At 54.0% G+C, this 127,561-nt stretch overlaps 2 protein-coding genes, 1 long non-coding RNA gene and 1 other non-coding gene across 6 annotated transcripts; 1 reads left to right on the forward strand and 3 right to left on the reverse strand.

Annotated features, from left to right (window-relative positions):
• Nucleotides 1-626: 626 nt before the first annotated feature.
• Ncs1 (neuronal calcium sensor 1) lies at nucleotides 627-37,418 on the reverse strand. Its single transcript, XM_047524427.1, has 8 exons — nucleotides 37,248-37,418; nucleotides 19,254-19,278; nucleotides 9,932-10,070; nucleotides 9,321-9,399; nucleotides 8,392-8,480; nucleotides 8,208-8,285; nucleotides 6,695-6,812; nucleotides 627-1,414 (listed from the first exon to the last, which is right to left on the reverse strand). The coding sequence occupies exons 1-7, from the start codon at nucleotides 37,309-37,311 to the stop codon at nucleotides 6,714-6,716; spliced, it is 573 nt and encodes a 190-aa protein (XP_047380383.1). The 5' UTR covers nucleotides 37,312-37,418; the 3' UTR covers nucleotides 627-1,414; nucleotides 6,695-6,713.
• On the forward strand, nucleotides 1,740-3,182 carry LOC124964327 (uncharacterized). The gene is made up of 2 exons (XR_007104924.1): nucleotides 1,740-2,033; nucleotides 2,862-3,182. It is a non-coding gene; the product is annotated as an uncharacterized LOC124964327 (long non-coding RNA).
• Nucleotides 37,419-50,482: 13,064 nt separating the features above from the next.
• Gpr107 (G protein-coupled receptor 107) lies at nucleotides 50,483-118,172 on the reverse strand. 3 transcript variants are annotated; one of them, XR_007104919.1, is made up of 19 exons: nucleotides 117,977-118,172; nucleotides 105,114-105,236; nucleotides 104,443-104,493; nucleotides 104,153-104,232; nucleotides 101,972-102,111; nucleotides 99,643-99,680; nucleotides 97,662-97,718; nucleotides 92,961-93,071; nucleotides 92,211-92,344; nucleotides 86,981-87,056; nucleotides 85,614-85,687; nucleotides 85,032-85,149; nucleotides 82,628-82,758; nucleotides 80,594-80,637; nucleotides 67,312-67,361; nucleotides 65,651-65,734; nucleotides 63,951-64,072; nucleotides 58,803-58,958; nucleotides 50,483-53,947 (listed from the first exon to the last, which is right to left on the reverse strand). XR_007104919.1 is itself a non-coding variant. In XM_047524343.1 (18 exons), the coding sequence occupies exons 1-18, from the start codon at nucleotides 118,115-118,117 to the stop codon at nucleotides 58,862-58,864; spliced, it is 1,671 nt and encodes a 556-aa protein (XP_047380299.1). In that variant the 5' UTR covers nucleotides 118,118-118,171; the 3' UTR covers nucleotides 55,453-58,861. The 3 variants fall into 3 exon arrangements, 1 of the variants encoding a protein (XP_047380299.1); XR_007104918.1 differs by lacking the exon at nucleotides 50,483-53,947 and adding an exon at nucleotides 55,453-56,639; XM_047524343.1 differs by lacking the exon at nucleotides 50,483-53,947 and having other exon boundaries at nucleotides 55,453-58,958; nucleotides 117,977-118,171.
• On the reverse strand, nucleotides 115,926-116,088 carry LOC124965098 (U1 spliceosomal RNA). Its single transcript, XR_007105102.1, has one exon. It is a non-coding gene; the product is annotated as a U1 spliceosomal RNA (small nuclear RNA).
• Nucleotides 118,173-127,561: the final 9,389 nt, after the last annotated feature.

The following is a 127,561-nucleotide window of genomic DNA, read 5'->3' on the forward strand; positions in this document are numbered from 1 at the left end:
CCAGCCCCCTGGGAGTGAGGGGGAAGCCAAGGGTGATTCAGAGCAGAACCACGGCCGGTTCCGCCCGCTCCAGGAGAGCGGACGGTGCACACCTTGCAAAGCAGCAGGAGCTCTCCCGGGGGCCTGGCCCTCCGCGGCCTGGAGGCTGCTCTTTCCAGAGCCTCCCCGTGAGGAGGGCACGTTCTGGGGAACAGGGCTGCGTCCTAGATGGCCTGGGCCCGCGCCCAGTGTCTGAGCAGAGTGGCAGGGAAGAGTGCCATGTGGTCCCCTGGGGCAGGAAGCGAGGAAGGTGGGCGGAGACGGGGAGGCCCCGCCCGGCGCGGAGGTGGCCCCTCCCACCCTCGGCCTGTGCTGGCCCCTCTCCTGGTGGGTCCCACTCTCCACAAGGCTCTCCATTTCCAGCTGCTGCCAACACACGCGCGCACACACACGCAAAAAGGATTGAAAAGCCAAAAAATGTCCCCCATCAGTCCTCAAAAAATCGCTATGGACCCAGAGGGCAAAAGAGGGGTGGAGAGGCGGCAGGGCACAAGGAGGAGCCGTCGGGCTGAAAGGACAACAGTCCACGGGCCGTTAGGAATTTCCACCCTTCCTGCTCCAAACGGCAAGCACGGTATCTTAAAAAAAAAAAAAAAAAAAAAAAAAAAAAAAAAAAAAGATTTTTTTTGGCTTCTGGGCCGCTGCAGGCCACATCCTCCCAAGCGAGCGGGCGGGCGGGTGAGGGCGGGCACGTGTAAACAGGTCCCGCGACCCGGGAGCCCGGGACGCGGGAGGCAGCAGCAACGTTACGACCAATAAATAAAAGGTATCGACTATCTAGGAATATAAAAACCTCACTCTCCCCACGAGAAGCACAATACTGTTATCACAAAAAACAACCGTCGTCCTCAGGAACCATCCAGCCACACGGCCACACGGAGCGCCTGCCGCCCAAGGACAGGGCAGGACCAGGATCTGGAGCAGGCGCCCGCCAGCCCCCGCCTGCCGCCCAGGGACCAGGCAGAGCAGAGTCCCCTGCGCCCCGGGCCTGCTCCCCAGCGGTCAGTATCTTCTGGAACCGAAGGTAGTGGTTTTTTCTTTTAAAATGTCCGTTTGAAAGAAACAAACAAAGCACAGACGCAGGAGAAGAGGCGCAGCCGCGAGGCCGCCCGCAGCGCAGTCCGTGGTTTTGCAGAGGGCTAGAGACGTTTCCCTTCCTTCCTCATTTTGTTTTGTTTTGTTTTAGGACAAGCAGAGGTTGTTGGCGATTGGAGCCGGTGGCTTCAGGCGGCAGGTGGGTGCGGGGCGGGCGAGGAGGGCCTTGGCCTCAAGTTCAAGGGCAGCCGGCTGCGTGGGTGGAGAGGAAGGCGGTGGGCACAGGGGAGGAGTCGGGCCGGGCAGGCCTCGCGCCCGAAGGAGAGTGGATCCCAGGCATCTGGAAGACACAGGGAAGCAGGTCACGGGCTGGCTGGCCCGCGGGAGGGCCAGGTGGCATTCTGGCCGTGCCCTCTGGCGCGCCCACCGGATCCCTGTAAATAAGTAGGGAGCTCGCCAGGTACCGTCTGTGACAGCAAAAAGAAAAGGGGGCAAGAAGAGGGGCAGCTTAAGTGCCCAGTAACAGGAGGCTGAACAGATCGGAAGGCGCCCAAGCAAGAGCGGATGGCCAAGGGCGCTAGGGCGCAGGGAAAGACGCTCCGCCCCGTCATTAGGAAGAGGAGGGCAGGGAGGGAGGGAGGAAAGGACCCGCAGGGTGAGCAGCAGTGGGGGCGGGAGGCGGTGGGAAAGGGCGCGGGGAGAGCCCCACCAGACCCAGGACTCCGCCCCCAGGCGGCCACCCAGAGGAACCAGGGCGTTCACAGCAGCTGCGCACGGGCGGGCGGACATCCATCAACACGTGGGGCGGAGCCACCCAAGGGGCCCGGCCAGCCACAAGGAGGACTGAAGCACTGGCCCGGCAGCCACGTGGACGAACCCTGAAAACACGCTAAGCAAGAGAGGCCAGGCCACAAGGCCACCTGTCACGTGATTCTTTTTCTATGAAACACGCAGAAACGGTAAATCCAGAGACACAAAGCAGCCTGGTGTGCCTGGGGGGTGGGGCAGGGGAGGGAAGTGGGGACAAAGTGCTTACTGGGAAGGCAGTTTTATCTTCAGCAATGCCAACCTTCCCCGCCCGGCTAGCGGAGGTAACTGGAACGTGGTGAAGGTCCCCAACATCACCCACTTTAAAACGGTGACTTTGATCTCAGGGGCTCGGGAGGCTGAGGCAGGAGGATCACAAGTTCAAAGCCAGCCTCAGCAACTTAGCGAGGCTCTAAGCAAGACCATGTCTCTAAACAAAATATAAAATAGGCTGGGGATGTGGCTCAGGGGATAAGCACCTGGGGTTCAATTCCTGGTACCAAAAAAAAGGTGAGTTTCACAGCACTGAGTGTCACTCACTGAATGACTTTCTTAGAGCACATGGCCTGTGGTCAGGTCTGTGTGCCCGAGTGTGTCCACAGACCTTTCCTGTGGCTGGATCTGCAGTCAGGCTGAATCTGCTGTCCCTGCTCCCACCTGATGGACAGCTGCAGGCGGCTGACCCCAGGGGAGCCGATTTCCTGATTCGTGTGGGAGTCTTGGAAGACATTACCAGGCCCCTCAAGCTCTGGAATGAAGCAGGGAGACCCAGGGGGCTGACAGCAGGGAGGCCACCACGGGCCAAATAGAAAGGAAGGGAGGACACGGAAGCTCATGGGAGGGGAGGGGACAGAGCGGGAGTCCAGGGGGAGAGCCTGTGTCCACTCGCCTTCTGCTCCCTGCAGGCTGGGGCTTCCTCTGCCTCCATGATCTGCGCTACTCTTCCTGCGACAGCTTACGGCAGTCTCTGTCCCTTGCAGCTTAAGAAGCTTTGACTGAGATATGACTCATGTCAAAGGAGATTCAGCAGTGGATTTACTGTGTCAGCTGCTTAAAACCACAAACAGGAAGCTCAGCCAATGCATTTAAATCCACGCATTCATGATGGTAGTTTTTTTTTTTTTTTAATGAAACTTCACTGGTCACCTCTAGAAAGAACTCATTCTGAAAAAGGAATAAATAAAGAAAAAGAAGCAAGCAGCTGGAACCCCTGGGCTCAATCTCTGGTACCAAAAAAAAAAAGAAAATCATGAATTTCCTTATGAAGTCTTGAATTTGCTTCAGCATAATCCAGTGTTTGGCAGAAGGACAATGAGAGCAAGAAGAGATGGTACAAGATTGACCATGAACTGGTGATTCCAAACTTGAGTGATGAGGAACACAGAATTACATTATTCTCTCTACTAGTTCATATGAATATTTCCATAATCAAAAAAATTTAATCCCTCCCCAGAGTTTCCAACAACCCATGGACCTAATTAAAGTATGGCCCGGTCATCAAATGGAATACTATGCAGCTATTAACAATGATGGTTTCTCCTTAAAAAAAAAAACTAGAACTGCCATATGATCCTATAATTCCACTACTGGGTGTACAGCCAAAGGAAACAAAATTGGCATTTTGAAGAGACTCCTGCACTTCTCTGTTGACTATGGCACTATTCAAGACCACCAAGACTTGGAATCTGCCAAGGTGTGGTATGTAGACACAATGGAATAGTATTCAGCCACAAACTAAACACTTCTGTCATTTGCAGCAACATGGATGAATGGGAGGATACTATGCTATAGTGAAGTAAGTCAGGAAGAGAAAGACAAACAACACGTGTTCTTTTTTTTTTCTCTCTCTCTCTTTTTTGCGGTGCTAGGGACTGAACCCAGGGCCTTGTGTTGACAGGCAAGCACCCTAACGACTGAGCCCCAGCCCGCATGTCCTTGATTCTGTGTGGAAGCTGAAAGGTTGACCTTCTAAGCTGGGGGTGCTCAGTGGTGAGCACGCTCCTGGCATGTGCGAGGCCCTGGGCCCCATCCCCAGCACCACAGAGGACTTAAAAATGCTGATCTCACAGCAGCAGAGAGCACGGTGGCTGGGAGGGTGCCGGGAGGAGGGGTGGCGGAAGAGGGCAGGGGAGCCTCGGGTGCTCTAGAGCACGGCCGCGCGACTCTGGCTAAGGACGCTTTGTGATGTATTTAAAAGCAGCCAGTAAGGGAGAGTTCAGTGTTCCTGACACGAAGAGAGTCCGGGGACGGGCGAGCCGACCGAGCCCTGAGCCGGTGACCGCACCCTGTGTGCCGTGTGCAAAGGTCACACTGGACCCATAGATACCTGCATGCTTAAAAAAAGACGGTCTTAGGCTGGAGAAGCGGCTCAGCGGCAGAGCACTTGCCTAGCAGGCGAGGCCCTGGGTTCCATCCCTGGCACCACAAGAAATAAAAGAAAAAAAGATGATCTCCAACAATATTTAATGATGCAGAAAACAGGCCTGCTTTCAGTCCCCGAGCAAGTCGGGGGGCTCTGGGTGGATCTAAGAACACCACACACCGGGAGCTGAGGAGGGAATCCGTCCCGGAGAGCACAGAACGCACCCTGGGAGGAGGGCGGTGTCTGGGCAGAGCTGGAGAGGCCGGATGAGTCATGCGAGGACCCTCGCCACTCCGAAAGGCTCTGTCCTGAGGACAGCGCGACTTGGCGATTTGCAGAAGCAGCTGTGGAAACCTAGGCCGTGGGTCAGGCTCGGGCAGGGCCTGTGGCAGCACTGGGAACATTGCTTTTCTCTCTCTTTTTAACGGCACTAGGAATTGAACTCAGGGTGTGTGTTCATTTTTTATTTTAAGAGAGAGTCTCGCTAAATTGCTGAGGCTGGCCTCGAACTTGCAATCCTCCTGCCTCAGCCTCCGCCGTAGCTGGGATTACAGGCGTGCGCCACCACGCTCAGCATTTCTAAGATAGAAATCACGGTACGAATTGATGTTAATTATATATTCCTATGTGACTTAGTTAGGAATATTAAGTTTTGTATCCGATTCTTTTTAAATGACCCTGGACACTGAAACGTTCCCCATGATTATGTCTAGGTCACGTAGGAGACCATTTTTTAAAATTAATTTTTAATTGAGGTTTTCTTTGTAAGTACATTTTCTAGTGTCTCTTCAATAAAAAATAATTTCTTGTGTACAGCAATAACAAACAATAGAAGCTTCAAAAAGGAGTAGGCCTCCTGAGCCGAGGACCAACATATCAAATCTGTTAATACACAAAAGGGCAGCCCCCGTGCACGGGGGCTCGGGGAAGTTGTTCCGAGGGCCAAGGGGCTTGGCATCCAGAGGCCGAGCTCTGGGATTTCTTCACATTAACAATAAAAAAGGGCAAAAACTGGGGCTGGGGATCTAGCTCAGAGGGTAGAGCACTTCCCTCTCATGCACAAGGCCCTGGGTTCAACCCCCAGCAACGCAAAAAAAAAAAAAAAAAAAAAGCGGGGGGAACATTATGTGCGCCTGCCAGCGGAAGCAGGGAAAAACCTATGCCATTCAGTGGCCCCAGGATTATTTTCAGTAAATACCTCCTTGCGAACTCAAGGAAGGCAACTTCCTGCACCGACCTCCCACCAGAGTCCGTCAGTGCCCACGGCAGAGCCCGGAAAGGCTCCCCAGCGTGAGCCGCAGGAAGCCCACGGCCGCATCGCCTCCACCCCACCCCGAGGGAACCAGCAGCCCCGCACCGGAGCCACCAGGGCTGCCAAGCCACTGAGCACTCGTGAAGAGCACCACGCTGCCAGGACCCCCAGGAAACCGCCCTGGCCAGCCACCCGTCATCAACCCAGGTTGCCTGGGGTAGAGGGCTCCATAGGACAGTCCTGGGTAACAGGGTTGGTTGGTCATTCCACTGACAGCTTGACTGCATCCTCAGGAGGACCTGGAGCTGGGACTATGCTGAGGCTCGTTCTTTTAAACTGCCACCTTGTGGTAACCAAGTACAGGCAATAGGAAACCTACACAGCCCTGAACAGGAACGTGTAGCCATGGATGCTGCCCCTGGCAGGGTTCAAGCTCCCAGCTGGTCAGAGAGGCAAATTAAAATTACAACCATCACCACACGTCCACCAAAATGACAAAATTAAAGAGAGAAAATGCCCAGGGTGGGCAAGGGCATGGGCAACCAGACCTCCAGACATACCCATGATAGTGACCATGGCATGGTCACTTTGGAGGACACAGAGGAAATGTGCCAGGAACCCCAACAGGACGCACAGCTGCTCACCAAAGGCAGGTACAGAAGGACAGGCCCTGGGGTCCTTCACCCCCACCCCAACATGGAGGCCAGAACAGGGGCAGAGGCAGGAAGAGGAGAGTGGGATTGAGGACAAGAAAAGGAAGCTGTCCTGTGCCAGCGTGGACACCCTGCAGCGGGCACCACACCACTCTCAGCACGAGCTGAGGCCTGCCGCTGCCCCTCCCCAGCCACCGGGCCCTGGCCTGGGGGGCGAGGTGTCTGCAACGCAGGCAAAGACTTTCAGGCAGACCTGCGGGCTGAGTGTGGGGATATAGAAATGACTCAGGAGGCTGAGGGAGGAGGATCGCAAGGTCAAGGCTGGAGGGAAGCTTGGGGAGGCCCCGTCTCAAAGTGAAACCTAATCGGCGTGGGGGTGTGGCCCGTGGCCGGGCACCCTGGCTTCAACCCAGAGCACAGGACAAGAGGCCCTGGAGTAAGAGCAGAGGGGTCGCGTGGTCCAGAGCCTGCCCAGCTCTCTCCTCCGGAAGTCCCCGCCGGGCGGACCCAGCACCCAGGCGCACCGAGCCCGCCAGCCCCACTCACCGGCGCTGGGCCCGCAGCGCTATACCAGCCCGTCGTAGAGCGACAGGGCCTGCACGATGGACGGGTCAGCCTTGGAGCCCTCCTGGAACTCCTGCAGCGTCAGCTTCCCGTCCGCGTTCTGCAGGCAGAGACAGGTGGCCAGGGGGGCCCGCCCGGCAGCCGGCAGCCCGCCTCCCACGACCCCGCTCGCACTGCCAGGGACCTGGGCTGCCACCCACCTCTCGGGGCCCTGGCTCCTCTCTGGGGGCTGGGGAGGGCGTGCGGGGCAGGTGGGGGGTGCGCCGTGCCCGGGGAGCTGTGCCCAGCTCTGCGCTTTGGAAACTGCGTGACTCTCCTAAATGCCAGGTGGCCAGTCCCAGGGGGCCGAGCGCCCACGGCTTCCCTGGGGCCACTTCTGGAAGTGCATTTAAACCACGGGGGTGGGGGCAGTGCTTGCTGGACCACGGGGGTCGGGGGGCCAGTGAGCTCAGGGAGACACAGAGGAACCTGGGGCTCTCCTGGGGAGGGGCCGGCCGGGCCGCTCCGCTCAAGGACCCCAGCGCCCGCAGCACTTCCCGCGCCCAGAGGTTGCTCACGCTGCCTGGTCCACCTAAGGACGGGGCGCCGCGCTACCCCTCCGACTGTGAGGAAACTGGCCCTGGGCCTGGGGGCGTCAGGTCTGCACCCCAGAAGGCTGGCTCCAGGGCTGCGCCGTTTCCCCGGGACGTGGAGGTACGGCAGGAGGCCTCGTGGGGCCGCAGCGGCCGAGGCATCCTCTACTGAGGGCCCCGAAGCAGCTTCCTCAGCACCATGATTTCAAATTTCCATTTAAATCAAAGTTATTTTAGTTTAAAAAAAAAGAGAGGCGAGGCGGCTGAGGTGCAGCCGGGTGGCACAGAGCCCGCTCTGCCGCGCGAGGCCTCGGGTTCCATTCGCAAAACAGAAAGGACGGCTCCTTCACCTGGGCCGTGGCGGGCTGGTCTGTGGACGCGGAGGGAAGGCCCGGCGAGTTGCACGGACCTCTGGAGGACAGCGGCTGTCCCCCGGCGGTGACGCAGGTGGCACCCGGCCCGGCCCGCCCCGCCGCTGCCGTTCCCCACTCCACATGTTAATGAGGAAGCTCGCGTGACACCACGTCACCGGTTCCTTCTAAAAAATACTTGGACAGCTGCGTTCCAAAATGGTGAGCTTCCTTTCTGATGCTGTGGATGTTATTTTGTGCACTTGGAGCTGTTGTTCTGAGAAGTCCAGAGATTTCTCCAGAATGCCAACGGGGCCCAGGGCAAAAAAATAAGTAAAAGTCTCTGACCTGGGCTGTTAAACGGGACATGTTGTGCTAACTGGCCTAACACTCTGGACATTTGATGGAGGTGGCTGCTGACCAGTGGGCAGGGCGCCAGGCAGACCACCTGTCTGGAGCCCGGCCCCAGGGGCTCAGTGGCAGAGCCAGCCCGGGCCGGAGGTGCCCACTGCCTGCCCACAGGGGCAGGGCCCACTCGGCTCCCGCCCTGGCGAGGACCAGCCCCAGCCTCACCTTGTCCATCATGGCGAAGATGCGGTCCACCCTCTTCTCCGGCGTGTTCTCCTCCTCGGGCAGCTCCACCGTGTTCCCCTGCCCCAGGACACGCAGGGTGGGCCTGGTGCTCTGGGCCTGGGTCCAGCTGAGGACCACCTCGGCCTCCCACCCCTCACCGCCGCCCTGCCCCGCCGGCCCTCACCACCATCTGGTAAATGGCGTCCACGATGTCCAGCATCTCGTTCCTGGTGATGTAGCCGTCGTTGTCCAAGTCGTACAGCTTGAAGGCCCCTGCAACCAACAGGCCAGCGTGTGGTCCCCGCCCCACAGTGGTCCACGGTAGCGGGGAATCGGGCAGGGGAGCTTTGACAGCAGTGAGACCCTTCTGTGTCCACACGAAGGAGCCGCGGCGTCTTCCCGGTGCTGAGGGGGCCTGAGGGGGCCGGTGCCCCTCGTGATTTGCGGTGTGCGGGAGCTCCGAGTCCCCTGGACACACTCGCCGTGGTCCAGCTCAGGGCCGGGGGCCTGCCGCCCTCCTGGACCTCAGGCCACAGGGCCTGGCAGGTGCTGATCTGCTGCCAGCCGCCCGCTCCGGCTGGGCTGGGCTCCCCAAGGCGGCTTCCTCCCCTGCGGGCTCCCACCTCCCTCCCGGCCTCAGCGTGGGGATTTCTGGAATCTGGACAGTCCTGGGAGCAGGGACCGTGTCCAGCAGGTGGTCTGACTGGGTGGCATGCAGTCTGTGTGTGTTGCGTGACTGAGGAGCAGGGAAGGAATGAAACCCGTAGGTAGAACCATGGCCCAGGGACAGTCACGGCCGCCCCGCGCTGCCTGCCTGGAGGTCACCTGAGCTCCGGCCAGCTCCATCCCACCAGCCCCGGCCACCTGGACTCATTCCTCTGCACGGTCACCTCCAGGAACCCCCTCTGACCTGGAAGGGCAGGTGTAAGGCCGCTTCCTCCGCCCCGCGCAGAAGCCTGGCCCAGCTCCGCGGCCATGTGAGGCCCACCTGCGCGGGCACCTGCCCTGACCTCCCAGGCGGGCAGCCATCTGGGTCCCTCCCATGGTGTCTGGCGCCCCCGTCTGGCGAGAGCCTGGGGCTGCTCCTCCTGGAGCAGGAGGGGCGGGACTTACACCTCAGCTTCTCGTCCAGCGTCCCCCTCGAGGTCACCGACAGCGCCTGGATGAACTCAGAGAACTCGATGCGCCCATCCTGGGGGGAGAGCGGGTGACCTCAGTCAGCGCCCAGGCTGGGAGGGTGGCGGTGGAAGTGGCAGGCTCGGGACATGTGTGGCCAACGGGCATCCAAAGGCAGAGGGCGAGCGAAGCCACAGGATGAGGGGACGAGGGAAGCAGGGCAGGCGGGTCAGCACAGGGGCGCGGCGGACGGGGCGAGGCCAAGGGAGCCGAGGGGCCTCTGCTGCGGCCTCCGCAGAGCCGGGGGCCGTGGGGAGCGAAGGCCTCGCAGGTTCTGCTGCCTGTTTGCTTCGCAGACGGGACTGAGGCCCAGAGGAGGCAGAGCCTGGCCGGGCTGCCACTCCCAGCCCGTGGACGGCCGGAGTGCGAAGCCACCCGGGTGCCCTGGAGCAGGGCGTGGGGACCCGCGAGCACCCGACGCCAGCCGTGCATGAGACCAGGCAGTCATCTGCATCTGTGTGCACACACTGTGCACGTGTGTGTGACCCTTCTCGGAAAGGGACCTGGACAGCGGGAGGCAGGGGACAGTGGAGGGGCTGCCCCCTCACCTTGTTCTCGTCGAAGACGTTGAAAACGAACGTGGCAAACTTGGTGGGGTCTCCGAACGGGAAGAACTGCTTGTAGATCTTCTGGAAGCCGGCTGCGTCCAGCTGCCCACTGGGGCAGTCCTTGATGAAGCCCTTGTACCTGGACAGCAGAGAGGTGGGAGGGCAGGGGGACATCGGCTCCACCTACCCACCACCAGCTCCTGCCCGACAGGAAGGTTGGGTCCCTGAGCCGGTGCCACACGGTCGGGCAAGCACAGACCTGACCTCTGGCTCACTTCCACCTCGCCTCCCCCAGCTGTGTGGCCTCAGTCAGGAGACCTCACCTCTCTGAGCTGTATCCACACAAGGGGGGAAAGTCAACGCAGGACTGAAGGGAGGATGGCTCGCAGCCCTGGCCCCTCGCCCCACACGGGGCTGTGAGGAGTCTCCCCACAAACCCCCAGGAGCCGCGTTCCTGCACAAAGGGCACCCCGCCATCCTCGTCCCTCTCTCCCCCTGGCAGCATAGGGCCACCATGTGGAGTGAGCAGCTGGCTCCCCTGGGCACAGCCCCACCCGGGACCCTGGCTTGCTCCAAGTGCACTTGTCCACCCTGTCCCAGGGCCCAGCATGGGGCCCTCCAGATGCCCAGGCCACGTCCCGTGTAGGTCTCTGCTGGCTCCAGGGGCACACGCCTCCCCCTCTCAGGCTCACGCCCACCTGGCTGGAATCAGGTGAAGAGGTACCCAGAAGCCCAGAGCCCGCCTACAAAAACAGTCACCACCTGACCCCCAGCACCGCAGGGCAGAAAGAAAGTCACCAGAGAGACCTCGAGGTTGGGAACCCACTGTGTGTTGTTTTAGACCAATTTGTGAACTGGCTCCTGGTCGCTCAGCACCTCCCTCCAGGGGGGACGTGTGCTCCTCCGAGGACAGTTCCTACCACGGCAGGAAGTCAGGGGGACGAGCTGTCAGCACCGGCTATGACCTCCACCCGGTCGGGTCCAGTCAACAACCCACGAACCCCGTAAGCCCCCGCGTGGGGTACCGCGAGGAAGCTCGTTCACAGCTCAGAGAGGGCATCTGCCATCCGAGCCCACACAGCCCAGACTGAGCTGAGGGGCTGGATGGGGGCTCTGGAAAGGCCGGGCTCACAGGAGCCAGGCTGCTGACCCTCAGCCCCACCGTGCCCGCCGCCCCGGAAGGAGGATCCTGGGAGCAGCATGAGCCTCCTGGGGCGCTGGGATGGGCACCCAGGGGTGGAGAAGCCATGGTCCCCTCCCTGCTGGAGCGCATCTAAGGGACCAGGAGGGACACTGAACCCAGGGCCTGAGGGGATGACCGCAGGGCACCTGGAGGTGGGAGCCTGGGAGTTCCAAGGCCTGAACGATGGTGGCCGGAGTCCGAGACGGGGCTCTTGGACTCCTGCTTCGGCCATGCCTGCTGGGCGGGGCCCAGGACGGAGGCAGCCAGAGCCAGGGAGGGGGCGCGGGCGGCACCTCCTTCCTGGAGCTGAACTGGAATGTGCTCGTGGCCGTCGCAGCAGGGCCCACAGCCATTGTGAGGTTCCAAGGGGGAGCCTCGGGTCCCTCAGGAAGGCAGGTCTGGGGGCCGCCCTCGGCCTTCCGCGAGCAGCCCAGCGCAGTCCGTGCTGAGCCCCGAGTCGGGCCCTGGTGCCCCCGCTCTGCTCACAGTAGAAGGCCCAGTGACCCCACTGCACACGAAGGCGTCGAGCTCGGAGCGCTCGGGGAAGCAGCACCCGGACTCAGCCTGCGTCTGCCCCCCAGCTGGGCCTGCTGCTCCTGTCCCCTGCCCCGCCGGGCAGCTGGTGACCAGGCCCAGCGGGCACCCCTGCACCCCATCCTGTGGGGCCCTGGAGTCTGCTGGCCTCTGCCAGCCCCTGGGGCTGCTCTGCACCCCTGTGCCCTGCTGTCACAGCGAACCCACGAGAAAGCAGGCAGGGCAGTCGGTGACGCTGACGGCGGGCAGTGCAGCTCGAGCCTTCCCGTCACGGAGGGACAGGCGGGCCCAGCTCGCTCCCTTGCTCTCTCCCAGCTTCCTTCCCAGGCCAGAGGCAGACAGTTTAAAGAGCTGGTCCTCCACCCCAGGTCCCCAAGTCAGGATGGGCCCCTGGGTGGGGGTGGGACATGCCTGGTGCAGGACCTAATGACCCACCGAGGCGGAGGCGGCCTCTCCATGCGGAGGGCTGGTCCCCTCCAGTTCCTCCAAACAATGGAGAAGAGACAAAAGGCGCCCAGAGGCGGCTCCCTGCAGATGGCTCATGGGGGCTGGGCGGGCCCCCCAGAGCGGCAGCCTCAGCGGGAGCAGCTGCCAGGCTGGCGGTGGGCACCAGCCTGGGAGGGAGCCCTCGGGCCCGTCTGCTGCACTGCAGAGGCTGCACTGGGCCCGCCCCGCGAGCAGGGGTCTCCGAGAGCCGGCCCACAGAGCAGTGCCCACGGAGGGTGGCTGCCCACCGCTCGTCCTGACCTTGCCACCCAACACCACGCCACGCTTTGTCCGGCCTCGCAGCCCCTCTTCAGCAGGCCCTGCAGTGCGGAGATCCCAGTGGGGTCCGCTGATGTCCCAGGGAGGACCCGAGGCTGTGTCCTGCTGGGCAGGAAGCCCCCGCCCGCTCTCCTCTGGTGAGCTCTCACCCTGAACCTCCCGCCCACCCGCTGCCTCCGCATCCCGTCTCCCCGATGGGACGGTCCTCGCCAGCACCGCGAGAACCCCCGCTGGCCATTCCCCAGGCGCCAGGGCCCCGCTCAGGAAATGCTCCCTGCAGGAAGTGGCGGACCTGAGGCCAAGGGTCTCCTCTGCCCCCAGGTCCCGGGCCCATCCTCAGCAGGGCTGGACGACTCCGGATCATTTTTGCCTCCAGGCGATAACCTCCACTTCAGTGCCGGCTCCCTGGCATGGTGCACCCCAGCTGCCGCACCCACAGCCCGGCGCATAGCGCGGGCCCAGTAAATGTCTGTCAGCGAAGTTGAATAAACGCATACACGAACTGCCAGGCAGGGGCAGAGGGGGCAGGAGTCGGGTGTCCTGCTGCTTTTTCCTGAGCCCAGTGGAACTGGATCCTCAAGAAACCCTAGCCAGAATTTAAGAGCTCTGTGAGGATGGTTAGACCATTTCTGGGTATTGATAGGGCTCTGAGGGCCCAGAGAGGGAGAGAGACTGGTCCAAGGTCACACAGCAAGTTAGCAAAAACAGGGCTCAGACCCAGGGCTCCTGCCTCCCAGTCTCCCCACCTCATGGTGCCCCCCTGTATGCCAGGCTGAACCGCCCCCAGGGAAATGCAGGGGGAAAGCGGCAGCTACCAAATATTATGTAACCTGTTCGTCCTCTGAAGGTGGGGGTGGCACGGAGCTTCCCAGCCAGCCTGGTTGCCCCAGCCTCTGATTCACCCTGCAAATGGTCTCAGCTCTGAGCCAGGACTTCACGCCAGCCTCTGAACTGGAGGTACAGCCCACGTGTCACTGGGCGACTGAGCGGGGCCCCCAAGCCCACGCCTGCCCCTCCCACCGCGGGCACCCAGGGAGCAGCCGCCCCCTGCGGAGGACCAGGCCCAGGAACTTGTCCAGCACGGCCGGGACGTGCCTGCGCCAGCCCCACCCAGCCTGCGCCAGGTCCTGGCAGGTCCCGGCCTCCCCTCTCCTGCCGCCAGCAGCTGCCGGGTGCCCAGACACGTGGCTCGCCTGGCCCTAACCTGCGTGCTGCGCGTGGCCCTGCGCAGAGCCCTCCCCACGGCGCCCGCTTCCTGGTGTCCGCCCGGCGCGGGTTCCTCATCTCTCCCGCGGGAGCCCCCTGGGTGCTGGAGACGGCAGACGCCACGCGCCCCCCGGGGGCGGCGCCACTCGGTTTAGAGCCCCTGGACTAGGTGGCCTCCGGGAACCCCCCTTGCAGGGACCTGCCACAGTGGCCTGCCTGGGAGTCACAGCCCCTGCTGGACCCGGTGCTCTGCTCTGTGCTGTCCAGGCGGGATCTGGACAGATGGTCCCAACCAACCCGGGGAGAGGACAATGGTGCCCCTGTGTGATGTGGAAACCGAGGCTGAAGGAGGTCAGGTGCCCGGGGCTCGGGGCCTCGCAGCGATCTGCTCGGCCCCTCCTCCTCGCCGCCTGACTCCTGCCCCTCCCTCGGCCACGGGGCCTCCCTGGCCACTGCAGACTGGGTCCCACTGAGGACGCACGGGCTCCGCGCGCCTCCCCAGGGCAGCTCCGGCCCTTACACAGAGGGCTGCCCGAGGGAGCTGCGGTGCGGCCGAGCGCCCTCCCCTCCGTGGAGGCAGGCGCCATCGGGAGCACCCCCAAAGCTGCGGGACCTCCTCCAGGACCCTTGGTTAATGCTGAACAGAGTCCCGAGGCCAGCAAGTGGGGTGGCTGGGATGGAGCCCAGACTCAGAGACGGAGCTGGAGGGAGAGGACGGGCCGCCCACCCTGCTGGCTCCCCGCAGTCAGCCCCGGGGCCACGCCCCCTCAGCACCCGGGGACGGGCGTCCTCACATCACTCTGCCTCAGATCAGCCTGGCAGAGGGGCAGAGATGACCGACATGCCACCAGCAGGGTCGGGGGTCAGGCCGCGGCCTCCAGACTCAGCCCCGGAATCTCCAGGCGCCAGAGGGCGGGCGGCCCTGGGGTCCCACCACGCCGTGGTCGGGTGTGCTGAGGTGTCTCTTGGTCATCGTCACCGACACCATCAAGGCCGCTCAGCCCATGCTGCCCGGTTCACAGGCTGCACGGAGCGGAGCGTGGAGGCATCCATGACATCAAAGAGGAGTTTCACTTTTAAAAAAACTAAGAAAGAAGGGCTCGACTTCCCAGCAAACCTGGCTGGATCCTGACTCACGCTTGACCTTGTGCAACCCTGGCAGGTGACCCTCTCCCCGAGCCTCAGTGTCCTCGTCTGTGAAGTGCAGACCAAGTCAGCACCCGCCTTGAGGGCCCGAGTGAGCCTGGACAATGGGGAGCCAAACCGGTACCACAACCAGGACGGAGCTGCCCCCCTGGGCCCAGGACCTCCCCACACCACTGCCGAGGGGCCAGGGGCAGCAGGAGGCCCTCGCGCACCCCAGAGGCCCCGCCCCTGGTCCCAGGGGCTCTTCCTAATACCCACCCTCCTAGTCCAGGGAAGTGCCAATGGTGCCGGGTGCTGCCCTTGGCCCCCATAATGGCCGCAGGGTGTGTGGAGAGGCCACATCCCACCCGCCTTGTTCACGGACAGGGGCTGAGCTCTTTGGGTCAGAGACCCTCTGGGGAACTGGAGGAAAAGCTAGGGGACCAAGCCTCAGAGGTGGGCCGTGCACCCGAGTGCCGGCCTCCCAGATGCCCGTGTGGCCCCTGGGTGTGGGCACCAGCTCTGGGGGACCAGCTGAGGGTGTGGGAAGCAGATCACTCCAGCCCACCTCCGCCTCCCTCCAAAAGGGAAGGGCCCCAAAGAAACCTGCCCCTTCCCTCAGCACCCGCATGGCCTGCAGCCACGCGCCACGCGGGCAGGCCAGTGCCGGCCAGTGCCCACGCCCCGGGAGCCTCCAAGCCCTGGATGCCAGGCAACTGGAACTGGCCAGGCACATGGGTGGGACAGAATGCGTGCTCGCCACCCGCGGGCCGGCTCCCGAGCGGCCGGCGGTGCCCCGGGCCCGAGGACAGCTGGACGCTGCCTGGGTCTCAGCCTCGCCCACCGGCCTGCTAGGACTTGGGAATTCCCCTTCCGTTGCCACAGAACCTGCTCCCCTGGCAAGGAGGCAGCAGCCGCTCTCTGTGCAGAACTGGGAACAAGGAAGCACACCCCAGGCTGGGAGGTCGCAGCCGCAGCCTCCCAAAGCTCCCGGGAGGAGGCCCAAAACGCACGGGGAAGGAAGACCCTCCTTCCTGGCCCTCCCTCCAGGGCCTCAGAGCAAGAAGTCAGCAGGTCCGAGCCCCGTAGCCTGGGCCGTTAGGAGGAATGAGCCAGACCCATACTACACACACCCAGAGCTGTGTGACCTGGGCAGGTGTCTCTACTTCTCTGAGCCTCCATTTCTTCATCTGTAAAACAGGGTCACCCCTGCGACTCACACTAAACATGGGCAGAGTGCTGTCCACAGGACAGCAGGGGGTGACCAGGGAGGCTGCCCGCCACCCAGTCTGCGTGGGACAGTCCAGCTGGCTCTGTGCAGGCGGCAGAATCCCTCCTGCTCCTACCCACTGTTTTTGTTACAATACTGCCGGGATATTTGGTTTTTATAAAAATAATAAAACAAGAGAATTTGGAAAATAGAGGAGGGAAAAACATACCCGTGATCGGCCACCGACACGTGGCCCCGGCCCCGGCCTTCCTCTGCCTCATCTTTGCCTCCTGCATTTTTCCATCATGGAACTAGGTGTGCCCTCTGTCACGATGACACCCTCCTGGCTTCCCAGGTGACAGTGATGTCCATGTCACCTTCAGGGACCTGGGGCCTGCTGCTGCCTCTTTCCCCGCCTGCTGTGCTTCCTGATCCCTGGTTATGAGGAGCGGGGCTCGGGCAGCAGGAACAAGGCCGGGGTTCAGCGCGCCCGTGGCTGCGCCCCACAGTGGCACCACCTCCTGAGGCCTCCAGGCGCCTGCCAGCCGCAGACAGCAGTTCCAGCGGCCCAGGACCGTAAGCGCCAGGGCGCTGGGCGCCTGGCCTGCCATCGCTCTTCTCTGACCTGGGACCTGACTAGCCCTGGGGCCCGAGTTCAAGTCTAGACTCTGCTCGCACACGCTGCAGGCAGGGACAGATCGCAAGATCACGCCTTAGCCCTGAGTAGCAGGGGTCTAAAGTCAGCAGGGAACAAGAGGGGCCAACGTCTGCCCAGGTGTGACGAATGAGCCACGCTGAGGGAACAGCAGCGGGAACAGCAAGGAAGAAGGCTCTGAGGGGGGGGAGCCTGGCCTGGGTGGCAGCCAGCAGGAGCGGCGGTGCCTGGTGGGCCCGGAGCCCTGAGGCCCATGCCAGGCGCAGAGGGCAGTCACGAAGGGGCTGCGAGCAGGAGAGCCCGCGCCCCCACTCCCCAGAGCTCTCCCTGCCTGCTGGGAGAAGGGCTGCGGAGCCAGTGAGGTGAGGCGGGGACACAGACCTACTGCAGACCGAGGCCCCGCCCAGGCCCCGCCCAGGCCCCGCCCAGGGCGCGCACGGAAGAGCGGGGCAGTCAGGATCTGTTCTCCAGGGAGCCAGCCGCAGGGTGAGGGGGCAGGCAGGAGAGAGGGAAGCAGGGCCACCGCGCCCACCTGCAGCTCTGCCCTCCGTCCTCCGCCCCTCCTGCCGTGCCCTGGCCCCACGCTATTGGCGGCCTGGCTGGCTGGGCTCAGGGACATTAGTTTTTCCAGAGGGTGCTGGCACGAGTGGATTCACCAGCAGTGAAAGGATCCTCCCACACGGCCGGGGCATTTGGAACACAGACGCTCTTCCCATCTGCCTTCTGCCTAAATAACAGGGACAACCATGGGCCCTTGCACAAGCCTTGAAGCCAGCAGGCCTGGGTAACAACATCTCAGGCTAACAAGTAAGGCCTAGGCCAGTCAAGGGATAACGAACTGGTTCATTTTGTGAACTAACAATCCATCAGCTGTGCAGAGAACTGAAGGAGACTGATCCAGAACACTGTAATCTGTGATCCATTATCAATGCCTGCCATGGGCACTGGAGGGGAGGGTTCAGGCATGAGTGCCACTGTTTAACCATCCTGGGCTCACGTTGCCCAACGTGGCCTTTCTAGAATACAGCAGTGGCGGGTGGGGATGACCCAGGAGAACCAGAGAAAGGCGTTGGTTCCTCTATCTCTACCTGGGAAAGCACCACCAAAATGAGCTGAAGGCTATTCACCTGAGGTTCATGGGACTCTTTCTTTATGAGCTGGCTAGGGAAGGTGCTGCTACAGTGAGGCACAGGCACAGGCCAGCCCTCGGCCACCTTGCTGTCCCCTCCCAGCCTCGTCCCTGCCTCACAGCCGCACGCTGTCCAGGTGGTAGCCAGGAGCTGGCAGCACCTGCCTGGACCCTGCACCTCAAGCTGCACCCTGTTCTGCTCACGCTGCCCCTGCTCAGCCGGAAGCTGCTGCTTTGTGCCGATGTGTGCGTCCCGGCTGAGGCTGGGTCACCGGGTGCCTGCGTCTGGGACAGCCCCTGGGGCAACTCTGTTGCACCGATGCTTGGCTTGGAAAGTCACCAGCCCCGCCTGGGCCTTGGTCTCCCCACTGAGGCTGAGAGCGAGGAGGGCCACGTGGGGGCAGCCTGGGCCCAGGGAGTAAGAGGTCAAGGAACGGTCAGCAGATCGGGCTGGTCAGAGGGCACAGGGTGGCATGAGACTGGGCAGTCAGCAGGCTGGACCCAGCAGGGCCACTCAGGTCACAGCCAGCTCAGTGTCAGGGCCTCCCTGAGGCCCAGCGAGGGAGCGAGCAGAAGCAGGTGCCCCAGGGTTTTGCTGCACTCAGCCCCCTCACGGCCAGGTGGGGAGGGAAGAGCAAGTCCAGAGGGGAGTCCAGTGACCCTCCCTGCCTTGGAGGAGCGCTCAGGGGGCCTGGGGAGGGGACCTGCAGGGAGAGACCGCAGGAATGTTCTGGAACGCCCACCTGGGGAGGTCAAGAAGGAGGAAGCAATGTCGGAGGCAGAGGCCCCAGGCTCAGTCCTGGGATACGGAGTCGGGTGGCTGCTCCCCACCTGCCCTGCGGCTCAGCCAGCTCATCCTCCCGCCTCTGCCCACCTGGCCAGGGTGGCCAGCGAAGGTCAGCAGAGCCCTTGTGCCGTGTGGCCTCAGACACAGAGGTGTTGGGGTGGCCCCTGGAGGAGCCAGTGAGGCCTCCGGGCCTGCTCCACGCCCCATCAGGGCTCCTCTCACAGAGGGGCCCCCGTCCACTCCAAGTCGCACAGTGACTGACAACACCACCCAGCCCAGGCACCGCGGGTCCTTCACGGACCTCGCTGGTCCCCCGCTGCAATGTGGCTGCACCACGTGCGACCTCAGAATCCTTCCTAACACGGTGCGTGGATCAGAGCTGGCATCCGGGAGGAAATCGACTTGCCATTCCTGGCCCAGTGCACGCAGTCATTTTCTAGAGGCTCGACTGAGCCCCTGAGAGGGCAGGAGACTGGCCGAGGCCACAGAGTATTTAACGAGGCAGCCGGGCCCGGCCCAGTCACCCCAACGCCTCCCTCGGCTGTGCGGGGCTGGACCAGCCCTTCGACCTGGCGGGCCGAGGTGCCCCAGAGGCCGGGCAAGAACCACCAGCACCGCCCACCCAAACCCAGCCGGCTGAAACGCCTCCGGGGGACAGGGCAGCGTGGGGAGCAGCATGCTCGGGGCGCCCTGCTGTCCCGCCCGGGCGTGCGGGAGCCGCTACTCACCACTGCTGCACCTCCTTCTCGGTGACTGCAAGAGAAAACAGAAAAGCGTCTTCAGTCCGGGTGACCCCGCACACAGGCCGCCCTGCCGCCCGCCCACCCCACAGCCTCCCTGCCCGCTCGGGGCGCCCGGCTGCCCTGAGCGAGAGCGGGCAGCCTTGGTGAGCGGTCCCGGGCAGGGGACGGCCTGGCCCTCTCCTCCGAAGCCCGCTGTGCTGCTGCTGCTGCCCCGAGCGCCCCGGGAACACCCTGGGACGCGTGGCCGCTTCTGCAGGAAGCCAGTGCTCAGTCACCAGGGCCAGGGCGGGCAGGGAGGGTGCTGGCTGCCCACACTTGGCCACCCCGCCCTGAGGGCCTGGCCGGGCAGGGGCGGCTCCGCAGGAAGGCCAAGCCCTCCCAGCCCCTCCTCGCCGCCCCTCCGCCCCTCTGAGTGGGCAGTCGGGTCCTTTCACCAGCAAGATGCGGTCAGAGCCTGAACCCAAAGCCAGAGCAGCCACAGCCAGGAGCTGAGGGCCACTAGCTCTGAACCAGGCCAGAGAACCAGAGTCCACACCAAGCCCCGGAACTCACTAGCTGTGCCACCTTGGGGAAACTGCTTCCCCTCTCTGAATCTCAGTTTCCTCATCTATACAAAGGGCTTATTGGTGAGATTAGATCAGCAAGCACTAGAAGCTCACAGTGAGGTGGGATCCTACTCCCCAGTGAGGGGCCTGAAGTTCTGACGGGTCTGCCTGCCCGAGATTACCTGAGTCACCTGCCAAGAGCAGCAGGACCAGGGGTGCTTCCAGGGCCTGGAACGAATGGCCAGCACAGCCCCACCCCAGCCCCACCCGAGTCAGCCAAGGAGCTGCCTGACCCTGTGGGACCCAGAAAAGGGCCTGAATGGCAGGGTCACTGCTGACCCCAGGTGGGCCTCACAGGGTCAGAGAGCTATTCCCTGGGATCCCCCAGCTCAGATGTCCCAACTCACCCCTGCAAGTCTCTGGCAGCCTTTCCTCCAGGGCCTCTGCCTCGAGTCCCATCCCGAGGACACAGACAAAGCCAGAACGTGGGACATTCAGCGAGACAACTGGCCAGACGCTTCAATCAGCCTTGAAAGGCCATACGGGCCAGAGGAATGTTCCAGAAAAGACCAAGCCAAGGAGGCAGTCAAAGGGCACTGCCGATGCTCCCGGGGCCTGGCACCCGGAGGCGTTGAAGGGCTGACGGGGTGGGGAGGCTGCCGGCTGCAGGAGGCGCAGCCGAGCCTCTGCTGACCACGCAGGGTGGACAGGGCGCGAGGCTACTGGGAGAATGTCCTCTCTTCTTGTGGTACCCCATGCTGTACCCCAAGTATTTAGGGATGTCTGCAGCTATGGCTGACGTATCGAGGAGAGGAGGCAAAAGCCACGAAGCCGGGATCTCGAAGGACACACAGGTATTTGCCGCATGATTTTTCAAAAGAAAAGGTTTGGGGGATGTTCTTCAATGTGCCCCCCAAACGGTGCCCAGAGGGCTGGGCAAGCCGCCAGGTCCTGCCCCAGCAGCTCCGGCCACCACAGCACAGCGGGAGGGAGACCACCACGGGGTCCAGCTCCCTTGTGCCTGGGCCTCTGCCAGGTTCCAGAGTGACCTTCCCAGGCAGCAGCTCCCAGCCGGCCCCTCCCCACCCCAGCCTCCCGCCAGGTGTGACTGCCCAGGGCCTCAGCCTCAGCCCCCTTCCCTCCACAGGCCCAAGCCCCAGGCTCAGGGCTCAGGGTTGACAAGAGGCCAGACCTTATGCAGCCTCCTAGGCCCCCTGCCCACACCCTGAGCCAGTGACCTCGCCCGCCCGTTCCCTCCTCCCCTCTGTTGCCAGGGATCCCCTCTCCATCTTTCCCGGGCCAGCAGAGACATGCTCCTCGAAAGCCTCTTGACCTGCCAGTCCCCCTGAGTGCCCGCCACAGGGTGTCTGTCTTCCCCTAAGTGCCACCACAGGGGGCAGAGGTGGAGGGGGCAAATGGCCCGTGGCAAAGTAGAATGGCCCGGCCTGGGATCCCTGCCCTTTCTGGTCCTATGCCTAGGACAAAGGACCTTTCGTCCCTGAGCCTCAGTCTGCTCATCTGTAAAGGGGACACGGCCTCCATCTGCCGTCTCCACAGGGAGAGCATGTACTCAGCCCAGCGGGGACTCTGAAGAGGCACTTGGTTTCTCCCCAGGTGCGCCCGAAGCCCCCAGAGGTCAAGGTGTTCCGGCTCCGCCCAGCACCAGCCTCAGAGTTGGCCAGCATGCTGCTGCCGCCGGCTGTGCCAGAGCCAGAGCGCCCCAAACTCGCCCCTCAGCCTGTGCTGCACAGGGGCCTCTGGCTTTGGCCACCCCCGGAGGAGCTGCGTTCCTCAGCACACTCCTGCCTCCAGCCAGGATGGAGGCTGGAGGCTGGAGGCCTCACCTCCAGGATGGGGTATGAACTCCCGCGGGCTCAGCCATGGGGACAGGGAGCCATGAGGGGCGAGGTGTCCACTCCGCCCGCTTCCACCCACCCTGCTGAGCAGGCTGCAGGGGGCGGCCAGCCCTGCTCTCGGCCAGCCTGGCTGGCAGGCTCTCAGATGCCCGGCGGCAGCCTCGCTGCAGCGCCAGGGCCTGCTCCCACCCCGGCGGCGTCTCCCCTCCACCCAGGTCCTGTCTGCCAGTCCCAGGAGCCCAGGTAAAGGTGGAGTCTGGTTTCCATTTCCCCACAGCGAAACCCTCCCTGCTGAGGGGCTCAGCTCAGACGGTGGGGCTGAAGCCAGGGCTGGCGGCCCCACAGAGGTGGCTGCAGCAGGAGGGGCAGAGGGCAGACCGCCAGCCACACCCGCCTCTCCGGCCACCACCTCAGGGCCAAGCCAGGCCCGGCTGCAGTCTCAGACACAAGAGCTGCCCTGAATGTCCCCTCTACTGTCCCCATCCCACAGCTCCCCACAGGAGCTGAAGGAAACCCTGTTAGCAAGGGCTCCTCAGGGTCAGTGACACAGGAGACAGCAGGGACACCTGGGGCTGCCCCAGTGACCCCTCCCACTAAGCTCAGCAGTGCCTTCCACCCTGACACCTCTGCCCGACTGTGCTTCCTCCGGGCGCCCGGGCGTCCCCAGGGTCTCGCGTGGTGCCCTCCACATGCTCCTGGGGGCAGACCTGCACCCTGCCTGTGGCTCCAGGCTCAGCCCCTGTGCTCCTCAGACACGGCCAGGGGCTCTGCTGCCCTGAGGTCTCCCACACCTCCTCCTCCAGGTCCCATCCCAAGAAGGCCCCTTCTCCTGCCGACCAGCCGTCCTCCCACCCTGGCTTCCAGGGGGCACAGAAGGCCCGCCTGCTCCACGCTGGCCGTGGCCTCCCGCTCCCTGCCCATCCCACCCAGCCGGCCCCCACCTCCACGCCACCCATCCCCACTGACCCCACGCACCGCCTGGCCACACGCTGCCCCTCCCTGTCCTAGGAAGGCACTGCAGCAATCTGGTCCCCCCCACAGAGCCGCCTGCGCAGGATGGAAGCAGGACAAAGACACCTTCCCACCCTGGGGACAAAGTCCCAGCAGACCCATGTCCAGGGAGCAGCAGAGGGATGGTGGGAGAGAGGAGGTGGGCCCAGCTCTGGACTCTCTGCCCACCCGGTGCCCTGCAGGGTGTCAGCCTCGGCTCTACCCGAGGGCACAGGCAGGGGTGCCGGTGGAGCAGGCAGCCGCAGCCAGTGGCCAGGCATTACTGGATGCCTCTGCCAGGGGGAGGCGGCACCTCTGCCCGGCCCTACCCATTCCCATAAATGCCCAGTGGAGGCCCCCTGGGCGGCCTGGCCCTGACCCAGGAGTGCTCCCCACGGTGCCCACGGCCCCAGTGCCAGCCAGCCCCCTTCTCCCTGAGGGGCGGCAGTGGCCCAGCCTCCGGGCCTGAGCTGTTTCCACCCATGGTTGCCGTGCCAGCCAGGCCCAGTGCCGGGCACACCACAGTCAACAGGAAGACGGGCGGGCCCGCGGCTCCTCACGCTGCGCCTCTGTGCCGCCCGCCCACCTCCTGGGGACCTGAGGCCGTCACCCTGCCACCCGCAGCCAGGAGCCGCTGCGGCTGCGTGGCCTGCCCCGCCTTGGCCTTCACTTGCAGGATTCCGTCAGAGCCTCACAAGTTCAGGGGACATGGGCTGCTGCTGGGCGCATGTGGTGACCAGGCCCACGCTCACCGCTGTGGCTAGCTCTGACCAGCGCTGGCCCTGCTCCTGCCGCCCCTCCCAGCTCCTGGCCTCCGCACTGGGAGCGCAGGGGACTGCAGGACACACTGGGCCCTCCTGGGGCTCTGCAGCTGCGTATCTGGGTGGTGGCTGGGGGTCTCCCGGACCATAAGTCCTGACCAGGAGTGGCGAGCGGGTGGTGGTCCCTGACCATGGGCTGGGCCAGCTTTGCCCCCGGCTCCTGGGACCTGCTCTTCACCCAAGCTGGCTGCCTGTGGTCCGCAGAGGCTGCCCCTCCCTCACCGAGGGCCTCGTCCACCTGGGGCGGCAGGACTGTGCTCTGGCCCTCTGAGCTGTGAGGGCCGACAGGATGTAGGTGGCAAGAGCTCCCAGCATGTGGCCAGCACTGGACGTGGGGAAGCTGCTGCTGCCGGCAGGTGCTAGGATAAGACGCCAGGGGTCTCCTGCCTTCCGGGTGGCAGACAGCTGGCAGGGCCCGGCTCGGGTGGCACACAGCGCCGGCTCCTCCAGGAGCGCAGGTGGGAGGCTACCCAGAGACACTGGGATCCACTGGAGCAGCCCTGGTGGCCAGGTCTGGCAGACCCCCAGAGCCTGGAGCTGACTATACCAAGGAGGGGCACGCCGAGCCCCCCGGACCATGGCGAGCACTGGCTGAGCACTCCATGCGCACAGTCCAGCAGGAGCACCCAGCACCCACGCACCCCAGTGCCCCTCCCCAGGACAGCCACCCCCAGCTCTGCCTTGCTCCTTGCTTTTAGAGGCCTCGAAAATAAAGCTTGAGGGGATGCGGCTCAATGGCAGAGCAGCCGCCTGCTGTGTGAGGCCCTGGGTTCAAACCCCAGCACCCAGCGAGAGCACGAGCCAGAGGGCGTGGATGCGGGCGACCGAACCTCAGTGTTCTCGCCTGACAACTGGGACACAAGTGTCCCTTCCAGCTCGCTCACACATCGGCGACATGCTTTGTCCCTGGGGGAGGGCTTTGTGGTACAGGGAGTCCCTGGGCTCCCCAAAGATGTCCCACAGAGCCCCCAAGGGGAGAGGGCTGGTGGCACCCCCGGAGTTCAGGCAACCGCCGAAAGCAAGGCTCAGTTCAAATCTTATGCTCTGGCTCAACTACTTCTGCAAACTTCGCACCCTGTCCCACCATTTGTGGGTGTTTTACTCTAAGAATAAAGTCATAATACATATTGATTTTAATTTCTATATAAGTTAAAGAGATCCCCCCAAAATATTTTTCATCTAAAGTTGCGGGAAGAGGTGCTTTGCCTCGGGGTTTCCAGGAGTAGCGAGACGTCACCTGCGGCGCTCCCTGCACACCCAGCCCGGTCCTGAAGCTCATCCGATGTCCACATGACGTGTGCGGCCTGGGCCCTGAGCACCTCCATCACCCAGAGAAGACCGGGGTCCCACAGGGGAAGCCGCCCACCCACGGGCCAAACAGCATCTGCGCTGGTCCTGGGACCAGAGCCGGCTCTGTGCGCCCACGGAAGCTGCTGAAGCCGTGGGGGGTTTAAGACACCCCCAAACACATCCTGGGAGCTGGCTCCTTCACCTGCCTACGCTCTGCACAGGTCAAGTTTATCTGTCCTGATCTGAAACGCATCAGGCCAGAAGTGTTTGGGCTTCTGATTTTTGGGGGGTGGGGGGTACCTGGGATTGAACCCAGGGACACACAACTCCTGAGCCACATCCCCAGCCCTATTTTGTACTTTATTTAGAGACAGGGTCTCACTGAGTTGCTTAAGGCCTCACTTTTGCTGGGGCCGGCTTTGAACTCGCGCTCCTCCTGCCTCGGCCTCCCGAGCTGATGGCATGACAGGAGTGTGCCACCGTGCTCTGGCCTGATTTTTTTTTAATGTTAGAATATTTGCATATAAATGATGAGCTATCCTGGGGAGGGGACCCAAGTCTAAACACAGAGTTCATTTACAGTCCATGCACACCTTCTCCACATAGCCTGAAGGTTATTTTATGCGATGTTTCAGATTTCAGGTTTTCAGATTAGGGATGCTCCACCTACCCCCTCAAAGACTACTGAATCTCTGGCCTCTGACTCTCCAACTAAGCCTCCCTGGTACTGCTGGGCAAGGCCCTCAGTCCCACTGTCTGGCCCAGGTTCAAGCCCTGGCTCTGCCATGTCCAGATGTTCACCACTGGCCAGGCCAACTAACCGCTCTGAGCCTCGGTTTCCTCATCAGGAAACAGAGGACCATAAAACCCACCCTAGCTACGCTTGCAGGAAACCCACTGGAAGGGACTGGGGCCAGGACAGGGTCCTCGGGGAAGCAGCACCAGGAATGGCTCTGTTCTGGTCCCTGATGCTGTCCTCCCCAGCAGCGGAGCTTTCGGGCCGATCTGTGTGGCCCGAGTGGCAGCTGAAGGGCAGTGGCCGGCACACAGTAGCTGCTCAGTGTGTGCTCCTGTAGCACGCTCAGGCCAGGTGTGCAGAGTACACTGGACAGCAGAGGTGGCAACTTTTATCTTCTAAAACCCCAAGTTGTTCCTGCCAATAAATGGGCCTGCTCCAATGCCCGCCCTGCCTCCCTCTTCCTCTCCTCTCCTGAAACAAGACAAAGCCCCAAGCGCTGCCCTGGGTTAAAGCCTTCTGATCACCAGACTCTGAGTCTTCCAAGAACGTCCTGTGCATGGTCCTGGAGGGGGGACCCCAGCTTCTGCCTCCTTAGGGCCTGCTGGACCTGGGGACATGTTGGTGTGTGGGATTTGCTCTAGACTCCTAGAGAAGCCCCCAGACGCTTCAGAGCCCAGCAGGGTGCTCAGGGATTGGACTCAGCCCAGTTGCACAAATATTCTCCAAATACTGCCAAGGTCTCCATGGGAAGAGTCCCTGAGGCAACCCCCCTGCTCATTCTTTGGTCCCTGTGTGATCAAGGACAACTGAACATGCCTTCCTGAGACTCAGTTTTCCCTTCTGTAAAATGGGGGTGGGGTACCTTCCTGATGGGGAGTTTAGAAGGAACAACAGGAATTTTCAGCCTTCGTTCACCCAAAAATTAATTCCCGAGCACTGTCAATGGGCCAGCCTCTGAGCTGGGCTCTGGAGGCACAGCAAGTCCCAGGTGGGTCCTGGCCAGGAGACGGCCTCAAGCACATACTCATGCAGTGCTCGAGGCCTGTGTGGCCATCTGAAGGGAACGTTCAGGATGAACGAAAACACAGAGGAACCCAACCTGACCTGGGGGTCAGGGTGGTTTCCCTGGGAGCAGGTGTGAAAGCCAACCCAGAGAGGAAGGGAGAGGCCTTTGGGAGGGACTGCAGGGTCCCCGACTCGGACCATATGGAGCAGAGTGGGATGCAGGCCATGGGGGGCACCTGTGGTCCAGAGACATGGTACAGTCCAGGCAGAACACAGAGAGCCTCCAAAGTCAACAGCTGCTACAATTATTAACAAAGGTGCCAGGCAGCCAACAGCAAGGGAGGAGGACTCAGGTCAACACATGGGCACCGGAGGAAGCTGTGGCCAAGCTGCCTCCCTCCTGTCCACTCCACCTGGCAGCACGTGGCATTGGCCTCCACCCTCCCTCCAGCCTCCACCCCCCAGCCTCCACTCTCCCACGTCAGTCCAGCCCTGGGAGCAGGCCAGAGAGGCTGGGTTGGTCGCCATTACAGCTAGAGCAGAAGCAGATCAGTCCCAGTTCCTAATGTCACACCAATAGAGCGAGGAAACCTCCAAGCAGGAGCGGGGAGAGGGAAAAAGACTCCCCAGACTGAGCAGAGGCGAGGAGAGCGAGCCCCAGGGGAGGGTGCAGAGCTCCCAGCCAGGGGGAGAGCCAGAGACGGACAGGGACCACAGACTGCGTGGGGCAGGGCAGGTGGGGGACGTCTGGAGCAGGAACCCCCCCTCCCCCTCTACCCAGGACGCTGGGAACCTGCTCCTGAGGCTGCGGGCACCGCAGTTCTGTCCCTGAGCCGCGCTAGGCACCCAGCTCCTGCAGGGACCCTGGAAGGTTCTAGGGCATGAATTCCAGGGCGGCTGGCCAAGAGGCTCGGAATCCAGGCAGCTGACCGGCAGCGGGCGGGTCGGAGGGTGGCAGCGCCGCCTGAGCTGCCCTCCCAGAGGAGAGACACCAGAGAGACTCACCTCGGAGCTTGGCAGGCACAGGAGGACCCCAGCTGGCTCCTGGGCGGGTGGGCACCAAGAGGACAGGCAACACCCATCAGCCCGGCTGGAGTCACCAAAGCAGGGCTGTGACCTTGACCCCCGTGACCGTGACACCTGCTGGTGCTTCCACTACCAGGTGCGTCTCTTCAAGGTGCCTGTGGCCCCAGTCAGTCAACTGTTTGCTCAGCTGCCCCTCCAGGGTGGCCTGCCCCCTGCCCCTGCTCAGCAGGCCCTCCTGCAGCAGGCGCTCCGCCCCCTGCAGGGCAGACTGGGAAACTGCAGCTGGCAGGAAAGTCCGGGCCCCAGGGCCCCTTGGGGGAGACGCAAGTCATTGTTTCTGGTCACAGCAGCAGTCCTCAGAGTGGCCATACTTGATGCCTCAGAACCTGGGGATGCGGAGACTTCTGTGTGCGCACACACACACCCCCTCCTGAACCTGTGAGTGACTCCCTAAGGTCTCCTCCTCTCCAGGTAGGGCTGCCAAGGTGAGCACACACAACTCAGGACACCCGTTAAACTCCAGACCAACAAGGAATGTGTTCAGTCGCTTTGGCACCCAGCCCTTGGTCTCAACCAAGACATTGCCACCGCCTCCAGGAAGCCCTCCAGATGCACCCCAGACCAGTCGGATTCTCGTGTCATCGTGAGAAGCCTCATCTTGCTTATTCTGCCTCACATCTGCTCCCCTGTCAACTGTGGGTGCCAGGAGGGCCGGAAATCCAGCAGTGCAACCTGCCCTGAGCCCCCGCATCACAGGGCAGGGCCAGAGGCAGTGGCCACAGCCAGCTTCTGAGTCAGGGAGAAAGGGGTGCCGAGGAGCCTGTGGACTCCCTCAGCCAGACTCACCTCCCTCGGGACCAGTGCCCCGGCCCTTCCCCAGGATGGGTCAAGTACGCTTCCCACGGCCACCCCAGCTCAGCACACCAGGGACCGAGGCCTAGGCACCGAGTGAAGCAGGCTCCTCACTTATCCCGACAGCTGCCATTAGTTTTAATGCAGGCCACGCTCCCCGCAGGTCCAGCCCGCCACCTCACAGGAGGCAACAGGCGCCGGGAGGGGCTGCGTGGGCTGCAGAGCCACGGCGGGAGGCAGGGCCACGTCCGAGGGACAGGGCTTCCGTGCTCTGCTCCGGAGCGCCTTGTTCGCCAGAACACACCATGTATTTCTGAACAGAAGGAAAGCATTTGCTTTCCCCCACAGTGCCAAAAATAGCCCCGTCTCCTGCCTTTGAACGGGAATCTTTGGTTCCTACCAAGAGGCAGGTGCGGGACAGGCCGGAAGGAGGGGCCTGCTGGCTGGCTGGCGGTGGGGACCCTAGAGAATGGAAGGGGCCTGGGGTCCGCCCAGGCCTGGCCTGTCAAAGCCCAGGATCCTCTGGACCCAGGGAAGATCCCCACCAGCCCAGGAGGGAGGAGGGACTGGACAGGGACTGAAAGTGGAGGCCCAAGATGGGGACAGAGGCTGCGTCTGCCACTGAGATGGGGACAGAGCTGCGTGTGCCACTGAGATGGGGACAGAGACTGCGTCTGCCACTGAGATGGGGACAGAGGCTGCATGTGCCACGGCTCGTTCATTTACATTTGATTTTTGGTCATTCTGACAAACACTCCAGGTTCTAAGCTAGGAGCCAGGACCCCAGCAGGAATCATGCAAGACTCGGGGCCTGTCCTCACATGCTCTGGTAAATGAAAAGCTAAACAGGTTGTCACCACCAGGTCCCAGGAGGACAGTTGGGCCCAGGGACCTTCCATAGAAGTAGCCCTCGGGCTCTGGTGCCAGCTGTGTGTGGGTGAGCGTGGGTCCCAGGTCAGCCGGAGGAGGCAGGCAGATGGGCCAGATGTTCAGCTGCCTCCGAGTCGCCCTGAGGCACGGTCCGGGGCTCACCCGCCAGTGTGGATGCCAGGCTGCAAGAGGCGCTGTCTCTCATTTGGACTGAGAAGCCACGAGATGCAGGAGGGTGCTCCTGTCCCCTTCACCAATGTCCTGGTGTGGTTTCCAACCCCAGGGCCTGCGAGGAACACCAGGATCCCAGGAAAGGGCCTGGGGAAGGCCCAGCGTTCATAAGCAGAAGAGCTGAATTTGAACTCAGCCCCAGCAGGTCCCTGAGCTTCTGACCCAGCCAGACAGACAAGCCATGTCAGCTCAACGTCCCTCTGCCCAGGTCCATAAAGAAAGGGCAGAGTTCAGACAGGGAAGTGGTCACAGGAGCAGGAAGGGAGAGGGAGGGACTTGAACCCCGATGTCTGGTTCCACACCCAGAGATCTTTCTGGTTCCCACAGCAGTGTCTTAGTTTAAAAAGAAAAAAAAAAAAAAAAAAAAAAAAAAAAGAAGAAAAGCCACTTTCTGTCCCCACAGCTATAGAGGAGCCGGGTGGACACGGCCCCCGGGCTGCAGGGAGAGAATGGCAGCCCGTGCCCGCTGCTTCCCAGCTGAAAACCCAAGCCTGGAAAAAAAAAGCAGTGTGCTATTTCTGTTTGGGGCCGAGCATTCCTCAGAGCCACATTCCTGCCGCCCTCCCCCAGAAAGCCAGAGCAGGGGGCCTGGGCACCCCACAGCATCCTGCAGCTCCTGCCCCGCACCCCCGGGACGGCCCTGCCTGGGCTCCTCCGTAGTAAGCACTGGGCTGAGAAATGTGCCTCTCGTCCCACACAGAGAGGGACAGCTGGGCAGCCCGAGATCCTGAGCCGGGGAGCCAAAGGCACAGCGAGCACCTGTGGGCCCAGGGTGCCCGTCCTGGGAGGTGGCGTCCACTGTGCCTGGGCTCACGGGCCGGGAGGCTCTGTGAGAGTCCGGGGGCGAGATGGGCCGAGGAGAAGGGCAAGGAGAGCAGCAGACAGAGAAGTGTCCCCAGCAGGCTTCCACCAACATTCCCCGGAGCCCCCCCAAGACCCCCTCGGCGGCCTTCCACAAGGCCTCAGCTCTGCCCCTATCCTGGGGGCCCAAGAAGAAGCTGCCCCCAATCCCCAAGGAGACAGGACATCTGGAACCAGCCCTCAGCCGCTGGCTTCCGAGTCGCTTAGCTGGATGTGGTGGCACACACCTGTGACCCCCGCAGTAAGGAGGCTGAGGCAGGAGGCTCACAAGGCCAGCCTGGGCAACTTAGCAAAATAACAGATGAAAGGGCTGGGGACGCGGCTCTGGGTCGAGCGCCTGCCCAGCTGGGGTTCCATCCCAGCACCACATAAAAATAAACAAACAAACAAAGGTCCTGTGTCCCTCTACAACGAGAAAGGTTCTTAAAAGCCGGGGAGGCCGGGGCTGTGGCTGTGCAGCAGAGCACCCTGGGTTCAATCCCTGCACCACAAGAAGCCGATGCTATTCCCTGTCCGACCTCATCCCTGGGAATCCGAGAACCCTAGCCAGCATCTGACTCTCCAGAACCACTCAGATGCCCCAGTGACGGGCACTTACTGCCCAGAGACCCTGGGAGGTGGGCACCTGGCATTGCAAAGACCTGAGCCCGAGCCCCAGGCTGGCTCCTGAAGCTGGCAGGCCTTGCCGGCCCTGAGCCTGCCTGTCCTTCCTCCCGACACCTGTACAGTGGGCACAGAGCCACTGGGCAGCCCCAGGACACACCTGGGGCGCGCTGGGTGAAGTACCGCCAGTCCTCCCATGATGCTCCACGCCCACGGGCAGCTGGGCCGCAGGCGCCACCCTGGCCAGGGCAGGAGCGGCTGTGCCACCCCGCATGGCGCTGCCTGGCACACTGGCACGCACCTGTGTGCACAGAGGTGCCACTCACCCACTCCTGACACACGCCACGACCCCGTCACTCATGCTTAGTGCGCACACGTGAGTCAGAGCTTGCACACGCGACCCGCAGCGCCCACCCTGCCTGCGACGCCCACGCGGGCACCGCCCTCTCACCCTCACCCACACCCTCCACAGAGGTGCCGCCTAGTGCACAAGGCCTGCTCCAGGGCCCAGGGCTCCAGGGCCAGACAGGGCAGGGCTCAAGTCAGCCACCGCTCGCCAGTGCGGCCACCGGCCACCCCTGTCCTCTCGGGGCCTCCCCATGCTTGTCTGTATGGGGGGCTGCCCTGGGCTTTGAGGGGCGTCAAGGACAAAGGCACGTGAACAGAGCTTGGGGGCCTGGGTCACTCAGACCAGGCTCAACACCAACCGCGGTGCAGCCATGGTCTCTGACCTCACGTCGCTGACGGAACCTCCATCTCTGCGCATGAGCAAAGGGAGAGAGCCACAGGGCGCCCAGTCCAGCGTCTACGCTGCCAGCCCCTCCTCGACCCCACACTACAAGGACACCTGAGCTGCCACTTACAGGTGAGATCCCTGAGGCCCCTGAAGCCAAGAATCTGCCCCAGGCCAAGACAGCCCAGGTCATCAGGCACCTGGCCCTGAGGTGGCTTCCTCCTGGAGTGTCACCATCTGGCAATCAGAAAGATGTACAGAAAAAACACTGAGTCCCAGAGCGGGTGAGTGGCTCCAGAGTCACCTTCCAGGCCCAGGGTGTCTGGAACCAAGGCTCAGGCAGGCTGCCCCCACCGCGAGCCCAAGTGCTCAAGGGTCCTGAACCCAGCATCCTGGAGCTGGCTCTCCGTCCTCGCTCATCAAGCCAGGAGCCCGCAGCACCAGGATCAAGCTGACAACCCAGCTGGTCCAAATGCAGAGGCCATTCATGTTTACACTCACCCCCAGTGGAGCAGAGGGCCTGGGACAGCTGGCCCTGTGGCTGCCCAGCAGGTGGCCGAGTGCTCCTGTCCCCTGGTGCAGCCGGCACAGCATTGAGTGAGCTCTTGCTACATGCCAGGCCCTGCCCCTGCCCATGGGAAGGCACTGCTGTCCATCCTGTCTCACACCTGAGTACCCGGAGCTCAGAGAGGTAGGTGACCCCCAGATCACACAGCCAGAAAGTGGCACAGTTGACCTTGAAGCCCTCTGTCCTCTGCTGTCCTGCCCTCGGCCGAGAGCTGACCCCAATTCCAAGCTACCTGTGAACTGCATGTTCATCTACAATGTCCTCTGCCCCAGTAAGCAGACCTCACACGGAGGCGCAAACCGCTTCGACTTCCAGAGGCCGCGACGCGCATGCTCCTAATGGATACTGAGGTTTTCTTTACCAGAGCTCTAGAGATAGCTAGGACAAGATGGGTCGGTCTGGCCCCAACCACGGCACGGTGGGAGGGGGCCTGACGGTCAAAACCTTAGGTTCCTGCCGTGTGCTTGTTTGTGACCACAGTGGAGATTACCTCTTGGTACTCTATTTGCCCACTTGTAAAACAAGGGCATTGGACCACAATGACCCCAAGTATCCTCCAGCTCAAAGATTCCAGGATACTATGTACGAGTAGTCCAAGAAATCAACTGGAACAGTGAGCTTCCTCTTTTCTTCCCCATAAAATTGGCAATGAATAAGGAAAATAATAATACCCAGTGCTGGCAAGAATGTAGGAAAGTGGGCATTCTCCCATCCACTTCTGCTGAAACTGTAAATTAGAACATCCTTCTGGAGAGCAACTTAGCAATTTTTAATCAAAAGTCTTTAAAAATGTTCCCAGTCTTTAACTCCATAGCCCCATTCTTGGTTATTTATCTGTAAGGAGAGATATATGCAAAGATTTAGTACAGAATATTCATCGCAACACTATGGATATTGAGGGTGGGATGGAAGCAACCTAGATGTCCAGTGTCAGGGGATTAAAGAAAATCTGTTGGATTCACGTGATGCAACATTTTAAAAATCATGCTTTAGAAGAACTGTTAATGATGTGGACCAACATTCCCATCAGATTTTTACAACTTAGAAAATAAGCAGATAATATTTAGAAGGTAATGAAAACCATGTACCATGTCCTTCTGAGTCTTCCTCCAACATGTATCTTGACTCTGTCCTTCACATCATCTCCTGTGGGACCCAGTCCATCGCCCTAATCCCCCTTGGTCTCAGTTACCATCTCCCCATCCATTCTTTGAACTGTAGCCAAGAGTGGTCTTTGCAAACCCAAATCACTCCCTTCCAGAGCTCCCCACCATCTTGGAAAAAGTCCAAAGGCCCTCTCTTGGCCCTCTGGGGACAGGCGGCTCTGCCCACTCACTAGCAGTGTTCCCATGGCCACACCTCGCTCCAGGAGGGCTCAGTCCCAGCCTTGGGAGCAGAGGAAGCTGGACACAGCAGATGACCCTCCAGTGGTGCGTGGACAGGCGGGGCCGGAGGGGCAGGAAGAGCAGGACCAGGCTACGGAGGGAGACCCGGCTTGGTGGCCCCGCCAGCCCCCGCCCTGGCCATCCTCACCTCTCTTGGTACAGAAGGGTTAGCTTCTGACCCACCGCGCCCCTCCTGCTGGAGACGTGTCCCCTGGGGGTTGAAGGGTCCCCTCAGAGCCAGGTACCATGCAAAATCCTTCCAGGGCCCAGACGGCTCCCAGCAATAAGGCCTCCCAAGAAGCCCGTTTTCCAGAGGAGAGACTCCATGCCCAAGGAAAGGGCCAGACTCCTGGACACCTGGCCCCTGATCTCTCATCCCCCCTGAGACTCTGCCACCTTCCTACGCCTTCTATGCCAGGCACTAAGGCCAGGGTCATACGAAGTTTCTTCTGTGCAGAAATGAAATTTATGTAAGACCCGTTCAAGATGAAGCTGAACTGTATATGAAAACGACAAAATCAATAACGACTGCTCACTGTTACTGAGCATCTACCACGTGCCTTGGAGCAGGCCAACACTGTAGGTATAGCATCTCCTCGACTCCTTAAACCCCTCGAGTCAGTACACAAGCACGCCCATTTTGCACATGAACCAAGGCTCATCGAGGCAAGAGGGCTGGGCTGTCCCACAGCCTGGGCACCCAGGGATACAACAAGCTGGAAGCGGGGGGGCGGGGGGGGGTGTCAGACCTCAAAGAAGCCTGGCAATGCTGACCACTGTTCCTAAGTCCTGGAGGAGCAGGGGGCGGCTGAGGGGGCTCCCCCACCTCTTGCTAACCTGCCACTCCTGGGAAGGTTGGGGAGCGTTTTACCAGGCACTGATTTAAATAATCTTATCTGCAAAGGAAGGGGAAAATCTGCTCTGAGATGTTAACCCTGAAAGAGGCATCTGCCAGGCTGAACCCAGACCTACCTGAGAGGCCACCAACCGGAGCCTTCGCAGCTGCCCGGCTTGCTCTCCCAGACCACAGGCAGGAGAATCGCCACCAGGGACGGCACCCAGCACCGACACAGATGTGAACATCTGCAGCTCCCCGGGGCCTCACTTGGCCTTGTACCCATCTGCCCACGAGGTGGCCAAGAAGCCCCAGCACACGTCAGAACTGTGGTTCTTCCGCTGGGATCCCCACAACCAAGATCTGCATGCTACTCCTCAGGATGCAAATTCCTGGACCCCAGCCCAGAACTAAGGACTTAGAAGCCTAGCTGGTGGCCCAGGAACCTTGAGGTCTAACAAACTCTCCAGGAGGTGGTGACACTTGAAAGTTCTTCCTGTTAGTTCTTCTCTTGACCCCACACTCAGAGTCCCCCAGAACAAAGAGCAGACGGCTCCGCTCCCCATCAGTAGGAAGCCCATCTGGGGACCCTGACAGGCTGCAGGCTCTCTCTGCTTGTCCCCACCAAAGACTTTTCATTCAGCCACTATCTGTGTACCTACTAAGTGGCAACACACAGGGGGAGACAGCTGTCAGTCACATGACTAAGGGCCTGCACTGAGGGACCTGGGATTAATGAGGGGGACAGGGAGGAGGCAAATGAGCCCCCAGCATTTTCCTGCCCCTACTAAGGGCTCCCACAGAGGAGAAGTACCTGGGCTAACTCTCCCTGACCAAAACTGTCCCAGGTCTCCAAAGACCTTTAAAAATAGTCCATCCCAGCACCCGCAGCCAGCTCCTAACAAAGCTTTGTTGACCCAACTTCTCCCAAAGCTGACAAGTCAGCCCCAGAGAGAGAGGGCTGGACAAAAGGACACCCCCCACACACACCCAGGGACCTGCCCACCCTGAATCTACCCTCACGGGCCTAAGGCAGGAACCAGAGAGGGAGCACAGGGGAGCTCTTGGCGTGGGCTCCAAGGTCTCCCTGGGCAAAGCCCTGGAGCAGCAGACCCGAATGAAAGTCCCAGTGCCTGGAAACCAGCTGTGGCACTTGGGCATGCCACTTCACCTCTCTGAGCCTCAGTTTCCTCGTCCGTAGGTGGCAACAGCAACAGGACCCCACATAGGCCACTGTCAAGGCGACAATGGGCACGCAGAGTGTGCTCAATCAGCAGGACCCCGGCTTCACTCAACCTCTGCCCCACCCTGGCGGAGACAGCCTGGTGCAGCACATGCCACCATTGCTGGAGAAGTCCATGGTGCCCTCTGCCTCCCCAGGGACAGAGGCCCAGGAGGTCCTACCTGCAGCCTGCCTGCTGACTGCTGTGGACTGAGGTTGGAGGAGGGTCCAGCAAACCTCACAAACATCTGCCTTGGAAAGAGAGAGAGAGGCCCCTGGGCCAGGAGCGTCAGCCTTCTGAGGAGCGGGTACTGGATATGACCTCCCCACTGCACAATTCCACTGGAGAAGGGCCAGTGCCAGCACTTTCGGGAAAGTCCCCTTTGTTCCAAGCACATGGGGGCGAGGGGCACAGGGCTGAGGCATGGGCTTGGCCAGACCTGCAAACGTGCCCAGAAGACTGATGGAGTGGGGGGTGGGGGGGAGGCTGTGCAATGCACCAGAGCTCACTGCGAAGCCTCCATCTACACACTGCTTGGCAGTCCATCTGCTGCCTCCAGGGGTGGTGCAGCCCATGCAGCTGCCCAGGTACATCTGCTGAGTTCCAGTCCAAGCACTGGGCCGCGGCTCCCTGCCAAGTAAAACAGGCATAGGCCCTTCCAGGGAAGCATCCCCCTCCTCATTCCCAGAAAAAGACAGGTGATAAGGACCCAGTGCAATTAACCCCTGGCAAGCCGGGCTACCCCAGGAGAGACTGCAGGGAAGTGGGTAGCCTGGTATGGAGAAGCTGGAGCACCCGAGAGAGGTGTGAAGTTGGGCAGGTGGAAAGGCACATGGCCACTGAACACTGAAGTCCAAAGCGGACAGACCTTCCTTTCGGTATGCCCAAACGGTTAAATGATAAACCCCCAGATCAGCGACAGTGTTTAAACCCATTTCCGGTGTGAAAGAGACGAGGAGGGAGGTTAGACGGGACGGGAGAATTCAGACTCTATGCGGCAACCAACAGGGCGCCCGGGACCCTTCCCCCATCACTACCACGAGCTCTTTGCCAAGTCTCGCCACCCCCCACACACGATCGGGCCAGGGAGGGGGCGACAGGCCAACCTCGCAGCAGCGGCAGCAGCAGCAGCATCGTGATGCATGAATCACCCACCCGCCGCGCTCCGCCAGTCGGCTCCGCGCAGCCCGAGCCACGCTGCACCCGGGCGCCCCCTCCCGGGACCACCGCCCCCCGCCCTGGCCCAGCCCCTGCCTCTTCGGACAGCCCTACGGGGAGGGGGCCGCGGGAGGGTGGGGGTTCCCCTGGCGGCCTGCGGGTGGCCCGGCGCACGCTGACAGGCGGCGCACCGCCAGGGCTGGGGGCGGGGGCCGGAACAATAGGGCCAGGTGTGGGGCCGGGGCGCGGCCGGAGCTTCCGCGGGACCCGGGTCGCGGCCGGGCGGGGAGCGGCGGGCGGGGGGCGCGGCGCGGGGCGGGGGGCGCGAAGGCTGGGGCGCCGGCGGTGGGGGAGGGGCGCGGGGCGCGGGCCGGGCGCGCGCACTCACAGTAGGTTTTCCTGGTCAGCTCCTCCACAACTTCGGGCTTCAACTTGCTGTTGGATTTCCCCATCCTCGGCGGCCGCGGCCCCCGCCCCCCGGGCCGGACCCGGTCGGGGCGCCCAGCGGGAGCGGCCGGGCCGGCGCGGGCCGGGGCGGGGCGCGCGGGGGGCCGGCGGGCCGGGCCGGGCCGGGCCGGGGCCGCGCCTTTGTCTGCGCCGTGCCCGCGCGGCCCGGGCGCGGGGCTGGGGCGCGCTGCGCGGCGCGGCGCGGGGCCCGGGGCGCGGGGCGGCCGCTGGGCAGGCCCGGGCGGTGCGGGCGCCGCGGCGCGGGGTGCGCTGGGCTGGGCGCCGCTGCGGGCGCTCGGGAGCCGCGGTCGTCCCTGGTTACTGGGCTCCGCGGCACATGCTCGCTGCTGCGCCGCCGCTCGCCGCCGCCCTGCGCTCCCCGCCTCCCGCCTCCCGCCCGCACCGGCGCGCCAGGGGTGGACCCGGAGCCGCCACTCAGCGCCCGGCGCCACCTCCCCCCGCAGCCGCCCGGCCCCGGCGCGGCCCCCTCTGCTCCCCGCGGCCGGGCGAGCGCCCGCCACCCGCGCCGCCAAGGCGGCCCCCGCCGGGGAGGGCCCGGAAGGTCTAACGCGAGGGAGGCCAGGTCCCAGCCCCGCGAGATTCATTCATTCGACACGGATTTGTCGGGCGCTGGGGACGCGGCGGCCAACAGGACAGGCGTGGTCCCAACCCGCGCAGGGCCGGGCCTGCGATGCAGGCAGTACGTGAGGGGTGGGGGACACCTACCCGCGCCCGGGCCAAGGTGACCTCCAAGCCCCTGGGGGAGGGGTGCTGGGGAAGTCGGGGTTCAGTCAGCCTAAGTGGGTAGGGAGGCGGAACCCAGACCTAGAGCCGGGTCCCTGTGCTGGAGTGACGGAGGCGCAGAGAAGGGCAAGGGCCCACCATGGGACTCCGCCTGGCAAGGAGCTGGCCTCAGTCCCCAGCGCCCCTGAAGGGATCTCAGCAGGGCTGACAGGTGAGACCTGCCTCCCCTGGTTCTCGGGTCCCAGTGGAAAGACACCGCCTGGGCAGGGCAAGTGAGGCTGAGGTCAGTGGCCCCAGTCCAACGTGGATGCACAGGGGCCAGTGGATTGGGGAGGGGGTCCGGGAGAGCGATGGCCGCTTTCCCTGTCAGCCACCGTCAGACCTTTTCCGTCCTCCTTCCCAGCTTTACTTTGTCCCCTTAGCATCAGCCACAAACTTGTCTTGGGTCTGTTGGTTTGTGGCACCTCCACTCCAGCTCAGGTCCTGGCAGGAGCAGGTGTCCCCAGCACCCCGGAGGCCTGGCTCAACCCCCCGGGAATGACCGGGGACTGAGGGGTACCTGGGGCCTGGGTTGGGGCAGAGAGCAGGGAGGATGGGGCGGCCCTCCACCTGGGCCAGTATGGTCTCTTTTATCCCCACCTTTTCAGCGTGGCGACCTCAGGAGGTCCGGGCAGCCCAGGGGAACGGGAGTGGGGCTTTCAGTCCCAGGTGCCTTTCCTGCCTTCAGACCACTTCAGCCTCCCGGGGGAGCCTGGGGGAAGCACCTGCCGACTTGAGGCACCCATTCTGGGGAGGAAGTGAGGGAACATGGACCCCAATAAGCTGGGTTTGGGCTCACAGCTGGAGGAGCCCACTGTAGACTTGGGAGCAGGATGTCCCAACTGTGAGGACCAATTCAGAGTGGACGCCAGAGAGAGACCAGGGTGAGGCGCTCAGCTTGCCAGCCTGGTCTGAGCATTTGCCTGGGAGGAGGCAGGCGGACCAGCACCTGGCAGGTGTGACAGCCACAGAGGAGCAACTGAAGTCCCAGAGAGACCCTGGTCTCATCCTGTGAGTATGTTTTTGGTCACTGTCCATGTGCCAGACACTGGTGGGCACTGGCCTGTCCCACGACAATCACAACTCACAACTCCTTGCAAGGAATGGAGAGGGATCTGGGGGGTGGTGAATATGCAAACAGCTGCTGGTGGAGTTGGGGGGCCTGGGGCTTTGCAGATTCACTGGGTGATTTACTGAGTGTCTGCTGTGTCCTGGGCTGCTAGGGACACCCCCAAAACCCCTGCCATCACGGAGCTTGCACTCTGGTGAGGGGAGGATGAGAAGAGCAGTAAACCGTGCGAAGGTGAAATATAACATGTCACACAAGCAAGAAGAGAAATGGCATGAGGGGACTATATGGTCTCACAGAGGTGGCAGAACAAAAATAAGGAAAATCAGAGTTTTCTGGTTTTTGGTTTTTCCAGTACCTGGGATTGAACCCAGGGGTGCTCTACCACTGAGCCACCTCCGCAGCCCTTTTTATTTTCTATTTTGAGACAGGCCTCACTAAGTTGCCCGGGCTGGCCTGGAACTTGTGATCCTCTAGCTTCCGCCTCCAGAGTTGCTGTGGTTACAGGCATGCGCCACAGGCCCAGCTTAGCTGAGTTTTTAATGGGGAGGGAGCCTGGCTGGGAAGGGCTATTTGAATGGTGACCTGAGAAGGGGAGGAGCCAGCCAGGGGAGAAGTGGTCCTGCGGTCTTGGGGGACCCCGTGGAAGCCCAGCTGGGCCACCTGCCGACTTGGCGCAGGCAGTAAGGTGGGGTTTAGAGGGTGTGTTCATTTTCTGTTACTAATAACTACATACCACAGACTGGATGAGTTATTAAAAAAAAAAAAAAAAAAAGGATTTATTTTGGCTCAGGGTTCTGGAGGTGCAGTCCAGGGGCTGTATCTGGCAATGGCTTTACTGCCACCCTCCAGGCAGTGCAGGGCGTCAGAGGTAAAGAGGTGTGTGTGTGTTCTGGTCGCTCCACCTTCTTAGGAAGCCACGGATCAATCACTGGGACTCCACCTGGTGACCTCACCTAATCATAATCACCTCCCCAAAGCCCCACCTCTAAGCCCGTCAGCTGGGCGAAGCTTCCACTTTCTTAATACCTCTCAACACGTGACGCCTTGCAGGGACACTCAAACCTCAGCAGAGAGCAAGGCAGAAACCGGGCAGTGAGGGCAGACGGGGTCTAGCCAGGTCCCTCAACTGCTGCTGGGAGACTGGCTCTGGGCAGAGGGGGCAGAAATGGGGACCCCGCCAGAGGGGACAGGAGCAGCCGGCTGGAGGTGGAGGGGCGGGGCTGGTTAGGCAGGGGAGGCCAGGAAGGGTGCCTGTCAGGCTGGGATGTCTCCTAAGGTAGTGACGCCCCCTAAGGGCCAGCGGAGGGCTGAGGCAGGGGGAGTCACGGTCAGGGTTTGGCAGGGGTGGGCAGTTAGGGGCAAGAGGAACGTTCCTGGACAGGTGAGGGATGAAATGTGGAGTGGACAGACACGCAGAGGAGGCCAGGCAGTCTGGAGGGGATCACAGAGGGAGCCAGCAAGCCCAAGAAGGTGGGGTCAGGTGATGCAGGGGTGTCTGCAGCCAAGTGGGAGGACCACCAGGAGGGAGGTAGAAGTCCAGGGCTGGCCAGCGTGGGGATAGCACATCTGAAGGTGCCGGGCCTGCCCCCCAGACACACCTCTGTGCTGACCTGGTCTTCAGCCCAGAGTTCCTGCCCAGTCGCTGAAATGCCTCAGCTGGAGCCACCCAGGACTGAGGGCTTAGGTCCCTGATGTCCTGGCTGCTCTCTGGGAACCGAGGCTGCAGTTCCTTCTGCCCTGCAGCTTGGTGGGCGGAGGCCCCGGAGGAACCTGGGAATTTGAGCAGCGACTGGTCATATTGGCTGGGGGCAGAGGTTGAGGGCAGCTCCCTGGAGCGGGTGGGGGTTGAAGGCTGGTGATGGCCAGCACCACCCAAGGGAGGGCTGCGCTTCTGAAAGGGCCCCCAAGGAGGACCCAGGTTCAGGAGGAGAATTGTGAATTCAGATGTCGGATCCAAGATGTCTCCAAGACACCCCACGGAGGATGTCGAGTTTCATGTTTAAAAAGAAAAAATACAGAAGAAGAAATGATAAACCCGAGTGCCTAGACCCATCGAACATATCCAGCCCTGTAGGCGCGGCCGGGAGGCTGTGCCCCAGAGGGTCCTCGCTCTCATAAGTAAGGGTGACATTCCGTGGTTTGATTTCATCCTCTCTTCTGCATTTTTCTCCAGATGCGATTCTCATCATAGAACGCGTCCCTCTAGAGCAGACAGTCCAGCAGTGTCCGTGCGTGTGCGGGGCACCCACCAACCCGATGCCGGAGCCTCGCCGTGTTCTCCACAGTCTGCTCCCCAGCTCCATGCTGTTAAGGACGAGGTTTTGTCAAGTCCTTCTCTCACCTGCAGGTGCAGGAGAGACCCTCCTGCCGCCCGAGCGCCGGCTCCGGCCAGATCCCCGGCCTGTCAGGTGGGAGCTAGCGATGGGCGGTGAAGTGCTCAGCGGTCTTTAGAGTACCTCAAGGTCTTCTTTAAAGGATGGCGGTCAATTTGTCGAAAATAAATACAAGTAAAAAGAGCTCATGGAAGACCACGTGGAGTCAGAGAAAAGGAGTCCTGGGACTGGCTCTTGACAGGCGCCCTGGGGCCAGCGGGAAGCCAGGAATCACCCCACAGGTGGCTCCGCTCGCTCCTTTCTAGGCAGGAGCATAAGATAACCTCTGAGCAGCTGCTGACCCCGGCGCCCACCCTAACACGGATCGACTTGTAGATGAAGCCCCCCAGGATGGCCACCAGGACAGCTCTGGAGAGGTCCCACGGGGGTCAAACACTCCTCCACCCACTCGAAGGAGGAGCTGAACTCCTGCTTGCAGTGCAGAAGTGGCTGCGGCCTGCTGAGTGTCAGTGACCCCTCTGGAGAGATCCTGGCCGCCCTGGGGTCCTCCGGGCCCGGGCCTGCCTTGGCTTCGCTCTCTCCTCACTTCCACTCTACCTCACTATGAGAAAGCTCTCCCGCATGGCTTTTGGTGTATGACTAAATTTTCTTCTTGGGGACACCAGAACGGAGGTTTGGAGTTTCGGTTCCCGCCTCCCCTGTCAGAATGCGGGGCTGCAGCTACAGTTCCCCTTGAACCCAGCCCCCAGTCTCCCCCTCACCTGCGGCCAGGAGAGGTCCCTTCTCTTATTTTACAAGGCCACCGGGGAGTGGCCCACAGAGCTTGCAAACAGACGTGCGGTGGGGTGGAATGCACAGCGCCTCTGAAGATCCACTTGCAAGAAAAAGAATGAAAAACATGCGTGACTGCCGCAGCTCCATGACACCCCGCTGATGAGGCTTGGGAGACGTGGCTAAATAAGAGCCATGGTTCAAATGGGTTCCTCCTGCTGCTTTTTCGTTTTTGCTAACACGCCGACTAGAAAATTTCCTATGACCTCCGCGGCCCTCGTTGCATTTGTGACCAACAAGCTGCGCTGACCAGCCCTTCAACCTCCATGCACACCGCGTCTCCTCCGCAGGGCCGTCCAGGACCCCCAAACTTGCCCATGCAGCACCTTTCCCTCAGTTTCACAGCCTCTCATGTGACTATGGAATAGGAGGCTCGTTAGCAGCTGGGATAGGGGTGGCTGAGCTTCGGCCCAGTGGAGGGGGCTGGGAGGAAGGGGGCTCCCACTGAACCCCCAGTGTAGAGCATGATGCTCTGAGGGCCAGGGTTAGTCCTAGTCTGTCTGTCCCTCAGGCACTGTGAGGCTTTTGACAAACACTTCCCAGATCATATGGGAATAATAATAACATAATCTTATGAGGGAAGAGTTTATGAAAATCAACCCTTTATCCTGTGTTTATTGCAGCACTGTTCACAGTACCCAAGATACGGGATTAACCCAGGTGTCCATCAGTCCACTGATGAAGGGCCAAAGAAAATGTGGTACATCCACACTGTGGAATAGTATTCAGCCATGAAAAGAATGAAATTCTTGCTGGGTACAGGATTCACTCCTGTAATCTCATCTACTTGGGAAGCTGAGGCAGGAGGATTGAAAGTTCCAGCCAGCCTCAGCAACTTATCAAGACCCTGTCTCAAAATAAAATAAAAAAGGCTGTGATGTGGCTCAGTGGTAGAGCACTAGCCTACCATGCACGAGGTCCATCTCCAGTACCACCAAAAAAAAAAAAAAAAAGAGCTGGGAAGAATTACATCTGCAGCCCAGCAGGTGTCTACAGTTTACAACAATTGTTATATAACTTACAAAGAACTAGAAGCAAGACAGTCCTAGGCTCTCCTGCAAAGACATGGTAAGTGTAAGGAGATAGAGATGCTAACGGCCCATATTTGATCACTGCACATTTTAGGCGTGGATAAAATTGACACACTGCACCTCATAAGTATGGACACTCAGTCTGTGTCAGCGGAGTCTTCAATGCTCTGCACCATGCTTTAGGGCGGTTTGGGGGGCTCAGGCAGAGCTCTAGACCAAGGGTGTGTGAGGTCCTGGGTTCCGTCCCCAGCGCTACCGGGGAACAGTATCTTCAACCCCTTAAGCGTTCTCTTAGCAAATAAGAAAAAGATGAGCCCCTCCATGGGAATTTGGGGCAAGGATCTCACGGACAATGCAAAGGGGGCGTGGCAGCCGCCAGGCCGGGATGAGAGCTGCCCCCCACAGGCCGTCCAACTGGCAATCAGAGAAAGACACGTTCATAGCAGATGCTGGCAAAGGAGCCAGAGACGGAGCCGTGGACACCGCCAAGCAGGCCCAGTGGGCACGGCTTCCCAACGGCTTGGCAGCCCCGTCCACACCCTGACTCAGTGATTCTACTTCTAGGAATCCATCCTGAGGCGACAGTGGAGAGGGACCCGAATGTTTAGGGTCAAAGGCAGCCTCGGGACAGCAGGGAAGCCACCATACAACCAGCGTCAGGGCCTGGGCCACCCACCCAGCAGCCCTGGGCTCAGCCAGAGAGCGCTGGGACCAGGACACGGCCGCTCATGGTCACCAGGCAGGAGGACTCGGCTTGTCCCCCAGCCCAGGAACACTGCAGCTTCCTTCACCCACCAGGGGGTAGCAGGCTGCACAGCCACCTGGGGAAAGCACTTCCCATTCGAGGGCAAACGGCCCTGGGCAAGGCTGGATTTGGAGAGGCCCAGGAGATGGCCGGCCCTCACGTCCTGCTGATCACACCCTTGCTGTGCCCTCTGGCCAAACCTGGTGTTTTAGGGGCCTAGGCAAGTTGCCAGTGGCTTCCTCCCTGTGGACAGAAGCAAGGTAGAACAGGGTGAGCACAGGCCCTGGGGCCAGACTCCACTTCCTGTCTGTGTGACCTTGGGTAAGTGACCTCAACACCACGAGCCTCAGTTTCCTCATCTGGGAAGCGGGGATAACAAGCATGCTGCCTCTCACTGGGGGGGCGTCATGAGAGGGAAGTGATCCAATGGGCTGCGTGATCCCAGGAACTCAGGAGGCCCAGGCAGGAGTCTGGTAAGCTGGAGGCTAGCCTTAGCAACTCAGGGAGGCCCTGTCTCCAGAAAAAATGAAAAGGGCTGGGGGTGTAGCTCAGTGTTAGAGCACCCGGTGTCCATCCCCATGGCCACACGCACACAAGCAATGTCTTTAGAATACCTAGCACCCTTCAGTGAAGACTGGCCACTATCATCACCGACAAATAACAGTGTATTTGTTCTCACATTACTAGTGCATGTGCTCCTGCTGGGAACTGGGCCCAGGACCACAAATGCCAAGCACGTGCTTCACCACTGAGCCGCGTCCCCTGCTCTTTTTAGTTTCTATTTTGAGATAGGCCCTCACTAAGTTGCCCAGGCTGGCCTGGAACTTGTGATCCTCCTGCCTCAGCCTCCTGAGTAGCTGAGATTATAGGCACATGGTACCCCTGGCAATAATTATTCTTTTATTTAATTTTTAAATTTGTTCTAATTAGTTGTACATGACAGAATGATTTTGACACATTGACACAGATGGAGCACAACCTCTCATTAATATTCCTTTTTTTTTTGGTACTGGGGGTTGAACCCAGGGGTGCTCAACCACTGAGCCACATCACATCACCGGCCCTTTTTTAATATTTTTATTAGAGACAGGGTCTCACTGAGTTGCTAAGTGCCTCGCTAAATTGCTGAGGCTGGCTTTGAGCTCGTGATCCTCCTGCCTCAGCCTCCCAGACCACTGGGATTACAGGCGTGCGCCACCAGGCCCGGCAAAAGTTCTTTTTTTAAAATTTTTTAACATTTTTTAAATTGTAAATGGACACAATACCTTTTTTACAAATTTTATTGGCTGGGGAGATAGCTCAGCTGGTAGAGTGCTTGCCTTGCAAGCACAAGGCCCTGAGTTCGATCCCCAGTACCGCAAAATTAAAAAAAAAAAAATTATTTATTTATATGTGGTGCCAACAATTGAACCCAGTGCTTCACACATGCTAGGTGAGCACTCTACCATTGAGCCACAACCTCTGCCCTAATTATTCTTGATAAAGGAGAAAAGAAATCATCTAGGTGAACTTCATGTGGGAAGGCCCCTACCCCAAGGATCTGAGTGTAAGTCTTGGGGCCTCTCTGACCCTCAGTTTCCTTATCTGTAAGTGGGCATGGCAGTGCCCTGAGACACCTACTACTTACAGGGGTTTCGTGGGCCTCAACAGAGGCTTCTTCTGCCACAGGCAGTGTGACCCTCTCAGGGGGCAGCTGAGCCGAGTGGATTTATGGAAGAACAGCAGCTGTTTGAGAAACAGGTGCCCAGCCCATCTGGCCTCCCTCCTCTGCTCTCTTAGGCTCCCTGCATGTGAGAAGGGACCTGTCACTCTTTCCTGGAACACAGGACTCTCAGGCCTTGGGACAGCCATCAATAGGTGGGGGAGCCTAGCCCTCACAGGCACTTGCTGGCTGCGGGTCTGGGAAGAGGTGCCACCTCTGAAGTTTACTGCCCCAGTAGGCACCCAGGCTCCAGCGACAGCCTCCGACGAAGCTGTTCGGAAAACAGGCAGCTGGACGTGAGTCTCCTGGCGTCCCAGCCAGGGCATCAGGGAGCTGAGCTGAAGCCTGCCCAAGGCAGGGAGGAAACGGCACGGCTGCTCTCAGCGAGCCCGTCCTTCCCAGCCTCGCTGCAGCCCTGGGCCAGGGAGGCCGGGAGGGGCTCTACAAGAAGGGCAGGAGAGCCTGTGGGATGCTGCCAGTGAGGCCAGCTGCTGGGTTCCCTTCTCCAGGCACGTGGGCTCCTGGGTCACAGCAACAGGGACCAAAGGCAGCTGGTGGCAGAACTGCTAACAGACTGTGAAGAACCCAGCAGCTGGACCACAGACGGAGGAGGCAGGGCCCGGGAGTCCCCCGGAACCAGGGGCAGCGTCCGCAGGCTGCCCTGGTGAGCACAGCCCCTCTGCAACCCTTCGTGCCAAATTTATTCCTGGTTGGGCAGGTTGGGTGGGCAGCAGGCTAGCGGGTGCCACCATGGGCAGGGAACAGGGATTGTCCCTTGAAGTGAGTTGGGTGCTTCTCTGAAGGATGGGGAATGAACGTGGGTCGGGTGGGCATGGGGCAGCAGAGGGCAAACGCCAGGACTGTTCCCACTGGTTTCTTATGTGCCCCGGCTCCCTCGCCCTCCAGACTGGCTAGGGAGTCACAAGGCCCAAACCTGGAGAAAGGGCCTGACCGGCCCACGTGTGCCAGGTGTTTGCCCCAGCAAAGGCCAGCCGGGTGGGGCCCCATGGCTGACTTCAGGTTGGTGCTCAGGGAAGCGGGGCTGGGGGTAAATGCCACCTCACAGGACCTGGGGCAGGGGTGTGTTTGCGTCTGGTCCCTGTTGGCTGCTCAGTGCCCAACCTAGAGCAGAAGCTGGGTGGACACGGTCCAATGCTGGATGCTGACTACCCTGCCCCCACCCTAGTAAGTCCATCAGTCTCCTCGGGGCAGCCACACATGAAATCCAATGCAGGCCACTGTCCAAGCCCACCCACTTCCGGTGCAGACTTGGCTATGGCTCCTCTGGGCCTCGGTTTCCCCGTCTGTACAGGGCTTCCAGCGTTCCTTCCAGCCAGACACTGCGTGCACGCACGGGTGCAGAGGCGTCAGAGGGGGGACGCTGCCTTCTCAGAAGCCCCTCAGCTGCTCTTACATCCAGACTTGGACTCGTGTCCCCCTGGTAAACGGTAAGCCCAGCAGCGATAATGCAGCCCCCACCCCTGCCGACTTGCTGTGCCCGGGCTGTGGGTCAAGTGCTTCCTGTGTGTCAGCTTCCTGAACCTAAGGACCCTGTGCATTAGGCAGAAAGGCCCAGAGGCCAAGCACTTGAACCCAGGTCACACAGCTGGTGACTGTCCATAGGGGATTCAAGCCAGGCTTCTGTCCCCCTATCCCCACCACAGTGTGTGCATGCCTGACACTTGCTGGGCTCACATGGAGTTGTAAACATTCCCAGCATCCGGGGACAGAGGAGGGTTGTGCTGAGGACCACGTTCATGTCGCTCAGCCAAAAGTGGGCAGAGCCCCGCCCTGGGCCACCAAGTGCGGGCGGTGCATGCAGCCGGTGCTGGGCACGCCCGGCCCTCCGGCGGGGCCTGGGGCCTCCCCGGCCACGGTTCTGAGGTTCGCTGCTGGGCCTACACCTGCCTCCAGGGTCCAGTGGCCAGTGCATCGTGGCCAGCACAGCTCATCTTCAAGGACCTCCTTCCAGGGGAGTTCCAGCCCTCAGCAGCTGCCATTGTCCCCTGGGGTTACGGGTTCCCACCTGTGCCGACAGGGGAGTCCACACTGACCATGGTGCCCTGGCCAGGAACAGGCAGAATGTTTTAAGCTAGGACAGAGGACAGGGTCCCCAGCCGGTGGGCGGCCCTGGCTGGGTGCCGGGAGTTCTGGAACCCTCTCCAGGCTCTGGCCTGCAGGGCGCCCACAGCAGCCCCACCACCCTGCTGCGCCCAGTGAGCAGCCTCTGTGGTGCACCCCAGAAGCACCTTCCCGGGCCCCCCACGGCCTAGACACGAGTGGAGCGCTCCCCAGCCCAGCCGGCTCCTGCCCAGCAGCACCCCGTGGTCACCAGTCTTGCCCACAACTGGCTGCCAGGTCGGGTGGGAACCAGGTGAGGGGCAGCCCTGGGTTGCACAGGTCGGTCTCTCCCAGCTGCCGTCCACCCAGCGGCTCTGGCTCTTTGTGGTCCTCACCCTGTTGTGCTTGACGGAAACTCACTGCCATGGACTGAATGTCTGTGACCCCGATTCCATGCTGACACCCTAACTCAGAAGAAAGGGGAGAAGGGACAGGCACGGTGGGATCCATGTCCCATGGAGGGCCAGCAAGCCCTGCCGTGTGGCCTTCCAGTGAGAGGTGGCTGGGAGCAAGAGGCCCTGCGCCCACCAGACACAGACTGGTGGTGCCTCAATCCTGCGTCCCTTCCCTCGGTCCTGTGGGAGGCCACTTCTGTGTCCAAGCCACCCCGTCCTGGTGTTTTGTTACAGCGGCCCCTGGAAGGACCAGGACACCTGCAGACACCGTGCTGACCCGGCCTGGCCACTGGCGCCTTTCAGAGGGCAGGAAAAGAAACTGACCAACTGGAGCGCCGGGCATGTGAGGTCCTCGCTCCACATACAGGCGGTGGCCCGAGGGGGACTAACAGCCAACCTGCCCCGACAGCCCTCGGAGGGCTGAGGACAGTCCTGTTAATGATTGTGCCTGGAAGGCCCCGGGGCAGGCGGCTCTGGCCGTGGGTGCTGAGAGCATTCCACAGGCCCAGAGAGACTCATTACCAGGAGAAAATATGACTAAAGACCAACGCGGCACCGGCGATGGGCCGTATGAGGCCGGGACAGTGACGAAGGCAGGAGACGGGCAGACTCGACACGGCGGGCAGAGCCGACTGGCAGCTCTGCGAGGGCGAGCGAGCTTTTTCTCAAACGCGACACAATCCACTCCATCCCGGACTCGGCCCTGAAGATCTGCTGCTTCCAGTCAGAGCCCCGAGTGGTGGGTGGAAAGGACACGGCCAGGGGGCAGCACAGCTGGGCCCAGGAATCAGGATGGCCACGGGCAAGGCAGCTGCCCCTCCGGCCTCCCCTGGGGAACAGGGTGGCAGGAAGAGCTTGCTAGGGGCAGGGCCAGTGGGCCCTCTGCAGGACCGGCTGCTGAGTCCAGCTGACTGCCCAGCAGGTACACTTCACATTGGTTGGGCCCTGGCCGTGCCAGCCGCCCCTTCCTTGGCTGCCTGCTCACTCCTCTGTCAGAAGCGGTCGTAGTTCACCATGACCTGGGCTCCAGCTCCCTGGTGCTGCCTGCCTTCCTACAGCTGTAGCAGTCACGGAAGGTGCACTTGAAGGAAAAGCAACGGTACTTGACAGGAACAGAAAACCTGGCCCAAACCGGCTCATGCAGTAGGGAACTTGAGTCCAGCAGCACCTGCCTCGGGCGAGGCTTGATTCAGGGCTCCCAGGCCCAGGGAACACAGCGTCCTGTCCCTTCCTGACCGCCTCCTCAGTGTCGAGGCCGTTCTTAGGAAGGCCCTGTGACACTGGGATTCACAACTTGCTCAGTGACTCACCTCCTCCCCGTCCTCCACCCTGCCAACCAAGACCCAGGGCTTGGGTTTCACTGGCTCAGAAATGCCTGGAGGGGGTCACTCATCTGTTCTTCCACCCATCAGCTGGGAGGGTGGGGAGACCAGGGGTGTGCAATCAGCTTAAACCATTTGAGGTCAAATCCCAGAGCAAGGAGGGGGTCAGTCCCACCCAAAGAACAAGCCGAAGCAGCCCTAGGTCCAGTCTGGAATAGAGAGGGACTGAGGTCAGAGCAGCAGCCAAGGACTGTCCCCCAGCACTCCCCAGGGCCTTGGCACATGCTGTTCCCTGCCAGAACACCTCCCCCACCTACCTCCTCAAGTCACTTCACCCCCTACCATGCAATAGAAGGGGCCTCCTCCATGGGACCCTCCGTGAGCTCCCCTGCCAGGGATGGGTGTGGCTGCGTTCCCACGGACACCTGAGCTCCAGCCACTGTGTGTCTTATTTGGACAGTTTGAGCAAGATACAATTCATGTACCCCTTTAAAATTCACACTTCAAGCTGGGTGCAGTGGTGCACGCCCACAATGCCAGCAGCTCAGGAGGCTGAGGCAGGAGGATCACAAGTTCAAGGCCAGCCTCAGCAACTTAGCAAGGCCCTAAGCAACTTGGAGAGACTCGGTCTGAAAATAAAAAAAAAAGAAGAAGAAAGGAGGGTTGGGGATGTGGCTCAGTGGTTAAGCACCCCCTAAGTTCAATCCCTGGTATGAAAACAAATAAAAAACTTAAAAACAAAAACGAGTAGTCTTCCTGCTTCCAAATACATAAATACATGGCAAAGTTTTGTCTTTGATCAGTAATATAGTCAAGCAAGAGTTTGTTTCCAAGCGAAAGCTGTGTTAAGCACTTTTGTTTATTCAAATAAAATCTCTTTGTATTACCTGTCATTCATACTATCCATCCACATCACACTATCTCCTGTGTCAGGTGGTCCAACAGAAATATACACATTTTGTTCCAAGAAAATAAAAACCCACAAATCACAAAGAGGTATCTGGAAGGCTATCACTAAAAACAAATAAAAACCAATTCCAAGAAAACAGCAAGTGTTGGCAAAGCAAAGCTGGGAGTCTGTGCCTGGTTCGTGGGAACGTAAGCGGGGACGCAGAAAATGTGATGGCAATTCCTCGAAAAAAACTAAAAGTGAAATTGCCCTGAGCCAGCAGCCCCACCTCTGGTGTGTGCTCAGGAAGCGACAGCAGGGCTCTGAGCAGCATCAGAATGACCACTGACGAATGAATAAGGAGACAGCAGGTGGTCCCTATTACAGAAGCGTATGAGCCAACCTTCACAAGGAAGGAGATTCTGACTCGTTACAACCTGGAGCTCAGTGTGCCGGGTGAAATGCCTGTTCAGATCTTTTGCTCATTTTTAATTTGGGTTTCTTTTTATTACTTAATCCTAAGAGTTTTCATATGTTCTGGAAATGAAACCCTTACCACATAAACTACTTGCAAATATTTGAGCTGCCTTTTCCCATTTTCTTTTAATTATTAGAAACTGGGGTCTATGTTGTCCAAGTTGGTCTCAAACTCCCAGCTCAGCCTGTCTCTGAAGTGGCTAGGACAATAGGCACAGCCCACTGTACCTGGCCCTCTGCACTTTCCTGATGATGTCCTTTGAAGCACATTTTACTTTCTATCAAGTCCAGTTTTGTGTGTGTGTGTGTGTGTGTGTGTGTGGCTTGTCCTTTGGACCCTTGTCTGACAGAGGATGTGAAGACTTACCCGTTTTTTTTCAAGAGGTCATCTTAGCACTTGAGTTGACCTGTGTCTAAAGTCATGGCAGTGTGTGTCCTCCTGGGGCTGACCCACTGCGCCCCACCGCTGAGTCCGGCCCTTATTTTTTGAGGCAGCGTCTCTCTAAGTTGCTGAGGCTGGCCTCCTGCCTTTGCCTCCAGAGCAGCTGGGAAGACAGGTGTGTGCCACAGCGCTCGCTCGGCTCTTTCTTAATTCCTTATCTTTGTGGCAAGTTTTAAAACTGAGGAGTCGGTCACCTCGATTCCTTGACTTACAGAAAAATTTTAGGATCAGCTTGGAATCTGTGCAAAGTCGTTGGGAGTTTGACAGAGATTACACTGACTTTGAAGGTCAAGTCGAGGAATACCTTAACCATATTATCTTTGGATCCACAAATGTGGAATGTCTTTTCATTTATGTAGGCCTTCTTTTATATTTTATTTACTTTTTTAAATATTTATTTTAGTTTTGGATGGACACAATGCCTTTATTTTTTTTTTTATGTGGTGCTGAGGATCAAACCCGGTGCTTCACACGTGCTAGGCAAGCGCTCTGCAGCCCAGTCCTAGGCCTTTTTTCCGGTGTGCTAACGGTTGTCAGGGTTTAAGTTTTGCACTTCTGTTGAATGCCGCCCCTCCTCCTCCCATGTGCTACCACTGAGCCACATCCGGCCTTTTCTATTTATCTCTTTTAGTAGATGATGGACACAATACTTTTTTATGTGGTGCTGAGGATCGAACCCAGCACCTCGGATGTGCCAGGCAAGCGCTCTGTCACTGAGTCACAACTGCAGGCCAGCCCCTTCTAGTTTTACCTTTGGAGGGTCCATTGCCAAGTGTACAGAAATGCACTTGATATTTGCATAGTGCTCATATCCTCCTGGCTCATTTTTAGATCTCTGGGCCTAATGTGGTGGGCAGGCACTTTTGAAAAGTCACCCTGGCTAACACATGGAAAACAGGCTAGAAGGAGGACAAGACTGGGGTCAGCCACCAGCTGGCCGGGGTAAGGGAGGACGCCCCGGCAGCAGCAGTGGGGAGAGAGAAGTGGGCAACTGGAACACAGGGCTGGGTGGGTGTGGGAAGGGAGGCACCAAGGACGGGCCTGGTTGGGTTCAGATCACACCTACCAGGATGAGAGGGGTGGCAATTCACTTTGGACGTGTGGCACTGATGTGCCTTTAAAGCAGCCGAGTATCAAGCCCTGGGGAACTCAGAACAGTGCGAGGCTGAAAGAAGACCCACAGAGTTGGAGAGCAGGACAGCGGAGCCTCCGAGGATGAAGGTCCCAGGAACCCAACACTGCCGTGAAGGACACAGGACACCGGTGGTGGAGTCTGGAGTTTGCCTCCTCTCCTCCCATTAATAGTCACTGGCTGGTGGCGTCTGCACTGTCAATGGCCATGTGATGGACAGCTCAGCAAACCCAAGGGGACAGAGGGGATGTTCAGAGGGGCCAACCACCTCAGGAAGGGTCTTGCTGGAGGAGGTCCAGCCTGAGGGACAGGCACGTCAGGGTGCTCATTAGATGAGTGCTCGGGTGGGCGGCTCTGCCCAGGACATGAGCAAGAGGGAAGCTCCGGGGCTGTGCAGGCCGTCTTCAGTGCCCAGCCCAGGGAGGCGCTGGGCTCCGTGGCTCTGAGCTGGCCTTCAGGCTGCCTGGACAGTAGAATGTCCAGCTGGGAACTCCAGGTGGTTGGGGGGACAGCAAGGGCCCTTGTTTAGCTGGCTCAGGGAAGCAGGACAGCCAGGCCGTGCCACCTCTCCCCAGCCACCTGCAACCCCCCAGGCAGGCAGAGCTGCTGCTCGGGTCAGCAGGCGCTCTGGGCAAGGTGAGCTCTTCCAGGTGCGCATCAGTCCCTGTGCCAGCTGGACCGACCCTGGATTTGAGGGCCTGGTGAGCACTGTTCTCCAGGTGTGGCACTTGTCAGCATCGCCAGAAGCAGGTCAGCAATGCAGACTCCACCCAGAACCCAGGGATCCACGTGCTGCTGAAGTTGGACCACACGCCCAGCCCCCTCCTCAGGCTTTTGTCCAGAACCGCCGTGGAGCCAGTGGCAGGAGCTGTGGTTGAGTGCCCCTCTGGGTAGTGTGCTGGCCACCTGACGTGCACCCTAATCCTCCTTTCCATTCCGAAATTCTAAGGTGGGGTGAACCAGGACTGTCCTACCTCTATCACCAACACAGCAGCAGCCAACAGCCCTGTCCCAGCCCCACGGCCGGGCCCTCCACTTGATTCTCCACTTGAGGCCCAGGGTCTCAGCCTGGATCTGACACGGTTGCTGGGGTGGGGGGGACGGGAGGCAGCAGAACCTTCTTTGGGCTCTGGATTTCGTAGTTTTCTAGGCAGAGCTTCGAATGTACGAATCACAAAATCAACATGCTTCGGGAAAGAAGCCAGACACACCACGGTGGCACTGGGACTCCATTCCCGTGGAAGCTCTGGGACAGGCAGGTCAGAGCAGGCATGGCCTCTGGCTGGGAGGGCACCTGAGCACTCAGGGGTGACGGGAACGCTCCGCAGAGGCTAGGCGACCGCGCGCGCATCGTCAACTCATCAAACTGTATTAAAAAAAAAAAATGAGTTTAACTGAAATGAAAACAATACCTCAACTTGAAAAGTCTACTCCTGGTGAAATAAGGACTGAGATGACTTTTGCAAATGCTTTGAGTCTAAAACCCTGGGCTTCCCGATTCTGACGGGATAACTGGCAGAGGCACTAGGTGACTGGTGCCAGGAGGAGGCACGGTTGAGCCCATGTTGCCCCTCAGGTGGCAGCAGGGCCCCCGTCCCAGCTGCAGCGAGGGCAGGACCCAGGCGAGTATGGCCTGAGTCCTCAGGGGCTGCGCAGAGTGGCCTCCTGCCCAGGCGCTCCTGGGAGGCGTCGAGTTGTCAGTGGAGCGGGCGGGAGGCAGTTATCGAGCTGAAGGAACAAAATCACAAGGGAAAGTGAGAGGGAGGTGGAGAGAGCGAACCCCGGCGCCGGCGACTCGCTGGGCACACACACCCAAGTCCGTCAGAGGATCTTTATTGTACACGTTTGCATCACACCAAGAGATGTCCTCCATGATTGCCTGACCTCGCCCCACCACGTATGTGCGGACACTCCGAGATCACTGGAGTTAGAAATGCTGGAAAGCCCTGCGTCCGACGAGCCAGAGCACACGGTGTTCACAGACCTGAGCCCTTCCCCAGCGAAACTGGTTCTGAATTAAACCGTCTGACTTCCTTTGAGGTCAATGGACCAGGTAAATGCAATGCATGATGTGCAGAAGCCACTTAGGGGCCAAGACCCCCTGTGTGGACAGGGCTTCCGATCCCACGGGAGCAGCAGCACCTGGATGCTTAGCAGGCCCGTCCCCGAAGCCCCCATGCAGCCTCAATCACGGCCTCCAGGAGCCTCCCCGTCTCTCTCCCTCCTTTCCTGGCTTCATCCAGACCCCTCCTGTCAGCATCCTACCTGGTCACCCATGCACGCAATCACGTCCTTGCTCCCTGGCTTGTCCCCTCCCAAGGTACTCTTCACACAGGAGGCGTGCCTGTCCCTCACCAGGCAGCAAGCCATCTAAAAGCATGATCTACTTTTCAAGCATAAACCAGGCGAAGGGCACAGATGCATCACCAGGCTACAGAAGTGGCCCCAGGGAATGGAGACAGTTCAGCTTGCCAACCAATAACCACATTCCAGGTGGAGACAAGTGTTAGCGTCAACTCGGTGGATGTCTTCAGGACTCCCTGCCAGAACACCCCAGGGAATAGCAGAGCAAGAAGAAAATCTTTTAGAACATTCAGTATGTTCTAAACAAATGTCTTTTTGATAAACTGAGAGGTATAAGTCAAAGTCCTGAATTCTAAGAGGACAACAGCAGCCACGCAGCAGGCGCAGCAACAACCTGCTGCACGGCGCGGCGGGGCCAGCGCGAGAGGCGTGGGAGCAGGGCTGGAGGGCGGCTGTTCTCCTGGGCAGATGGACTGGGCCTGAGACCTCACCAGATCTTCAATGCTCTAAAAGCCTTCCTTGAATAAAGTGTCAGGGTGGGGGAGATGGCCAGATAGCCAAACTAAGTTTTTTTTTTTTTGAACCCAGGAGGTCTTTATTACTGAGACATATTTCCAATCCTTTTAATTTTTTATTTTGAGACAGGGCCTCACTAAGTTGCTAAGGCTGCCTAGAACTTGCAATCCTCCTGCCTCAGCCTCCTGAGCTGCTGCTGGGATCACAGGCGTGGCCCTGTGCCCGGCTAACAGTCATCTTCTACGCTCTCCATCTGCCGGGACTGGCTCTTGCAGTGGACTCTTGCAGGTAAACATGTTCAGTGTGCTCCAAAGCGCTAACATCCAGCATGACCTTCTGGATGAAATCTTCCTCAGCTTAGAAAGCACACCCTTCACAGAACTGCTGGGAGAAAACGCTGCAATGCACCAAAGCCTTCCGCAGTCTTCCCAGCGAGCCAGAGCCCGAGCGGAATCAATAGGCAGCAGAGGCAGCGGGGGAGGTGGCTGTGCAGCCAGGGAGCGGGGATCCTGATGAGTCATCTGCAGGAGCCAGCGGGGATCTCACCACAGCAGTCTCAGGAGCGGCTCGGGAGGCTGCGCTGCTCTGGCTGGCTGGACATGCGGAGGGAAAAAGGAATCTAGGGGTTTTTACTCTAAAGTGGGTTCGTAGAGACAAAAGGAAAAAGAAAACCCAGCACCTCAGGCCCTGGGTCTGATGAAAGCATCTTTCAGACTGCAGCAAACTGCTCAGTACCGGAGAAGCAGCCACCAGTGTGCCAGTCACACTGAGTATCACCAAGTGCACTGCCACTAAAGTCTTAAAGCACCCAGGGATCAAGAAATAGGATGATCAGATCCTTGGCCACTGTTAAGAGCCAGGATTAAGAGATCAATGATTGTTCTTGTTGTCCAAGAAATACATTTCTAGCAAAATACACACTTTATTAAATTTCATAGGCGGCGGCACTTCCAGTCCACAGGAGATTCCCAAAGGAGTTGCGGACATTTTGTGCAGGCAGAAGCAGGGGGGGAGCCCGAGCAGAGCTATGGATCCTATGGCTCTGCGCTGTGCACCCCATCTCCTCTGCCCAGGCCCTGAACACCGCAAGGGCTTCCCCGTTCAAACAGTGGCTTATGATGGGCCCCGTGGACCATGAAAGTCAGGTTGCAGCAGGCGGCTGGTCAGCTGGGGCAACTACCCAGCTTTGGATCCTGATCAGTCCTCTTTGTTCAAGGGCAGAGATGGACCTGGGTCCGCTATTAAGTGATGGAGAAAGAGACAATGAATCATTGAACAAGATGGAGCGTCTGAGTGACGTTTCTAGCCTGGACCACGCCTGCTTCCCAGTCCTGGGCTGGGTTCTGGTTCTTCTGAATCACCGGCCTGACCTCAAGCCTTTGGTGGCAGTCCAGGATGGGCAGGAAAGCCCCCGTGAGGAGGGCCGTGGCTACCTGTACCTGTGGCCCACCTGGTCTCATCTGACAGGTCTGCTCCAGAAGCGTCAGCCTCCAGTCCGACCTGAGGTCGACTCTGCTGCTGGCCCCCCTCCTGGTCCACACGCCACTCCCTCTGCCACCTCCACTTGCTTCCTCGCCTGGAAAAGCCAGCAAGCCAGGGGACAGCTCCACTAGGTCCTCCTAACGGGGGCGTCACCACCCCTTCTGTTCCTGGGAAGGCCTCAGAGCCTCGTCAACATCTGCTGCTGGGGGAAGGGCAGACAAGTCCCCTGAGGGACGTGCAGAGGGGACACATGTCTGCAGCACTGGTATCATGTCTATGCATAGGAAAACCAAGTGTTAAAAATATTCCCATCCTCCCTCCAACTCCCCTCCCCTGTCCCATGGCCCCAAGTTAACTTGGGGAAAAAAAAGAAAGGAAAAAGAAAAAGGAAAGATCCCCAGGTAAACCTCAGGGCCTGTTTGTCCTTCTTTGAGGACAGGAAGATACTCGAACGCATCCCTAAACACCTGCCCCAGTGAGCAGCGTGGCCGGGCTGCCCACGCAGTGCGGACGGCTCGTGAAAGTGCACGGGAAGGCCGCCTGCTGCCCTGCAGGACTCAGGGTGGCCAGGAGAGAGAAGACCACTGTTTTCCAAGCAGACGCTTTTCAAGCTCCCAAACCTAATACAGTGAGGGCACCCACAGACCCCTGTGGTCCCCAACTGACCCTTCTGGGCCAGGAAGTCCCTGTCCCTCAAAGGCAGCTCTCCCACAAGCCCAGGCTGGGTCTGGCTAGAGCTCCTGGAAGTGACCCTACCCACCAAGCACCACAGAGCTTTCCTGATGGGGCCACGTCTGATCACTGTGCAGGCCTCGGTCACAAGGGACCGTATGAGTGCGTCCCACACTCAAAGGACTTATCTCGTCACACTCCTGCTCACTCCAGTCAGCTACCAGTGCCCCCAGGCCCTGAAGCTCGAGGGGCTCCCTGAGCTGAGGCGGCACCTTGCCATGCCAAGGCCTGAGCACAAAGCCGGGCAGCTGACAGCTGTCTCCACCGGAGGCTCCTGGAGCCTGGGGTGACTGTGAAGCTCACGTGGAAGCCCTGCCACCCACAGCGAGGCCGTGAGGAGGAGGTTGTGCCACACGAGGCACTCGCTGAAACGCCCCTTTTCTGTCCCAGCTGTTCTTAAGGAAAATGTGTCCATTTTCTCCTGAATTCCGATTATACTAAAAAAAAAAAAAAAAAAACCCACCAAAGCCTCAAGAGGGGAAGAGAGGGCCAGGGGTGCCCTGTGCAGAGGGGCGGGTGTCCAGGGAAACCCAGGGCCAACACTTTTGTGCTTAAGAGAGCTTCTCCCCGCCCCAGGAACCTGCTTCCCTCCAGCGGGGTCGTGTCCCAAGGCCGGGACCCCAACAGGGCCAGGCAGCGGCACCCTTCTGGGAAGCACAGCAGCGGCCTCCTGCGCCTTCAGCCCGGGTCACTGTCTGGAGCAAAGATCAGGGGCACCTCTTGGGCTGGGACACTGGGCAGCTGCTGTACCCCAGAGGGATCTGGACTTTGCTTTCTAAAATAATTCTAATTCATTTTCATCTCCCAAAGATATAATGACATCCTCCTGGTCCCTTCTCTGTGTCCTTGGGGGACACTGACCATTTCCCAAAGCAATGCAGAGTGCTGTGACGGCAGCTGACAGCCCCAGGGCCTTCCGGGTGGCAGCGCTCTGGGGTGGCCCCTGCATGTGCCTGAGGGCTGCCAGGTGAGAATGCTTCAATGAAGGACACGCTCCTCTCTTCCTCTCCTCCACTCTGACCTCCCCCCGCTGAGGACAGTCCCAGCTGCCTGTCACCAGCTGCAGATCAGTTTCCCTCAAAGAGTACAAAAGCAGATGTCCATGGCACTCTGCCCAGGCCCCAAGCTCTGCGGTGTCACTGTCAGGAGGCGCCCGCGGTGGACTGTCGGGAACTGTTCTTGCTCACCAAGAGGACTATGGGTAAGCTGCAGTGTTCTCTGACAGCGCCATCCTCCCTGTCGGCGCTCACGCAGTGCCTTCCCAGTCGCCCGGGGGCTCCGCAGAGCCATTGGTCACCTTCTTGACTTTCTTCATGTTTTCCATCACCCCTGACGTCGTCACTCTGAAAGGAGACAAGGGCAGCAATGAGGGCGCGCCTGAGGTGGACAGTGAAGCTCCCCAGCCCCATGGCTGGTCTCAGGACTGGACAGACCTGGGACGGCTCCTGCCCTCCCACCGTGGGCTATGCAGCCCTGGCCAAGTCGCTCGATCTGTCTGAGCTGAAGTATAGCAAATAATTTTCACTTGTCAGAACGATCATGACAAAAAAATAAGACTCTCCAAATCAACAAACATCAGTCATCATCATCACAAACACCACCGACTGCTCCTCACCCTGTCACGGCCTCCATAGCTTTTACGGTGCATATATGACAATTAGGCCATGAAGCCAATATCTGTCACAATTAACATTCAAACAGGAAAGCTGATCAGTTGTGCAGATTCATCACACCCAACCACCACAGATCGTTTCTCAGTCACGGGACAGGATCGTGGCTTTGGAGGAAACTTCTGGGCTCTACGATTCTTTGACCACTAGAGATGGTTAAGTGCTTTCTGCAAATTCAGGTCCTGTTTCTACAGGTGGAGGTCGGCCAGAGGGCTGCCACTCAGGGTGGCACCTCTTCTGCCTGCTGGCACTGGGCACTGAGGAGGTGGCACGGAGCTGCTCACCGAACTGAGAATTAGAAATGGAAGCACAGGGCCTGGCACGCCTGAGGAGCCGAGCCAGGCTCCCTTACGGTCAGAGGGAAGGCACCAGCTCTGGAGAAAGGGCGCCAGAGAGAAGAAAGTCCCCTGCCTCATGACTGAGCAGAGTCTGAGGTGCTCTGCATCCACCAAGGAGCTGAGTGGACGCCAGAGATGCCGAGGGCCAAGAGCCACCTGGCCCAGCCCGGCCTGCTTCCCAATCAGCAGAATCAACTCAATCAGCTCAATGGACACTCCAGGGACCCACCTATCCCTCTACCAACGACCTAGTCCTGTCACATGTTAAGAGTGACACAGTGGCCCTATGTGACACATCTGGAGTCAGCGCAGCTGGACCCTCGTGGAAAGCCCCCGCGTTCTCCCTCCCATCATGCTGCTTCTGTAACCAGGTCTCCAGCCCTGCCCTGCGGCCCTCCCCAAGTGGGGACGTCCCACCCCAGGATTCTGGGGCCACAGGACATCTGCACCATGGCAAGGCTGGCACAAGACCTGTTGCGGGAATGTGGACTCCATGGGAACTGAGGGGTCCCTGCAGCGGTGACAGCCAGGGCACGAGCGCCCCAGACTAGGGGCTCCAGGAGGGACAGCGTGGGTCATGGAGCCGGTGCCTCTGCTCGGCAAGAGGAGCGGAAGCCTCCCCAGCTGTGCACAGCGGCCCCAGGTTCCCCACCTGCTCAGACCACAGAGGAGACCGCGTCTTCAGAAGTACCCCAGTGAAGTCTCACTGTCCTCGATCCTGGCCCTGTGAGTAAAGGTTGAGACAACTCACGCGGACAGCCGGAGGCCTTGACCCTGCCTGGTGCCGCGTGACGGGAGAGGCTTCCTCTCTAGGTGGGGCCCGGGAAACAACTTTTACTCTTTCAAGACAGGCCCAGTGCAAGGTCACAGAAACAAGGAGATGGGCTGCAGCTCTGAGGGAGCCCAGAGCCCGGATGGGCAGCCCTCTGGAGAAGCGGTAGAGTGTGTGCCTGGCTCTGGTGAGACGCCCTCTGCTAGGGAAGGGGAGCTTGGAAGGAGGAGCTGGCCAGCAAGGAGGAGGGAGGGGGGAGGGAGGGGCATTTCCGCAAAGAACCGCACCAGAACGGCCTGGAGAAGACTCCTGGTTTCCCAGGAAGAGCGAGAGGGGAGGAGCCCACTGCCAGGCCATGAGGGACGGCGGCAGGGCAGGCAGGGCTCTCGGCACTCCTGAGTCCCAGGCGATGTAAGGACACGGGGCTGATTAAGGGCACTGGGATAACGAGGGGATGGCGACACACACGAGATGTGGTCACCATTCAACGTTGGCCGAGGAAGGTGTCTCAGCAGCCCTGAGTGTGCTGCTGGTGACTGGGTAGATGGTGCAGTGTGAAGGTCCGAGAGGGAGTCAGGGGAGAAGAACTTGGCAGAACTACGAAGAGGGCAGCTTCAACCCTGAGACGATGTGGGAAGGCGGGCAGAGGGACCTGAAGCCCAGGGCTGAGCGGGCGGGGCCGGGCTTGTGAGTGCTGGGAAGGAGAAGAGGCACGATGGCCTGGAGGGCCGTGGGAGCCAGCCCGGGAGGAACCAAGCAGGTGCCTGACTGACAGGAGGTCCAGAGAGGAAGGGGCCTGACGGTAGGTGCTGGGTGGGGACCCGTTGCTTCCTGTTTCTCAACAAACCTTCTGGGACGTCAAGGAACACCTGGGGCCCAGGTGCTGTGATGGTCCTGGCAACTTGGCCAAGATTTTGCCTGCAGCTCAAACACTGCAGCAGAGAGAGAGCAAAAGGGGGAATGGTTAATTAACACCCTGACACCTCTCCACAGGGACACACAGAGGTGGCTCTGGCGGCTTTGCAGGCACCTCTTCGGGTGTCCCAGTTTTGGTTTAAATGCTGAAGGGGCCAAAGAGCTAAAAAGTCACACCACAGATGGCCGTTCTCCAACACTGTCCATGCGGGTGGAAGGGGGCTCTGCCGAGCTTGGCAGTGTGACAAGCAGAGGAAACCCCAGCTCTGCACTCCAGCGGCAGGCTCTGGCGAGACAGCAGGGGGGCCTGACCCTCGGGCTCTCAAAGGCGGGAGAGCGGGTGCAGACACAGGGAGAGTGGCAAGGGGTGGCTGGGCGAGGCTCACACGCGCCCCCCTCCCCCAACCGGGATGAGGCCCTTAGGAAGCTGAGCATCTGTTCTGAGGCGCGTGTGGGCAACAGGAACGTTCCTTCCCACAAAGAGGTCCAACAGGAAGCGCCCACCAGTGTGGCTGATGCTTACAGACAGCGAATGGTCTGGCCAGGGCTCTGCTGGTCTCGGGCTTAGGCTACTACTGGAGGATTGAAGAGATGCCCCCCAGGAACAGCACTTCCAAGCAGAGAGGGGGACGACAGCTCTAGCACTGCCCGGCCCTGAGAAGCCACAGTGAGCCGTGGTTCACCTGCAGGTGAGCGTGGCTGCTGGGGCGAGGCTCCACGCAGGCCCGCTCTGCCCTGCCCCACCCACCACATCCACACAGCGCTCTCAATGGAGCAGTCTCTCTCTCTCCCTTTTGCAGTGCTGGGGATGAAACCCAGGGCCTCTTACATGCAGGGCAAGTGCTCTGCTACCAAACGACATCGCCCAGCAGCAGCACTGTTAGCTAAAGAGAAATCGTAGAACTTTCCAAACCAACCTCCTGGTGGAGGTAAAGGTGCTTTCCTGGATCAGCTCCTGAACTCCTGTTTCACACTGCCAGCTAATCCCTGGAAATACCCCGATTCCAAATTAAACCCTTCCAGGTTTGACTTTCTGCTGCTCACACACAGCCCCTCTGCTGCCACAGAGCTCAGTTCTCTTTCAGACTGGCTCCCAAAGCCCTGGAAAAACACTCAGCATGATCTGAACACTCGTCTCCTTATCAAAGAGTGTAAACTGCCACCTTGGGATCCACCCCGACCCAGCATTCCAACCTTTCCTAGACCTTGGCAGAATAAAGACACCCCAGTTCCCAGGAGTCTGGGGGTCAGTAAACCTCCTCCTTCCCTTTCCACCTGGACTGCCTTTCTTTTGCTTATTTTTTTGGGTACAGGGACTGAACCCAGGGAGCTTAACCACTGAGTCACATCCCTAACCCTTTAATATTTTATTCTGAGGCAGGGTTTTGCCCAGTTGCCAGGCCTCCTTGCCTCTTCAGGCGTAGCTGGCATTACAGGCATGCACCCTGTGCCCGGCTTCCTCTCAGGGTTAACACACACACCTGCTTGCTAAGATGCCTATCACTACCATTAACTGACGGAGAAATCAACTCCGATATTAGGGAGAAACAAACTTCAAAATAAAACTAAAAACTTTACCCTGAGACAAACACAGCCTCACTTCTAGACGCAGTGGCTAAGGGAGAGGGTATGGGGAACGGGAACTCTGGCCACGTGGTTTGGAGTTCAATTCCATGGAGGAAGCCCTTCAGCTTCTAGCTGCCAATCTGGAGGAACTCTGCTGAACAACTATGGCCAAGATCAAGGCCTCTGGCAGGGACTGAATCTACAGCCCTGCTCCTGGTGAGCCACCGAGGCTGCTGCCACCAGCTGACCTGTACCAGTGGCACCTCAGCCAACAATCACGGCTCAGACTCGCTACTTCTGGGAAAGGCACAGCTGCTGGCCCTCCGGCTCCCTTCCGCTGCCTATAAAAAGGCATTTATTTCTTCCTCTGCACAGGGAGATGCAGTGAGGGGCCCACCTGAGCACTGCCTTCCCCTATTGTCCCAGTAGAGCAGCCAGGACAAAGAGCTGGCCCGCACGGCCTGACAGCCAAGCAGAGCCCAGCAGGCGCTGAATCTCGGCCTTTGAATTATGAAGAGGCAAGAGGCGGCTGGTGCTGGGCAGTGCCTCCGTCCAGAGCTGATCATTAAGCACCACCCCAAACCTGAGCTCATGAGCTCAGAGCTCATGAGCAGATACACTTAATCACTGTCGCCCTCTGAGGAAATGATCACCCTTTCCCAGAAATAAAGCCCCAAAGCCCCTTACCCTATGACTCAGAAAAGCCCAAAACAGTGCTCAGACCTAGGTCAAAGTCACTGTGCTAGTGGTGAACAGCCACTCAGGTACTGATACAGAGGACATCTGAGGACCAGCAGCAGACTTACGAATGACATTTTCAGAAATAAGCTGCTGTTGATGTTTCTGCTCTGGCCAACAATATGCCCAGGCTGCGGCCACTGAGTTACTGGAAGCTGCCTGCTGGTGCTTGACACCTGCCAGTTTTTCTCTCCTGGACAAGACTGAGCAATGGCGGGCAGACCCTGCGCTTGGAACTAGGTGAGAGCGCCTGGCTCACAAGACCATGTCCTTCTACAGGTGGAGGCGGCACCTCAGGGGCAGAGTCAAGGAGAGGGAGGAAGGGAGGAGGCTTACACAGACTCCATTTCCAAGTCATCTTCCTCCTGAGACAGTTGTAGGTAGGGGTTATCTGAAGCTGGGCGGAATTTATACCCCGTCAGAACGAAGAATACCAGTGTGGCCATTTCATCCAGGAGCTGCAAATTAAAAAAAAACACCCTCAAAATAAAGGGATTAGCAACACCATTCTTCAAAAAGCAGTGGAACTAAACGACTGACTCCTCCACAGTTCACTCCTTGCTAACTACCGACTCAAGGCCTCGGTTCAGGGCTCCTGAGCAATCCTTCCATCTGAAGTCTCAGCCAGGAGCACTCTCCCCGAGGTGGCACTGGAGAGGATTTGTTGTGATCGGTCCTCACGGGCACGGGCAGGGGGTGTGCACTACGGACGGAAGCAGGGCTTCATGCCTACGCTCGCTGGACAAGCGCTCTGCCCCTCAGTCCATTCCTGACTCCTTCATCCGTACTTGTTTTGGGGGGAGGGGCTGGGGATTGACCCCAGGGGTGCTGGGCCGCTGAGCTACACCCTGAGCCCTCTTTGTTTCCTGAGACAGGGTCTAAGTTGCTGGGGCTGGCTAGAACTTGTGATCCTCCTGCCTTGCTCAGCCGCCCAAACTGCTGGGATGCGGATGCGTGTGCCACCACATCTGGTTTCACTGACACGTTGCTTCTCCCCTGCTGGTACCAGGGATTGAACTCAGGACACTTATGCTTAACCACTGAGCCACATCCCTAGCTCTTTTTATTTTGAGACAGGATCTTGCCAGTTGCTTAGGGCCTCACTAAGTTGCTGAGGTAGCCCTATTTTCTATTTTATTTAGAAACAGGGTCTCGTTGAATTGCTTAGTGCCTTGCTTTTGCTGAGGCTGGCTTTGAACTCTCAATCTTCCTGCCTCAGCCTCCCGAGCTGCTGGGACTACAGGCGTGTGCCACCTTTTAAAAGTTCATTTTATACCCAAATTTTCCAATGTTGGTGCCTAATGTACCAAGTGAATTCTTCAAGATAAAAAGATCTCTTAACTAACTCTGGAAGTTAAATAGTTCTAGGCTATTACAGACACTTCATGATTCAAATAATAATATATTAGGGCAAAGAAGGAGGAAGGGCTGGATTCTAAACTGTTCTAGGCTCTGTAACTAGGAAAAGACCACATCTCATCCAAGTTTTAATTACAAAGGGCAAAATTTCTTCGCTCTGCCTGAGGCTTTTCAGACAGTTTTAAAATTGAAAACTAAAATCAATAGTGCAATTATTCTAGATTTCTCATGTAATCTAGCAGCTCTCCAGAGCAAACAGATAATCTTTTTTTTTTTTTTTAAAGGAGTAGGATTATTCAAGTGTGAAGAATAGAAAAAGAACTCTTCAGGGTGCAAGAGGAGACCCCAACAGGGGTCTTGCCCCAAATAGATTGAACCCAGAGGCACTTAACCACCGGTTCATGCCCCCAGCCCCTTTTTAAAAAAAAATTTTTGGAACAAGTGTCACTAAGTTGGTGAGGCTGGCCATGAACTTGCAATCTTCCTATCTCAGCCTCCCAAGCCACTGGGATTCCAGGTGTGGGCCACTGTGTTCAGTTCCAAATAATCTTAATTGTAGCTGGAAGAGATGGCAGGTCTTAGCGTCCATTCCCACATGAATAAGAAACAACCTTAGGTTACACCCTAAGACTTCATCCTCAGACACAAAATCTTTGCACTGTCCAAGAGCAGTGTACCTGGTAGAGCCACTTCCACTGGAATGGAACAGCAAGTTTAAGGAGAAATGCAATGATCCTGGTGAAGTATATGTAACACACAATCTACATGAAGAGAAGGAAACAAAACGTAAGATCAACACGGAGGCTTCTAACAATCTGCGTTCACAAATTAACTATGGAACAGAAAACAGCATTACCCAAAGACTTGCAAGACTTGGAGTGTTAATTCCTAAGTGCAGCAGAGAGAGATGGCCACTTTGCCAGTTACCTGGGAAGGAATTCCTTACTGTCTCTAGGTGGCCAAGATGATGACCACCCAGGAAGGACAGCACTTTGCTATGGCTGCTCTTAGCCCCTCCTCACCTCTCCAAACCTTCTGACTTCAATCTCCCAGAGGCAGTCTTTCTATTCCCAGGCTTGGAGAGGTCATTACCAGTAGCAACAGCAAACTATGGCCCACAGGGAGATGCTGACTCCTGGCTTCTCTGCCCATAGCATATGCAAAGGTCCAGGGCTACAGTCAGGATGTACCTGTACCCTGTCCTCGTGAAGAGGCCTCCACCTCACCTCAGTGACAAGGACTCAAGGTGCTGCACAGGCTGCTCATGGGACCAGGTCAGGGTGGCCAGGCATGTCAGGGTTTCAGGCACACAGGCCCAATACCCTAGCCTGGTCAGAGGATCACTGCTGTCAAGCGAGGCTCTGTGGTGACTCCTGGGCCTCTTCTGGTGGAGGACACAAAGTCTGTGCAAAAAGTCACCTGCCCCTGCTTCTCTAATGAAATCTCTAATGTTTGCCCATACAGAAGAACCCTCCAGAGTGACAGTCTAGGCCAAGACAGAAGCCTTGGAGACTTTCTTTTAGTAGTCAGGGAGCAAATTCCAGAAGACCTGCTGCACCTTATGGACTCCAAGAAACTACGACCCTAAGAACTTACAGCAATTCTGACTTTGTGGCTATGCTTACAGAGATCTTCACTCTTGTTACTGTCCCCATTAAAGTTTCATAAAACCACCTCCATCTCTGTTCTTAAGGGTAACAGCATTGGCACAACACAGAACTCGCTTTCTGCAGAAAACTTTTGAGAGAGAAGGGAGGTTCTCTACATCTTAGGTGAAAGCCAAGCCTGCTGAAGAGCTCTGAGGTGCAGCCCAGGCCAGGGGGGGCACAGGCCGGAACGCTGTGCAGGACCACCACCTCCCCGTGGGCAGCAGCCCCTGGGCAGCAGGAGCAGGCGCCACACGGGCCTGTGCTGGATTTCTAGAATCCCAGCGTTTATTTTTATTTTTTATTTATTTGTGTTACTGGGGAATGAACCCAGGGGCACTTGACCACTGAGCCACACCCCCAGCCCTTTTCTGTATTTTACTTAGAGACGGGGTCTCACTGAGTTACTTGGGGCCTGGAAAAGTTGCTGAGACTGGCTTCGGACTCCCGATCCTCCTGCCTCAACATCCCAGGCTGCTGGTATCACAGGCGTGCATTTATGTTTTCATATCGATGTGTTACTTAACTACTTAAAGTGAATTTAAATGTAGGAAGAAGTAGTCCGGATATTCAATTTCCATTTCAGGAGTCTAGTTTGTCATGAAGGGAGCCCCAGTGGGTCCAGGGCTGCCCTTCCTGGGCACTCACCCCCTGAACTGATCAAATATAAGAGTGGGAATTTTTTTACTCACCAAGACGTAGTAATGTCTGAAAAGTTTCAGCTTTGCTAAGTTAATGGCAGCTAGGGGGAACAAAACGAAGAGCTCGTTAGCTTCTCCTCCCACTCGCCTGCTCACTCGTTCGTTCATTCGCTCTGAGGTTAGTCACCCCACTAGTCACCCAGGCCAACCTCAGTCCCTGAGCAGCTGGGACTACAGGTGCACACCACTCCTGGGACCCTGTCTAGGTCAGGTAGCCCTCAGTCAAGAGGCGCTCTAATCCAGAGGCTCACTCCACTTCTGGAAAGGAGGCAGCGGGCCAGGCTCTGCCCACCCCACCCCAGTGCAGTGCTGGCGCTGCTCACAGGCCACTCGGCCGCTGCTCACTGATAGACAGCTGTGTACTGTACAGTGACACCAAAAAAATCACACAGGTTAAAACGGGGCCCACCTGAGAGCCAGCATTAACCCCTTCAGCTCTGCCATTGTAGCCAGGGTACCGCCCTCTCCCCTAGACCGACTGGACTGGCCCCAGAGTCCAGCTGGGGAAGGCTTTCACTGGCCAAGGGTGTAAATTCAATTAACCCTCAGGTGCATTTGGCAAATTTCACTTCAGTTTTAATTAAGTGCCTTGTAATAAGCCCTTTAAATACAACTTCCTTGGCTATCTCCTCCCTTCTAGAGCGTTCAAGGTCAGCCAACCCAGGACTTCCTGCCGCTGCCTGTGGCTATGAAATATTGATGACCACAGAGGGCAGCCTGGCTCCCTCCCCATTAGCAATCCTTTCATTCACCATAAACCTCCGGCAGGAGGCAAATTAATTCTGCTTAATAGCATTCAATTACTGATTCAGTTTAAGAATGGGATCGTGGGTGGTGAAGGTTCGAATTTCCTCTTCCTCTCCCCTCTGGCTCATGATTAGTGGGGGACAATCAGGTTTAGGATTCCAAAAGAAATTCTGGGAATGCCAAGCTATCTTCAAGGTGGTTATCTGCAGGAGCCTCCTCTGGGAAGTCAAAGGGGTAGCTGTACAAGCCTTTCCGGGAATTCTTCCCACAAGGTGAGAGGACAGGACAGCCACACCGAGCTGTAGTGGCCTCTGTGCACAGGTGTCCTCTGAGAAAGGGGAGCACAGCCAGCAGAGCACCAACACCTGCTTATCTGGCCACCTCTCTGCAGTTTTGCTTTTTGTCCATTTATGTATCTTTTGCGGTGCTGGGGATGGAACCCAGGGCCTCGTGCCCGCGAGGCAGGCGCTCTCCACTGAGCCGCATCCCCAGCCCCACTGCCTTGTTATTTTTAAAAAATGAAATCTCTGCCTCTCACCCTTTTCTTTTTTAATTTATCTGCTCTTTTTAGTTGTACCTGGCAGCAGAATGCATTTTGACATATTGTATATATGTGCAGTGTAACTACCCATTTTTGTGGTTGTCATCTTTTTATTTTGAGCCCAGACTTGAGCCAGACCCTGGAACACTAGCCGTGTCCCTGGGAGAGGGACACTAATATCCGAGTTGAACACAGGGGTAGAAACAGGCCAGGGGCTCTGAAAGGCTTCACGGAGAACAGAATATCACATCCGAGAGGCAAGGGGTAAACCAGCAGCCAAGGACGTAAAACGCCAGCATCTCAGGCGCTCACAGTTCCCTGCACACACCAGCAGTGGTCAAAGTGACCAGCTTGAGCTGCACTCTGCCCCATGAGCCAGTCGCCTGAGGGAACCTGCCCCCGGTACAGACTCGCACTTCTTGAACGTGAACACTAAGTTCTCTCCCTCGTGAATGACTGGGGGAAAAACCCAGCATCAACCATTATTAGATCGTTTAAATCACATTTGCGCTTTAAGTCTCTTCTGAGGCTGCTGGCTGACTCAAGTCCTGGCAAATGCAAGCTACTTTGCTTCCCTATGATCCATCAGCAAAGCATCACTTTTTAATTCCCGAAGTCAAGGTGGGGCCGGGGTGAGCAGGACTGAGGGAGGACTCCCAGCCCGCACGGTACAGCAGCTGGAGTGAGGCGAGAGCTGGCGCTGGGAAGGGAGGGCGGCTCAGTGCGCTGGACCTGGGGCAGGCCAGGAAACGTGACCAGGGCCAAGCTGGGCTGTGCTCCCTGCGGGTCCAGAGGTACCCGCGAGCTTTTAGCCACAGGGCTCCACATCAGGTCTACATGCCAGACCTCTTTGTGAGCAAGGACCGAGGACACCAGGAGGAAGAGCCCGACCCAGTCAGGTCCTGGTCTGTGGCGGCGCCTATGAGAGGTCGGGGGTCTCCATGGGTGTGGAGCGGTCAGGGTGCGGGCAGGTCTTCGTGGGTGGGGAGCATGGGGTGAGAGCAGGGCACCAAGCTGGCCTCTCCACACCCTCCGAGCTGAGCAGTCCACCAGCCCCGTGAGCCGCAGCCTCACCTCCACGAACCCGTGAAGAGCGTCACCATGCACAGACGCTGCGACGGGCAGGGCACACTAGGGCTGACAGAGGGCCCTGAGCAAGGAGCATCACCTCTAAGAGATGTGGCCACTGCAGTCTGGAGGTTTTCCCAAAACCCAGTGGTCACGTTGACGTCACTTCCAGGAACCTGCATACACTGCTAGGCCTGCTGCTGGCAGGGACCAGCCTCCCAAGGCCCGAGGGTATCCTGGTCACAGTCCAAGCAGTCACTTTGCTTTTTCTGGCTGGGGGTGGAAGCCAGGACTTGGGGCACGCTAAGCACACTCCACCACTGAGCCTCGGCGAGCTGCAGGAGTTAGGAGTTTTCTCAGAAACCGAGAGCAGAGTGGTCCAAGGCACAGGCCCCGTGCCAGCCACGTGTCTGGAGCTCAAACTTCAACTCTGTTGCCTGCTGGTCATGTGATCTCAGATCAGTCACCTAACCTCTCTGAGCCTCAGTTTCTTCATCTATTAGGGCCAGAATACTAACACCTACCCTTAGATGTGTTGGGGAAATAACAAGACAATACACAAAAAGCCAACGGCTCACAACATGCACCTGAACGCCTGATGTTACAGTATTAGAACATGTTGGGGTTACAGGGATTAGCCCAGCACCAAAGGGGGCAGATACTGGGCCCCAGTGACTGCCACCACTGGCAGGAATCCAGACTCCAGTAAGTCAGCCTGGAATGAATGGGGACCTGGGGCAGCCAGAGGCCTGGGCTCCTCTGAAGCAGCGCTGCCACTGGCACGTGAGGCAGGATGCCAGCAGGGTCAGCCAGCTCAGGGTGGAGCCTCAGCAGCCAAGCAGCAGGCCTCAGGCAGAACCCCAGACCTCCCTTTGCTTTTCTTACAAAGATCTCCCTGGAGCTAAGGAGGCCGACAGCTGGCTGCTCTGTGGGTCTCAGGGGAGCTGGGCTCACGGAAGCTGCTATTTCTGACCCTGCCACTGAGGAGCAGCAAATATGGTAAAAGAATGAGCACGGAGAGAAGAAAAGCGCCCACATGGGGCGCAAACCTGCCTTCTGGGCCGGCACCGCCTCCTCCAGTCCTTCTTTGGAGGATCTGCTGACGGGGTTAGCGTTCCTCACGGCAATGGCTCACCGTGAGCACCCGGCTGCCTGGCCTGCCCCTATTCTTGGAGTCGGGCATCTAGGAAGATCTGGAAACACCTGCAGGGCGGCCGGGGAGGCTGCTCCAGGAGCTCCTCAGGGTCGAAGGCCTGCGGACTTCCCGAGCAAGGCAGGGCTTCCTGACAGGTGCCTGCTGCAGCAGGCGGCGCCACTGCCCTGGCTCAACCCACAGGCAAAGGAGACCACCCACCACCCACCGGAGGGTCACAGGGTACCGAGGCAGATCACCCCTCCCCCAGCTGGCTTCCCAGGGAGGTCCTGGAACTGGGACAATGACAGAAGCAGCAGCTGGTTGTTGCCATCGACTAGTGATCACCACGGCCACGCGCCCAGTGGGCACCTCTGAGCTTCACCTCACGACAGCCTCTAGGAGGGAGCAGCCAGCCTGGCAAAGGTCAGTATGCTACCAAAGTCACACAGCCCCACACAGAGCCAGCATCCTCACCTGAGTGAACCCCGCCAAGGACAAGCTCTTGACACACGTCCTTCACGCTAGGCGGCAAGTCTGGCCTCCAGCGCACTGGTGGTGCGGGGCCATGCAACCCAGGAGCTGCCAGCAGTACGCTCTTAGGAGTTAATGCCCAATGATCTACCGGACATGCAGAAGCCAAAGCCCATGACAGCCTGTTAATGGGTGAAAAACTCCCAGACGATCCTTGTCTGGGTGGAAAGAGAGCCCTGAGGTTTAAAAACACCCCCTTAGCCAGGTCCAGTGGCACACATCCAAGATTCCAGCAACTCGGGAGGCCCAGGCAAGAGGACTGTAAGTTCTAGGCCAGCCTCGGCAATTTACGGAGGCCCTGTCCTAAAATAAAAACATAAAGAGCCAGGGGTGTGGCTCAGTGGTAGAGCACCCCCAGGTTCAATCCCCAGTACAGGAAGAAAGAAACCCCACCCATCCCTCATCCCTTGTCCTGCTTCTTCCCTGCTGTGCTTCAGAGGGAATCATGAGTCTAACACAAAAATCACAGACATACAGATGATGGCAAGCCAGGGAGCACTGAGCACTGTGCCCTCTCTGGCTGCAGCAGCGCCAGGTCTGCCTCAGCTCTGGCTCGAGCCAAGTCTGCCTGGGGGCTGGGGAAGCTCTGCCACGTGAGGCCACGCATGGCCTGAAAGCTGGCTGTGCAGACTCCCAGTCACCCGAGAGACACAGGCCACACACAGGCACAGGACCGCAGCGGCCTGAAAGCACTCACGGGTGCCCTCTGGCTCCAGAAGAGGAGACCCCACTCACCCACTTCTCAAAGGCAGGGTCTGGGAAAGGCCGCGGCAAGACAAGAACCACCTCGCAGACAACGTGACTGCTCTCGAAACAACTGAGGGTCATGGGAAAGAGGGTTCAAACACATTTCTTCTTCTTCTTTTTTTTTTTTTTTTGGGTACTGGGGATCGAACTTGGGGCCTTCTGCTTTCGAGGCAAGCGCTCTACCAACTGAGCTACCTCCCCAGTCCTCAAACACATTTCTAATGTACCTTAAAGCAAGGATCCGAGAGGTCAAAAGTCATCACGCTGACCATTAAGGCTGCTCTTCTCATTTTTTTTTTTTTTTTTTTTTGGTGCTGGGGATCGAACCCAGGGCCTTGTGCTTGCAAGGCAAGCACTCTACCAACTGAGCTATCTCCCCAGCCCCTGCTCTTCTCATTCTGAGTGAGATCACACATTAACGCCAGGTGTGGTGGCACACGCCTGTAATCCCAGTGACCTGGGAGGCTGAGGCAGGAGCACCGCGAGTTCAAAGCCAGCCTGCGACTTAGCAACACCCCACCCCAATAAAAAAGGAGGTAGGGTGGGGATGTGGCTCAGTGTTTAGATACCCTGGGTTCAATCCCCAGTACAAAACACACACGTACACACACACACAATTAAAACGCATCGAAGAAGCAAAAGCAGTCTGTGGAAGTAGACCAGCCAGGCACAGTGGTACACGCCGAAGCCCAACTGCTGGAGAGAACTGCTCGAGCCCAGGACTGGAGACTCTCCTGGGCAACACAGCAAGACACGGCTCAAGGAAAAACGGAGAGTGAACTGAGGCCCAGCTGAGGGCAGGAGGGGCACCACCATCAGGCCCATTCCCTTGCCACCTGCCCTTGGCCTCTACGAGTGCCCATCAGTGCTGCAGCACACCCGGCCTGCAGCGGGGCTGAGCTGCTGATGGCACAGGCATGACTGGCAGCGAGCTGAGTGGGCACAAAGGTGAGGCTTCCACGACACAGGCCAGTGGACCCCAGCACGGCAGAGCGCCTGAGCCTCCCGCAGCGCTACAGTGACCATCTGAGGACAGACACCTTCCTGGGCCTCAAGACCCCTGGAAACCAAACACACGTGCAGGACCCCCGGCAGAAGAGCCAGGCCTCCTCAAGACTGCTTCTTGGTGGCACTATGGGGACTCTGGGCCGTTTGGCTGCAGCTTACCTAGTTCAGGTGGCAGGCTGGTTAACTGTTGGGTGACAACACTGGCCAGAAGCTGGGGGTGTGCTGGTGACACTACGGGAATGTCAGGGGGTGTGTTGAGGGGAGTAACGGAGAGAGGTGTGTGGAGAGGAGAAATGAAAAAGCACGGTATTAAACTTCTCTCACAAAACGGTCCCGGTCCCTCTCCCTCCCTCTCTCCCCCAGGTGACCAGCGGTGGCTTTAATCTTCCTAGGATCACAGTCCTTAGAAAGCAAGATGAAAGCAGGGGCCCAGTAAACATGCATGTGAAGTCACACCTAGGGTTTGTGGCCCCACAGGGTCCCTGGGAAAAGCCTTCATAGGCGCAGGAAAAGCATCTGCACCGGTGGTCAGCCACTCTCCTGTCCTGAGGCCACTTCACCTCTTGCCCAAAAGATGCAGGAGCATTCCGGGTGCTCCCTGCTTGCTGCCCCCAGCTGGTGGCCAGGGGAACAGCTTCAGGCTTCTGGACGGCCCAGTCTGACAGTTGCGTTCTCCAGCTACTCGGTAACAAAAGGAAGGATGGAGGATGATCTCCTGCATGCCCAGATCAGGGGACTCCGTGTCTCCTGCCTCTTCTCTCCTTCACCACAAAAAGCTGCCTCAAAGGATGGGATCCCAGCAGCCTGACAAAACACACCTGCTCGTGCTAGGGTCGACCTGGATGGGAGGGAGGTACGTGCACTGCACAACTGCACCAGCAAGGGCCCTTTCTCCTAACTGCTTCCTCTCGAAGGCTTCTTGAGGTGAAGCCTCGGCTGTAATCTGACAACAGGTTACAGTCCTCACTCACTGCCAACAGCCCCGGGGCTCTGGGCCTACCTCAGCTCCTGCCTGGAAAGCCAAAACCAAGGCTGGCCACCCTGGCTGCGTCGAGGGAGGAGTCAAAGGGCAAAGGGGGTGGGGAAAAGTGTGCTTACCAACCTCCCCGGGGGACGGGGACGCAAAGCCTGCTCACAAGCTGAGGGGGCCACATCCCAAGTCACCCTGCTAGTTAGAGAAAGCGTGGCTTCCCCTCGGAGGAGCGAGCTGGGTGGATGCCAAGGCAGACGAAGGCTCCAAGAACACAGCTCTTCTCACCTGTCTCCGCTCACTTCAAAGTGCTGGAGCAGAGTGAAGCGGGAGCACGCACTGCCACTGCTCCAAGCAGGGCTTTGACCTTTCATTTCTGGAACTGGGGGTTGGACCCAGGGGTGCTGAGCTGCATGCCCAGTCCCTTGCATTTTTAATTTTGAGACAGGTCACACTAAGTTGCTGAGGCTGGCCTGGAACTTGTGATCCTCCCGCCTCAGCCTCCTGAGCTGCAGGATCACAGGTGTGGCCACTGGCACAGGCCTGGTTGTAAACCTGGTGCCTCTTAAAGTCTGGAGCAGCTGGGGATGGCAACCTCTTTCTTCATTTTCTTTAATTGTATGTGGTGCTGAGACTCAAACCCAGTGCCTCACAAGCACTCTGCCACTGAGCCACGACCCAGTCCTGGCAACCTCTTTCTATCAAGGCTGGGATAGCAAATGTTTGGCCTTGTGGGCCAGATGACGTCTATCATAACTGCTCAATTCTGCCACTGCAGCACAAAAGCAGCTGGGGCCTCTCCATGCACAAATGGGCACGAAGCACCAAAATACAACTTCATTTATCAGGGCAAGTGGGGTGAGATTGGCCCATGGGCCAAAATTTGGTTAATCCCAGTTTGGAATATTATTACATCCTGATAAATTAGAAGACAGGATCTCTGCTTCTTTCTCTCTCAAAAATAGGTTATATTTTTATGTAGCAAAAACTTAGGTAAGCCAGGCATAGTGGTGCACACCTGCAATCCAAGCAGCTTGGGAGGCTTAAGCAGGAGGATCATGAGTTCAATGCCACCCTCACCAACTCAGGGAGGACCTAAGCAACTCAGCGTGACCCTGTCTCTAAATAAATGAAGTATAAAAAAAGGGCTGGGGGTGGGTTCGGTGAGTTCAATCCCTAGTACCCAAAACAAACAAGCCCCACTTATGACAATATCATAGTTTCCAAAAGCAGACAGTGGCTTGTTCTGGCAACATCCACCACTGAACTTCCTTTGCCAGGAGCAGACAAGGGCAAACCTTTTAATGCCAGGTGGAGTTTTGCAGAGGGGCAAGTTACCATGCGTGCACCCTGCATTACACACACACAGAGGGAAGAGGCAGCCCCACAGTCTCGCCTCGTACTGCGGCGAACTGAACAGCAACAAAGACAAGCAAGCAGCCTTGGTTCCTCCCGGGTCGCCCTGATGTGGTTCTTCTTAATGGAAAGAGGCTGACTTGGCTTACGGCCCGGCAGACCCCAGAGCCTGGTGCCAGTCTGCTGGGCTTCTGGTGTGAGACGCTGCTGGAGGAAAGCACACTCCTGCACCCCCAGCCGCCTCTGCGAGCCCCCTCTTCAAGGTCCTCCCTCTTGGCATCGCCACACTGGGACCAGGCTGCTGGTCTATGAAGTTTCAGGGGACAAACCATGTCCAAACTGTGGCACACTCCAATCAAAATGGGCAAAGGACCTGAATTCACATTCTTCCAAAGAAGATGAACGAACAGCCAACAAGCACCGGAGAGGATGCTGACATGCCGAGCGGGTCCTCAGGGAAATGCAAACAAAATCGCGGGAAGCACCATTCCACACTTGTTAGGAGACTGCGGCAGAGAAACAGAACAGGCCAGACCGTCCCTGTAATCCAGGGTCACAAGTTCCAGAGCAGCCTGGACAACTTAGTGAGACCCTGTCTCAAGACATAAAGGGCAGGGCTGAGGAGATAGCTCAGTCGGTAGAGTGCTTGCCTTGTAAGCACAAGGCCCTGGGTTCGATCCCCAGCACCACAAAAAAAAAAAAAAAAAAAAAAAAAAAAGAAAAGAAAAGAAATAAAGGGCAGCTCAGTGGTAGAGCACTTGCTTAGCGTCCATGGGCTCTGGCTTCAATCACCCCCCAGTACCGCAAACAATAAAATCAATTAATTCATTAAATAAAATAAAAGATGAGTTCTGTCCCTAGCACCAAAAATAAATGAAGAAATTAAATTTAAATTTTTAAAATGTGAAACTCTGAACATGGGGGCCAGCAGGGCCCAGGGAGTGGCCACTGGTAGAGGGTGTGCTGGACACGCACTGGGGCAGAGGCCTGTCCAGGTGACTTGGTTTCGTGGGTTGTTGGAGGCAGGAGCTCCCAGGCTGCTGCGCAGCTGGACTGTAAGCACACGCAGGCGGGCTAAAGATCAGTCCTGACTCCACGTTAAAACATAGAAACTCAGGGCCGGCTTAGGAGACCCTGTCTCAAAACAAAAAAACAAAACACACATAAGCTGTAGCTTCTAGAGTCCATGGGGCAGGGAAGCTGCAAGGACACCAGCGGACGTCCCATAGTCCCCGACTGCGCCTGCCTGCCTGCCCCTCAGGGGTCTTTCATGGGCGCCTCGCTGCAGAACTCCACGTGCCAGGCGGGTGGAGGCACCGTCAGAGTACGCAGGACTCCCAGATACAGAAAGGCACATATAAAATAGCTTTAAAAACCACGGTGCTGCCCACAGACCTGGGACTGTGAAGCCAAGTGGCAGGTGAGTTCTCCTACATGCTGCTTTTTAGTCCAAAGTATAGATTTTATCAATGGCAATAAATATTGTTGGTTGTTCTCAGAGAGACATGTTCACTTCACTCCTTGGTAAGAAACGACCTGCCCAGAGTCTGAAGTCGGAGCGGCTGGAGCTGCCACTGCTCCTTCGGATGTAAACGCAGCCACGGGCGGTGACCACAGCAGCCCGTGGGCGCAGGGCACAGTATCTGTGCGCATTCCCGCTCTGCATGCAGAACATCAATACTGAAATCGGGGTTGAGATGCGATGACATTAACAGCCTCGATGACAGCATCAAAACCATCCCTTCTTTCTATTTTTCCCCTCCAGCACTGGGATTGAACCCAGGGGCCTTACCACTGAGCCACATCCTCAGCCCTTTCTCTATTTTCTTTTTGAGATAGGGTCTTGCTAAGCTGCTGAGGCTGTCTTTGAACTTGCGATCCTCTGCCTCGGCCGCCCATCACAGGAACTGCAGGCTTGCGTCACTGTGCCTGGCTCATCAAGGCCATTCTTACATGGCTTGAGTGCTTTGTCACTGCAAGGAAGTGGCAGTGAAGAACACAGGCTGCTAGTCCAGCTTGGTGCCACAGTCCTGAGTCAGGGCAGGGGCCAGCCGTCTCCCACCACTGCTTTAGCACCAGGGTACAAGCGCCAACGGTCAAAAAGTTTAAACCTGAGGATCCCCAGAGGGCCGCTGCCCTAACCAATTCCTGGTACGGCCAGGGCTCCTTTCAGCACACCCAGCGGCTCAGAACCAGGCCAGGCCTCCAGAACCCCACCACTGCCCAATCACCACTCGGGTAAAGGCTTTGAAGCTCACATAAAAGGTAAGCTCGGACGCTCCCACAGAAATACGAAGCCAAAGAGAGGCTGACCGGCAGTAGGGCTGCCATCAAGTTTATGACGTACACGCCCAAGCCAGCCCCGAGAGGCACGACACTGGGGAGAGGATTCAGGGAGAGGCAGCGGGTGAATCTGGCAGGGGCACAGTGGGGCCAGTTGGGTGTGTCCCTCAATGACAGAGGACCCAGGGAAACAGCACGGTAGAAGGGACAAAGACAGGACTTGAGGACAGAAGCAGCTTCCTCCCTAATGTTTTCCTTTACACTCCCTCAGGTGTGGTCAAAAGGAATCCAGAGACAAAGAATTAAACAAAATCCAAAGGCTTTCTGGAAGATCTCTGTGTTCAGCCCAAATGCCAAAGAATCACAAGCAGCACTTCTCACCCAGCCTGGACACACCTCAGCTGCTCGTGAGAATCTGAGTCCTGGTCAGGCCTTGCAATGACCCCGGGGAGTGACAGCCAAAGAGGCACCAGAAGGAGAAGATCCGACAGACGTCCCTGCCTGAGGCCCCACAAGCCCTGTCCTCCAGGACAGGGATCTCACGACAGGTGAGGAGGTGCACACATGGGGGTCAACCACACAAGGAACAGCAGCTGGCCGTGTGCTTGTCCTGCCTTTCCGGGCTGCCCTTCAGGGCGTCACCACACTGCAGTCACCCGAGGCGGGGATTGCTAGCAGGGCTTGTTCCAGAGACCTCTCCACAGGGCAGACTTCGCTAAGGGAACATGGCTGGCTGAGCTGGCCCTGGGAGCGTCACAAGCAGACCGTCTGTCCAAGCAGGGAGTGAGTATGCGCTGTGGACCGGCTCAGAGGCCTCCACGGAGAAGACAAGCACATGCACATACACCAGCGACCCAGGAGGCTGGGGCAGGAGGGCCTCAAGGAGGAAGTGGCTCAGTGGTTAAGCACCCCTCGGTTCAATCCCCAGGACCACGGAAACCCCTAACAAGCAAACAGGCAAACCCCACACGATGACAATACAGTCTTCTTCGTCTTCTCTTCTATGCCAGGGAGGAAAGCCAGGCCCACACACGGGCAGGTGCTCAACCACTGGGCAGTGCTCCCGGTCCAGGCACCCCACTTAATCCACTGTGTCCCTCTTCCAAAGACGACTCAGCAGGTGACGCCTGCTGAGAAGTGGCTGTGCTTATCGGAAGGAGCCTGCGCTCCAGGGTGCCTGCCTTTACGTCTGCTCTCTGCGGAAGAGGCCCACGCTGCCACCTGGTGGAAAGATGAGAATCGGCCTTGCCAGCTCCAGGCAGATCCCACCTAGGGCCTCCGTGGCTGTGCAGTGTATCCCAGGCAGAGCTGTTTACCAAGATGCTCAGCTGAAGACCAACCGCAGGTGAAGTCGGTGGTTGCAGAGATTTTCAGTCAGTCGCATCATCCCCAGACCCTCAAAAGCAAGGTGGAGAGGGTGCCAAGGCAGCAGATCCCAGAATGGCAGAGAAAGGAAAAGGGCATGGGTAAGGAAGGACCAGAGGTCACCAAGGACACAGGATGAAGCCCAGGAGGAAAAGAGGTGAAACTTACCAGCTGAGAAACAGAAACATGCCCTTAGGACACTGAAATATTTCTGGCCCAGGAGCCCGAAAAACTAATTCAGAAACACCAGAGTACACAAAGATAAAGAAATGCTATTTTCGGGAGGGGGTTGGGGGGGGTGGCGCTGGGGATTGAAGCCAGGGGTGCTCTATTCCTGAGCCCCAGACACAGTCCTTTTCATTTTTTAGTTTTGAGATAGGGTCTTGCTAAAGTTGCTGAGGCTGGCCTCCAACTTGGGAACCTCCTGCCTCAGTCTTCCGAGTCACTGGGATTACAGGTGTGTACCACCACACCTGGTTCAGGCTTAACTCAATGGAAAAGAAAGAATGTGATATTAATTGTACTCTAAGTCTGTGAATGAGACTTGTAGCTATTGTGTTTTCTAAATCTTCTAAAATGAATCCATATTACTTTTGTAATCAGAAAAAAAGGTTGGCAACAAAACATTATTTTTAAACAAAAACTTGTTTCTTTCTATTACTGGAAGTGAATGCTCTGCCTCGGAGCACATTACTGCCAGCACTGGTGCGATTTCATGGATCCTCTGAGTGCTATTCCCATCTTTGCGGTCTGAAATCTCCATTTATGCCACAGTAGCCTGGGTCCTGGGCACTTTTGGAGCAAGCCCAGAAACACGGAACATTTTCTTTATGGGTCCTTTTCTGATATAAGAGGCGGGACTAGAAAATCAAGGAGATGCAGATGGGTTATAATGGCACAATCATTGGAAATATCAGGTAGTTTTAAAGGTTCTTTCTGGACTCAAGTTTTATTTAAAAATTAACACCAACACAAGCATTCTGAAAATGCGCTAGGTCAGCAGGTAAGACCACTGTAGAACACACCAGCTATGTCTGCAGCTCTCCTGTTCTCATGGGCAAATGTTTCTGGCCCTTCCAAGACAAGAATGGTTCTTTCTCAGTCAGTTTTGGGGGTGTGTGTGTTTTTCCTGGTACTGAGGACTGAGTCCATGGTGCTCTACCCCTGAGCTATATCCCTACACCTTTTTATTTTTCTGAGACAGGGTCTGGCCTCCAACTTGTGATCCCAGGATTACAGGTGTGTGCCACCACTGTCTGAGTTTTGAGAGGGCAAAAATCACAATCACAAGGACAAATGAAATCCTAACATGCCACAACCTCTCCTAAGCCTTTGGATGCAACTGGTCGCTGCCACACTCAACACACGCCTCTCCCACGCATCCCTAATGCTCCTGCAAGGTTGGTCCCCAGGCGCCCGCCCACCTCCTGGGAAGTCAGCCTCTGCAGTCACAGCCCCGGGCAATGCCCAGTGTGGGGCTCAGAAGGAAGCGAGCAGCAGACAGGAGCACAAGGGAACTTGCCTTTTCCATCTGTGGCTGAGGCTTCTTGTAAATGTCTGATTGACCTAAAAATAAACATTTGGAGAATAAAGGTTAGCTGGCAAATTTGCAATCTTCTTTATTTCCTGCTCTAGCTACTTGGGGTCGTCACTTCCCTATGACAGACAGAAAGGGTTGGACTAGTGACTTTAGAGCACTCACTCTTCCTCAATATGCCACCTGTGCGAACCCACACTTTCCAGTTCACAGCGCTCAGACCTGCGAGCTAGAGATGCCCTCTGCTGGCCGAGGCACTGGCAGCGAGTCTGGCAGGGCCACAGTGAAGAGAACTTTCCTGGTCTCTACCTAACTCATTCCCAACCCAACGCTGGTGGCAATGGAGCATCACTGAGGCCCCCTGCCACCATGAGAGAACTGACCCTAGAAATCTGCTGGCCAACATCTAGGTCTGGGTCCCGGGGCTGTGAACATACGGTTGATGCAAACTCATTTCATTAAGTGGAGATTTATTGATCTGTGGAAAACTGCCGGCCCCTAGGGAGTCCTTTTTTTTGCTGTGCTGGGCCAGTAACTAATCACTGTCATTACCGCTCAGGCAGGGGATGTTAGCGTTACTAAAGAGGCTGCGGAGCCGAGTCCCACAGACAGTCCACAGCCACTGGAGCAAGGCTGCCCGTGGCAGGCAGGCGGGGCAGCTGAGGCAAGGGGCGGGGTGCGGCAGACACAGGCTCCCTCAGACACTGTCACTCACTCTTGCAGTGAATAAGTCACTTCTCCTAAAGCCTCAGGAGTCTGCCTCCCTGTGAGGTCCGAATGGGCGGCCTGTGGAAGTTAACCAGCACTGGACCAATGGTGGTTGAACTGAGTATTTTGAAAAATTATTCATGTTATTTCTTAAATTGCTTTTCTAGAACTTATTATTTTTTCTCATTCACAGTAATTTTAAGGATATGTACCTTAAGGACTCTTGCCATGTGGATCTGTTCACCAGTACTATAATTACCCAGTGGCAGGCAGGTCCCCAGCTGGTCTGGGTTCCTCCGTACATGCCTGGCAGTGGTACGTACAGAGCAGGACCTTAGCCTCGGTTCCCGCCAGACCCCTCCTGCCTGAGCACAGCACAGCTGCACAGTCAGCCTGGCTACTTTCCTGGACCGCATGTGAGGCTGGGGACACAGGAGCTCTCGTTCCCCTGCTCTGCGGGCAGCTGTCTGCTGGACTCTGATGTGTGCACCCGCTGTGTGTCAGGCCGGGGGAGGAACGGCTCTCCTGGGCTGGAATGAGAACTAGCTTCACTGTGCTCCAAGCAAGGTTAGGATGTGATCCGACAAACCTCAAGATCCTGGAAAATAACTAATGTTGTGCAGAGGACACTTCAATAAGAAGCACCTTGCTTTCCTTAAACTGTATTTCAGAAGAATTTATTGGACTCAAACAGCCACAGAACGGATCGTGAAGGGTGAGGCGTTCTGCTTTTGCCAGTCTCCCCTCCTCCACAAGACTCCTGCTAGATCAAGAGTTTCCACCACTTTGAACGTGACTTGACACAGACATTCTTTGTCTTCACCCACTGAGGTGGCACTAACACTTGTTTATGTGTAATCAAAGTGCAGTACGTGCATCTGGAGCCTGTCATTTGCAGGAGTGCAGCATGCGGTTCTCAAGGGGTCTGAAATGTGCATGTGCTGCCAGCTCACGAGTTGTGTTTGTGAACTTCCTCACTTTCCACCCAACTTGGCAAGAAAGGGTTATTTATGGGAATTCAGCTCCCGGTCCACTGAAGTCAGACTGCTGCTGCTGCATGTTGTCACCAAGTTCTCACTACCAGACTCCAGTCTACCACCTAGAACTGTGCTCCACACCAGCCCACACTGCCAGACTAGCTCCATCGGAATTCCCTGGTGACCTGCTAAAGACACAGGGTCCAGCCCACAAAGCTGTACTTAAAATCACAGAGGCCCTGGGTGGTTTGGACCAATTTAGGATCAGCCAGTTCAGCTACTGGGTTGATAGCTGATCCCTGGTATGTGGGCATCTCCTCCTGGGGTCACTCACCACACCACTGGGAAGAGGATGGCGCCACAGCACAGCAGGTCAACCAGGAACAGAGAGTCCTTCCACAAGCCATACTCGGTTGTGCCCTCCTCTGTGGACTCGATGATGATGTAGGCCACATTTGCCAGGACCTACAGGACGCAAGAAATTGCTAAGGCCCCAGAGCAGGGCTGTTGGGGTGTTCAGCACCCCCAGTCTTCAGCTCCTGCACTACTTCCATAAACTCTTCTATAACTCTGCTACTCTGCTCTTAAGATCAGGTTCTATGCCCTACCATGGGCCTGGTCAGGCTGGTGACCGTTCTGACCAGTGGAGTGAAGTGGATGGGATCCATGTGATTTCCAAGGTAAACAGCTTCCAGCTGGCTGTCCCTCCAAACCTCTGCCGCCCTGAGCCTGCCTGGAAGAAGTCTGACTGCCTAAAGCGGCCATGCTAGAGACCATGTGGACAGGAGACAGCCAAGGGCCCTGCTGCTTCCCCTGGTTCTCATCAAGTCATCCCAGCTCAGGAGGAAGATTCATGTAAAGACTTCTAGATACCCCAGTCCTAGTCACTGATGAACCACAAGAGGCCTCAAGGCAGACCTACCCAGTTAAGACACTCCTGAATTCTTGACCCATAGGAACTGAGACAGAATTACTGGTTATTGTGGCTTAAAGGCACTGTTTTGGGATGACTTGTTATGTAGCAACAGATAACTAGGGCACTTTGCTTTTTGTGCACCTCGGTCTCATTAGTTACTCAGGTGCTGGCTGGATGGCACTTAATGCCCCATTTAATCAGGAAAGCTACACCCTCCAGTGACAATGACTCTTCTGAGTACCTGATAATACAATTGTCTGATTAGAGACCACAGAGGCAAAAATGGCAGATTTCAGCCCAGCATCTGAGTAGCCACACTGGTCCTAACAGGAATGACCAAGTTCAGGCCTTCCCTGCACTGCAACGAGGCTCATTTGCACCCATGTCTGGCTTCTGTTTGCAAAGTGAAGGCTTTGCCTCGTGTGTCTGGTCCAGTAACGAGGCTACTGGCATGCTGGTTAACCTGAGACACGAACTGAGCATGAAGGAAATTCACAACTCAGGACACCTTCTTTCGAAGTACCATTAGGTACACATGCAGAGATGATGATCACAACTACATGTCTCACAAGAAGTCCATGGTTCCAAACATCCGCCTGGCTTGCTGTGAAGGCACTTAGTTCTCCACAGGATCACAAGGAACACAGAAGCTACTGTGCTGATTTGGGAGGCCTCTAAGTGTAGTTTCATTCTATACAGGACTTATAAAGGAAGCTGGCATAGAAAACAAACCTCGCTTAGTGCAAACGCAAAACCGAATTTGAAATTTGAAATTTTGGTTTCCCCACCAACCCTGGCTTCTGCCCCCCCAACCCCTACCCCGTTTCTCCTGAAGTCCAGGTGACCCTGAACAACTGCAGCAACAGCACTCTACGATGACAATGGGAAAACAAAGGCCTTCCCCTCTCATAGTGATTCCCCTGTCCTCATTCACAGGCTTGCAGCAGACAGGACGTTCCTGAGAGCTGTTTGTGCTGAACGAGGTGTCAACAATGTTCTCAAAACACAACTCTGTGCTATATACCATTAAATCCTTGCTCAGAAACTTTCAGAAGCTCAGTGGTAGAGCACTCACCTAGCAAGTGCAAAGCCCTGGGTTCCAGGCCCAGCAGGAGGAAAGGACAAGCAAGCAAGCAAGCTTTCTTCCACTATCTATGGCCAAAAGGAAGCAGCTTTAACTTTTTAGGCTTATGTTCAAGGCCATCTCAGACTAGTTCCATATTTAAACACTCAAACTTCCTTATATTTAATTTTTCAATGCCTGCATTTCCTCGGAGAGATGCTTCATGTAACTGAGTGTTTGTCTTCCAAGGGAACAGAGGAAAGCAGGAGAGACCATGCCCCGTCATACCCCAGTTCAGGCGGCGGGGAGGAGTGTAACCTTGGGTCATGGTTTGAATCTGTCTGAGAGTAAGGGATCCAGGCAGCCATCTGGCAAAATGGGAGGAGGGCCCAGGCCTGTCATCTATAAGCTCTGAGAGTGGTAGGCTGTGGAACTCAATCTGGCCATGGAGAGGTCGTACTAACTTGACCACAAAGAGACCTGCATGTTCGTGGTATCCATGGCAATCAGGTGCAGAAGGGAAGGCAGTGTGTCTCCCACACTTCTCTGCAGCTCTCTAGTGAAGGCTAGGCACCCAGCGGGTCTACAGACAGTAGACCCAGTGCAAGAATGTGAAGTCCAGATGGGTCAGGGTCAGGATGGGAAGCCCATCTTCAATCCCCAAAGGCAGAAGCTGGGGTCTCTGGGCGAGTAGGGTCTGCAGCTAACCCTGCCAAATGCAAAGAGAGGAACCGTCAAGCAGGATTGGGGTTCCTATACCTGGAGTGGGATGACGATCATGAAAATCTTCTTGTCTTTATCAGAGAGGATGTGCTTAATGAAAGCCCAGCCGGTGCCAATGAGCGCGATGGTGATGAACAGCAGCGCCCCTTTCAACCTGGAAGAGAAAGCAGGTAGAGGATGCAGTAGGTCTCTTCAGACTCCTATTCCACCAATAGACTGGCAGCTCATTCCACAGCTGCACACGCTTCTTGCAACAGTGGCAGCCAGATCATGAACTGCTCTGCATATGAACAGCACTCCTTTCAGGTGGAAACAGTCAAGGCTACAGGGAGGAGGGCATATGGCAAGCCCAGTCCCCATCTGCACAGTGACCTCCGAGACACCAGCTGCAGAGGGCAGCCAGGCAGGCTGCCACAGAGCACAGCTCATCAGTTTGGGCAGTCGCCACCTATCATGGCTCTCCCAGTTTCTTCTTCATTTTTATTTTGTGGTCTGAGGACTGATCCAGGGCTTCCCACAGCTAGGCAAGTGCTCCACCACTAAGCAACACCCCAGCCCCACAACGTCTTACACAGTCCTTCACAACCTGAGTGTTTCCCCGTGTGTCTGCGTACTTACAGGTGGGTTATGTAGTACACAACAGCCCAGCCCTCAATCGGGAAGCCCTGGGAGGAGATGTAGTGATAGTCAATCTGAAATGAGACAAACGCACCTTAGAAAGGCTGAGCCACCTCGGTGAGCAGTGACCACAGCTGATCTCAGGACAGACCCCCAGCCCCACTGACCAAGCCCTCCCAGTCCACTCGCCACAAGCACATGTGCATGCTAACAAATGCCAGGGAGCTTGAGAAATGTGACACCAGGCTTCAATGACACTAACATCCTGCCAGGACCCACAAATGGCTGCCTATTGCTTTCTTAACAGTCTCCAAGGTCCAAATGCCAGTCTTTTTGATATCGCAGCTGAGAACTTTCTCTTTCACACCCTGCTGCTTACATAAGGAAATAGGTCAGCCAGTGAGTAAAAAAAAAAAAAACAATGTGTCATCACCTGGCTTCAACCAACTGGCTTCAACTATCCTTTCTTTAAAAAAAAAAAATCCACAAATTTAGAGAGCTGAGGCCACCAACACATCTTAACTAAAGTGACAAGACTCAGTGGTGTGCCCAAAGTGCCTCCTATGCATGTCCAAAGTTTACGGCAGCTTTGTCCAACAGGACTCAAGGACCATGTCATTCATTATCTCTGTAGCTCCAGAAAGACTTTTTAAATTTAGATCCAAGTGGGAAATTACCTAAATAATTACTATTTCTTGACAATGTTAACTGGACATATTTCTGCTCTTCCCTGTGACAATATTCTCAAGCAAGCAGGAAAGTGGGCCAGGTAAGGTCTGAGCAGCCTGGCAGGCTGCAAACTGGGGAAGTTGAGATTTTCTCTCACAGGCAACTCATTTCAATCTGCAACTGCAACTGTGCTCCATATTCACAGATGATGCTCAGTTCTTATTCCTCAACCTTTTTTTTTTTCTTTCTTTTTTGTGGTGCTGGAGTTTGAACCCAGGACCTGGTACACGCAAGGCAAGTACCCTACCAACTAAGCTTCATTCCTCAGTCTTAAAAGTATCAACTGTCCATAAGCAAGGCTGCTAACAGCAAACTTCACATCTAGGAGGCACAGGAGTGAGTATTTGGAAAAACAGGAAGTGGAGGCACACTCCAAAGGACACTCACATGTCAAGAAATGCCCAAAGAGGAAACAAAGCAAAAGCCTCGAAGGACCCTGATGGTGTTCGCACCAGAGTGACGCCACCTGACCCAGTCACAGCGTTGGGATGGTTTTCCCAAGCAAAAGGCAGCTTTAGGAAAAACATATTCTTTCCTCTTCTTTCCCCATCGTCTATCCCCTGCCTTCTACTTTACCCATCCTGCTCTTGCAGGCATGTACGGCATTTCATAAGTGATCCCCAAATGCTAACACATACTGCGTGGAACACCAACGAAAGCGACTTGGTGAAAGGAAGAGCAGCCATCAACCAGTGAATTTTAAAGACATCATTCCTGTAAAAATAAGAGAAAAGAATTAAAAGAAGATCCCATTCTCCCCAAGGACAAACTGAAGGATCAGAGACATTTATCAGCAAGTAGTAAATAAAATCTGAGTGGCAGGCAGACACCTCAGTTTTTGAGCTGGACATGTGGCAAACACCTGTAAACCAACTACTTGGGAGGCTGAGGCAGGAGGCTTGAAAGTTCAAGGCCAAGCTAGGCAACCTAGTGAGACACCGTCTCAAAATGAGGAAACAGAAACAAAAACAAAAACAAGACTAGGGATGTAGCTCAATGGTAAAGTGCCCCTACTTACAATCCCCAATAGGTCTAAACAAAAGTTTCTGCCAGAGGAAAAGGCCTGAGAGAGAGCCCTACAGCCACCTCTAATATACATTAACGGAGCCAGTGGAACAGGGAGGTGGGCAGTGAAGTCAGGCTGATGGGTTCCGAGACCTGCCCAGATGGAAATCTAGCCCAAGCTGCCAGTGTCCCCTGGAGACCACCCTGGGAAGGCCACACAGGTGAGAATGAGGTGGCCAGACCTGCAAAAACAGCATGAAACCACTGGGAAATAAGAAAGATCAGATGCAGCTGCAGGGGAAGGCTACAGCCCAGCACACAAGAAGGCTGGGAGCTGGCTGTAGGGTCAGAGGAGGGGAGGGGACAGGGTCATGCCTCTCTCTCTCCCCCGTCACCAGGCCTATGGGTAAAGCACCAGATATTAAACTCCTCCTCCCATTCCCACCTCCCCCTGAGAATTAACCTAACAGGACACACAAGACCATTATGGAGAAAGACTGAAACTCTACTAATAGAAAGAATGACCTGCATAGCTATCATCAAAGCGATTTGGGAGGCTGAGGCAGGAGGATCGCATGTTCCAGGCAAGCCTGGGCAACTCAGGGAGACTCTCAGCAACTCAGCAAGACGCTGTCTCAAAATTAAAATTCATAAAAAGAGCTGGGGATGCAGCTTGGTGGTAAAGCATCCCTGGACTCAAGGCCCAATGCCAAAAAATAAATAAATAAGAAATGTTTGAGGAAGAGCCGGGGAAACACACACTCAGATACTGAGACTAATGTTCTGCAAAGGAACGGCATGAGAAAGTGTGGAACAGGTGCAGTTTATCTGTCATTCAGACAAGTGAACAATGGGCTAGACACGTGTGCATGGAAGCTTGCCACAGGAGTGAGAAAGGACAGACTGGCGAAAGAGCGCCTCGAGGAAAACGAGCCTAAACCTACATGTGGGAAAAACAGGGCTGGATCTCTACCCCACACTTACCCAAAGAGGGATTCCTGGCACATTTCAGTTCTAACCTAACATCTCATGATCTTGGAGTAGAAGGGAACTTAAGACTCAAGAGGCACTGCCCAAAAGACTACAGGCAGTAGCTCTGACTCCATTAAAACCAAAGATCTGCCGGGCATGGAAGCACACACCCGTGATTCCTGCCACTTGGGAGGCCGAGACACGGTCACAAGTTTGAGGCCAGCTTCAGCAATGCAGCGAGGCCCACAAGAGCTCAGTGAGACCCTGTCTCAAAGCAAAAGGGTTGGGGATGTGGCCCAGTGGTAAAAGTGCCCCGGTGTGAAATCCCTACTATATGTAAAACTAACAAACAAAACACCAAAGATTTTCATTCAACAATGAATACCACAGACAAGTTTAACTACTGGGAGAAAACAATCGCAATGTGTAAGACAAACAAGGGATTAACGTCCAGAACATGCCAGAGACTCATGCAAAGCAACCAGAAAAAGACAGAAGCCCAAGTGGAAAAAAACGCAAAGAATTACAAACAGGCACAAGAGGTTAAGAAATCCCTGAAATAATAATCCACATCATCAATATTCAAAGGAATGCAAAACAAAAAGAGGTACCAGTTTACACCCATGTAACTGGCAAAATTACAACGTGTGTGTTGGTGGGTGTGTGGGCAAACAGGAAGCCCTGGCACCATTAGTGGAAGCACAGACTGGAGCCACAAACAGGTAGTCTAGAAGCACATTACGGAAATATATGAGAGCAGACCTCTGACCCTCCTTCTGGGACTGTTCCTCAGAGTACTGGCCCCACTGGGGGATCTGAGGCGGCAGAAGGGAGGCTCATGACAGCACTGTCTGGGGAAGGAGGGAGATGGGGCAAACTCGTCACGCATCCACTGCCAAGGAACGGCACGTCACAGGTGGAGACAGAGCCCGTGGAGTGCCGTGGAGAAGCTAAAAATCAACCAATCAGATATGCAAACAGCAACGTGGTTGCGTGGGAAAAGTCTATGACTGAGGGAAAATGTGAAAGAGCAATCCCATAGACTGTGCAGAGAACAGTTCCTATAAACTTATATTTATGTATTTATATTTTGGTACCAGGAATTGAACCCAGGGGCTCTTAACCACTGAGTCACATCCCAGCACTTTTTATTTTGAGACAGAGTCTCACCATTGCTAGGGCTTGCCTTGAACTTTCAATCCTCCTGCCTCAGCCTTCCAAGTTGCTGGGATTACAGGCATGTGCCACTACACACAGCTTATTTTCACATTTTTGTGGTAGTGGGGACTGACTGAATCCTGGGGTGCTTTACTAATGTAGTTCTAAACTGGTATACCCCTAACCCTCTTTATTTTTAGACAGGATCTGAAACTGGCCTTGAACTTGTGACCCTTCTGCCTGGACCTCTGAGTCACTGGAATTATAGGCATGGCTACCACACCAAGCTAGTTCCTATAAATTTAAAATATATGCAATACCAATAATATTACTTACTTGCAAGAATACATAAGTATCCAAACTGTCTAATAAGCACATTTCGGGGGCTACTGCTGGTTGGGAAGAAGTGGGAGAGACAGGAAGTGAAGGGAAGTGATCTTGCAGGACAGCAGCTTGCTTGGAGTAAAGGAAAACGTGCCAACCAGATGCACACCTGGCTCCTGGGCTGACCACACAGGACTTCCCTATTCCAGTGCCCAGCTACTAAAGGCCAAAAAAGGAAGTCAAGGCCAGAGCAGCCTGTCACAACTGGGATGGCAAGATTTCACCCAGAGTGCAAAACCACCCCTTCTGGTAACCTTGACTTGCAGGCCACAGTTAAAACACCCATGCTGGGGTGGTAATGTGACAAAAAGAACATAGGCTCCGAGGCCATAGCGACCTGGACTCAAATACTGGTTTACCTTGGTGATCTTTTTTTTTTTTGTTTGTTTGTTTTTTTGGGTGCTGGGGATCGAACCCAGGGCCTTGTGCTTACAAGGCAAGCACTCTACCGACTGAGCTATCTCCCCAGCCCCTACCTTGGTGATCTTAATCTCTCTGCACCTCAGTAACCTCCTCTGAAAACAGGGAGACACCCACCTGAACAAGGTGTTGGACGAGGAGCTGAGCTAAAACATCAAGTGCCTGGTCGCACACGCATGAAGCAGGCACCTGAACCTCGGCAGCGCCTCCTCCCTGACTGCCCCCACGGCATTCCCTGCCTCGACACACTTAGGAGTGGAAAGGAGCCTCACGGCAGCAGCAAGCAGGCCTGGGCCCGCCCAGCTCTGCCAGGGATGCTGGCCAGGCTGCTCACTTCCCCTCTCTGGCCTCAATGCATTTGTGTGGCAAACAGCTCTTGTTCTTTTGGGCAGGCTCTGAGGAGCTATGAGCCTCTGAAAGGTACCTGGCAGCCTTGGGTCATATGCCTTGGCATCACTCAAACTTCCACCCAACTGGGCTGGTGGTCAACTCCTGGAAGAACATGGGAGGGCTTAAATCATACCTTTCCATGTGCACACAATACTTCAATAAAATAGGTCACCTCCATCTAGCCACAGGTCAGAACTGTTACCACAATCTCCTACTGTGAACAGTGACAATGATTACTGTCCTTGCTGAGTCAGGGGAGATTAAAATGCCCCGCACACCTGGCTAGAAAGCTAGTTTATAAGTACTCATATCTGCAGAGCATCCTGATGTGCTAAGCCCTCACTTTGAAGGGAATCACACAACAAGAAGTCTAAGAGCAAGGACACTTAGTGGAAGTCAGAGCACTCATCCCTGACCCAGCTCTGTGGCTGAGAAGGTGCTGAGAGTGAAGCAAGGCAGACAGGAAGCCACAGTCAAGTCCATACTGTTGGCCTGTAGTTTCCACTTTTCTAACAAAGGCAAAAGCAAACTGTCTTTAAAAACAAACAAACAAACAAAAAACACAAAAAAACAACTTTACGGCCTGCATCTGTAGGATTCCTTCTCTCTTTGTAATGGCTGCTGTTAATCTAGTACAAGCGTGATCATGCAGAACCTCACAAGTGAGCAAACTCTTTCCATCTGGGGAAACATACAGGATATTACAGCACATGGGACCTGCCACTGCCTCCACCAGAAGCAGTTTCCCAGCAGGTCTGTTAGAAGACAATCAGGCCACCAGGAGTGAAAGAGGTCTCCATTTCTGTCCCAGTGCTCCAAAGAGGAGGTGCTTAATGATTTTGCGAATTTCAGTTGATCCCTATCACAATACCATACTCACATACCATCAGCGCATGGGTCTTTTAATATAATACTTTATTCTCTAAACACAGCTATTTCATTCTCAGTTTTCATGGGAGACAGAATTCAGGCACACGCAGCTGCTCTCAAGAGTCAAGGCAGGAAGTTGAAGCCTTGGGATTTCAAACAAAGACCCAGAGTAGGGCGAATAGGCTTGAAGAGGCTTTCTCCAGTGACAAGCACCTGGCGGTCAACACACAAGGATCCAGCCAAGCTCTGAGTCAGCGCCTGCAGTGCTGGGTAGTACCCCTGTGCTCTCGCCCAGGCAGACGCGCCTCATCACTACCCTCCTCTCAAGGATGAACCACCCTAAAAGGGACCAAGGTGCTCGCGCTGAGTCATGGGTGATGGGGGTCTTGGCTATGTTAACACTCTGATTAGGCATTCTACCTTACTTGGATATTACTGAAACATTTAGATTTGCTTTTTAAACCAAACAATGGGACTGAGTAAATATGAAGGCACACAGAGGTCTCCCACACTGTCTCCTGTAGCCCCCTAGTGCTTCAGGGAAGACGCCCTTCAAAGAGGAGAAGGTCACAAGCGCCAGATCCTCCCAGGTGCAGGATCCTGCTTAAGGTGAATCACACAAATATCAACACACACTAAATTGAAGCACCCAAGGAAGTAATAGTTTACCTTCGCTTTCGAAGGATGTGAATCCAGATGGTCCCAGAAAGGAAGAAGAAAAAAGCCATAGAAATGTATAATTTGGGGAGAGGGATTTCTCCTGCTGAGAGATAGCTGTCAGGATTCTTCTCTGTGATCTCAATCTGAAACCGACAGGAAATTAGGTTACTTTTCAGTAACAGATCTCCTCTTACTCAGCAGTCTGGAATCCCAGCTACTTACTGAAGCTCAGGAGAGTGAAGACCAGCAGAACACCAACCACATTCTTTTTCTCTTTTTTCTGGTACCAGGGATTGAACTCAGGGGGGCTTTATCACAGAGCTAAATAGCAGCCTGTTTTTATTTTAAAGAAAGCATCTCATCAAGTTGTTGAGGCTGGCCTTGAATTTGCCATCCTCCTGCCTCTGACCCTGGAACCTCTGGGATCACTGGAGTGTGCTACTGCACCCAACAATAACCGCATTCATAATGCACAGGCTTTTTTATTTTCTTACTTATGAATTCTCTGCGGCAGTACACTGCACACTGCCAGGGATGCTAATCTGGCCACATTGTTTTCTCAATGCACTGATTTCAAAATCTACTCTTAGGGGCTGGAGATATAGCTCAGTGGCATAGCATATATGTAGGAATACACAGTTACTGGGTTCAATCCCCAACACCACACATACAAAAAGGAAAAAAAAAAAAAAGAGAAATAGATGTCTTGAGTCTTACACAAACAAAATCCCCGAGGAACAGTTTCCATGTGGTACTCACATCAAGGCTGAATGAAAACTTGTCACTAGGCCGCAGTTCTTTGCCAGGGCACTTATGAAAATAAAGACTGTAAAGGCCTTCCTGGTCATCAGTGCTGATGTTAAAAAAAAACTGAAAGTAAAGAAGAAAAAAATTAAGAGAACTCAAATCTTCAGCTAACTTTTAAGTCTTAGAAATAAGCTATGAATATTATAAACAGAAAAAAACCAACCACTTAAACTCTCCCAAAGCAGAATGTAAACAGATGTTTTCTTACTCTACAGTCCCCTCCCTATACTTAACAGCAATGTCCACGCACAGGACAACTGGCAGGTCTGTGTGGTGGACACCTTGCCCCCACCACCTAACTCCACAGGCCATACTTCCACATCTGCCTCATCACACATCTGACAGCTGTGGTGGGTTTGTGCGAAGTCTGCAAAGATAACCTAACATGCATTTACCTAGTTTTCTTTTTTCCTGCTACTGGGGATTGAACCCAGAAGCACTAACCACTTAGCTACATCCCCAGCCCTTTCTGTTTTTGAGAAAGTTTCACTAAATTAATGAGGCTGGTCTTGAACTTGTGGGCCTCCTGCCTTGGTCTCCCAAACAGCTAGGGTTACAGGCGTGCACCTCTACAACTGGTCAGTGACCTAATTTTCAAGCCAACATATCGTCTTGCTCTTTTTTTTAAGATTTAAAAAAAAAAAAAAAAACACAGTCTTTCAAAAAGGAAGACTGGTGTGGTGGCACACTCCTGGGATCCCAGCAACGCAGAAGGTCAAGGCAGGAGGATCACAAGTTCAAGGCCAGTGCCAGCAACGTAGTGAAAACCTGTCTCAAGATAAATAAAAAAGGGGCAGGGGATGTGGCTCAGTGGTAGTGTACCCCTGGGTTCAATCCTAGTGCTGGAAGGGAGGAATAAAAGAATAAGAACGCTCAGTTGAGATTTTTATTATTTTGTGGGGGTTGGGTACCAGGGACTGAACTCGGGGACCCTTTACCATAGGGTCACATCCCCAGTCCTTTCCACCTTTTATTTTGTGAGATTACAGGTGTGTGTCACCACAACAAGTTCAGCTTAAACTATGAATCAGTTAATGTCCTACACTCGTCACTATAAATGTGACAGCGTGTATTTCAGTCTACTCAGGCAGCCAGAAAAGGAAAACTTTTCCAAACGTATTTAGTTTAAAATGTAAGATTCAGAGGAAATCTAAAAAAGACATTAAAGTTTAAAAGAGATTTTTGGGGGGGGGGGTATCAGGAATCAAACTCACTTTAACACTGAGTCATATCTCCAGTCCTTTTTATTTTTTGTTTTGAGACATGGTCTCACTAAACAGCTTAGGGCCTTGCTAAGCTGCTGAGGCTGACCTTGAACTTGCAGGCCTCCTGCACCAGTCTCCATAATAAATGGGATTATAGGTGTGCGCCACTGCGCCCAGCTAAAAGAGAATCCCTGGGGTGGATCAGAATAGGCATGTGACCTTTAAAGAAAAAAGCAACGTAAACTCCAGAGCTGCAACAAGCCCGGTATCCTTCCTGCCTTGAGGTAAATAAACTATCACCTCTATTCCATGGTTAAAGTAGAAAAGTTCAAAATGATTGGCTTGTCCAAAACTGGGAAGACACTATAATAGGACGCCAAGAAATCACCTACTGACTTCTTCCCAAAGTCAGGGAAAGCCAGAAAAAGCAAACCACCTGTTGGCTACCTGTTCTATGCACCCGAGAACCTGTGAATGGCCAACGTTAGCCCAGGTGCCTAATGACCACAGGCTGCTACCTCTCAACACTAGCGCAACACAGAACACCAGTGCCTGACAAGTGTGTGCCTTCCATAATGCTTTCCTTTGTAATTTAAAAGGAAAGAGATGTCTGAAAAAATATTTTTTAAAAATTTTTTGTAGTAAGGACTAAACCCAGGGCCTCAGGCATGCTAGGAAGGGCTCTGCCCTGAGCTACATACCTAGCCCTTTGTAGTACGTTACTTTGAGTCAGGTCTTGCTCAATGCCCAGATGAACTTGTCATCTTCCTACCTTAGCCTCCCAAGGAGTTGGGTCACAGGAGTGAGTATGGCACTGCACACAGCCCAAACCCTCATTTCACTAACAAACATTTTAAAGTGAGGGGTGGGAGAGAGAGGCACCTTCTGTGTTTTCTAAGGAGGCAGGGAAGCAAAGTGGGTAAACACAGGAGTGGGCCCTGGAGTGGAACAAGCCTGGATGGGAATCCCTCCTTAGGCAAGGACTTCCTCCCTGGCTTCTGGCCTGTGAACGGGTAGGAACAACAAGCTCTACTGCATTAAGGTGGTAAAGCAGAAGGCCCCAGCACAATGACTGGCACCTGTTCATTCACCTCAAGAGTTACTGCTGGAGAGCCTGTTATGCTCCAGACCAGTGTCAGGAATTTCACAGGTCAGCAAAAGGATAAAGCTTCCACCCTAATGGTTACCTTCTAGAAGAGGCAGATGAGGAACGTAACAAGTCCAGTCTACGGGAAGTCAGAAGGGACAAGTACAAGGGAAGAATCAGAGCAGGATGTAGGGAGTGGGCTTCATTTAAGTACTAAGAGGCTCTGTGTACAGTAGTCTACTGCAGTCTGCCCCCTCCGCGATGGACCCTGCAGCTACAACCAGTACAGCCTTTGGACTGACAGGTTCGTGGGCTTCAGGAGACTCTCCCTTGGTTTGATCAGTGTAGCAAATTAGGAATGAAAGGCTGAAACTTTTTGGTCCTTTTCTTTTACAGGCTTCTCCCTTACGGGGCTTTTAAGTGGTTTCTTCCAGAACCAATGCACGTAACGCAGCAGCAGGTGTCTTTGTGCTTTCAGATCAGAATAACGTACTACCTGTACATGCATTCTTCCATTCTGTATTTTTTGGGGGGCACTTTGGTGCATAGGTGTGCTATATATTCCATGGCCTCACTTACTTAAAAGAAAAAAAGGAAAACAGCAGCACGAGCACCCATGAACAGAACGCTCAGGGAGAACTCTACTGGGAAGGTTCCATCTGACAGACGTGGGGGCCTGAGGGGCCGCAGCTGCCAGAGCACAGCTGAGGCCTGATTTTAAGGAAGAGCAAGGTGGCCCATGTGACAGGAATGGGATGAGGAAGGGACAGGAGAGAAGATGAGGTCAGAGAGGCAACAGGGGTCATGTCGTCTGGGCCTTGGAGGCCAGTGGAAGGGCGGGCATTTGCCCTGAGCCAGAAGGGAGGCTGCTGCAGGACTGGGAGCGAGGGCACCAGGCGCACTGCTCGCGTCCACGCTGATGGAAACGACGGCTCCCGAACCTCAAGCCCAGGAAGCTCCCTCGTCAACAAAATAACCCACAGGGAAAATCAGAGCAGCACAGCGGGGTTGGGGCTCTCTGAGAAGGTGGAACAGAGTGGGTTCCAGGGTCAGGCATCTGTCGCGAATGATCGGCCTGCACCCTGACGACCTGGGCAGTTCACTGTAAGCAAATCAGTCCTCCATTAATAAAAACTGGTTAGAGAAGACACAGTGATTCTTACAAGTTAATGATTTTTGTTTTCTGCTACCTGGGGTAGAACACAGGGGTGCTCTACCTCTGAGATACTTCCCCAGTCCTTCTTTGTTTATTTTGATATGAGGTCTCAAAAAGTTGCTTAAGGATTTGCTAAATTGCTAAGACTGACCTTGAACTTGGGATCCTCCTGCCTCAGCCTCCCTAGTTGCTGGGATTACAGGTACCTGGCCATGATTTGCACTTTTAATCTAAAAAAAAGATACTCATAAAAACCCTATGAGACAGATATCATTTTTTATTTTTCCCCCCATTCTTGGTACTGGGGATTAAACCCAGGGAACTTTACCACTGAGCTATATCCCAGGTATTTTTTATTTTGAGACACAGTCTCCTTCAGTTGCTTAGGGCTTCATTAAGTTGCTGAGGCTGGTCTTGAATTTGCAATCCTCCTGCCTCAGCCTCCCTCACTGCGATTATAGTCATGCACCACCGTGCCCAGTTTCATTTTTCATTTTTAGACAACTAGATAGTGAGGTTCAGAAAATGAGCTGTCAGGGTCACCTATCCCTGTACAAATGCCATGACGCTGCCATGAAAGCACTCACATGCAATTAATGACTATGGCAGCTAAGTGGCCACTCAAGGCCTCTGGCCTCAGTGGACTCTCCTCCAGAACCACAGCATCGCCTCAGTCATCACCAGTGTTCCTCTCAGGTGCACAATTCTATGCACTGGCATGCTTTGGAGGGAGGCAGCCTGGGACTGGACAGGCAGAGGGGTCACGGGATAGCTCAGTAGCACTGCGTTGGAATCTAGGCCTTGTTGCTAACACTGGATGTTTACAAAGTTACTCATTCTCGGAAACTTATGATTTGGTAAGTGGGAGATGACAGTTAATCTTGCAGTTTCTTTCTTTGTAGCACTGTGGATTTGACCGGGGCACTCTACCACTGAGCTACACCCTCAGCCATTTTTTAAAATTTTAATTTTGAGACAAAGTCTTACTAAGTGCTGAGACTGGCCTCAAATTTGCAATCCTCTTGATTACAGGTGTGTGCCACTGCACCCAGTTTCCCATCTTGCAGGTTTATTACACAGTTACTGTATTCAAGTTACAGACACATACCCTAAATTATGATTCCTAAATTCAAAATGTTTTGAAAAATTCACCCTTTTACCTGGTAGAGATAAATCTGGTGAAACATTCCTAAAAGAATACATACCTGAAATGAAACTGCCCCAGCATTATTATGAATAGAAAAGGATTTTTCTCCCACTGCCTAAAAAGAAAAATAATCTGTTTAGGATGATACTGGCAGATAAGTATCCCAATTAAAATGAAAAGTAATTAAAAATATGTTTCTTAAGTCTTAGAATTGCTGACCCTCAGGAGCCCACTAAAGAGAAGGCCCGGCTATCCTTCTGGCTATCCTTCCTTCCTTCCGAGGTGTGCGCAATCCCCTTGGCTGCAGCCGCGCCCACTTCCTCTCCCTGCTCTCTTCTGCCGCGCCCTCCCTGCTGGCGTGCTCCTCTATTCCCAAAGCCACAGCAGGAGCAAGCACCAGCCCTGGGTTCCTTCCCCAGCGCCACAAAACAGCACATCAGCAAGCTTCAGCAAGACCAAGGGTGTGGCGCAGGCCCAGCCTGGCCGACTTGCAGATTCCACGCTGGCTTCAAACCCCGCGTGTCAGAAGACCACTGTAAGCAAGCGGGGGACCAACTGGGGATAGAGGCAGTGACTGGGACCGGCTCACGGAGCTCAGGCCCAGGGAGCTATAAATCTAATCAACAGTGTGACAGATCAGTGGTTGCATGGGAACAGGAGGATTACAAAGGGGCAGGAGAAACTTCTGAAGTGACAGATATGTTCCCTGTTTTGAGTGACAAGTCAAACTGATCAAATTGCCAATTTTAGTATGTACAGTTTATTGTGGGTCAATTATAACTCAACAAAGCTGTGAAAACCAAATAAAACACTGCCATTTGAATGTCTTCTCACTGGAAAATCAAGATATCTTAACCAACACTTTCTCTATTTTTCCACTTTTTGCTCTTTCTACCATCCACTTCTCTCAAGAAACCCTCTAAAACAAACACAAAAACCTCTTCTCCTCCCTCCCCCTGCACTACCTGGCCTCCTAGGCAGACCTCCGGCTTTACACCCCACACCTGGAGGCCTTGATCATCACAACAGCGGTCCCCCGACGTCACGCTCCCTCCCACACACCCTGCACACCACCTTCAGAACAAGGCTCTTCAATACTTCCATCATGGTATTTGAGGAAAATCTCAAAACTTCCTACTGTCTGTGTCCATGCCGGCCACTGTCTGGCCCCATGGTACCTGAGGTCTCGCTCTCTGCCCTCAAGTGTGGCCCTCACTCTAAGCAGGCTGGGACCCGCACTAGTCAGGCACATCCCCATCGCCCAGCCTTTGAGTGCCACTTTTCTGCACCCCCTGCCTCTTCCCCAACAACCCCAAGCTCAGTCCTGGTGACAGCTCCTCTCAGCGGGCTCTCCAGGCGGCTCAGTTCCCCGACCCAGACCATCTAGCACTAAGTGCTATGCAACTCAGCACTCAATTTTACTTTGAAACTGTTTCAGTATGTCAACTGTCCCCAAAGATAACTCCTCATAGTTTAGTGTCAGCACACACCACACACACATCCAAAAAAGCTAAGCACACATCACACTGTAGCAAGACATGTACATCCATGTTTACAGCAGCACAATTCTCAATAGCCAAACTACAGAGCCAACCTAGGTGTCCATCAACTGAAGAATGGATAGAGAAAATGTATTTACACACAATGGAGTTTTATTCTGCCATAAAGAAAAATGACTCGTGTCGCTGTGCAGGAAAATGAATGGAACTTGAGAATATTATGTTAAGCAAAATAAGCCAAACTCAGAAGGTCAAGGGTAGTATGTTTTCTCTCATGTGTGAAAGCTAGATAGGAAAAAGGAAAAGAAAGGCAGGGAGGGGGAACTCATGAACATGAGATCAGTAGAGTATAGGAAAGGAGCCGGCGGGAAGGCAGGGAGGGCGAGAGAACACACAGGGGAGTAATACTGGTCAATTGATATTGTGTGCAGGTATGAACACGTAACAACACATCCCACCATTATGTTCAAATATAATGCACCAACGAAAAAAAAATACAAAAAAAACAAAACTGAGCACAAGTAGGTGATTAGTTCTTACCTTTGAATCCACTGTACTTCTTTTAGACCTTCCACCATCTACAAACATAAACATTTGAAAGGTATTACTGCATGATCCAGTTCGTATACATATAAACATATACACACACATATATACATATATAAAAAACATAATGTGATTTTATGAGGCTTGTTTAATATCAAATACTAAACACAAATATTCCTGGCCAGGTGCGGTGGCACACACCTATAATCCCAGTGGCTCAGAAGGCTGAGGCAGGAGGATTCCAAGCTCAAAGCCAGCATCAGCAACTTAGCCAGGTCCTAAGCCATTTAGTGAGACCTTGCCTCAAAATAAACAAAGAGCTGGGGATGTGGCTCAGTGGCTGAGTGGCTCAGGGATTGAGTATCCCTGGGTTCAATTCCAGGTAGAAAAAGAGACAAAATCAAAAACAAACAAACAAAAAAACCACCAAAAACAACATTCCTCTGAATTAAAGCTCACAGGTAAGATGAATAAACAAAAAAATCTTGCAGACTGCAAGTCACAAAAGATAATTTTTGAGCTACAGAAGCAGGAAATTGAAGTGTATTACAGTTGTTATCAAATAAATGATAATAGAACAGGAGAATTCACTTCTTTGGTGTGAGTAGTAGTGGGGACTGAACTTGGGGCATTTTATCACTGAACTACATCCTCAGCACTCTTGTCTTTCTTTTGAAAAAGGATCTTGCCAGGGCTGGGGTTGTGGCCTGGTGGTAGAGCACCTGCCTGGCATGTGTGAGGCACTGGGTTTGACAACCCTCAGCACCACATGAATAAATAAAATAAAGGTACTGTGTCCATCTACAACTAAAGAAGAAGAAGAAGAAGGAAGAAGGAGGAAGAAGAAGGAGGAAGGAGGAGCAAGGAGGAAGGAGGAAGGAGGAAGGAGGAGCAAGGAGGAAGGAGGAGCAAGGAGAAAGAAGGAGGAAGAAGGAGGAAGGAGGAGGAAGAAGGAAAAAGGAAGAAGGAAGAAGAAGAAGAGGAAAGAAAGAAAAGAAACTAGATTCCTTAAGAAAAAAAAAAAAAAGATCTTGCCAAGTGGCCAAGACTGGCCTCCAACTTGCAATCCTCCTGCCTCATCCTTCCCAGCAGTTTGGATTACAGGTGTGTGCCCCCACACCCAGTTGTAGGGAACTAATTTCTGAATAAGTTAGTACATGCTACTGCCAGCAATGCTCAGGAATATTACTTAGAAAACATAACTTATTTTCTAAGTAACCATGTTTGAAAACAATAACTGTTTTAAAAACATCGTATATGAGATCTACTTACACACATGGAAAAATTGACCAAAGATAATTTTCAGTGTGACATATGCTGTACTGGCAGTGCTGGGGACCGAACTCCAGGACCCTGGGCTGCGAGGTGGGCTCTCTGCTGCTGAGCCTCACCCCAAGCCTGTAAGGCACACATTTTATTTTCCCCCTCATAGCAGAGAGTATCATGGTGGCCAGTGGCTTTCCTTTGTGGAACACAGTGGGGTCTCTGTGCCTCTTTTCTACCTAACATTCTCTTCTGGGGAAGATGGCTCAAGCTCTCTGCAAGGTCAGGGGGAGTTTCAGAATAATGAGAACAACAGGGCATTTTCTGCCCAGGGAACAGTTCTGAGAGCAGGAAGAACCTGGACTGGAAGGAGAGAGTACACCAATTCAAATTTGATACATCTGTATGTGATTTTTTTTTTTTTTTTTTTGTATCAGAGATAGAACCCAGGGGTGCTTTACCATTGGGCCATATCCCCAGCCCTTTTGTTTTATTTTGAGACAGCATTTCGCTAAATTGCTGAGGCTGGCCTTGAACTTGCAATCCTCTTCCCTCAGCCTCATCTCAGTAACTTAGTGAGATCCTGTCTCAAAATATCTCAGTGGCAGAACAGCCCTGGGTTCAATTCCCAGTAGAAACAAACAAACAAAAAAGAAGTCTCTCAGCACAGCAATACCAGCAACAGCGGATGGCAGTGGAAGTGTCTCTTCTCAGGGAAGGGGTGAGCAAACAATGGAATCTGGCTAATGGAATATATTAAAGTAAGCAAACAGGCACGCATGGAAAACTGTAAGCATGACTATGAATTTTAAGACAGAAGCTCTAGACTTGGGAACCAAGGTTATTAAGGAAACAGAAGTTACTAAGACTAACACTGGGAGTAAGAGGAGACAATGGCCTTTTCAATTTGCTCTGCATTTTCCTCAGTGGTTGTTTTTGTACAGCCTGCAAAATAAAACAGTGCTAAGACAACAGTATCTTATGCGTGCTTTTACTCAGAAACAGACACCTCCACAAAGCAGGGCAGTGGAGCTAAGCGATGCCTCTCTGCACAGCTCACCTTGTGCCTTCTGAGTCTGACTGCCAGCTGAGACAGCAGCGACACCAGGCTCCTGACTCTGGCCAGGGACTTTCTCATCCTTGCTGAAGATGATCTTTGGTAACTGGGTACCAGCTTCTGGTGGAGACCTGATTTTTACTCTATATCCAAATAAGACAGAAGAGGAAAGTTCAAAGCAGTGCTCCTGGCCATCTGTTCAGTACAACACTACAGTCATCCTGACAAGCCCTTGGCCACAAATGCTCCATGTCCTGTAGGCTTACCACCCACAGTTCACAGACGCTGAAACTGAGGCTCAGCAAAGGTAAAGAACCTGCCCAAGAGCACCAATCTAGCAAGCAGCTGGGTGAGGACCCCAGTGGTCTTATTCTAAAGCCAGAGTTCTCAGCAGCCACATGATTATGCTATAGATATTCCCCCTACATATATTAATGTGCTCAGCAAATTGGCACCAGGGAAGTCTAAGAGGGGGAAAAGGGCACTATTAATTGCCTGTCCAATATCCATTTCTGAGCCTTCTTTTTATGTTGTCCTGGGGACTGAACCCACAGGCACTCTACACTGAGCTACCCAGCCATTTTTAAATTTTATTTTGAGATAGGGTCTTGCTAAGTTGCCCAGATTGGTCTTGAACTTGGGATCCTCCTCCCTCGGCCTCCCAAGTCATTTGGATTACAGGTGTGCACCATCATGCCTGGCTGACTTTCTCCCTTCTAATAGACCCAATTTTGTTTAGTCCAAGGCTCTCTCAGAGGGGCTGGTGACAGTTTCCATGCCTGAGTGGACACATGACCTAAACTGGCACATGCAAGCACTCTAGAGTTGACTGGAGGAGAAGTGATCTGTCTCTTTCCCCTTGGCTGGACAGGAATAAGGAAGCAGAGCATTTGGTGATGGCTGGGGACACCTGCCTGAGGAAGAAGTGGACACTGAGGAGGGCAGAGCGGAGCTGGAAAGCAGCAGAGTCATCACCATCAGAAAGCCACAGTGACCTGCCACTCCTCTGTACTTTCAGGCAGGTGAGGAGGTCAGTGACCACACTTTTCAAGCCAGGCTAAGTGAGTCTTTTGCTGGTTGCCAAACTCATCCTAACTAATATGAGACAGCCAGATTCAATTTTCTTAAATTAAAACAGAGCTTGGGCTGGGGCTGGAGCTGTGGTAGCATCTGCTTGGCACATTTGAGGCACTGGGTTCCATCCTCAGCACCACATATAAATGAATAAAAATTTTAAAAAGGAAGTGTGTCCACCTACAACTAAAAATATTTTTAAAAAAATAAATAAAATAAAATGGCTAAAATGGTAAGTTAAAAAAAGAAAAGAAAACAGAGCTTGTCATAGGGAATAGTTACTGATCCAGGGTCAACGACAGTTTCATGGCACCAATAACTTGTCCAACTCAAGTCCACCCTCTCAGGGCTGCTAGTGATCTGCCTGGACAGCAAGCCTGAACACACTACCCCACTTCGAATCCCTCTGAAGTCCCCCTAAGAAATCACACATACCAAACTTACAAAGTGGCCAGGTGGAAATATGCTGAACTTGAAAACACCAAGTCCCATAATTTATCTAAGTTCAAAAGTTTTTAAAAAGACTAAACTGCCAGAAATCCTCACCAATAATCTTTCTTGGCATTTTGTTTTGTTTTTGCAGTGCTGGGGCGGGAACCTAGGGCTCCCATGTGCTGAGTAGGTGTTCTGTCCCTGTGACACACACTGCCACTCACCAACAATCTTATGGGACAGAAACTGTTACTATGAGATAGGCAGGGACACTGAACCCAGAGCCACACAGCTGGTGAGTGGCAGAGCCAGTCCCTGGACCCAGTCCTGTTTCTTTCAGGTTCCCCCCAACTTATTCTCCACCAATACCAAGCTCAGCTATGGGCACGTGCCATGGATCTCCTGCCACGCTGTCAGGCACAGTCACTGGAAGGCTGCTTGCCCTGCCCACCCGAAGCCTCCCCTCCGGGCGTCCTCCTCCCTTCAACTTCTCCTTGCTCTCTCCTTCCTACTGCTCTTCTGTCTCCCCCACCGCCCCACACTGCCCAGGGTGGGGCCTGTCTCCCTCAGCCTGTATACCATTCAGCACACAGCGGACACCCAGCCAATGGCAGTGTGCTCCTAAACGCCCCTAATGATGCTCTAGGAGTGAATGGAAGGAACACGAGAATTACTTACTCACTTCTGGAGATGTCTAGGATTAGAAGGGTAACAGAGACAGACTGCTTCCTTAAAATACAGTAATTCACATCTTCATCCTGAGAAAGAAGAGTCAACTGTGCGTCGCCCAATTCATTCAACACGTGAACAAGAACAGAGCATTTTCAGAAGTAAGGCAAACAAGCAGCTCAACCTGTATTCAAACAGCAAGCCAACCATGGGGCTTGGGAAATGCCGAGGAGCCGCTGGGGGAGCACTGTCCTGGGGCTACAGTAGAGGCAGTGATGGGGTCACCACTTAATACTCACCAGGTAGGAAGTAAAGCCATCATTCTTTGTACGGTCCAAGCTGAATCCAATCTAAGGGGAGATGAGGGAGGGTAAGAAGAGAAGTAACATCCACAACTGTCGGTGCCTTTCTTACTCAAAGAACAAAAAGGAAGGTTCTTTGGGCCTGGCTTCCTTGACATTTTTTTACCATTCATTTTGTAATAAGGCTAGAGCTGCCCAGGGCGGGGCTTGTCTCCCTCAGCCTGTATACCATTCAGCACACAGCGGACACCCAGCCAACAGCTGTGTGCTCCTAAACGCCCCCAATGATGCTCTAGGAGTGAATGGAAGGAACCAATCACTACATTTACTCAAGAACCACAACTTACATATGAAAAGTAAACTTGCCAGGTGTGGTGACCAACACCTGTAATCCCAGCAGCTCGGGAGGCTGAGGCAGGAGGATCCTGAGTTCAAAGCCAGCCTCGGCAGTTAGCAAGACTCTGTTCCAAAAGAAAGGCTAAGGCAATGTAACTCAGTGACAGAACACTGCTGGGCTCAACTCTCAGTACCAAAAAAAGAAAAGTAAAACAAACTGATGCCGAACATGCACAGTGGACTCGCGAGCTTGATTCTCTCCCTGTTCTGATGCCGTATGCTTAAGCATGGGGTGGCAGGTGAACCTTCACCTAGGCTGACAGGCTACTCACAGCTGCATCCTTGTCTGCGGCTCCTTCAGGCTCATTCACTGAGAGGCTGCTGACATTAACCACCATGTACCCGTCCTTGAAGAACCCAAAGGTGTTCAGGTGAACTTTATGTCTCACATCATCCTAAAGAGATTTGTGGGGATGGAATTAGTAATATGGAAAGTTAACTTCTGATGATCTAACCTATTCATTTGCCTGAAAGACTAGGCACCTAATTTCCTGCTAGTCAGCCAGCGCTTCCATATGCTCACTGACATACACAGCCATGGTAACTTACCTGTTTCAAAAGCCGAAGGTGACCCCTGAGAAATGCAGAAGTCAGGGAGTTTTGCAGAGGGAGGCACACAGTGGTTTCAGCTTATTCCAGTGCACTCATTTGGGTTTTGGGACAAACTCTGCTCAGCGGGAACATGAATTCCAAGGAGGATGAGCCATATCTTAGGCATCCTCCAACTCTTTGATAGTACAGAGCCTGGTATCCAGCAGGCACTCAAACATTCCAGGAAGGAGGAGGACAGGAGTGGCCAAGGCTACTCCAAGAATACACTCATTTACCTAAAGTTCCACCAGCTGTATGAACCTGGCTCTCCCCACGGCAGGATGGACAGGGGCATCTACACATTAATTTTCTAGCCAAATCTAAATCAGTTTTCTAAAAACGTTCACTTGTAACTAAAAGTGATCCCAAATCTGAAGGGTATCAGTTTTAGGGAACAAAGACTTCTGCAAAAGGGATTCCAGGTACAAGCCAAGTGGACAAGCAATCTCTGGGGTCTGGGGAAACTCTAAGCTCTGCTGAAATGATGTCACAGCAGGTGTCTGTCCCTGACTGACTGTGTCTCAGTGTTACGACTGCAGCCTCAACCAAGTCAGCACATCCTGAGGGTGGCAGACACCGGTATCAGAAATAATCCTACAACTAGGCTCCACCAGGACACTTTCTAGTGTGTGAAATCAACGGCTCCTGGACCAAGGAAGAAAGGGACATGGCTCCAGTTCCTCTCCCTGTGCAGGTCTAAGGCTTCTGCCCATCTGTCCTCAGCGAGTGCTGAAAATCAAGACTGCAATGCGTGCCGGCAGCCCTGGCCTCCCTGTTTCAACCTGCTGGGTGGGTTTCAAAGTCCCCTGGGACTTCCCCTTATTTTCTTAGGAGCTTAGCTCTGCATCTTAAAGTACATGTGCTGGACTTGGACTTCCCAGTGGGATGGAGTAGCTAGAAGCAAGCCTGTACTCCCAGCAAGGATGAGAAAAGCCAGATGAGATGACACAAGTCAGAGGCTGGACAGCAATTCAGAGCTGCTAAATGGAGGAAACCAGAAAAGCTATCTCATGGCTTTTCTCAGGACTGTGAGAAAATTAAGCCCTACAAAAAACAATGGGAGTGACTATTTCCTCAAAATTTTCAAGGACAGTACAGGTCTACCACCATCCTACATGCACAGGAAAGAAATCAACTCAACCACGTGACAACTGCCTGAGTACATCAGGGCCTGGTTCTGCGGCAGAGTCCCCAGCTGAGCTGAGCTGCGCTGCACTGCAGGACGAGGAGCATGGGATGAACTGCAGGCACAACTGTGTCTCTTCACAGAGGACAACTGCAAATGCAAGCTGGGGCGGTACTGTGATGGGGTCACGCCCCGGAGCAAGGGACTTTCCAGTCACTGGGAGAGGCAGGGTTTAAGGAGCTTCTGGAGGTCCCTGGTAACTGTTTCCTGCTGGTTAAGCATGGTGCGTTTACACTATGAAAATGCACGACGGTGTCCAGTTAAAATGAGTAATTTATAGCATGCACATTATGCTCCAATAAAATTTAAATTCTAGAAGCATGCTTACTTGAACTTATCCAGCATGCAGATGCACTGAAGTAGAATAGAAATCTGGTAAGTACTTTTTTTGTGTGGTGCTAGGGACTGAACCCAGGGTCTTGTGCATGTGAGGCAAGCGCTCTACCAACTGAGCTAGATCCCCAGCCCCTGATAGGTACTTTTTACACCCACTTTGTCACCAGAACACATTTTTTAGTTGTTTTAGAGAAAATGTTTCAGTAGGGTTTTTTCCCATAAATAGTACATACATTCACCTTTTATTTTTTATTTTTATTTCACCACTCCATTTGAGGACACAATGCCATTAAAAACACACTTTTGATTAATACTTCATACAATCAATCACAATGGCATCACTACCAGTTTCTGCGCCTTCCGGGAACTGGATGTATGCCGCGGGCTTGACCGATGATTCCAGCCCTCACTGAGCCCACCCGCGCTCTAGAAACACGCTGGGAGGAGAAACGGAACCCCAGAGCACGCACATCATGAAAAGGCAAGGGGGAGAGCTCCACACAGACATGGCACGCAGGCTGCTTTCAAACTGCTGTCTCCTAACATGGGAAGGAAACTGAAACTGCAGCTCCTCGTCAGCCTGGGCAATGAAGCGAGACTCCATCCCAAAATGAAAAATAAAAGGCCTGAGAATGTAGCTCAGTGGGTTCAATCCCCGCTGCCAAAAAAAAAAAGAATCTATATATAGAAAGATTTGAGGTGAGGCACCAAGTTCAATTCTCAAAAACACATATAAATAAATAAATAAAAATAAAGGTCTATCAACATCTAAAAATATATTTTAAAAAAATTTTGAGTTTATTCTTAAAATATTTGAAAGGCATTTATTTATAAAAGATGAAAGAAATTCACTACTAAACTATGAAATGGTTGAGGCCAGTGGAATCATGGGTAATAATTTCTCTTTACCATTTGTACATTTTCAAAATCTCTAACAACATTCACATATTAACTTGTAATTAGAAAAAATAAAATGCTATTCTTATAGAAAGTATCAGCATTACCAGTAATAATTGCATGATCGTCATATAATCTAACATCTCCATGTTAAGCTATCATGTCATCACATCCAATAAGGTAGGTACGGAAGGGACCTTGTAAACTATGCCTCACCAGACAAACCATACACTAAGACACCTTGGGACAGAAGTGGTCAGGAGGGGCTCAAGTTCCATCGCTTGTTCAGGTGGACCACGACAAGAACCTGGGTGTCATCCCCAGTACCACAAAAACAACAAAAACACTCCTTCAACTGTATCTGATTTACTTCAATGTAAATAAACTAATAATCATAGAATACCACAAGGTGAGGACCAAGAATTGAAAATCTCCATCGGCCCATCTTCGCCCCCTGGACCAAGGAGACCTTTCCTTTCCCCATAGGGAGGCCAGCATCTGGGCACTCTGGTGGCATCAGGGAAGGCAGAATCCTCAGCACTCCCACCCCTCCTTCAGGATGCTCTCCTAGAGTGCTCGACTAGCATGCAAGAGGGTTCTGGGGTCAAGCCGGAAGTAACACAAAACACAAATACATACTCTCCTGAAGGGGCAGCAGTGTCAGTTCCCTGATGGTACCACAGCGAAGCAAGAGAAGTCACAAACAAGGAAGACATGTCAAAGTGCCATGAGGGCCGAGTCACATCTCAACAGACGCCCTGTCACTTCCATTAGCACTGACAGGCCATGCAGTCTCCCAAGATCAGGACTGCCTGCGCCTGACCTTGCACCCAGGCCTGCAATCAAGAGCCCCATCACACGCACTCTTCCTAACCAGCAAGGCAGTTGTTCTTATGCTCGATTTACAGATGAGGAACCAGAGGCCCAGAGAAGCATACTTGTTTAAAATCACAAGGCTACTAGGTGGCAAAAGCAGTAGTCTAGCCAGTTTAAACTCCAAACCTGTGATTTTAACACCACATACTTTTTATAACCAAATAAACAGAATATCTTTTGTTTTGTTTTGAACTTTTTTCATTATACAGAAGTTGAAACCACCAGCTCATGGTCAGTTCTGTTCCTTACTCTTCCCTACTCTCAAATGCTTAACTATTGAGAGCAGACCTCAGATATCCTATCATTTCATCTATCAACATTTGTGTGTGTTTTTCTCATAAGGGCATTTAAAATAACAATATCATAAACTTTTTTTTTTTTTTTTGGTACCAGGGATTGAACCCAGGGGGGCTTAACCTCTGAGTTACATCCCTAACCCTTTTTATATTTTATTTAAAGGCAGGGTCTCACTGAGTACCTTAGGGCCTTGCTAAGTTGCTGAGACTGGTTTAAAATTCATGATCCTCCTGCCTCAGCCTCCTGAGTCACTGGGATTACAAATGTTCATCACCGCGCCCAGCTCATAAACTATTTTTTAAAATATTTTTTAGTTGTAGATGGACACAACATCTTTCTTTCTTTTTTTTTTTTTTTGCGGTGCTGGGGATCGAACCCAGGGCCTTGTGCTTGCAAGGCAAGCACTCTACCGACTGAGCTATCTTCCCAGCCCAATATCTTTCTTTATTTTTATGTGGTGCTGAGGATCAAACCCAGTGTCTCATGCGTGGAAGGCAAGCACTCTTACCACTGAGCTACAGCACCAGCCCACATAAACTATTCTTAATCATAGCATGCTGCTTATCAAATTAATTAAAACTGCTCATCCATGAGAAATCAAGGTTGCAAGAAGAACATAAAATATGTTCCTGGGCTGTGGTTGTAGCTCAGTGGCAGGCTGCTTGCCTAGCATGTGTCAGTCAAGTTCCATCCCCAGTACCAAATAAATAGTGCAGTTTCAGGCCTTAATTATGGATGTGCTTTTTCCTCTCTTCTTCCTGAATTCTTAAACTTCTGGGATTACAGGTGTGTGCCACCATGTCTGGCTTCCTGTGTTCCTTTTGCTCGAAACTTTATTACTACCACCACAAATGATTTATTGGGATTTCAGAATATATACAGAGTGAGGTACATTCTTTCTTTTTTGCAGTAGTGGGGACTGAACTCAGGGCTGGGGATGTAGCTCTCAGTGGTAAGGTGCCTGCTTAGCATGCACAAGGTTCTGAGTCCAATCCCTGGTGCCACCAAAAAAAAAAAAAAAAAAAAAAAAAGTAATCCAACACCTAGAACTCCACCCAGAAATACTAATGCTAATGGCCAAAGATAAATGTTCAAGGATATTCACAGCAGCTAGCTAAACCTAGTAATAAACATGTGATACAAATTTCCATCCACAACACAATCATCAGTACCCCTTACAATGGAGGGTTACTGTAGTGGTTAAAAAGAAGGAAGTAGGCCCATATGTACTAACTGTTCTTAAACATTCAAAGGAACCAGGTGTGGGGGCGCACACCTGTAATCCCAGTGGCTCAGGAGGCCGAGACAGGAGGATCGCAAGTTCAAAGCCAGCCTCAGCAACAGCGAGGCACTAAGCAACTCAGTGAGACCCTGTCTCTAAATAAAATACAAAATAGGGCTGGGGATGTGGCTCAGTGGCCCAGTGCCCCTGGGTTCAATACCCAGTACTCCCCCCAAAAAATCCAAAGGATAATAAATGAAAAATACAGTCACTCACCCAAGGAGCATTTGCTGAGCACCTATAGGCACAGCTATGGTCTTGAGAACGGAGCAGTGAAAAATGCACACAAGTCCCTGCCTGGCTGAGCCTGTATCCCAGGGAGAGGCAAGTAATGACTGAGCAGGGGAGGGGCACGGTTCATCAGTCACTGAGCAGTGCCGCACAGAAATAAAGCAGGCAAGGGCGTGGACACTGCCACTAAACCAGTGCAGCCCCAGAAAGCTTGACTGACTTGGTGCCTTTGGGCAGAGACTTGAGAGCAGCATGAGACTCAGGTGGCAGAAGGAAGGATGTGCTGGGCCGGGGCACCAGAAAGTACTGCCCTGAAACGGAACCTGGTCCACAGGGTGTGGACTGTAACAGGTCAGTATGGCTGTGCTTTGGCTTGGGACTCACTGAAGAGCTCCTCACATAACTTGCTTACATTTTACAAAGCATGATTATGCCAAAAAAGGAAAAAGAAAGACCTACATGTAAGGGATGCGGATATGGAGATCATTAAAGTTGTGCAAGACAATCTACAGACACCCCAAGTGATAACGGTGGGAAGACTGAAGAGTGCAACTGAGGGCCGGAGGGTGGCTGGACGGGAACAAGCCATGAGCTCCTGCGACAGGAAGGTTTTGCATCGCCAAACCACGGAAGGCGACAAACAGAATGCTAGTCATCCTTCACAATTTTAAGAACAGCGGTGCAGTGGTGCACACCTGTAACCCCAGTGACTCAGGAGCAGCGCATGCTCCAGGCGACTTAGTGAGGCTCTCAGCAACTTAGAATGAGAAATGGAAAGGGCTTTGATGTGGTAGATGTCAAGACGCCCCTGGGTTCAATCTCCAGTATCCGTAAATAAAAACATGATAAAATAAACTGAAGCTGGGAATGTAGCCCAGCATCGCAAACAGAAATATGAATACTTATAAAAGGTAATCATAACATGCCTTGCTCTATTTGTACTTACTTTAATTAATTTGGAGGGGGTTTTTGTTATACACTATGACTCTGGAAGAAGTACCTTGTGAATGTGTGTTTCTTTCCTTTCTTTCATCTCCTGGGTGCTGGGGATGAACACCACCCAAGAGAAGAAATGGATGAACCCAGGGCCTCACACAGGCTAGGCAAGTGCTCTACCACTGAGCTGCAGCCTCAGTCCTTTTTCTTTCTTATTTTGAGACAGGGTCTTATAATTTTGATAAGTTGCCCAGGCTGGTCTTGAATTTGTGCTGCTACTGCCTCAGAATCCTGAGTACCTGGGTTTACAGGCATGGGTCACAGTGCCCAGATCCAAGGACTATTTTATTAAGAATCCCCAGCAATCGAATATTTGATTACACTAATGTTCTCAGGACACGAACTGACTGCCACCAAATAGCAGTCAATGAAAAAGGTATGTTCCATGTTTATGCCCACACCAAAAAGCAGATGCTTACTAGAGATTTGTACATAAGGGTATGTAAGATCTGTAGAAAAGATCATTTGAAGGCATACTGTGGCTGGGGATCTAAATCAAATATGACCAGGTATTGCTATTAAGTAATCTTCAAAATGCTATAGATTATCCCACATTGGTGCATAGAGGAAGGTAGAAAAAATGAAGAGGACCCATAAATTCACATATCCAAGTTCAAACAAAATGGAAATCTGTTGCCCACCAATTAATTGCAAGGCAGAATGCTGAAGCCTGCCTACAGTGCCTCATGCAGTTGGTTTCCCACGAGGAAAGGGGTAACCAGCGATGCTAATGGGTGATTACACAGGGATGGCTTCACGTCCTGCGAAACAAGTGTTAGATAATCAGATCCTCCACCTTAACCCTTCCCCAGGAATGTGAATGGTAGGTGGGGACAGACATTTACAATCTGAGGATAAATATGTATCTTGTTGTTGTTCCTTCCCCAACTCTTAAGTCACACTAGCAGTAATGCCTTATCTTCCATTTCAGAGTCTGTTTGGCACCAACACCTACTAATGTAATCTCTCCCAGCAATGTAGCTGCTGCCTCCTCTCACCTTTTACCTTCCAAAAAGCTGGTGGGCCTGTACCCTCTTCTTGCCTTTCGCCCTCCCACTACCATACACTGCAGGTGCTGTCTGCACCTAGACTACATCTCTGGCCTGGCTCGGCATTGCTTCCCTGGGATCTGGATGCAGCTCAGTAGAGCACTTCCCTAGCACGTGCAAGCTCCTGGGTTTCATCCCCAGCACTGCAAGAAAAATAGCTGAAGAAAAAATGCTTCAGCTACAAATTCTTTTTTTGTTATTTTCCTGCTTTATCCTGCCTTTTCAAACATCTCTTCATCTGGATCCTACTGGTGAAGATGGCTTTAAACCTGACTATTCCAAAAGTTACACAGCACGTCCTGGCAGTCAGGATTCCGAGCTAGCCCAGCTATTCCTGAGCTGTGCCCCTCCCTGCGCTGCTCATGAGGCTGCTAGTATCAAGTTTTAATATCTGAGTTATAATTTGTGGATAATTATCATGAGGTGAGCACTCAGTCCAAGAAATGCCCAAGTTAAACCAAATCACTTGAAGCTTTAGCAATACCGTTTTTTGTTGTTGTTGTTGTTGTTTGTTTGTTTGTTTTTGCAGAACTGGGGATTGAACCATGGGTGTGCTACCTGAGCCACATCCCCAGATCTCTTTTTAAAAAATTTTTGAGATGGGGTCTGCTAAATTGCCCAGGCTGGCTTCAAGCTTTGGATTTTTCTGTCTCAGTCTCCCGACATAGTTGGGACCACAGACTGTGCCACTGCACCTGCAGCAAGATTCTTCCCATCCACCACCTCACGTACAGCAGCTGCCTGAATCTACGCTTACCAGTATTTTGTAAAGTATTTTGCATTTTTACACTTTTTTCTTTTCCTTTTTAATGGGTGCTAAGGGTTGAACCCAGGGCCTTCACAAGCTAAGCATATGCTCTACCACTGAGTTATATATCCCAGCACTTCCTTTTCCTTTTTTAAGTGAGTTGTGATCATAAGTTGATCTCATAATCATTTAGTGGAGCACAACTCATTTGAAAAATACTGGTGAAGAGGTGAGGACAAGAATTTTATTTTTTCTTTTCGCAATGCTGGGCATCAATCACAAGGCCTTGTGCATGTCAGACAAGCACTCTACCACCCAGCCCAAATTTACACCTTTTTCCCTTTGAGTCGGGGTATCAGTATATTGCCCTGGCTGGCCTTGAACTCCTGGACTCAAGTGGTCCTCCTGCTGCAATCTCCCAAGTAGCTGGGACTATAGATGCCTGCCATCATGCCTGGTTTTGCTGCTGTTCTTGTTATTATTATTATTACTTTGGTACTGAGAATTGAACCCAGGCGCTTAACTACTGAGTGATATTCCCAGTTCATTTCTTACATTTTATTTCAAGGCAGGGTCTCCCTGAGTTGCTTAGGGCCTCGCTAAGTTGCTGAGGCTGGCTCAGAACTCACAATCCTTCTGCCTTAGACTCCTGAGCTACTGGGATTATAGGCTTATGCCACCACGCTCAGCTCTGTTATTTTGTTATTTTTAAACACAACATAAAAACTGCATTCAAGACAGACACAGTGGCACAATCCCAGCAACTCAGGAGGCTGAGGCAGGAGGATCACAAGTTCAAGCGCAGATGGGCAGCTTAGTGAGACCTTGTCTCAAAATAAAAAATAAAAAGGGCTGGTGGTGTAGCACAGTGGTACAGTACCCCTGGGTTAGGTCCCCAGTCCCCCCAAAAGTTCACATAATGAACAAAGATGCAAGCACTGGGCATGCACAAGAGCCACATCACAAAAAGACAATCAGACACTGTTTCCCAGTGCAAGAACACAGCACAACCCAGGAAGCATCAATCTGAACATCCCAGCCTCTGGATCCAGTCACCAACTTACAAAGATGCAAAGGAGAGATGAACGTAGTAAACTATACCACCTGAGGTTAGGGGTATAGCACAGTGGTAGAGCACTTTCCTAGCATACTGGGGGCCCGTGTGCATCACACACACACACACACAACCACTGTGCTAAACATATTACAAGAAAACAATTAGCAAATCTAGTATTGCGGGCCAGGAGAAATGGGATCTTTTTTTTTTTTTTTTTTTTTTGTGGTGCCAGGGATTGAACCCAGGGCTTTGTGCATGTGAGGCAAGCGCTCTGCCAACTGAGCTATATCCCCAGTCTGAAGTGGGGTATTTTATTTGAAAGAATTAAAAGACAGGCTGTGATCGTGGCTCACTGGCAAAAAGCTTGCCTAACATGTGTGAGGCACCGGATTTGATCCTCAGCACCATATAAAAAGCAAGTAAAATAAAGGTATTGTGTCCATCTACAACTTAAAAAAAAAAATTAAAAGACAAATTAACCAATCATAATAAATGCTATTTAGATCCCGATTTTTCAACAAAATAATGTAAATACTTTATGACCAATGGAAATTTGAACCTGATTTGACATTGATGATATTAAGGATTATTTCTTCTTGTATTATAATGGCCTTGTAGTCCTTATTTTTATAGGTACACCTGAAATATTTATGGATGAAAGAATATGATTCCTTTGATTTGCTCTAAAATAATATGGGAAGAAAATGATAAATGCTTCCAACAATGATAATTGATAGACTAGCTTAATATTTACCAAGTGATACCAGGCACCTGGTATTTTAATTCCAGAAATGTAGAAAGAGCTTTAGCTAAACTGGCTAGTGGTGTGCTTTGGGAAACAGTTTGGCAGTTTCTTAAAAAAGCATAAATTTACCATATGACCCAGCAATCCTATTCCACTCCAGGGTATCACCTAAGAGAAATGAAAATATACAGTCCCTGAACAGTTGCATATGAATGTTTGTAGCAGCATTATTCATAACCATCAGAAAGTGGAACAACCCAAATGCCCATCGATTGATGAATGGCTAAGGAATAGGTGATCTATCCATATAGAGGAATAGCACTCACCAATAAACAGGAACAAATTACTGGTACGTGGTACACCATGGATGCACCTCAAAAACGTAAGAAGTCAAGAACAAAAGACCACTTACTATGGGATTCCATTTTTATGAAATACCCAGAAAGGGCAAATTATATGAAAAGCTATAAAGGAGATTATTGGTTACCCAGGACTGGAAGTGAGAACAGGGATTAACTGCAAACCAGCAAAAGATCTTCTGGAGGGGTCTATGGCTAGACAGTGGCTGACAGTTGGACAACTTGGTAAATATAAAAACAATCACTGAGGCTGGGGAGATAGCTCAGCTGGTAGAGCGCTTGTCTCACAAGTGCAAGGCCCTGAGTTCGATCCCCAGTACCAAAAAAAAAAAAAAACCAATCACTGACTCATACACTTAAAATGGGTGAGTTTTACAGCATCTAAATTACACCTCAATAAAGCGGATCTGTTTGTTTATTTATTTATTTATTTAATAGGGAGAGCATGAATGTCGTCCCTGAATATGACAAATCATACAATCAAATTTCCCACATTTGGGGAAATCGCAGGAGTCAGAACACCCAGAGTGCAGTGGATGAGCCTCACCCTGGGAGAACCACTTTGATAATCATGGTATCTCCCCGAAACATAAGTATAATAAAGTTGTTTTCAAAAAGTAAAAAACACAGAGAAAAGTTGTAAAAGAAGGAATGTGAGAAGATTGGGAAAACCAAAAGAATGTTGGAAAATAAAGACTGAATTACAAAAGAAGTGACGCAAGCCTATAATTCTGCAACTAAGGAGGCTGAGACTGGAGGATTACAGTTTGAGGCCAGCCTGGATAATTTAGTGAGAACTGGTCTCAAAATAAAAACTAAAAAGGGTTGGAGGTATAGCTCAGTGGTAGAGAGGCTCAATGCAGTGCTGAAAAGAGAAAAAAATATATATATATTAGCCATTGGTTGATGGTTGAGGCTGGATGACAGGCACATGGAAGTTGATTATACAAGTCTACCTACGTAGGTGTATTTGCAATTCTACATGATAAAAAGGTTTGTTTGTTTTTAAAGATCAATGCATAGTCCTAATATTCAGTAATCTCTTCATGTTATTTTGTCTGCCCAGGTCTCAACATGATTTCTATTTCAATTTTATGTAAAACAAGACGATCTAATCTGTTGCAAAAAGTTTCAGGTGATTATCATTTCCTTGGACAAGAAATTAGAACGCTTAAAAGTCAAAATTCCAGTATTGATTACAGAATGAGCACAATACTACTTTTGAAACATGTTACAAAGATAAAACCATTAAATAATCTAGCATTACAGGAAGAAATCAATCACCAGAATTGTTTGCTTCTACTGCTAAGGGTGGCATACTTTCCTATATCAATGAGGCCAGGCACCTGGTGTTTTAAATCCAGAAATGTACAAAGAAGAGCACTGGGCTGGGAACTAGAAGCAGAAGTCCGAATGTGTCCTGCTAGTTTTGCCTCCAACTTATATAAACTATATGAACTCAATTACACTACTTCATCTAAGGATAAGAATCGTAGACTAAAAGAGAATTTTAAAGACTAGGTATTTTTAACCTGGAATGAGACCTGGAACAAAATTATAAAGCCTCAGAAAGCCCAAGAAAGTTGTCCAATTTCAACGTGCACTTCTCTGCTCTCAGCAGTCTCAAAGGGAACTACGATTCACCTATGCTTCTGTGGTTAAAAATCATTTTATTCAGGACAATTTTTATTTACAAATAACAAAAGCTGATACTCATAGTATGGTTGAATGGATCTGGCTGAGCTTATAAAACTGAAATCTGGATTTTTTCAAACTCCCTGCATTCACAAAATACAGTGTGTCACGGTGAACGCAATGTGTTTTGACAAGACGAACTTTGTACAATCCCACAAACGTCTTAGAAAAGTGTACGCTGGCTTCGGGTCCTAACGATGCACTTCCCTATTTCCCAGATTAACCTGGACGTTACGTGTACGCCTCGAAGGACTTTCATCTGTGCCTTCGAAGGCAAGAGTCCAGGCCCATCGTAAAGCTCGGACGATATCTGCCTCGGACGACAACGGGGGCCAGGAAGAAAAAGCAGGCCCCCTACTTGAATTCTTCGGCAAGTCCTTCGAACAAGATCTGAAATTCCTCCTGGGAAGCTCGCTTTGGTCGGTCAGCGCCGTGCGCGCCCCAAACCTCACCGGTAAACCGAGGCCGGGTCCGCGCGGCTGCAGCCAGCCAGGCACCAGGCCGGGAGGCGGGAGCCCGCGGAGCAGGGACCGGTGGAAGCGGGTGAGGAGAACCGCAGGCCGGCCGCTCAGGGCGAGGGCCGGGAACCCGCGGGCGCGGCAGAGCGGCTCCGGGTCCGCGAGGCCACGCCGCGGCTCGGTCCCCCACCGCCCGCTGCGATCCCCCGCGGGTCCGACGGCCGCAGACCCCCGTCCCCCCGGGCCCGGCCCGGCGCCCCCGCGCAGAGGCCGGGCCCCAGCTGCCCGGCCCGGGAGTGGCCCCGGCCCCGGCCCCCCGGGCCCGCCCTTACTTTGAGTGCCAGGTGGTGGACGCGGCCCAGGCCGGACTCGGCCAACAGCTGCAGCAGCCCCAGCACCGGGAGCAGCCGGAGGCCCGCGGCCAGCCGAAGACGGCAGGAGCCCAAGGGGCCGAGGGGCCGAGGGGCGGCCATGTTGGTTCCAGCATCACCAGCTGCTTCCTCTCCCGCCCACTTCCGGGGTCAAAGGGCGACGGCCGCCGGAAGGGCTCGGGGAGGGGGCGTGGCGGCAGGGCCTCCGCGGGCTCTGGGGTCGTCTCGCTCCAGGGCCACCTGCAGGGTCACCCAGCAGCCGCCCCGGCGCGGACTTCGGGGTGAGCCAGCCGAGGCCCGGCCGCCGGCGACGCCGCGGCGGTTGCCATGGTGACGGCTGTCCCCGGGCGGACCTCGGCCTCGCGGGGCTCCGGAGCGGCCGGGGCTCCGGGCGGGGAGGCGGCGGCCCTGAGGTCTCCGGCGTCCCGGGCGGGAAGCGTCTGGGGGGTCCCTGGCTTGCTAGGTCCCGTGGGTGTCTTCCAAGCCCTTCCCCGGGAATCTCAGCAGAAATGGGTGCAGAAGCGGGTTTGTTGGGACCTTCTGCAGCAGTGCTAGGCTCTTTCTGGCACTCGGGCCTTGGGACCATCTGATGAGACGGGAGGTAGGTGGTGTCGTTCTCCCCGCTCTACGGTAAGCAGAGCGAGGCTCTGAGAAACGAAGTCATTTGTTCCAGGTTGAGCTGGGAGTCACGTGGAAGCTCTTTGAGAACTGGGGCTGGACAGTTCACAGCAGCCAAACTGGAACCGGCCTGGGTGTCCTTCAGCGGGTGAAAGTGTACAGCACGCGTGGCGCCCCTGCACAGCGGCGTGGTGTTCAGCCGGAAAGAAGAACGGAATCGTGTCATGTACAGGCAAATGATGCGAGTAGACACCACTGAGTTAAGCAGAATAAGCCACACTCAGAAGGTCGAGTCGTTTGTTTTCCCTCATATGTGGAAGTTAGAGAGGAAAAGGGGAAAGAAAGGTCGGGGTGGGGCTGCGATCTCATGGAAATCAGAGGGAGTTAGATCAGTAGTGGGAGGAGAGCAGGGGGGGATGTGCCGGGGAGGGATCTTGGCCAAATTATATTATTATATTGTGTGCATGTGCGAATATGTAACAACAAACCCCATCATTATGTACCACTTGTAATGCACCAATAAAAAACGGGGGGAGGGGATTGGGGCCGGGGGTACACTTAAGTGGTAGAGCCCTTGCGAGTGTGCTCGTCTCCGGGGTCCATTCCCAGACCTTAAACAAGCAAACAAAAGCAAAAAGGAAACCAGCCCTGTGTTGTTTCTTTAGGTTATTTCAACCTGCCAGTAGAGTACCAGTCTCAATACTCTTACTCTGTTTGGACACTGCCCTGGTCCTTGGAACATATGGGGCCCTCCTCAGTGTAAGGGTTGGGCAGTAGACCCCTCTACTCGCCTTTCTTTATCATGGAGTTTCAGAAGTATCTGCTTGTTAGAGTCGCCCCTTGACCAACCAGGTCTGTTTAGTTTCTAGATTCTTGCTTTTAGCTTGCCACACAAGTAACATATGCTTTTTTGTGTGTAACCATTTTAAGCAAAAGAGGAGAAAATAAAAGCCTCCAAGAATCCTAATACCAAGGGACTATCAGTGTACTAGTGTTTTGTTTTTGGTTTTTGTTTTTTGAGGTACTGGGGCTAGAACCCCGGGTCTCATGCATGCTAGGTAAGCACTCTACCACTAAGCTGCACCTCAGCCCTTTTTAAAAAGATTTTTTGAGACAGGATCTTCCCAAGTTCCCAGACTGGCCTGGAACTTGCCATCCTCCTGCCTCAGACTCCTGAGTTGCTGGGATCACAGATGTGGGCCAGTGGGCCCAGCTAATTGTGCACAATCTTGGTCCTGAATCTGTGAATTCTTCCCTTAACTCCAACACCAGTACACATTCTGTCACACCCAGTGCAAAGACAAAAGTGGGAAGCTGAGCTGGAGCCTGGAAGATTGTAGTTCATCCTAAAATACCCTGAATGGTCACTACAAAAAAGGTAGTGATTGCTAGTGGGCAGAGAATGTTCCCTTTCTTCCCCCAGCCTCTGATCTTTGGCCATCTGTTTTGCATATCACTCTCAGGTGTATGAACAGAATGAGAACAAGAAACTAGTTATTATTTTGTGACTCTACACAGGGAGATAATAGATTTATTTACTGAGTGATTAAATATGTCCAGTCTTCTGTTAATTATTTTCTATATACATTGCCTTACTTAGCATCACAAAATCCTTATAAGGGGTTTTTTGTTTTGTTTGTTTTGATACTGGGGATTGAACCCAGGAGCACTTAATCACTGAGCTAGCATCCCTAGTCCTTTTTTTTTTTTTCCTTCTCGGTGCTGGGGATCGAACCCAGGGCCCTGTACTTGCAAGGCAAGCACTTTACCAACTGAGCTATCTCCCCAGCCCAGGATCCCTACTCCTTTTTATTTTTTAATTTTGAGACAGGGTTTGCCAAGTTGCTTAATGCCTCACCTAGCAGCAAAGGCAAGTTTTGAACTTGTGATCCTCTTGCCTCAGCCTCCAAGTTGCTGAGGTCACAGGCATGTGCACCACACCCGGATAAGGTATTTATTTTAAATCCCTTTTTGTTTCTGGGTGGGACTTGGCTGGGTTGATTAATTTATTCAGGGACACTCTGTTCGTATATGAATGACCCATCTGGAACTCTCCTCTCTGTCCTGCATTGTTGTAAAGAAAAGGTATTTGTATACTATATTAGACTAGAAGCATCCTTAGCTAATGAAGATCCATCTACCTTATTTAACAGACGTGAAAACAATTCCAGGGAACTTAAATGACTTACTCAAGATTGTACAACCAGGGGTTGGGGGTTTAGTTCAGTAGCAGAACTTGCCTAGCACACTCAAGACCCCAAGTTTAGCCCTAAGTCCTTGGGGGGTGGTGGGGACAAGGAAGATCAGACAACATGTTAGGTAATTTTTAGGAAGCATCTTTAAAACCAGGACTGGAGATGGACTCAGTGGTACACACCTGTAATTCCAGCAACTTGGGAGGCTGAGGCAGGAGGATCTTAAGTTTGAGACCAGCCTCAGCAATTTAGTGAGATCCTGTCTCAAAGTAAAAAATAAAAAGGGCTAGGGATGTGCCTCTGGGTTCAATCCCCCATACCAAAAAACAAAAAACCCTACCACCACCACCACCACCAAAACAAAAAAGCAGGACTGGAACCCCAGCTGCTTTAGAATCAGATCCGGGTTTCTTGCTATTTCACACATTGCTTTCTCATTCTTATAATTTTATTTTTTAATAAAGGTAAAGCCCAGAGTCTGAGTAACCAACACATTATCAAACATGATGCTAGGGAAACTTTTCATAAAGCATTTTTAAAAGTGGCTGCTGGGGGCCGGGGGCTGTGGCTCCGAGGTAGAGCGCTCGCCTGGCATGCGCTACGCACTGGATTCAGTCCCCAGCACCACGTATAAGTAAAGGTCCATTGACAACTAAAAAATGTTAAAATTTTTTTAAAAAGCAGCTACTGGGGATGTAACTCAATGGCATAGCATGTGATTTAAGTTCCAGCACCAAAAAAATTAGAAATCAGCATTATTTTAGAACACGATATAGAGTGTAAAATAAGTGTTTTTTTCTTTTAGGTAGCAAGAAGAAGTATATTCTAAAGTCAGGTGACTCTCACTTCTGTTTGAAATTGCCATTAAAGGCACAGGTGATTTTTAAGTGTAGTTTCTCCTCCTACGCTGGGGTTTCAGCATGTTAGGCAGGAGCTCTACACTGCTGCGCCTGTAATCCCAGCATCTTGGGAGCCTGAGGCAGGAGGATTGAGAGTTCAAAGCCAGCCTCAGGAACTTACCAAGTCCCTAAGCAACTCAGTGAGACCCGTCTCCAAATAAAATAAAAAATGTCTGGGGATGTTGCTCAGTGGTTAAGTGCCCCTGGGTTTAATCTCTGGTACCAAACAACAAAAAAGGAAAAAACTGCTGCTGACCTACACCCCCAGCCCTGCTTTTCACTTTTTAAAGTTAGGTGCCTCCTGACAGTGGGACACACGTGTCCTACTAGAGACTTGGAGAGACTGAGGTAAGAAGATGGCAAGTTAAAGGTTTGCCTTGGCAACTTAATGACACCCTCTCTCAAAATAAAACAGGACTGGGCATCTAGTTTAGAAGTAGTACATCCTGGGTTGCATCACAAATGCCACAAAATAAAAGAATAATATAGTTAGGTGCTAGTTTTTATTTTTGTTTTTTGGGTTTTTTTTTGGGTGCTGGGGATCGAACCCAGGGCCTTGTGCTTGCAAGGCAAGCACTCTACCGACTGAGCTATCTCCCCAGCTCCGGGTGCTAGTTTTTAGAGTCTCTGGTTTTAAATTTGAATATAATACTAAAAACAGGAAATGAGCAGGTAGAGTTCTAATTCCATTAAATAATACAATAGTGATAAAACATTAAAATAGTTTCAAAGTAGAGGACAATATCTTTTATTTAGCCTTTTACTTTCCAGAAGACAGTTTGATAAGGGCTTAGAATTGCATTGTAAGTCCATGCCTTTTTTTTTTTTTTTTTTTTTTTTTTTTTTTGAGACAGGATCTTGCTTAATTGCCCAGGTTGGCCTTAAATTTCATATCCTCTGCACCACTGTGCCAGGCAATTCCTTGCTTCTTTATACTTGGGATTTTTTTTTTTTTAAATACCAAAGAGCGAACCTAGGTGTGCTCAGTCACTGAGCCATGTACCCAACCCTTTTTATTTTTTTATTTTTGAGACAGGATCTTGCAGAGTCACAGCTTTGCTGAGTTGCTGAGGCTGGCCTTGAACTTGCAATCCTCCTGCCTCAGCTTCCTAAACTGCTGAGATTATAGGCATGCACCACCTGGGGAATTATGATAGGCCTTCTATAAGGTCACCCTGGTGGTATCTGCCCAGGAATTTGTGATGAATATCTTCCTTCACATATTTGCAAGCCCTATTGCCCCAATTATTATTTTGGAATCAAGCAGAATAAGAAACAGAAACTTAGTTACTAATCTTTGGTTACAAATTATTTGAAAACTGGTTACAGAGACAATGTGGAATATTTTTTAGGCAGTTACTTTCAAAATTCTGAGAAAACTGCTACTTGGCCATTATATTTAGGTATGTGACTTAGGAGTTCAAGAAAAGATTAATTTGCATAATCATATATTGTAACTGGAAACAGACATGTTGAGTAACAGAACGAGTTATGCCTGCTTTTCCCTGGCAGCATTTTCAAAGGGACATTAAACTTTAAGATTCTGAAGCCTAGAGGGGCAGGAAAGGCTGATCACCTGAAATTGGCTTTGAGCCTTCCTCTCTTAGTTCACTTCTTTTATTTTTCTGTTTTTCTAAGTCTGCAGGATCAACTAAAGGTTGTTACTAGTGGCAGATTATGCAGTTTGAATAGTGTGCTGTTGATAATATTGGGCATCAGTCTAGAGATTTCCAGAAATCTTTTAAGTAACTAGTGAGTTAATATTCTCTGATTATAATGAGGTATATTTGTCATTTGTTTTTCTTATCAAAAGAGTTGGTATTGCAGCCAGGTAGTGGCACACACACCTGTAATCCCAGTGATTGGGGAGGCTGAGACAGGAGGATTGCAAGTTCGAGGCCAACCTCAGCAATTTAGCAAGGATCTCAGCAACTAAGCAAGACCCTGTCTCAAAAGAAATAATAAAAAGGCCTGGGGATGCTAGCTCAGGGATTAAGCACCCCTGGGTTCCATCCCTGATTTAAAAAAAAAAAAAAAAAAAAAAACGTATTTCAGACCAAAAACCTCTATAAACACAGTAGAGGGATCTACAGGCAAATGGGCCTAGCAATATATTTTTTTCTTTGACTTGAAATACTGTGTCTTCCAGGATTGGAGCTAAGATTTCAGGCATTTCTTGGGGCACGGTAGGAGAAACCCTTGATGGCATCTTTTTGCAGAAAGTGATCCTGAAGAAGCCAGTTCCTGACAGGCAGGATGTCAGTACAGTGGCCCCAACACACCTTGAACCCTGTGGGCTGAAGATGAACCTGGAAATCACTTCCCCTCTACCTGGTGGCACAGCATGCCCCTTGCTCAGTCATAGCACATCTGTTTTTTCCTGATTTTATGCACATCTTTACAGACCTTCAGGGGAATTAAAGTATCAGGTATAAAAATTGGTTGCATGGGGCTGAACTGTGGCTCAGTGGTGGAGCACTTGCCTAGCACGAGTGAGGCTCTGGGTTCAATCCTCAGCACTGCATACAAACAAGTAAGGTTCATCAACAACTAATAAAATGTAAAAATTGGTTGCAGTTTTAAAATTATATGCACCATAGAGTTCCTAGTTTTATCCTGCTCCAACTTCTTTGACTTGACAGTCGCTGACAAGCAATAGTGGAGAGTATGGTGGGTTTATTGAAGTATTAAATGCATTTTGGAGGGGCCTTGTGCTTGACAGACAAGCACTGTATGAACTGAGCTATGTCCCCAACCCCTTAAGTGTATTTTTGACTTACAATAGTTTTGACTTAAAATTAGTTTATTATATAACCCTATCATAAGTAAAGGAGCATTGGTAGTTTGAGTCATATGAAACGGGAAATTTTAAGCTAATAATGGTTGGGAGCCATATATACATATACATATACATATATATATATATATATATATATATTTTTTTTTTTTAATGCTGAGCATTTCATTCAGAGCAGCACTTTGCCAGTGGACCATCAGTCAGCAGCAAGTCAGTGGGGGTCTTGCTGCATCAGAAATGGTTAAAGAATTACTTTCTTTGGTATGACAGTAAAAATGAAAGGAGAAGAAAGGGAATCGACACTGGTGCTCTTACGTACTAAGCATTTTACACATATTTTTTCTTTTGATCTTTACCCTTTGAAGTAGGTGGCACTGTTGCCATTTCACAAGGAGCAGGTTGAGGAAGGGAAGCTACACAGCTCTCTCTGCAGTTTGCACAGCACCAAGGCACACGCTTGCCCAGCTCCTTCATTTCATTCTAACCTGTGAGGCCCCTGTTTTATGAATGAGAAAAATCGAAGCTCAGAGAATCTTAGGAATTTGCCAAAGGCCACATACCCAATAAATAGCAGGACATTGGGATCCCCTTTTAACAATTATGAAATCCTATCTGCTTTAAATCATATATCTATCTGTAGCTATCTATATAAATGTACATCTAAGCCTGACAATTAGATAGTTACTAATTGCAAGCAGGGTTAGAATTGTAAAAACAAACAAACAAAAAAACCCAATGCAATTGTTTGCTTTTTTTTTTTTTTTTTAACTGAGGATTGAACCCAGGGATGCTTTCCCACTGAGCTGCATCTGCAGCCCTTTTTGTTATTTATTTTGAGACAAGGTCTCACTAAATTGCTCAGGACCTTGCTAAATTGCTGAAGCTGGCCCCAAACTTTCAATCTTCCTGCCTCAGCCTTCTGGGGCACTGGGGTTACAGGCACGGGCCACCACACCCAGTCAGTTGTTTGCTTCTAACTTCACAGAAGCCGGTCCAGGGTCTCTGTTCTGTGTGTCAGCACTCATTTTCCATGTGATCAGATTATTCATTGGCAATATATGTAGTCACCCATTTAGATCCTAACTTCGTAATGATCATGTTAGTCAGTGTTCCCTAAATATTACTGAGAGGTGAAACAGGAGTATACAACCCAAACTAACCCCTATGGTCATTCTGGCATTTATATAGTCAAGAGTTTAGAATACCCCCGGCGAAAGTTAATTCCTAAGTAGGGCAGGTCACAATGGTTTTAACAGTGAGAAACCCTGGTCTTATGACCACTCCCTCTTACTCTAAGGGAGACAGAATGGGTTTAGTTCTTCCTAAAAAATACTGTATAGTACTTATTCTATATTTTTTCCTGTTGACTTATTTCCCTTTATCCTGGACCCGGTTGTTTCCATCTCTTCAAGATTAATGGTGACTTTCTCCTTTATTTTTTGAAGATTCTAAGTCAAACATTTTCCAGTTACCACCAAAACTTAATCAGGTTGAAGATATTTGTAGTGTGGAATAATTAACTCATTTCCATATAGTTCTACTGTGGCTTTAAATGGGTTCCTATAACTAACAGTTTCCTGCTTGCTCATCTTAGAAAGTTTCATCTTCATGTGGTGCGTGTCCCCCACCCCTTTCCGCCTCTTCTTTCTCTTTAAAGTAGCGGGTTGCTTTACCTCCTGATTAACCTGTTTTTTGCAAGTGGTCACTATTTTGAGAAATATCCTAGAACTCAAGATTAGATCGTTGTGTTTGACTGAGCAAGTTTTGGAAGGAAGGGAAATTGTGATTTTGAGGCAGGGTCTTGGTAGATAACCTGCATTTCACTGACCACTTCCAGCTGTTAGCAGACTAAACTGTGCAGGGTTGTTTACATTTCCAGCCCCTCCAGTGCACCCTGGCTATTAATCTGTCTTGGCAGGGAGGTGGCTGACCATTCTAATTGTTAAATTTCTAGCAGTCTCCGGAATAAGGAGTACTGAGACGTGGTAACTGTGGGAGCAAAATATTTAAACAGGCAGAAATGGGGGGTGGAAAGGAAGGGGGGTGGGCCCTTGTAACTGAAAAAAGACAGACAAAAACTTTGACAGTTTAAATGTAACATTCAACAAAGGAAGTAGATTTGGAGTTTTATCTGCAAGGGGTTTGCAGCTCCACCCTGCCGTGTAGGAGAATGATAAGCAGGTTGAGTGGAGGGTGGGATTGGAAAAATACATCCTTGTGAAATATTTTTAAACAGGATCCCATTGGGGGAGTCCACGTTTACACAGGAAAGGATCCAGTAGTGGTGTTGGCTGAAAAAGAAAAGTTATGAGGAAGGCCTAATGGTTCTGAGGAAGTAATTCTGAACTCCGAAAATCCCCCACAGCTTGTAAAGATATTTGTGTGGACCTTGAGAACATATGGAAAGGGAGTGAGTAGTGCAGATAAGTGCGTTCTCAACCCTAGGTCGCCTGGGTCCACACCACCACAAGGTGAGACTGATTTGTCGCCTGCCTTTGTCAGGTGGGGCGCTGAGCTTCTAGAGATGGAGGCATTGTCCAAGACCACCCAGCTCTTACATGTGGCTGCTGAATTTGAACCAGGCAAGTTCTCTGTGGACCCAGCAGCGCCTTTGCTCTGCCAGGTGGTAACGTGATTTCAAGCCTGAGAGTCTTGGCGAAACAAGTAAGAAATCGCTGTTCTCGGAGATTTGAAATCACGGGGTGTACGCCCCTGAATCTTTCGGAGTTGCTCAGCCGCCATCTGCCTGGAAGTCCCTGTCAACCGTGCTAGACGTCACGGGCCCAGGCCCCCAGCCCCACCGTGCAAGTCTGCCCGGCTCCTCGGGCCTCCGCGGTGGCTGCACGGTGGGAGGAGAGCATCCTGAGAAACTCTGGTCGGCGTGAACGGCTGCCAGGAAGAGTATTGTTCTTAAGCCCCAAGCGGCGCGCGACGCGGCGGAGGAACCCCAGACCTCGGCAGAGCCTGGGTAATAACAGGGACCGGCAGGTTCAAAGGCGAGGGACTGTCCTCGAGCGGAGAGCGCGGCTGTTAATAA

Source organism: Sciurus carolinensis, chromosome 14 (assembly GCF_902686445.1).
Source record: "Sciurus carolinensis chromosome 14, mSciCar1.2, whole genome shotgun sequence".
Classification (NCBI taxonomy): domain Eukaryota; kingdom Metazoa; phylum Chordata; class Mammalia; order Rodentia; family Sciuridae; genus Sciurus; species Sciurus carolinensis.

Coding starts and splice junctions, on each gene's coding strand:
- Ncs1 (XM_047524427.1), bottom strand. CDS start 37,311: ATGGGGAAATCCAACAGCAAGTTGAAGCCCGAAGTTGTGGAGGAGCTG. Junction 10,071..19,253: donor GAGAAGGAGGTGCAGCAGTG/GTGAGTAGCGGC, acceptor TCTGCTGTCCAG/GTACAAGGGCTTCATCAAGG. Junction 6,813..8,207: donor TCTTCGCCATGATGGACAAG/GTGAGGCTGGGG, acceptor CTCTGCCTGCAG/AACGCGGACGGGAAGCTGAC.
- Gpr107 (XM_047524343.1), bottom strand. CDS start 118,117: ATGGCCGCCCCTCGGCCCCTCGGCCCCTTGGGCTCCTGCCGTCTTCGG. Junction 104,233..104,442: donor ATGGCTTTACTTCCTACCTG/GTGAGTATTAAG, acceptor CTTCTTTCTCAG/GATGAAGATGTGAATTACTG. Junction 99,681..101,971: donor TCAGACTCAGAAGGCACAAG/GTGAGCTGTGCA, acceptor TTATGTTTGTAG/ATGGTGGAAGGTCTAAAAGA.